Below are 141,567 nucleotides of genomic sequence, written 5' to 3'. Positions count from 1 at the left end.
CCGATTGACACATATTTTTTATTTTGTTTTTTTGATTTGTTATACAATATTGCCCAAATTTAAAACTGTCCACCACGTTCACTGAACAGGGATAAGTGTCGTTAATGCCTTGCCCAGCAAGTGCATTACAACGGTATTGCGCCACTGGTTATCGAACACGGAACACAAGTCACATTTGTTGCGAGGTTAGCGCTCAAACCTGCAGCGGCTTAGGTGACTTTTTCGAATAACATTGCTCCATTTATTGAAATGTGTTTACCAACTTGTGATTGATCTTTATGAATATGCATATTTTAGAAATCTTATTTCAACTCCCCATACACCTGCCACCTGCAGTAAGCATCTGTTGCTTGTGACGTCAAAAATTTCAACTCCCCATCTACACACTATAAAACCTTGAGCATTTGTCAGTGACCAGACAAATAGAGATCGCTGACCGAGCCTCTGTCCGGCTCGGTGAAAACGAACTTCTGTAAAACATGTAGAACGTCAGTTTTCAAGATGCTACTCGCCTAGTAATCTTGTGTTAAAACGTGTACATAATTTCAAATAAACGTCTTCACTTGTAAGCATCTACGTTGCAATCTGTAGCCAACTGACAGCCACAGTGTTAGAGTATTCTAACAGCACGCAAAAAAAAACTATACACTTTGGTTCTTTTGCCTGATTAATCTAATAAAGAGTAATAATCTAATAATAAACCTCTTCAAACCACTTCGCTATCAAGCCGACTCGAAGATTTCATAAGAAGCCCACTGGAAGCTCTTTTCTTCAATATTAAAAATGTAAAAGAATAGCCTATAGGGCTAGGCTATAGCCTACATCTATTTGCAATGATCATAAAATTAAATGTGACTGAGAAATCCATCAAATCACTAGCGTAGAAGTCTTTGTGTAAAGTGAATGACTGTATAGAGCAGGGGTGTCCAACCCGCGGCCCGCGCTATATTTTTCGAAATGACTTATATTATATCAACTGAATCGCCTATGTAATTTATAGCGAACTTACATTCCGAGAAATTGGCAATTATTGTTTGCTTTCTTTGTCTATTGCTCTGTCGAAAGTCTATAGTCTATACTATAGAGTCTATAGATAGTAGAGATAATAGATAATTAATTAATAGATCAATGGATAGATACTATACCGTAGTCTCTAGTGCAGGGGTGCACAACTGTTCAAGTTAATTTTCTTGCATCACACATTTATTTCTGAAATTAGAATTTTAGTGTGAGGGTTTTAATTAGAAATTAGCAGTAAACACTCAAGTGGCCCGCGCAATCATTCGTAAATCGCATGTGGCCCTTTGGCCAAAAAGGTTGGACACCCCTGGTATAGAGCAGTGGTGAGCAAACTGCGGCTCGCGAGTCGCATGCGGCACGCCGGCATGTTTTTTGTGGCTCTTCTAGTCGAATCGTAAAATTCCAAAAAAATTGTAAAGGCTACCAAGAGTACCGTTTATGAACGTTTCTCTCTTCTTCTTTTCTTTATTTAGGCCAGCATTTCGTTTATGACGTAACATTAGACATTATGATGTATTAGATTTAACACTAGAGATTAGCAAATCAAACAAAAGACTGATATTGATAAATATTGTGCGTGTTATTTTGTTATTACCGTTATTATTATTGTGTTAATTATTACCGTTTTGTTATATTACAATTCTGTTATTATTGCTGAACTTGCATTATACCGTTTTTGTATTGAAATAATTTTGAGGCTCTCTGGTACTTGTATTTTCTGCAAATGGCTCTTCCATGGAATACATTTGCCCACCCCTGGTATAGAGCATAAGATGAGGTTCAGCAATTTTGAGCCCACGAACTATTTCCCAAATATCACAATAACAATAGATGTTACGATAAAAACATATAACAATTTACCGTGAAAATTTAAGGTATTTTCATGTTATTTTAAAACAGAAGCATAGAACAGCTGTGGATTTAGTGTTAAAGAAACCCCGTAGTCTATAGCCTATACAGGCGTTTTACGTTTCAAATTTGAGATCAATTAATATCTTCTTTGAAAGGTTTTTATGCACTAACGTTGGCATATACCTACTTTCACAACTAGCCTACTAAACAGCAGACTAATCTCGGAAAAGTATTTTTTTTTTAAATTTGAAAATTTAAATTCATAAAATTATAGGGATGTGTGGCGTACAGTGCCATCTTTGTTTTGTAATCACTTACGTAGCAGTAATCAGTGTCGTGTTTGCGGTTTACGCGTTATTCTTGCTTGCGGACTTTTTTCAAGAACCCGAATTGATACAGGACACAGTCTTGCATCGCCAAATAAACGACGGATTGGTTTTAGTTTGCCCGCCTGTGATGCTCGGCAACAGCCCCTTCTGAGAAGTCATATAACCAAAGGAGTTTTACGGCTCAATTGCCCTCTATCGACGGTGGCTACTCACGTATCAACCCTCACAATTATGTTACAAGTGTAAGACCGCACAAAATTATTTCTTTTCTTGTTTCATCAAATTTCTAAACGAGTTTTAAAATATTTTTGTTAGTATATGTACTTGATTGGGATAGTACCATGCATCAAGCTCAATTTTTCTTCTAGATCTTAAAGTGAGGGTCAAGTACAAAACAAGTTGATCTTATATGAAAGAACGCTACTAACTGAATATTCTGGTAAAGTACTGTAGATTTGGAAAATACTTCTTGGTTAGGTAATTATAAGCAAAAGAAAATTGCGAAATTGGCTGTCAGTATGACGTAGATCAAGTCTCTTTTCATGTCATAGGTAATCACAAATAACATTCGCAAATTCATTAGTTTAGCAATACCTACTGTATGTCACGCATGTACCTGTTATAACTGCATTTATTAATTGCTGCCAATAGCTTGATAGGTGACAACCTGTAGCTATAGCCCAACCACGGCAACCAGTACGGCACTGGTTTGACGGGTAGTCTATGGCTCTATGCGGTCCAAAGAATACTATAACTTCACCGAGGCAAATGATTAGGCTACCGGATTTTTTATCTTTAAAACAATCGTAATTTATTCAATTACACAGTATTATTCAACTGTACAGTGCTTTACGTGGAAAATTTCTTCACATGACGCTTAATTGGACATAGGTTAAATTCCTATGACCTACACTTCTGACTTCAGTTGACTACCGCACAAGGAAAGCAATAGCAATAGCAGCAGCAACATGTCGTCAAGCAACTTGACTTATCTATGACATAACATAACTATGAGCGGTAATTACGTCACAACAAAGTCCAAAAACTGAGACTTCCTGCGATTTTCTTTGGCCGATTTATTTTTCAGAAATATGCTTCTTGTGCAGTGTAGTTGAGGAAATTTAAGAAGTAATTAGATAAATGAAGACATTTGAACCCGAAACGAAACTTATATTAGCAAACTTGCGGAACCTAAACCCGGAGTGGAATAAACGTGTGCATCCGATTAAGCTTAAACCAGAGTTAGGCTATACCGTTTTCCACTGCGGTTCGACTTCCTGGCCTGATCGGTCGAACATTTCCCCATATAATAACCTACATAAAAACAGACAAAATAAAATAAAAATAGTAAACACCCCGTGCTGATAAGAAATACCAGCAATCTGGGCATACCGTAAACACAGCACGATTCAGGAAAACGCACGCACAATGAAGAATTCCTTCACTTTGAGCCATATATGCATTCTATTTGTATAAGGCCTGTAACTAGGGCTGCCATACCGTCCTTATTTTTAAGAAATGTCCTTATTTTCATTTTTGTCCATTATTTTTGTCTTATATTAAGATCTTTCCATATTGGCACTTCCGTATACAATGATAAAATTAAAAATCTAAATTAAAACAATGACAAGAAAAATGATTAGATCTCATGCTGTTGCCAAAAAGTTATTTGACTTAACTTAGGCTTCATGCCGAAAAGTCACATAAAAATATAATTGTGTTGAAAATATACGCAAGAAAATGCATAATGCAAAAAAGAGGACATTTGGACACTTTTTAGTGTCCTCGAAGGACAATTCATTTTTCTTTAGAAAAGAGGACAAATTCCCCTAAAAGAGGACATATGGTAGCCCTACTACAATATACATATTGAAACATTCTCGCACGCATGACTGTACACTACAACGCACATAACCTATATATTTCAATTGGTTTTAAATAATAAATAAATAAATAAATAAATAAATAAATACGAACATGGGTCCAGTCATGTTATTCATTATCATCACCTTATAAAGCAGTAAACCAATCAATCTGATAAATGGCTTATAATGGGAAGTGGCTATATAATGGAAACAAGGTCTGGCTGGTAATTCATTTTTCTCTGTTTTTGATTTTAGGCAACTGACTTCATACCAGCTTTCAAAGAGTAGGCTATTTGCAATAATTTTATTAAAATTACCGTAAATGTTGCGTAATGATGATATTTTTCCCATGGTGGTTAACATTTTCACTTCGTCGATAACTTCGTTATAGCCTATATATATAGACAATTTGAGTTTTCAGGTCACAAGAAAAATATGTCTTATAGGGCCATAAGAATCTAATTTTAATATCGTTCAACCTGATTATCATAATTCACTGAAATCTATCAACTTTATCAAAAGTAACCCTAAAATTCCCAATAGTATATATATTTAAAATATCAGTTTAAGTATAAGTTATTGTTTTCTATTGGGCATTCATCATTGCAGTAGGTTTTTTCTATTAGTCCTTTCAGTAGGCTTTACACAGACTACTGTAAAGTGTCATATTATACTTCGATATGGTGGCCGGTGGGGCACATGCAGGTATATATTATAACATATCATTCAGTATAGTTACACTGACAACTTAACATACGATAGACAGACCCAACTGCGACTTTTTTCTCTCTTCCGAAACTTAATGTCGCTATAATAGAGGAGTAACCTCCATGCATCATGTGGGTTTCAAATTTCAAGAAATTAATGATGTTGTAAATTAAAATTTCTAACATTACCAATTGTTGCGTATAGCCTATATAACTTTTCACAATACAATTAAAAAAGAAATTATAATTCTATACTTTATATATAGGTTTGATTTTAGCGTACTGTCAATTGCTTATATGGATATAATGTGATGGATCAAAATTGCAATGTTATAAGCCTTTATAAGTTGTTTGTTAAGTTATATTTGGGAAATTAGTAATAAGCAAAATATCTAAACTTAATAAATGTATATGTTATGATAGATGTTTAGGCTATATGTCAACTAATTTCTAAAGATTTCAACACTTTTGCTATAAAGCCCTAAATAAAATGGTCGCTTAAACCTGTTGCATGTTTGGCCACTTGCTTTTAGTAAGCTTTTAATCAACTGTACTTCTTTGTATCGTTGCACTATTTGCCTATGCGCAAAACAAACGAAACATTTTGAAAGCCTACTTGACACTTAAAAAGACAATCTACCTAAAATGCAATCAGTTCCAAATACATAATCCAACGATGTATATAATCTACGAGTAACGACGTTGTAATTTGCAGTTTGCGATCTCAGCACAATTTCAAAATAGGCCAAAAAACTAAGGACAGTTGTACATATTTTGTGCCGGGACAAAAGGACTACGATATATATTAGTCATTAAAGTTCGTCAGATCTTGAAGTTGTCTTCTTATAAACCTCGACCCAGGTGTTAGAAATCCACACCTGTCTGAAGGGTCTGTCATAATTATTCACTTTTACATCATTTATCTTTTTCGCCACCTTGTGACCACCAATGACTTGTCCAAATACTACATGCTTGCCATCTAGCCATGAGGTTCGTATAACGGGAACAAAAAACTGGGAAGCGTTTGTGTTCGGTCCTGGTTAATTGAAAAAAATGATATTATTAGAATTTAAGATTTTGTTTTAAACTTAACTACCTTATCAGATTTTTAGTACTGCTTTAACTAAACCAAATAACTTGATAAAAATGGGAGTGCAATGGTAAAGCATGTTGAAAATAAAAATATAATTTGTTGGGAACATACCCGCAACTGTTTTACCTCGAAACTAATTAGCTTTGCACTTCGCAGAAAAATCAAATAGTTTAAGTCGTCTAGATTGGAGTCTTTTTCTATGTGCACCATGAATAATACTTAGATACTGTATAACTTCACAACGTAATTTATTGTTTTAGTGTTGCACTTTAAGATTGTAGAGCTATACCTGAATTAGCCATCGACAGACAAAATGGAAAATGCTTTATTGCAAAACTTTCATCTCTAAAGTATCTTCCGAAAATGCTCCAGCCTCCACTTCCATCATTGTTTAAAAAATCTCCTCCTAGAAAATATAGCCAAAATTGCAATATCTGAAACAATGCTTGACAATCTGGAGATTACAACCTCGTTGTGAGTTGTAAAGTTCAGGTATGTAAAGGGAATGGTTAACGAGAGCGGCAAGTCCAAAGAAAAATTGGCCTTAGATCAAAAAGTGGTTGCCAGTAAACATACTGGTGAAAGGTTTTTTAAGAATATGTAGGCTATAGTGGTTAAGCAGTTATTTCCAAAATTGTGTCGCAAATGTGGCCTCCTAATATGACAAAGATGGCAGTCATAATGACGTCACAATGTATAAAAAATATGCTTCATGACTTGGGTATGTATTAGATATGGTAGAAGTGGTAGGCTAGCTAGCGCGTTCTGAATGGAATAAGTTTCCATAAGTGTAGGTGATTAGTCAGTATAGCTCAATAAGGAAAACTCCCTAGAAGTTTAGCAAATAAAGTTTTTCTATAACATTTGTTTAGCAATCAAAATCCTATTGATTTTGATTAGCTTAAACAAGGGTTTCCAAACCATATAGTTTGAAATTAATACCTTCCTTGATATTACGAGAAAGGGGTACCACCAAATGTGTAAGACTATTAATAATAAGGAAATAAGTTATTAAAAAAAGTCGATGTTGGAAAAAGAGCTTAATTCTAAAAGATTAAATTCGGTTTAGTGCTGGTCGTGGATGTTATCAAGCAATTACTACCAGTTTTTTTTTATGTATGTGTATTAAGTTTTTGGCATTTATAATTTTTTCTCTTGCATTTGTGCATGTTATAGTAGCAACTTAAATTTTTTTTCGTCCTCACCACATTCATGACCAAAGGGAAAAAGGTTAAAAAATCCAAGGGTTAAAAAAAACAACAACAAAAGTTTACGAACCTTGAAAGGCAAAGCCTTTCACAATTCTATGAATCTTGCTTCCTTTATAACCTTCCCCATTTGGTCGGTTAGGGTTAGCAAGGGTTACGAAGTTTCGAACTGTTTTTGGACATGTTCTCCCAAAAAGTCCAAAGGAAATATTTCCAATCACTTCTTTCCCGAAGCTCACTTCAAAGGTTGCTTTTGAAGTAATTGTTCTATCCGCTCTCTCAATAGGAATTTCTTTTCCATTCTGTTTATAGCAAAGGTAAAAAAATGGTTGTAAAAATTCTTTGAAAAAAAACCGTTGGAAGGTTTTTTTTGTACAAAAACAATACACCAGCATTTAACCTAGGCATATAATTAAATAAAAGATTTTTTACAATGTTTATAGTATCTGGTAACTCTTTTTTTTTCGAATTTGCATCTCCTTCTGGTTTAGTACTGTCGTTATATTCCTTTTCATCTTTTGGAGTGTTTGTTTTTGCTTCAGCCTCGGCATTAACATTTTCTCCTGCGTCGTCACCGGCACCTTCTTTTTCTGAAGAATCAGCAGCCCCAATTTTGCCAAAAAGGGTCAAGGCCAAAATAAGAATTACGATTGACTTCCTATCCATTTTTTACGGTTATATAAACTAGTGATAAGAATTCTGCAAAGAAAGAGACAGACAGACAGACAGACAGACAGACAGTGCACTAAGATTTTTTGCAAGCAATTCTGAAACCTTTGGTTTGTTTAAAAATGCTTTTAATGGTACTGCAAAAATAGAAACGTTCTGCATTGTGGTGACAGTCACAAAATAGGTTGCTGGATGACTTTATTTTCTTAGATAAATAATCACAATGCAAAAACTGTAAAAATTACCGGTTTTTGAAACGAAGTCGGCAGAATGAAAGTTATTACTTATACTTAGACTTTGTAAAACTTAAAATCCCCGTAGTATAGTACCACTACAATACAATCTTGTTTTAGGCTTGTCAATTATATAAAATTTACTATATACGCCTATATACTCAATTTTAATTAACGCACTCTGCGTTTGGCTAGATTTCTTTTGCCCTAAACCAGTAAAGGGTTAAGCACTCATCAGAGTACATATTACATTTATAGCCTACTAAATTGAATCGATAAAACAATTTTTTCAATTTAAGAACTAAAAATTGATATTTTTATTTACAAAAATAATAAAAATCCATACAGTCTATAAGCTATCATTTCTATATTTCAATTACTTGTATTTCAAAAATCATTGTTTTATGAACAAGAAATCAATAAATGCTTTTCTTTATACCGGAATAATCTTTTGAATATAAACTTGGAGACTGTATTAGTAAACTGTGATAAAGAGTACCTTTATACAAAATTAGGTAAAACGAGGTGTTTTCTCTTGCAACTTTGCATCCTGTCTTATATCTCCTTTCTTACTTTTGATATAATAGATACCTATGCTATCGTTATGTAATCTGACTAGTAGTAATACTGTTTAATATTTCTACCTAATCGTGTCGTGTTTATGAATACCAAGATAATTCTGTATATTATGGTGAAATTCACGTTATTTTATTCTATACTGCTGCAGGAGATTTCACATTCTTTAAAATTGTTTATAGTTTCACAATCTGTAATTAAGTAGCTTATTGTCTGTAATACTAAATTTCATTTGGCAACTATACTCTTCAATAAATTTGAAGCAAATGCCGAATAGCTTTAACGCTGGCACTCTTATGTTCCAATTGACACATCAGTGTATCTTTGAAAATGTCTATGACGTCGACTTATCGGCGTGCCATATTTTGATTGGACGCTGTTTCATGATCTGTTAAGCAATTAAGTTGATACAATACGACTATATTGCAGACCAATTGCCATAAAGAGCACAATTATTTCATAATTTACATCTTTATTATATCTCATATGGCGACCCTTTATAGCAACGGAAAACGTGAAGTGCGGAGCAGCTATTATTGATTTTTTCAAGTGTTGTTGATAATTTTTTTGAGTGAGTTACAGTAAAATATTTTTTACCCTTAGCCGAACAGTAGCCACATGTTAGAATTTTAAAAGAACACATAATGGAACAGCGCAAGTTGAATAGAATTATCGCAAAATATGTCCAAGAAAACAAAAAAGTATAAGAATTAGGTTTATATCATTTCTAACAGTATTTCATCTAAATCTAATGTCAATGTTTATCAAACTATTTCATTATACATGAAAGTACTTACATCATTACAAATTTATGTTCGAGTCAAAAACAGATTACAAAATATAATTTGATCAAACAATTAAAAAACTGTAAATGCGAGCATATGATATTAATAAGCTGCTGGGTAAGAGATACGACCTTCTTGTTCGTATAGCTGCTGTTGTTATCTCGATTCTCAACCAATGGCAAGAAATTTATGAAACGTAAACTATATGTACGCTGTAAGGTGCAGTTTATGTTGAATAATATTTTCAGTATAAGAAGGCATACAGGTCAAAAAAGCAATTTGAAATAACAAAACATCTGGTCTAAACATAAAATGTGGAGAAAAAGAGCAACCAATAAAATCAATCATTAGAAACATTTTAGAATCATAACTAAATATTGTAATACATAAAACTTAACGAGGGTTACCCTATACTGCAGTCTCTAATGCATTAATCCTGTTATAGAATTAAGGCGTGGAATATCACAAGCACAAACGTGACGAACTTTGTTCCTCCAGTAGCTTATCATTCATTACTATGTTGTGTGTTTGGAGCGTTTGTTCTTATCTTTTTTTATCACTGTGTTTGACACCTTTGATAAATATAAATGTTGTGCTTGCCTTTTACGGAAGCTTGTTGGTGTCTGGCTGTGAGCAATTAAATGAGGCTTAATAAAGATGATCGGTTTGTTTTATTTGCGTGACGATGCTACACAGTGTATGTATAGTTACTCACAGTTAAGGGTGTTGCGGTTCATCAGAAACGTGAAATTTTATCTTGGTTTCATGAATGAGAGAATTTTTGTTACACAAGTACGGTAAATACACACGACTGCGACCTGGAAATTATGAACGGTAAAGTTTCTGTCAACAAAGTCGCAAATATTTACTTATAAAAAACCAGAGGATTGAAATAGGCTTTAATTATATGATATACTGAGCGTGTGAAAAAAATCTTATCACGTATAAAAGTGATACTTAACTAGGGCTACCATATGTCCTCTTTTCTAAAGAAAAATGAATTGTCCTTCGAGGACATTGAAAATTGCCCAAATGCCCTTTTTTTGCATTACGCGTTTTCTTGCTTATATTTTCAACACAATTATATTTTTATGTGAATTTTCAGCATGAGGCCTAAGTCAAGTCAAATGACTTTTTGGCAACAGCATGAGGTCTAATCATTTTTCGTATCATTGATTTAATTTAGACAACCATAAAAGCTAAATAAAGCTAAGCAATAATGCCAAAGAGAAATACTGTTTTTTCTGATGAACTGTGACAGAAGTATCCTTGTTTCAGAAAAGGACGTAATGATTTTGAAGCTTAATGTATTACTTGTGCATATGCGTAGAACTATCCAAAAAGATATGATAAGTTCTTTAAACGTAAACATCTATTTGCATTGTACTTGCTGGCGAAATTGTCCTCTTTTTGGGCGATGAAAATATGGTAGGCCAATACTTAACCATAATTTTTCGTTATAGCATACAAACTCCATCACAGATTTTTTTACCACCTTGCATTCAGCAACAAAACTTAACTAACCTATTAAAGTCTGGTCTAGTTCCTATTACACTAAAATATATTTTCTAACATGGAAACACTTTTGTGACAAAACGTCTGATGGCATTCCTTGGCTTCGTAGGGCGTCTGCAGAGAAAAAAACTTGCTTTGAAAAAAATTCCCCAGTGTAAAAAGTTTTTAAAAGCATTTTAAATTCAAAATAATATATTTAAATAAGGTTTTCAAAAATTAAATTATAAAAAAAATGTAAAAGTAAATTTAAAATAATTATACACAAAAAACATTTATTTACCAAAATAAAGTTAAAAAAAAATTTTTGGAAACAATTTTTAAAATTAAAAAAAATTCCAAACATTGTAGAAAGTTCTTTGAATTAAAAACGGTTTTCACAAAATTAAAACTAAAAATGCAAAAATATGAAAGGTAATGTAATTTTGTTTTAATTAACAGAATAAATTAAGAATATTTAATAAAAAAGCAAAAGTAGTAAAAGTTATTTAAAAAAGTTGCAAAACCAACAAAAATTTTGTGTGTCTCTTGTCAATCATCATAGCCTTGGGTTTGGTAGCATAATTAATGACGTATACGCATGTTGCTAATTTTACTAAAGTTTTTGACCCTACCTCGAAAATAACAATGTGTTGTTTGCAGGGGTGGGATTCAAAAAATTTAACAACGGCCTTTAAAAACATAACTAGTTTGAACTTCACTTTCGGCACAAAATTAGTCAATTTATAGAAATATTATATTATGTTAGTTAACTTTTTCTTGAAAGCGTCTACACCTGTTGATGCTAAACAGAAGGAAATCCATTTATAAGCTTTTCATTAAAAATGTGGCAGTTTGAATCTTTAAAACCAAAAAAATTTACAAGAAGCATTATACGTTAAATTTTGAAACAAACATTTTTTAGAAGTGGTATCTGGTAACCTACCCCGTCATTCCACAACAGCGTCCGTATTTTTTGGGTTACGATTCCACGCATATGATATAACCTTGGCTATAGCCCGAGAAAGTCATGAGGAAAACCTACTGTACTACACTGTGTGACTGTTGAATACGACGTTTAAAAATCGTACACCGTAAATTGCCGCAGCCATCGTATAGAGTAGACTATAGACCAGGGGTGGCCAGACCTGCTTCATGCTCGAGCCGCATATTACCAATTCGAGCTTTAAAAGAGCCGCAACACAAACACAATAAAAAATACGAATTTATTCACTCACAACGAAGTGTAGCTATTGATAAACATTAGTGCTGCGTGGTGATACTATGAGTCTCCACCTGGGCTTCACCAACTCTTTTTGCAATTATGGTCAGCCTGAGAAAAACTAGGTCAGCCCTGAGGTACAGCTTCAAACTGACAGTTTACTTAACTACAGTGTACAAGTTAGCACACTTCTGTACAATAATATCCTTTTTGGAGTGTAATTTGATTATTACTAACAATGAGTCCATTGTTACTACGTGTGATAGAACGCATTGTTTCATAATCTGATCAAACAACTCGTCTAGACCGGGAAAATGCATGTCTAATTCAACAATGCAAATTCATTAAAGAGCCGCAATTAAAGGCTCAAAGAGCCGCATGCGGCTCGAGAGCCGCAGCTTGGCCACCCCTGTTATAGACCATTCGTATAAATATAAGAATGCATTTTATATTGAAGCGCAAAAACCCGAAATTTTCGCGCACAACGCATTTTGGATGGAGCGAACCTATGCAGGATTTTTTGACCACCCCTGAACACGACACAATCTACGACACAATATACGCTGTTTCCCATCCAACTGAAAATGGGCCTACGCCCTTCAAGACCTACGCTACGCCACTGGTCTCAAGGCAGAAGATACCTTTAACCACAACATCCACGTGCGATATTATGAGCTTGATATCAGAACACTATCGGTTATTTTGCGGAGCTAAAAACATAAGTCCCACACTTTTTAAGAAAAATATGGTGACTGTACATTAAATTTTGATTTTTACGACAACGAAATTATTTTAGAATGTATTTTAAAATGTGTAAAGTTTATAATAAAACAGATTTTGGCTGACAGTCGATAAAAACATAATGGAGTAAAGTATAATGATTCTGTTTCAAATTGCATATTGCAACACATGATTATGATTCAGAAACAGCGGTCTGACTCAACAAACCTACCCCAGAGAAGTAAAGCTATACATTTTTGAGGTCACATTCGAACCTGCTGGTAAAATTGCAGAACTTAAGCTTTATTTATGGTTTCCCTACAAAAAGTCGAATGTTTTATTATCAACGTACAAACTTAACGGTTACAAATTTGACGTACAAGACTGGAAAGCGATTACACAACAAAATAACTTTCGAGGTATGACTTCTCCAAGCGTTTCACAGTTGGATAGCCATTGCGCGTTCGCTGCTGGTATACCTTCGGGGAACTACTGGTCTGACATGTAGCACAGTCTGTTGAGTAAACCAATCTTTTTTGTTTGTTTTCAAAGGCCACATTGCGACGTTTGCGCAAAAGATATCAGATTCTTTATGGTCAGCCCTTTTGTTTGTCGTTTCTGAGGTATATACATTTCCGTCGTTTCAAAGGTAGGCTGTAGACCTGAAAAGCGTTGCTTCGCACTTTGAACGTCGTGGTTAGTGCAGGGCTGTAAGTTGTGTAGACACTACTTTAAAACCGGAGCCTTTGCTCATGCAAGGCACAAAAGCATACAGACGCAGAAAACAGTCGTAGTGGTAACGCTGTTCTTCAATAATACGCTTGGTACCAACCTTTAAGAAAGTCATCTATCTGGACTGTCAGCAGTTGGAAAATTACTCAGTTAACGAAAAAGAAGCAAACTTTACATATTTTTTTTTCTGGGTTAATCAGTCTGTAATTGTAAACAATAATTGTGACCCTGATGGTGTGATTATAGTAAAGCTTTGCATATTTTATTATTCATGTTCAACAAAAAGTCTGTGACTTATATCGTATACGAGAGAGGAAGTAGGCTGTTCGTGCAAAGGAACAGATTCGAAAACGTTTGCCTGCGGCCGTTAGCTTATGGCAATGACGAATTGAATCAAGGCGAGCAAAGTAGCGTGACGTTGCACAAGAGAATATCGGCCTCATGAAAAGATACCCAAGCGTGTTGTGTTTGTAGAATATAGTTTTTCGGTATGGCTAATACATTTTGGTGTTGGAGGCAAGGCTTCTTCCGCGACAAAACATTTCCGTGTGTGTTCTGTTATTACTCCACTGTCTTGTATTACACATACCAAAAGTCGTATACTTTAGTATACAACATTTTTTGCGGAAACACCTTGTCATGCAAAGATTTAGAAAAGCGCGGTTATCATTAACTATAAACTCAATCACGCAGCATCACGTAGTTAAGCCGCAGCATGTGCTGACAGGAAATGACGTTTAACGCAGACCGCATGGTGATTTGTAAGCCACAATGTATATCATGTAGTCATATCAGTATTGGCGATAATTATTAGATCTTCTACATATTCGCGAAAAAAATTTCAATAATGGGCAGTGTCCCGCATGAAACAATCCTAAAATCATGTTTACCAAAAATTGCTCTATTTATGCAATGATTAATTATTATTATTATTATACAGTGGTGGGAAGTTATAAAAGTAGTCGGGATATTATCATTTGGGATTATGTCTTTCGGACAACGGGGATGGTCGGATAGTTGTTAATATGCAGGCAAAAGAGTTATGTTTTATGGGTTTTCTTTTGTTTTCGTTGTTGCTGCATGAGGTGTAGTCAAAATGGGAGAATTACAGCATATCAATGGTATTTTGGTACAAGTTTGCCTGATAGCATCACTATTTGCACAAGGCTATGTTACTGCTAATGTTTTACGAAACTGCAGATGTCCACCAGTAGATACAAATTTTAACGTCGCTGTAACCAAGGAAAGACGAAAATGCATAATGCTACGTTAAGGTGTATAAGATTAACTAGAACATCAGAACAAGCAGATATCGGTTTGTTAACCAAATGCGAGTGACTAGAAACCTGACTGTAGAAGTGTGTTTACTAATGTAATGATTGACACTATTATATAGTGGTTATAAGCAAAGCTATCTAAGGCGTATCAGTGATGCCGAAGTTTAGAATAATTTACTAACAGCTAGTGACTATTTCACTGTAGGTAGGTCGTGCAGCTCGTTCAAGATAAAGCTGTTGGATAAAGACGATGGGCTCGCAAAAAGCTATGGTTTTAGTTACTTAGGATTTAGTTGACGTTAGACTAGACGGTAGGCTTGGGTTAGGTTTAGATTACTATGTTATAACATTTAAGGTAGGTTAACCAGGAACTGTGAAAAAGAGCTTCGAACCCACAATATTTCTGGTAAAATTGTGACTTCCAAGAAACGTCTTGCCAGGAAGAAGATTCGTGAAAGCGGAAAGGGCGTTTAACTGATCACTTATGTACAGCAGCCCAAAATGTGTACTATGTATGATATGGCAACATTAGTCACAAGCACCTTATGGTACTGAATATAGGCTATTAAGCAATGATAGTGAAGTAATAGAGAAGATGCGGCTGCAGAGCCTGTAAAGACAAGCAGCAACATTTTCAATACACAAGTCGTGCAGTAGGCTATTCGTGTTTGAAACTCGAGACATCGTTCTTGTTTAATATGTTAACCTGTCATTTGTCAAGACATTAATCTAAGAAAACTCGCACTAGGCTTATGCACCAGCTAGTAATTGCTACTTACAGCAAATTCATTTCAACACTCCAAGAAACTGCATGCTTTGCAGAAACTCACGCTGCAACAATCTTTTCCTTTCGCTCATATTGGCATGTTTTGCGCTGGTTTCGCTTGCCTACTTCAAACGTTTTGTGCAGAATTGAATAGGTTTACCCAAATTAAGCAAGTTTAATTAAGAGCTTCTTTTGCTGTTACCGAAACAATACCAGTTTTAGCTGTGCACATGTTAAATTTTTCGTATGACCTCACCAGTCACAGCCTGTTGTTTTTTAGTAGCTTTCTGCTATTGGTAACGTCATGTAGTTGGCGATTAGTGATTTAGAGGCAGGGTCATAACGTATATTATTGTTGCACAGCAGCCCGTTGTTTTCAAATAGCACGGTATTATTATTGTTTACTGTTCAGTAATTGACTGGTTGCTGTTGGTGAAATATAACCCCAAGCTGCTGTTCATGAACAGTGGACCTGTTCTACTCCTATGTACCTATCTATACTCTATACATACCTATTTATACTCCTACTACTACATGCTCATGTTAATCCTACTACGATACCTAACTACCTGTACTGCCTACGTCTGATCAGTGGACCTGGTGAACGGTTCTGATTTGGGCAATACGATAAAAAAAACAAATAAATAATGTCTGACAATTTGAACTTGCGCAAAGGCTAGATCGGTAGCCACGACTCGAGCGATGAAGAATCATTGCCAGGTTTAAGTTGAACAAAGACTTTTTTCAGTCCAAAGGTGAAAACTATCCTATCATACAAAACGTGATAAAAGTATTTGATTGCGCTGATAATGTAGTTTGCTTTCCTTTCATCGTTTGAGCGCCACAGTATAGTTGATATCATGTAGGCTACGTTTCAAACCCTCGAGACTTTGCCTTTTTTATTTGTTCATCGACTGTTTGTGAATTTCGAGCAAGTTTTTGTTATATTAGCCTATGTTGTAACCTAGCAAAGTTAGCACAATTTTTTCTCCCAACAGTCAATGGCGAAAAATATACGTTACCTAGCACAGCTGTTTATGACTATTCCGAAATTTTTTCAGATGGATCATATCGGCTCTTTCATGCCAGTCATGCGACCAGAAGGTGAAAGTGTAGAAAATATTACCATTGTGTCGGTGTCAGCCTTGTTTTTTTATGGACTTAGCTTGCTGATTCAGAGATGCGGATGCATTAGCGGAAGAGTTTTACCTCATAAGCGCCAGCTCTGGTTTAACACTTTGGGCTCAATGATCCATTCGTCGATAGTTACTCTTTGTTGTGCTTGTTGTTTCTGGTTGGACCCACACCTTGCTTTCCATATGACATCTGTGACCGTGTCTGGGATGGCCCGTTTTACGCCGCTTATGTCTTTGGGATACTTTACTCACGACATGATAGAAATGGCAAGATTTTTTAAATTCTCTGGAGCGTGGCCGGTGATCATTCATCATGTCATCGTCATTTCTATTTTTGTGGGAATTGGAATGTACATCAAATTTTACAATTATCTGGTAATGGCGCTGACCTGCGAGTTCAATACGATATTTCTTCACATACGACAACTTTTTCATATGTCCGGCGTGTCGAAGGACTCAACCATATATAGGGTGAACAGTTTGACAAATATATCGACTTTTCTCGTACTTCGTATGATGACGTTGGTCTGGATGATTGTTTGTTCTTTCACAAGCGACAAGAATGACTTACAGAAAGGCAGCATTACAGTGTGGTTCATCGGTGTTGTCGGAATGATACTCATGATGATACTAAACTTTGTCATTTTATATCGTTTGCTCACACGAGATAACCTTCTACCAGTGCAAAACAAAAAAAAACACTAAAAATTTTCTGAATACTTACTGTACTTTGTAGTAGTAAGTTATATAAATTGAATTCTTTCTGCTATTACGCGTTTTGTAGTTGATTGATATTGTAAGCACTGTGGCAAATTCATGCCTTCAAATTACTCTGATTTTAACTTAATCTGATGTTTCACTTTTGGCTGCCACTATTTCACCCTAAAAGATAATGCGTTTAAATTTTTTTCTAACAGTTTCTAGTTGACCTAACATAAATGTTATAGTAACCTAAACCTAACCTAAATCTACCTTTTAATCTTAATCTAACTTCAATGAAACCTTATATACAACTAAATTCAATTTTCGCATATACCCATTCTCCTTAGCTATAACCGCATATCTTTATCAATGTGCTGCGTGAGCTACTGTCGTTAAAATAGTCATTTTCTTCATTTTTGGAAAATTTTGCCTTTGACTTTTAATGCTTATTTTTATCTCCTCATAATGCCAAACAACATGCACGTTGCAAGATGCAGTTAAGGCACATGTAATTTGCTTTAAATATGTCACCAAGTAGTAAATTAATAAAAGGTTTTATAACGTATCCGTTTGCTTTTTCTAATATCAGACGTCTTTAGTTTCTATTGCTCTAACTAGAGTTGTGTGCATTAATTGAACGAGTAGAGTTGTAAGTTACTTGACTAACTTCGTTCATTTTCAAGCTCAGTACTGAAAACGCTCCTTGATTTTGCAGACCATGTGCTATCCACAAGCAGAATAAGCAGCTGATAGGAACATATAAGTTTTACTTTATCGATTGAACTTGATCACATTCCTAAAGGGCGTAGCTATTGGAAATTGAACACAGTTTTATTGGATGACTTCAACTTTGTGAGATATGTATATTAAAAATGAAATGTGTAACTTTCTAAGTAGCAACACCCTGGTCACGCATCTGCTCATGCATGTAAGATGGGACGCCTTAAAGTCAAGTGGTTTCAATAAAATACCCTTCAAAAAGAAACATGACCTGAATAAAACACAAAACGATTTTGAAATGGAGCTGGAGCATGCACGTGCTAGATTAGTTAACGCCGGGTCAATAGCGATAGAAACTTTTGCTGAAAAGAGTTGACAAATCAGACTTAGGTGAATTAATTGAAACTCGTACTCAAGGCGCAATGATACGCAGCAGAGCGAAATGGATTGAATTCGACGAAAAACACTAAATATTTCCTTAACCTTGAAAAACGTCATCACGACAAAAATCTATACCAAAATTCTACAAGCTGCTTTATTGCCGACGAACCGGCTCTTATATTCAAGCAAGCAGTGCTCGATTGCAAACGGTGTATCTGCAATTACTATCACTGACGACGAGTGTAGCTTATGCTTTCTGACAAAGCAATAACTCAAGATGAAGTGTACGCGATGGTAAAATTAATAGTAAACAATGCAAATCTTGAAGACCGGACGGCTTTTACGAAATCAAGGTTGAAATTAAACGTTCATTCTTTGACTGCGCTAACGCATCACTGGCATAGGGTAAGCTTAGTCCCACTCAAAAGCAAGTAGACGTTGTCAACCTTCTACCAAAAATTAATTAAGACCCTCTTTTACCCTCCAGCTTTCGCACAAACACTCTGATGTAGAAGTGTGTTTACTAATGTAATGATTGACACTATTATATAGTGGTTATAAGCAAAGCTATCTAAGGCGTATCAGTGATGTCGAAGTTTAGAATAATTTATAAACAGCTAGTGACTATTTCACTGTAGGTAGGTCGTGCAGCTCGTTCAAGATAGGCTGTTGGATAAAGATAAAGGACTCGCAAAAAGCTATGGTTTTAGCTACTTTGGATTTAGTTGATGTTAGACTAGACCAGGGATGTCCAACCTTTTATTAAAGTGGGCCGCATTGTCACTTGAAATAATTCAATGGGCCGCAGAACCTATTAAATTTCAAGAAAAATGGGTACATAAAGTACATACTTTTGGAGTGAAAATGACTAACGGGCCGCACAAAAATCTCAGGCGGGCCGCAGGTTGGACATCCCTGGACTAGACGGTAGACTTGGGTTAGGTTTAGATTACTATGTTATAACATTTAAGGTAGGTTAACTATAAATTGTCAAAATAGCTTCGAACCCACAATATTTCCAGTAAAATTGTGACTTCCAAGAAACGTCTTGCCGGGAAGAAGATTCATGAAAGCGGAACGGGCGTTTAACTGATCACTTATGTGCAGCAGCCCAAAATGTGTACTATGTATGATATGGCAACATTAGTCACAAGCACCTTATGGTACTGAATATAGGCTATTAAGCAATGATAGTGAAGTAATAGAGAAGACGCGACTGCAGAGCCTGCAAAGACAAGCAACAACATTTTCAAAAAACAAGCCATGCAATAGGCTATTTGTGTTTGAAACTGGAAATATTGTTCTTGTTTACCCCTATTTGCAGTAGGTGTGGCTTCTCCTGCACACAGTCACAGCAAAACGTGGCGTACAGTTGCATTGTTTACTGTAGAAACTTGAAACTTGGTGATTTTTCCAAAAAAATGTTCAGCTATCTGTTCATGCTTGTTTCATAAAGTTGGATTTTGTAATTTTGGAGATATTGTCATATTTTCATAATTTTGCTCTCTCTCCGCATTGAAGCGTATCGTTTACTCATTTACGCACCATTAACTTGACTAACTAATCTTTTGTGTTCTCTTCTCGCGATCAGCTGGCTTTCCGCACAGCGGCGTAACAAGAAAAATTTCTAGAAATGTATCACATGTAGAAACACTTAATTTACACTAAATGCACTTTCTTTAGTTTTACAATTATGATGTATACAGGAAGCCAGATATTTTTGCTACTAACCTGTAAAAATCCGATCAGTTTACGACATATAGTTTTCGAGTAACTAACGATTGAAAATGTGTGTGCAGTGTCGGCCACACCTAGTGAAAATCGTAATGTCGCGAACTCGGTTTGGATAGGGTTGATATGTTAATACGCAGTCTTTTTGTCTAGACATTTCTCGAAGAAAACTCGCACTAGGCTTATGCGCCAAATAGTAATTGCTACCTACAGCAAATTCATTTCAACACTCCAAGAAACTGCATGTTTTGCAGTAACTCACGCTGCAACAATCTTTTCCTTTTGCTCATGTTGGCATGCTATGCGCTGGTTTCGCTTGCCTACTTCAAACGTTTTGTGTAGAATTGAATAGGTTTACCCAAGTTAAGCAGGTTTAATTAAGGGCTTCTTTTGCTGTTACCGAAACAATACCAGTTTTAACTGTGCACATGTTAAATTTTTCGTATGACCTCACCAATTACAGGCTGTTGTTCTTCAGTAGCTTTCTGCTATTGGTAACGTCATGTAGTTGGCGATTAGTGATTTAGAGAGGCAAGGTCGTAACAAAAATATCGTATGTTATTGATGTGCAGCAGCCCGTTGTTTTCAAATAGCACGGTATTATTATTGTTTACTGTTCAGTAATTGACGGTTGCTGTTGGTGAGAGATAACGCCAAGCTGCTGTTCATGACGTAATGAACAGTGGACCTGTTCTACTCCTTTTACCTATCTAAACTCCTACTATAGCTATACTCCTACTACTAACCTACTTACTCATGTTAATCCTACTACGATACCTAACTACGTATAGGCTACTACTGCCTACTTCTGTTAAGTGGACCTGGTGAACGGTTTTGACTTGAGCAATACGATAAAAAAAAACAAATAAATAATGTCTGACAATTCGAACTTACAGAAAGGGTAGATCGGTAGACTCGGCTCGAGCGATGAAGAATCATTGCCAGGTTTAAGTTGAACAAAGACTTTTTTCAGTCCAAAGGTGAAAACTATCCTATCATACAAAACGTGATAAAAGTATTTGATTTGACTGATAAAGTTTTCTATCCTTTAATCGTTTGAACGCCACAGTATAGTTGATATCTTGAGGTTTTGCCTTTTTACTTGTCAATCGACTATTTGTGAATTGCGAGAAAGGTTTTGTTATATTAGCCTATGTTGTAACCTAACAAGGTTAACACAATTTTTTCTCCCAACTGTCAATGGCTAAAAATATACGTTACGAAGTACAGCTGTTTATGACTATTCCGAAACTTTTTCAGATGGACCATATCGGCTCTTTCATGCCAGTCATGCGACCAGAAGGTGAAAGTGTAGAAAATATTACCATTGTGTTGTTGTCAGCCTTGTTTTTTTATGGACTTAGCTTGCTGATTCAGAGATGCGGATGCATTAGCGGAAAAGTTTTACCTCATAAGCGGAAGCTCTGGTTTAACACTTTGGGCTCAATGATCCATTCGTCGATAGTTACTCTTTGTTGTGCTTGTTGTTTCTGGTTGGACCCACACCTTGCTTTCCATATGACATCTGTGACCGTGTCTGGGATGGCCCATTTTACGCCGCTTATGTCTTTGGGATACAGTGGGACCTCGTTAATCCGTACCCCGATGAACCGGAATCCCCGCTATCCGACACAAAACTGCCGGGAACGGATTTCTTCCTATGCATTTTACCCCTTTAATCCGGAAACCCCGCTGTCCGACTCCGATACAAAAGTTTTGGAACAAATGTGCTAAATCAATAGCAATAAAATCCGATAAACCGGATTATTATTAACAGTTAAGCGAAAATGATTCACGATTGTCCTAATACACTATGTTAGTTTGTTAACGAAACAATAGCCGATTATTATCTACGCATAATTGCGTTGCGTTGCATAATGACGTTGTAGCAGCGGTGACGGTCCTATTCGTTGTGGCAAGCCACTTTGTCAGTTACAGCTGAGTAAGCCGCACAGATTTTTAGTCATACTATGAAATACTGTACAGTATTTTAGAAACGAAAAAATAAATTGTTCATCAACACTAACAAACAACGCTTCCGCGGTCGCAAAAAAATACGTACATTACGTAGGTTGAGTGCGGCATTCTATTGAAGACATACTGCTGCGACTCAATCGTGCTATCAGCTTTTGATATCGCATTGCGCAAAAATTGGAAACAGGCCTAAGAAAGTTCTAGACTGCTGGTCTCACCGGAATGCTTCGCCATGCAAGAGCGGTTGTCAAATCGATTTGCGGCCGCATGATCGTCACTTCTGGCTTAGAGCATTCGTGTTTAATACGGTGGTTCTGGGGTTCGACACTGGGTCGGATCATACAAAAAATATAATTTTATTTTAGTTGCTGTCCAGCCTGAAACTCGGTACTTAGAATTGGAGTAAGGTGCATACTGCGTTTTGAACACGGTGCTGCATTTGCAAGATTGATTGATTTTTTACTTTCCAATAATCCGGATACCCCGCTAAACCGACATTTTTTGACGAAACGAAGTGGTCCGGATTAACGAGGTCTCACTGTACTTCACTCACGACATGATAGAAATGGCAAGATTTTTTAAATTCTCTGGAGCGTGGCCGGTGATCATTCATCATGTCATCGTCATTTCTATTTTTGTGGGAATTGGAATGTACATCAAATGTTACAATTATCTGGTAATGGCGCTGACCTGCGAGTTCAATACGATATTTCTTCACATACGACAACTTTTTCATATGTCCGGCGTGTCGAAGGACTCAACCATATATAGGGTGAACAGTTTGTCAAACATATCGACTTTTCTCGTACTTCGTATGATGACGTTGGTCTGGATGATTGTTTGTTCTTTCACAAGCGACAAGAATGACTTACAGAAAGGCAGCATTACAGTGTGGTTCATCGGTGTTGTTGGAATGATACTCATGATGATACTAAACTTTGTCATTTTATATCGTTTGCTCACACGAGATAACCTTCTACCAGTACAAAACAAAAAGAAGCACTAAAAATTTTCAGAATACTTACTGTACTTTGTAGTAGTATGTAAATTGAATTCTTTCTGCTATTACGCGTTTTGTAGTTGATTGATATTTAAGCACTGTGGCAAATTCATGTCTTCAAATTACTCTGATTTTAACTTTATCTGATGTTTTACTTTTGGCTGCCACTATTTCATCCTAAAAGATAATGCGTTTAAATTTTTTTCTAACAGTTTCTAGTTGACCTAACATAAATGTTATAATAATCTAAACCTAACCTAAATCTACCTTTTAATCTTAATCTAACTTCAATGAAACCTTATATACAACTAAATTCAATTTTCGCATATACCCATTCTCCTTAGCTATAACCGCATATCTTTATCAATGTGCTGCGTGAGCTACTGTCGTTAAAATAGTCATTTTCTTCATTTTTAGAATATTTTGCCTTTAACTTTTGATGCCTATTTTTATCTCCTCATAATGCCAAACAACATGCACGTAGCAAGATGCAGTTAAGGCAGGGGTGTCCAACCTTTTTCGCCGAAGGACCACATGTGACTTAATAATGATTGCGCGGGCCACTTGAGTGTTTACTGCTAATTTATAATTAAAAACCTCACACCAAAGTTCTAATCTTAGAAATACGTATTATTCTTATTTACAATTAAAAGAACAATAAACATACCAAGTTTTAGTAAATTCAAAAAAGTTTTTACCACACGTCGACGTTTTAATGTGAAGTTTGACAATATTCGGTGAGATGGACGACGTAGCAATGCGAGCCGAGTTTTTCATATGGCTTTCAGAAATTAGTAAAAAAAAAACAATAAATGCCAATTTCTCGGAATGTAAGTTCGCCGTAAATTACGTAGGCGATTCAGTTGATGTATAAGTCATTTCGACATTCAGAACTTTCCGGCGGGCCACGGGTCGGACACTCCCGAGCTAAGGCACATGTAATTTGCTTTAGAGACTTCAACAAGTAGTAAATTAATAAAGGGCTTCATAACGTATTCATTTGATTTTTCTAATATCAGACGTCTTTAGTTTCTATTGCTCTAACTAGAGCTGTGTGCATTAATTGAACGAGTAGAGTTGTAAGTTACTTGACTAACTTCGTTCATTTTCAAGCTCAGTACTGAAAAGACTCCTTGATTTTGCAGACCATGTGCTATCCACAAGCAGAATAAGCAGCTGATAGGAACATATAAGTTTTACTTTATCGATTGAACTTGATCCCATTCCTAAAGGGCGTAGCTATTGGAAATTGAACACAGTTTTATTGGATGACTTCAACTTTGTGAGATATGTATAATAAAAATGAAATGTGTAACTTTCTAAGTAGTACCACCCTGGTCACGTATCTGCTCATGCATGTAAGATGGGACGCCTTGAAATCAAGAGGTATCAATAAAATACGCTTCAAAAAGAAACATGACCTGAATAAAACATAAAACGTTTTTGAAACGGAGCTAGAGCATGCACGCGCTAGATTAGTTAACGCCGGGTCAATAGCGATAGAAACTTTTGCTGAAAAGAGTTGACAAATCAGACTTACGTAAATTAATTGAAACTAGTACTCAAGGCGCAATGATACGCAGCAAAGCGATATGGGTTGAATTCGACGAAAAACACTAAATATTTCCTTAACCTTGAAAAACGTCATCACGACAAAAATCTATACCAAATGTCTACAAGCTGCTGTATTGCCGACGAACCGGCTCTGATATTCAAGCAATCAGAGCTCGCTTGCAAACGCTTAATCTGCCATTACTATCACTGACGACGAGTGTAGCCTTTGCTTTCTGACAAAGAAATAACTCAAGATGAAGTGTACGCGATGGTAAAATTAATAATAAACAATGCAAATCTCGAAGTTCGAACGGCTTTCCTATTGGCTTTTATAAAATCAAGGTTGAATTTAAGGTTGCATTCTTTGACTGCGCTAACGAATCACTTGCGTTGGGTAAGCTTAGTCCCACTCAAAAGCAATTAGGCGTTGTCACCCTCCAGCTTTCGCTCAAGCACTCTATTCGCCGACTACAAAACGATATCGAAAACAATTAACAACCGCATTAAACATGACTTGAAAGACCTTGTCAGTTTAGATCAAAATGGTTTCATAAAAGAAAAATTTATAGAGTGAAATATCCGTCTGTTACTAGATGTGATAGAACATGCCGAAGTCGCTAATGTTTTAGGGGCAATTTTATCTTTAGACTTCTAAAGTTTTCGGTAATATTAACTGGGAATTTATTCATGAAGCCGTAGCAGCATTTGGCTTCGGCCCCGTATTAATTAGCTGGGTTAAATCTCTATACAATGAACCTAAGTGCATGATAACTAAAAATGATTTTGTCTCATAGCCGGTGGCAATAGAAAGAGAAGTCAGAATAGGAGATTCGTTATCTCAAACTTTGTTTGTGTTGGCCATAAATGCCTTGCCGTTACTGAGAAGATCCTTTCACGGGGTGAACATCGATTCAAAAGAGTTTTGAGTCTCGAGTGTAGCTGATGATACTCCTGTTTTTTAGCTGGAAACAGCAGCGATTTTAAGGGAGTAATGGTAAAAAAACTTTAAACTATGGTCAAGTTGCACCTAAAACTGGGAGTCTTATGCTTTTTATATCGGATCAAAACGTAGAGTTACGGAGCATCCTCTGGTAGACAGGTTTGTCCTGGGAAGCACCTCCATTGTCTTATTTAGGTAGGCCTATAAAAATCCCCACATCCGCCGTGCTAAACGATTAACTTCTCCTTAACATGAAATAACATTAGTTCGATACTTAATAGGCTACATAGTCAAATAGAGGACTTAGATTGCTAGGCGAAGTCACCATTTGATAAACTTGATAATTCCCACTTTAACTTAGGCTACAAAGTGAGCGTCTTGCCGATAAATTGCCTCAAAACATGTCTGGATAAATCAAGAGCACAAATGTTCAAGTTTATTTCAGGATCAAAGAGGGAGCGTACAGGTTGCAATGTTTTATGTAAGGACTTCAGTGAAACCGGTGCTAACATGCTGCACAGAAAAAATTACCTTCTAGCGTTGCAAGTCAGGTGGGCCAAATATTTTTTAGACAAAGAGTAGGCCTATCACAACTTTTGGAAATACATAGAGGCTCAGTTCCTAGCCGAAAGTTCGATTATAGATGCGCCTTGATCTCTAGTCTACCAGTTTCCCACAAATTGCCTATTCAAGACTCTGTTCCCGTTTAAATGATTACAAGTTAATATAATTGTTTTAAAAAGGTTTATAATTGCCTCAAACTCTTATCAGTACCCCGATTGTAAGCCTCTATGGCTAAATAAATAAATAAGCTTAAATACAAAAATAAACCTATCAACTTTCTCGAACTGGCAGGGGTTGGCATATTGCAACAAAGTGACTTGGTTGATAATGCCAATAAATACATAGGCCTACTGTTTGACAACCTCATAATATAAAAGGGACGACAAAGCACAATCAAAATTTTTATTGAATACAGTAAGTTATTGAATAAGTTAACATCTGCGTTTCCAAACTCGTGAGAATTGAGGATTGTAAACGTTAATAAAAGCATAATCATCTCTACGAAAGAATTATTAAATTATTGTTATTAAGAAATATTATCTGCAGCAAAACGCCCAATCACTCTCTACTCCTTGTAAATCTCTAGAAAAATTAATTTACGTTGCTCGTTTACAGATTCCCACTGGAAATCAATATACCTCGGCATCTATTCATGCACACTTGAAACCAAACTACGATCCTTCCAAATTAAATTAAAGAGCTATCGTTACCAAACGCACTCAGAATGGATTTGGGTTGGTCGATAGCAATGAAAGCAGTTTCTGCAAATTGAGTCCTTAGTGCGCACTTTTTATTTTTTGTCTTATGGTCAAGGAGTCATGGTATGAAGTCGAATCATTTATTTCTTGTAAACCTTCGCGTCCATTTTTTTTTCAATCTCAAAAACAGTTTTTATTTGCTATAATTCATGAAAAAAGTACAAACTGGTGCTCTGCGGTGAACTGTATATCGCTGTGCACAAGACTTTATATTTACATTTGTAAGGTTAAGGAAAGTTTATCAGCATTGAGTGGAGCTTTGCAGAGATGCGCCGATTCCAAACGCTCCGAGTCGGCTATAGCCTATCATCGCCAAACGCAAGGAAGAAGTTGTAAAGCACCACCAGAAATGGGGCGCTGTCCCTTTATGCTAATATTGATATGTGAATATATATATGTGTATTAAATTTTTTTGGTTTGAACTTGTTTAGTGTTTTGATTTGAACTGTGTGATAGATGTACTTTGTACTTTTTTTATTTTCGTTATCCTTCTAAATAAAAAATGGGATAAACCTAGCGCTGCCTGCTACCTTGCGTTAAATATTATCTATGGCTAACCTAAGTAATTTTATTGTAAACAGTGACTGAGCACTTGCGCATTTCTATCATTTATTTACTATTCATTTATCATTCTATTATTGTTTACTTCAGAGGTCTAATGAAATAACCTACAGTTGTAGTAAAACTTTAACACAATATACGACTTTCGAGAAGCCAGTAGGCAATATTGACCTTTTACATTTATATTGCATTACAGTACTACATCAACACAACACGTTTCCAACCATTGTCTAACTATTTTTTAGGTAAAGTTCTCCCTGAAACCGAAGGCAACCTTCAACATTTTTTAGTGGAAAACTTACACTGAGTCATTTGATGTTTATACAAATTTAGCATGGCACCGGCCCCGATGCTTCGAGTACGGACTATTCTGAGTAATACATAAATATATATCAAAGGTATGATTTTGTTGAAATCAATTTGAGATATGATATGTTTTGACAATTCCAATTCACTGACTTCTAAAACATTAACAACTTCTCAGTTCTTCACGTGACTATGACCTGGGAGAGACCACAATCAATCAAGCGTGAAAGAAAAAATAAACTTCTTTAAAGGAAAAATATTAGCCTACACGGCTAGCCATTTTTATCCTGTCCTGACTAGCCTACCCTACGAATAGGATGCATCGTTTTGCTGATTATGTCAAACGATTCAATCTTCAGTTCTTCGTGGTAGCTTATACCATACAATCCTGGTATTGTAAATACGGTTTGGTTTAACCGCTGTTGGGCAGTAGCCTATAGGCCATAGGGCATAGGCCTTATCGTCATAGGCGTAGTCAGCATAGTCTAAAAGCCTCATTTGGTGAGAAATAGAGACAGGATTTCTTAATGGCAATATTATAGTTTTGATTTGATTCGTACTGTTTATCTTTTCGTGCACTTGTAAGCCTCAATATTGTGCCCTCTCTTGGCTACAGAAACGGGATTCCTGTCATTTTAATCAAGCCATGTCACTTAATATATTTATTTTGGCTGTTAATATTTGTGTTTTTAATGTTTGGGAACGTCCTCTTCAATAGTGAAGTTGTTTCGCTGTTTGTGTTATTTTGGTTTAAAGTTCGTTAAAATTAGGAACTAATTGTGAGTTTAATGACCATGCTAACCTTTGCTTTTCCACTTTCCTACTCGTTAATTATTCGTGAGCATGTATTTTATTGTGCTATAACTACAACGGCTTGCATCCTAACTTTCACTCCACACAGTTAATGACGAAAAATAAATCATATAATACTGCAATACAATAACCTAACCTGGGTCTCTTGTAGCCTACTTAAGCACTCTGACTTGAAGCCTGAATAGGAGGGAGTTATGAGACGTGTAGTAGAAAAGAAGTTATGGTGTGATAATTTCTCAACACTTGATCTGGATATGGGAGGGCAAAAGTAAAGGAGACTCGCCTAACCTTTGTGAGATACTAACCTATCTGACTATCTTGCCCATAACAGCCTACGCCATGGGCTGTTGCATGTACTGTTTCACAATGTTCCCGAGGTGCAAATATTCAAAAGGCAAATTTTTGCATTACCTTTTTGGCAAACTTCTCAATAGGGGAATAAGGTAGTTTGTTATGCTAACAGCACTGTCTGACTGTTGGATGTTATTTTTTGCTAGGTGGCACCAGTTACATCACATTGTAGCATTGCTCTCCTTACTTTTGCACTTCCATATCATGAGCAAGTATTGAGTAATTATGATGTCATAAAATTTTTTCTATTACCTCATACCAGTGTTGTAATGACTTGTGTCATTGACTTAACTTGGGTTGACGAATTCGAGATTCATCAACGTGAATGTTGATTATTTTATCTTCATTCCAATTTATAATAAATAAACAAATAATTAAGGCATTGGTACATATCGTCGAGCCAAAATTTGAGTCTTTGCATGCCTGAGTTCTCGTTGAAAACTGGCATATTTACCAGTCTGGCTTGACCTAAGTCACAGTTGAAACCCGCTCGACTTGACTCGAATCAAGATAAAATGACTGAAAATGATAATGTTTATAATATATGTTATAAAATTTCATGGAATCCGATGTTGAAGAATTTTTGTTTTGATCACGTTTGCTGCAAATGATTAACTGAAGAGTAGAAGTATTAAGAACCTTCTAATATTGTAGATGTCCACTTTGACAAATTTAATAATCTTCAATTTCAATGCATATATCACTTTAATCACTTTAAAAGCTGTAACAATGACGACAACGTGGAACAAATTATCAGCGCTAGTAAAGTGTTTAATGATCATGTATCGTTTCAATTCAGATCCAAAAAGTTACAATTTTTTTTGTCCAACCGGTTTTATCCAGTTCATGCTGAATACTTGTTTGTGCAAAAAAAAGTGACAAGCAGAAAAAAAAACGTGCTCGAGGTTCTGCTCTTAATTTGAAATAGGAGCAGTAATCTTGAGATTGCTCTTAAAAAAGGAGTGTGCTTGTGACTGACTCTGCATACAATACAAACCTGTTGATCTATACATCAATAACATATTTCTCCAATGTGTACATCATCTATTCCAATGATTGGTTATGGCTGTTTTTAAAACTTAAAAAGTAAGCATCAACTTTGATTAGTTTTAATACTGAACCTTTCATTGACATTACGCATCAGTCATCATTTTGTATGTCAGTAACTTTTGCTGAATTGGTTCGAGTGCTGGGCTTGCATTGATGTGGTCAGTGTTCAATTCCCTCTACGCATAGGTGGACAGTACCGAATTACTGTACCGCTGTACTTTTTCAGTACCGATGCCGGTACCGTTGGTACTTTTGAAATAAAGTACTGAATTAATTTTTTCAAGAAATTTCAGTGGGTCCCGGTACTCGGTTCTTTTCATGTGATTGTTTTAAAATTTTAACAAGTATGTTTTCAAAATTACATGTTAATTAAGCAGTTATTAGCATCTGTTGATCTTTTTTAATCTAGTAATGTCAGGCAAAATTGCAAGCGATTAATGTCACCTATGTTTTGACCTGGAGTAGGCTTTACCGGGGGCATAATAGCGAGCATAAAACATTGCATTTGCAGCACCATCTTTTACACAAAAAGTACCGAGTACCGAAAAAGTACCTAACTATTTTTTAAAAATAGTATCGAATACCGAAACCGTCGGTACATTTTTCGCCAAGTACCAGACCGATTGCCCACCTCTGCCTCTACCCAGTTGTGCTGTTGTGGTAATACCCTTGGGTAAGGCATTATTGATGCTTGCTCTTGTTTACTGGTCTGAATGAATAGTTCTAGATTTGAGCAATACGAAAAAAATATAAAAACAATTAAAAAATGTCTGACAATTGGAACTTGCACAAAGGCTAAATGATTGGAAGCTGGGCTGGAGAGTTAGCATTAGTGAGTGGCTGATACGTGTTGTTTTTGTCACAGAAAATATGCAGATGTGAAATGATGTTAGGGTTAGGAAATGAAAGAAATAATCAACTAAAGAGGTTCAAGTTATTGAAGTTTTTTTTTAGGAAATCTAAAATGATGAAACACAATGATCCAAGAAATTACACATATATATATATTATACAGGCGCATGTAAAGTTTACATTTGTTGTTACGTGAATGCATCTGCTGTAGTGGTGAGTTACATTTTGGACAACATTTACATAAACCGTAACTAGGTATTAGTCCAGGATTTCCTTAATGATTTTGTCCTAGATTTTTTTATGTTATATGTTCACTGCTAGACCGTTACAAAGGTAGACATTTTTTGTTGTGAACCAGGCCTAAATTTGTTTCTTTTGTAATTAGTTTAGAAGTGATGTCCACTTGTATAATTTTTTCAACCTATACTGCTGCCAGCTGTAACTGAGATTTTGTTTTATTTTTCACTTCTGATACTATGCCACAAACTGTTCTTTTAATGTCATTAACAGTCTTTTTTTTAACAGTGTCTGTTGTTAGGCAATTTTTGAAGTGTTAAACCTAGCTATGTCTGGTGGATCAATCTTAGAGGTATGAGTATTACTTTATTTCTATACATATATATATTACATATCCTTGTATATACTGTAAGCTGTTTGTTGAAAGTGATTTTAATTTCGGTACATAATATTTGGAGCGGCTTGTATTTCTGAGCAGCTCATTAATAGTATAGGCAAAATTGATAAATTTAATTACAGCAAATATTTTGTTTCTGTCTTGAGACATTCTAAATGGTGAATTGTTTGCTAGTTTTAATTTATTTTTGTGAAAATAAATTTGTGTAGTGTTTGTTTACTGGTCACAGTCACGTGGATAACAATTATGTCAGTGCATGTGATCTTGTGCTAACAGTGGTTTTACTGTCCTGTAGTGTTGTATACATAGTGTTTGTGGTATTAAGGCTTGTCATGTTAAAAAATGAAATTGATGTGAAATTGTTTCCGTGTGTGTGAAAAGTGAACTGTTTTGTACATACAAATTTTTCCCACTATAAGCATTTTAGTAAGGAGTAAAGTGTAGCATCTTTCTTCTAGCACTTTCCCTGTGAATAAGTTGCCTAATGTTAATGACAAGTAAGTAGTTGCATTGGTATGGTATTGAGGATAATCTTTGCACGACTTAAACCTGGCTTGGATTCCTCATGGCTTGAGCCCCACTGTGCATTAAATGTTTTGATTTTTATTTCTAATTGTATTGTTTAGATATTTTTCTTAAAGATGCATTTTCAAGCTGTTTTTTTTATTTAACTTACTGGAATACCTAACTTTTAAGCTTTTGTATTCAGAAAGCCATTGATATTGTCAAGCAAGCAGCTGACGAAGACAAAAATCAAAATTACCAAGAAGCCTTAAGACTGTATGAAAGTGCCGTGGAACATTTTTTACATGCAATAAAATGTTAGTTATGCTATGTTTCAAATACTAGATATATACAGTGTACAAGTTTAGGCTTTTTCTTTGACTGTTTATGAAACTTTCTTGATCATTTTATGATATTAAGGCAGTGTTTCTCAACCCCGAGTCCGCGGACTCATTTGAGTCCGCGTAAGGTTTTTGTGAGTCCGCAAGCCCATTAATTTACCGTATATAATTAGGCATAGGTTATAATTTTCGCGACGGTTCTTCGCCTCAAAAAGTAGGGGTCGCAAGAAATACCTTGGTGTGTTGGATAATTTTGGTAATTACAACATTCGTTTGTTGGTAATTTAAAATAGTCTGATTCAGAGTCTTGTTTATTTCTATTGTTACGGTGGTGGCAATCCAATCCAAGAATTATTCCTTAATTCTTTCGTTCTCTTCTACTTCTTCCAATTCCTGGCACGCAAATCACCTCCTTTTTTCTCTTTTTTAAAAGGAATTCCCAAGTGTCAGAGCTTTTTTGTTTCTTTCCTTCTCTCGCAATGCAATTTCACCTGCGCACGTTACACCAGGTTGTGCTTGCAAATGTCTGTGCATAAGCCAGTTTAGGCATTATTGGTGGCGAAAAGACCTCGCCATAGTTTTCAAAGAAGTTGTTTCTGTTGTCAATTTTATTAAATCTCGTCCCTTGCACACTCGTTTATTTCGTGTATCATGTGAAGAAATGGGGGCAGAATACAATGGGCTTCTGTTCCAATCAAACATTCGTTGGTTATCGCGAGGAAAGGTACTGGAGAGAGTGGCCAACCTTCGAGATAAAATCAGCACCTTTTTGAAAGAACAGAAACATGAATTTGTTGATCTCTTTAGCGATGACAAATGGATTGCCAAATCGCTTTTCTTAGCTATTTTTTTCAGCCATGTGAACCAATTGAATGGCTCTATGCAGGGAAAAGACAAAAATATTTTAGATGTAACAGAAAGCATTGATGCGTTTGCGCGGTATTCGTCGGATCTTTCTTGAGCACCTCGATACATTTGTTTCAGAGCTGGATCGATATATTCCTTCCCACAGTTATAACAAGATGTTTAACTGGGTACGAAATACTTTTGAGGTGTCAGCGTTAGAGGTTAATTCAGAAATAAATTGCTTCGCTGAACAGTTGATTGAACTGCAAAGTTTACAGATGTGGAGAGACAAGTTCAAAATTGTTTCTCTGTTTCAATTTTGGGCGAATGTTCTATCGAAGGAACCTAATCTATCTGACCTCTACAAACAAGCAGCAATAGCTCTTTTGCTTTTTTCCGACTACATACTTGTGTGAAGCTGGATTTTCAACTTAACTATGCTTAAAACCAAGTACCGGAACTAACTTCAACCGGAAAATGATATCAGGTGTGCATTGACGACCATAATTCCTGATTTCGACAAACTTGTGAAGCAAGTCCAGGGACAAAGTTCTCATTGAGATAGGTTGAGCAAAGGTTGTAATTTTCAAGGTTCCGACTGAGATTTATAGTGCATATGTGCCCAATAAACAAAACGCTTCTGCTTTTTTATCTTACTGTTTTAGTGTTGAACTAACTTATTTTTTATTCCTATTACATGAGTCCGCGAATACTTATGTTAAAAGGAAAATAGTCCGTGGGCTAAAAAGGTTGAGAAACACTGTATTAAGGTATGGTTCACTTAGATCTTTATTTTGATTTTGCAAAATGTCAAGTGAATAAGTTGCAAAGGTTTTAAACCACTTAAAGTGCTTAAACAGATCATCTTGTTATGTGTACAGATGAAGCTAAAGATAATGCGGCAATCAAAAACAGCATTCGTCAAAAGTGTGTGGGATACCTAGACAGGGCTGAACAGCTAAAGAAACATTTAGAAAGCAAAAAGGCTGGTGGAAAAAACAAAAAGAAGAAAGAAGTTAAAGCTGAAGGATCGTAAGAAGTTGTTTAACAAACATATATTACAAAACCATTTTACTTTTTGGGAGTGAAGTGTGTAATGTCACTAACTGGGTGGAAAAGCATCAATAAGTATGGGTAATTTCAGGAGCGATGATGAAGATGAAGATGATCCTGAAAAGAAAAAATTCAGAAACCAACTTTCAGGTAAATGATACTTAATGTACTGAATCATAGTTCAGCTTTTCGGCAAACATAAAATACAACTTGTTGGACTCTTTTCCATTTTCTTTCTTTAGGGGCCATTGTTGTTGAGACTCCTAATGTGAAATGGAGTGATGTTGCTGGGTTGCACGATGCCAAGGAGTCGCTAAAAGAGGCTGTAATTCTTCCAATTAAGTTTCCTCATTTATTCACAGGTACTGAACTAGCTCATTGCACAGTAAATCGGCTTTAATGTTGTACTCACTGTAGCTGAACCAAGAGACAGCTTATTCATGACCTTAAAATAAACCCTTTACATCACATGTGTCAAACTCCCGGCCCGCCAAGCCATTTCATTTGGCCTGTCAAGGTTTATAAGTGTTGCACAGTAAGATAAAATCCACAAAGATTTCAAACTCGAGAGCTTACTGTTTCCTAATGGCTACTTCAATTTCAGTAAAAGCATAAAAGAATAACAGTGAATCTGGAAGAAAAACATTGAGTTTGACACCCCTGCTTTACATGATTTATATAGTTCTGCATTATTTATATAACTTTGAAAATGTAAAAAAATGTATGTAACATAAAACATGCTTTGCTTTAAAAAACCATTGGTTGTCATCAAAAATAACCAAGCTATTACTATTTTTTCCTATTTCATATAGCTAGCATGTAGCTATCATAAGTTCTTACTAAGCTGTCAATTGTATCTTGTGCAGTGAGGTAATTTCTAAGGAACAATTAAAGTCTAAGCAACTACAATCAAAACCTACAGTATCTTACATAAAGGTATTATTTGCAATATTTTGAAGTTGTATTAGATGGTACATTTTTTACAATGCAGGAAAAAGAACTCCTTGGAGAGGAATTTTACTTTATGGAGTAAGTTTACACAAACATTTATTTTTCACATTGTCAAAGCAGAATTTAATTTTTTTTTTGTTTAGCCCCCTGGCACCGGCAAGTCATACCTTGCGAAAGCAGTTGCTACAGAAGCAAACAATTCAACGTTTTTGTCTGTATCGTCATCAGATTTAGTCTCCAAATGGCTTGGCGAAAGTGAAAAGTTTGTAATCGTTTTTGATTTTACATTTAAACGTGGACTAAGTAGAAAATGAACTCCAACTTGAAATTCATCTGTTTATTCATCAAATTTGCAAGGATGGTGAAAACATTATTTCAAATGGCACGGGAGCAGAGACCTTCCATCATATTTATCGATGAAGTTGATTCGTTGTGCGGTTCTAGGAGTGATAATGAGAGTGAAGCATCCAGAAGAGTAAAAACAGAATTTCTTGTCCAAATGCAGGGTAAGATGCTTTTGTTTATGTTCATTGTTCATCTTTGCTGCTGCACCACTCAATGCACTCACTTTATTTACAGGCGTTGGAGTCGACAATGAAAATGTTTTAGTTCTTGGTGCAACTAATATTCCATGGCAACTTGACTCTGCTATCAGAAGAAGGTAGCCAAAAATGTTTTCTTTTTAATCTTTGTAGAATGCTTTGGATGTGTGGGATTATGCTGTTAAACCACTGAACAATAAGTTTGCTCAGTCTGCAATATTTTCACAGATTTGAGCGACGTATTTATATCCCACTGCCAGAGGAAGTTGCTCGTATTACCATGTTCAAGTTACATCTTGGTGATACTAAAACAAATTTAACAGAAAATGATATAAAACGCCTTGGCAAAGTGACGGATGGGTAAATCATCGCTTTGTTTTAGTGTTTCTGTATAGCATTAGTTTACACAGTAGTGAGCACATAGTCCTGCAATGAACTAATATATTCTGAAAATACAGGGTTTAAATCGAGAGCTAAACCATTATTATTGATACTTGTTATTTGGCAGTTACTCTGGTGCTGACATTGGTATAGTTGTACGTGATGCTCTCATGGAACCAGTAAGAAAAGTACAACGTGCAACACATTTCAAAAAGGTGTGTACACTGTACAGTAGCTAACTCTTTCAGCTCGTGTTAGAAGTTATTGTTCCCACTTTCAACTATTTGCTTGATATACAACAATAGGTCAGAGGGCCAAGTCGGGACGATCCCAATGTAATAGTTGATGACTTATTGACTCCTTGTTCACCTGGAGACCCCCAAGCAGTGGAAATGGCGTGGCTTGATGTCCCTGGTGAAAAGCTTTTGGAACCACCTGTTTCAATGGTCAGGGATCGGTCTTAATACTATGTTAATGGATTGTATAAAATGCAATTATGTCATGTATTTAGCCTAAAGCTTTTCATTTACATGTTTCAGAGTGACATGCTGCGTGCAAAAGAAAATACTCGTCCTACTGTTAATTCAAAAGACCTTCTACTGTTTGAAAATTTCACAAAAGATTTTGGCATGGAAGGCTGAAGGGAATTTTTTCGAAAGATTGCGGCGACATGCATAATTTTGTGATTTGCACTTAGATATTTTTCTTGCATTGGTCGATGCAGATGCCAAGAACAGGAGAGTTAGGAATTGCTGATTTTGCATGTTATGATGCTTCTCTCTTTATTGTAAACATTAAAGGTTATTTTACTGCCTGCCTTTAAACTTAGTATCATTTAGCAAATGCCTATGACACTAAATCGAAACTGTAATGTTGTGAAAAATTGTATATTCTGCTTTATATTTTCTATACGGTTCAGATACAGTTGTGGCATGGTATTTCTGAAATAAATCCTTTGTTGAGTAGTTTTTCTGCAGTTGTCTTTGGTGTAATATACTATGTTATATAAATACTTCCCTGTCATTCAATAAATTAAAATTCTTGTAACTGCAAACATTTGCTATGTTTCAGAGAGCAACCACAATTTTATAACAGATTTTTTATTTTGCCGAACGCTTATTTATTCGTCATCTTCTTCATCACCACCACCACCAGACTCCTTTCTCATGTTGCGACGCTTGACTCGTCCTATTTAATAAAAAAGCAAATTAATGCTTACAAAGTAGCAAAAGACATAAAACTGCTGAAAGTAGACATGGATCAGATTTACCTGGACGGCCACCTCCATATGGAGACCTTAAAGAGAAGTCAATGTGCTTCTGAGAATCAAGTCGTACAATAAATGATGGGATGTTCACCACTTGCTTACGAACTCTGTTAATATAAACAATAACACACTTTTAACCATTGCACAAAACATATACATACATGACATACTTTTTTCTCCCACCTGATATGTCGTTGTCTAATCAAAACACGGGCATGGTGAATAGATTTGGCGAGGCCTAACTTAAAAACTTGTGTCTGTAAACGACGTTCCAGAAAGTCTTCAATTTTTAAGCCAAGCACGTAATCGAGTTTCATTTTTGCCTCATCGAGCACACCAATCCTCACAAGACGACGCAAGAGTGCATTACCTGTGTGCATCAACATCAACGTGTGTAAGTTTCATCTTCCAAAACTTTACGGAAATATCTGACATTACAGATTTTAAACACTTTGGTATATTAGACGATTCTTATACCATGGGGAAATAATGATAAATGTTCTTAGTTATTCTTAAGGTAATGCAAAAAAGAATGGATAGGTAGGTAAACAAAATTTATGCAATATAAAGGCAATTTGAACCAAAGCTGCCTGAGTATGACATCTGGGCATGACAAAATGTTTATCTTGGCATGCCCTGTACAGTTTGATGTCTGATGCTTGGACAAAGAAATTTCATCATGCAACTAACTTGACAATAAATCACTTTAAAGTGTTTCAGCTCGTCAATCTCTTGTTTATAACTTATCAAGCTGAAGCTGAGCGATAATATCGCTATTGAAAAGTAAACTAACTAATAACAAATGTACACAGTGCTGGTCTGTGTATAGCACCTTCATTACAAAATCTTTTTTACAACCAATTTGCAGACCTCTGTCCTACTCTGTAGCCCTACAGGATACAGCAAAGTTAAATGCATAGTTCTGAAGTTAAGTGTACTTGGCATTTCCAAACAAACCTTCAAAAAGACGCCTGGGTTCTTTTTCATCCAAAGTCAACAAGTCACGTGCAGCTTTGCGAATCTTGGCGAGTGTGTATTTTACACGCCATACCTAAACATTTAAAAAGCCGTTAATGTTGTTCATACCAAGAAGAACTAGTAAAAATTTTAATTTATAAAAAGTTACATAGGTTGAATAAAAATGAAAACCAGGGCAAACCTATATTCTGCCTCCCTATAATATTTACGAGGGAGGGCACGGGAACCGACTGATACCTATATTGACTGATTTATGAACACATTTTGTGATGACAATATGCTATCTGAATCCATACTTGCATATTGGAGCTCAGCAAAGTTTGAATAATTATTGCACACCTTAAAGAAACATTGGCAAACTTTTTGTGAAAAAGTACACATTAGCCCCTTACGAATGGTGGACAAGACATAATAATAATAAACAACCAAAATATTAAGGCTTCAATATATTCCACAATGCCAATGTTTGCCTGCCAGGCATTTGTGATAGGCAAGGTGGGGCCCTTTACCATAGAAATCGGAAAAAAAATTATTTTTTTTGGACACGTCGCTTTTAAGCACTAGATTTGCAGGTTAATTCCTCAAGCCAGCATGAGATTCATCAACGTGTAAGCAATACTCTCCGATTTAAGTTAACAGCAGTTTTCAAAGAGAACTCGTGCATGCAAAGACATAAATTTTAACCTAATGGTGCGCACTAAAGCTTTATTTCTTTGGTTGGTTGCTCGAGCACAAAAATGTAAATATATAATAATAAACAACAAATCGAGGGTTCAGTGCATGCCAAAATCTGCGTCTTTGCACACATGAGTTTTATATTAAAAAATCATTTCCAGTCGGTTCAAGATGCACTAACACTGTTCAGTTATCGGGTCTAATGCAGAAGTGCACAAGCAAATAATATCACAATTTTGAGTAGCTGGGGTCCAGTATACAAATGCATCCTGTGGTTGTACACTCCTGCAATAGACACTAATTATTATAAATTAGGTTAAAAATTCAGTTTCTCAAAACATTCTGTAAGTAATTACCACACAATTTTTATGAGTAAGAAACCAATATTTCACCTCACGCTTATTACGTAGACCATATTCACCAATAAGCTTCAATTCTTGATCAAGACGAGCTTTTTCAAAAGGTCTTCTGGGTGTAACGTACGTTTTTCTATACACTAAACTCCTTGCGTGAGGCATATTTGCTTTTAAAAAATAACACCAAGTATAAGACAGTGAAACACATCAATTACCACACTATGTGAAATATCGATTTCGTATAAAACTCCAAAAAAACGCAAACCTAATTGTACAGCATTTCTTACCGCTACTCCACGCTGTCGCCAACAAAAAAGACTGCCATTATCTCGTTTCCATAAAACGTTCTTTTTTTTCAGGATTTGATGTGAGGTGATTCATGCACACAAAAAGTTCTTATAATGGAAAAGGGTTTTAAGTAGTCGTAAACTTGGACATTTTTAGTATGAATATAATTTTTAATAAGTTTAGAAAAAAAAATCTCTACAAATTTTCCATTTTGACTTTGCTCAAATCATTTATCACATTTTTGGTGCAATAAGCCACTTGCGATGATGCTACAACTTACAGAGAACTCAACAAAACTTGTAAAAGCTTGTAAATATCTGAATTATACCAAGAGTAATAAAAACACACTTTGCTCTTTTATTTATTGCCGAATTTGCCTGAAACATAATTCTGAATCCTGCATGAAATTTGTATTTGTAGGTTGGCACTATGTCAACGTCACAGTAATGGACATTTTCCTTTAATTTATCTTTTTACTGAATTTTTTGTATTCCTTAGTTAATTTCATGTTGATTGCTTTGCTTTGTATTCTGTTCACCGTTTATCAAGTCATTCAGTTGTTCATTTGTTTCTTAAGTTAAGGATTCAATACAATTTTATTTTCTTATACGTGTTGGCCGATCGATTTCTACGAAAGTGCTGCCATGAAAGACATGACATGAAATCTGTCCAAGCCGACCTTCATGATAGTAGGCTTTTCCTCGGAAAACGGTCCTGAGAGTTTCACTACTCACCGGAAGGAACAGCCACACATTCTTCACGACGTTTCCTTACACCATAGAATGGTAAATATGGTAAGTCAGCTTTATTACGTCATCATAATATGTAGTATTATAACTTACACTTAAAGCATCAGTACTTATAGATTTTATGATCTAAAATCTAGTAAATGTTGAAAATCACCACTCTAGCTAACACCATTTTATTGAAATTATGAAAAAAAAAATAAGGTTAGGAAAATAAAATAAAAACGAGCAATGTACTAATAGGGCATGCTAACTAGGGCCAGCACAAACCCAAATAGATTCGCAGAATATCGCCTGTGTGGGAGATTCGGGCGAACACGAATGCTATATAGGCCTACTACTTACAGATTTATCAATTTTAGTTTAAAATAAGGATCAATTTTCTTGGCTAGAGTCAACATTTCTTACGGAAACTCATTTTAGGATTTTAATTTTCAAATCGCTATTTAATGATTAACTTTAAGCAATTAAGCGTAAGCAACTTTTTGACAGAAATTAAAATTTGGTACTGACATGAACAGTTTCGGTATTTGTTCTGGTCGACCTTTATGTTATTCGGATTCGCACGAACCCGAATAATCGTTCTCGCTGCACATATCTAATGCTAGCAGAGTTGTAGACTAATTTTAGTATTCGAGTACAAGTACTTACTTTGAAAAAAATTTAAGTACAGGTAGGCTACCAGGTACCAGGCGGCAAATACAAGGTAGGACCAAAGATATAAAAAACTTTGAAGAACGTTTTTTATATCGTTGGTAGGACTGTATAAGTACTCGAGTACTTCATCGTGATATAAAAATTACGAAATAATTCTTAAATTCCTTCATATTCCCACATTCTACACATTTTATACGTACCGCTAATTGCCTAAGTTAGTATTGTCTAGGCTTCTTATATAATCGCGTGTATCTGTGCAGAGTTTCATTCATTTGTTTTATTCAGTTCCGGTTTACTTTTCGTCAATACAAATTTTATTAACGTTTCTCCTTTTTGCTGACTCGTTGGTGTACTTGCAGTGCTAGTCGAGAAGAAAACGGAACTGTAAGGTTACCGGAGTCATGACTGGGCTATTTCTCTCTCTCTCTCCCTTCTACGGTCATAGGCGATGCCCGTTAACCGTTTTCCAGGTCGCTTCTCAGTTTGCACCCTACGCTTTGAGGAGCGTATCCAGAGGATGGCTCGTAACGTTTATATCCGTCGTTCGCCACAAATTTATTTAAGACAGATTAATATGCAGTAACAAATTTAGAGAGTTGATAAGAAACTAACAACTCAAGTATTTTCAAAACTATCAAGTACAAGTCAACTATCAAGTACTCTCGGGTACCTCAAAAGGCTTCTCAAGTGAAGTACTTCACTGGAGTAAAGCAGCTCTGCTGTATACTATATTATGGTTTAGACTTTGGTTGATGTGGATGGAACATAGAAAATTAAAAGTATGGAATGGATTGAAGTATTTTTTTAGGGCTCCTGGGTGGTCGTTCTTTGGAGACCTTTGACGTCATTGATCCTACCACCCGTACTGAAGTTTAGGTCAAAATTGACAGCTCGCCCCGCAAACCGGTTTGACAATCGCTTTTGCATGGCGAAGTATTCCGGCGAGACCAGCAGTCTTCAACTTTTTCTGACCTGTTTCGAATCTATGCGCAACGTGATATCAAAAGTTGATAGCACCATTGAGTGGCAGCAGTATGTCTTCAATAGATTGCCGCAATCAACCGAGGTGTTTTTTTGCGGCCGCCGGAGCAGCTAAAAACCTGCCGAATGAAGTGGTTGCGCTTAAATGCTAATTATTATGCAAAATTTTACAGGTTACTAAAAAGTTATGTGGCCCGCTTACTCAGCTGTAACTAACAAAGTGGTCTGCAACAGCAAGTAAGTACATCGCCCCTGACTTAAATAAAGGCCTGCAGACACTTACATATAACGTTACAATACCTGATTGAGTGGATCGTGAGTTACGTTAAATCGTTAATATTTACAGTAAGGCTTAAAACGTGCTAAAGAGAAATAACGTTAACGTTTGCTGGTAACAACTGGCACGGCCACTAAACCTATAGTTATTTAAATCTATAAAACATAAGTTGAAAAAGCGAATACTAAGCAGACCAGCAGATGGTATGTTCAAGCAACTGATGAATGAAAATTGCTCCAATGCTGTATATCAGTGGATAGGAAAAGAAACCTACTGCAAGAAACCCCATCCCGGGCAAGAGCCCGGTTTCTGGTGGCCATAGCACTAAGGAAGGTCATTGTTAATTGGCCTGAGCTTGTACAGCAAGAATGCACATCAATGATAATATTTGGAAGATGTAATGACAATACTGCTCGTTGCAAAATGGAAACTTCTCTGGTACGTCGACAAAGATATAAGGAAAAATATGCCAATGCTGTCCAATAGATGGTAGTGCTGAAAGGTAACTCCTCTTGGTCCGGTGGTGCTGATGGTGACGTTTCACTCTAGTAACTGGTTCTAGTCTTTTATCTTGAAAATATGTAAAAGCGAACTGCAGTAATTGCAGAGGTGGGCAGTCGGTAGTTTGAAAGTACCGTCGGTCGTGGTACCGGTACTTAGCAAAAGATTTACCGACAGTTCCCGTATTCGGTACTATTTTTAAAAAGTAGTTCGGTACTTCGTCGGTACTCAGTACCGGTACTTTTTGTCTAAAAGACGGTGCTGCCAAATGCAATGTTTGCCGCTATTATGCCCCCCGTAAAGGCTACTCCAGGCCAAAACATATGTGACGTTAATCGCTCGCAATTTGACTTAACATTTTTAGATTAAAATTAAAGTTTAAAATAATCACGTGAAAAGAACCGAGCACCGGGACCAACAGAAATTTCTTGAAAAAAGTAATTCGATACAGATTTTTGGTACTTGAACCGACGATACCGGTTTCGGTACTGAAAAAGTACCGTGGTACTGCCCACGTTTGAGTAATTGCAGTAAATATCCGAAATAGTTGTGTAATGAGTGCTGAAAATTTACAGGTCACTAATTAAACAGAGTGACGTATAGTTTTCTGAATCCGAATGAAATTTCCAATACCATCATCTTATCAAAGTGCTTTATCGAAAGGCACTTGTCGTGCGCATGCTGGATTCTTACTGCCTATGTCTAGAGTTTGAGGAAAGCTATTTTGAAGTTAAAAGAAAGATAAAAGATATAGTGTTTTAAAAATTAAGTGAAACATTGTCAATATGATTACAGCTCCAGTATTACTAAATGTTGCTTACACTCAATAACAGAATGTGACTTAAAGCCAGTAAACATCCATTAGTGAAATACAATTGAAAATACATACATAATAGAGAAAAACAAGTGTATAGTGCAATAAAATATATGAAAGTGCTTGGCGCTGGAGTGCAGATTTACAATTGTCACATAGTGTCATGCAAGTGTGATGATGAAGCAAAATAACTTTTTAATTTTTTATAAAAAATTGTCTCATTTTCCAAAAGTTTCAAATCATGAGGTAGAGAATTCCGAATTTTTGGTCCCATATATCAAATAGTTTGTTGGGTTAAGGATTTACTGCAGAAGGAAAGGCAATTTTTTTAATTTCTCAGGAAAATGGCATATTTCGATGAATTTATTTGGAAAAAATCTTAATAGAGGAAGCAGTTGATGCTTGGCTTTGAACATGATGGTGCATATTTTACTCTCAAATAAGCTATTTATAGATAAAAAACTTCAGTCCTTCAAGAGATTTGAATAAACTTTGGTTTTATAACTATATATTTGCTCGCCATACATGGTGCATATTTTCTGAATATGTTTCGAAACAGATTGGTGGCCATGCTTCCAAACTGCGATACAGTAACGTAAATGATTTTCTATGAAAGTGTGATATAAAGACATCAGCGCAGCTATATTTAAATGAGGTTTAATTTTCCTGGCCATTGCTGAGTTAGCTCTTAGTTTACGTAGTAAATAATTCATATGAGACTTCCAAGGTAGATTTTCATTTAAATTTATTCCTAAGAACATGATTTCCTTAACCCTTTGAATTGGAGAGCTGTAAATCAAAAGCGGTTTAGTATGATCAGAACTTTTTGGAGAGGTTAAAAAGATCATGTATTTTGTTATGTCTATATTCAAAGATAATTTGTTAGCTGAGAGCCAATTGGATATGTGTTCCAGGTCATTATTTGCTCGAGCTATTACCTCATTCAAGTTTTTACCTGACACAAAAAGATTTGTGTCATCAGCATACATTATTGAGTCACAGAATTTTAGACTTTGAGGTAAGTCATTTACATAAATTAGGAATAAAAGCGGACCCAGAATTGATCCTTGTGGGACCCTTGTTCTAATGGTGCATTTAGTGGTGGAAATTTGAGCGCAATAGTTTACAAGTTGGTGGCGGTTGTGCAGGTAACTTTTGAACCAATCTAGTGTGATACCTCTGATACTGTAATAGTGGAGTGTGGTCAGTAATATTTGGTGATCTATCGTATCAAATGCTTTGGTCAGGTTCAGGAAAATGCAAAGTACAGAGTCTTTGTTTTCAAGGGAGTTGCATAATTTATCAGTAAGGTTGGTGGAGTAGTGGGCACGAAAACCAAATTGTTTGATATGGAGTAGGCCTACTTCATGTTTATTTAAAAAATTTTCCACTCTAACAAACATAAGCTTTTCCAATATTTTTGAAAACGGCGATAGCAGACTGATAGGTCTGTAAATTTTTCAATCACCTTAGATGGCCCCCCTGCCTTAATTACTAATTTATATTTCTGTTTGTGGATAATCACCTTTACAGGCGGTATGTGGCGCTGTAAGTTTGATAGTCGTGTCTTTCAGTATCGTTACTGCTGTAAGTAGCTACAATTTAAAACCGATACGTTCCTTTGTTTTGGTGTTGTTTGGGTCTAGACGTTTGCAAAGTTTGTTATTCAATCTTAGTGAATGAAACTCGGTTTTTATATTATATTAAGGTCGATAACACGACAGGGTAACGCAGGAACGCGTAAGAAAACTGTGGTCTTTATCCGGATCCTGTAAATCCACCCAGCGCCACAGCCGTCGATATTGAAGGGAAGGTTTTGCGCTAGTAGTGTGAGCTATTTATTACACTTCGTGTGACGTAACAATGACTCATGATTATAACTTCAATATACTGCTGTAGAAACTACTTATAAATTGAATTAATCAACAGCAAAATTAAAAATGCGTAATATACAGAATGTTTTTTAAGTGATTCAACATCATAGGCTTACCATATTCATATGGTATTACATTTAGGACTACATAGGGCAAACTAAGCAGATTAAAGTTATCTAAAGCAAAATTACTACGAAAAACTTGATCTACTAAAGAATTGCAGATCCGGTCCGGCTGATAACGTACCTAAAGGCTTACACTAAAATCCCCCTTGCTGCTGCAAGGTTTGACTTTGTCTTTATACAGTGTAGTTGAATCTTTTTTGTTTCAGCAAATTAGAAAAAGCCCGGCAAAATGACCGCCTCAACCACACCAACTTTGGCAATGCACTTGCCACAGTCGTAACCAAGTCATCAAAGTCGATTCGCAACTCAAGTCGTTTATAATCTAAGCTATACGTGTCAAACTCCAGGCCCGCGGGCCACATCCGGCCCGCTTCACAATAAAACTTGTAATTTGGGCTGCTTTTTTCTTTATTGTTTGTTAATTCTTTAATGCATTTGCAAGGAGATGAATGAAACATAACGATGTAAGAGAAAAATAATCAAAAATAGCCCAGTCAAAAATCGTCAAAAACATCAAAAATTTGGTGTTGTTTCGCTGCCTGTTCCAATTCATGTACTCGTGTCACGAAACTTTCAATCAAGTTTTACCGCCCGCGGCGTTAAATTATTTTTGAGTTTTGGCCCCTGGTTCGATCGAGTTTGACACCCTTGTTAATCTAAGCTATACAAAATTCAAGTCAAGTCGATTGTCTTGGAAAATTGATACCTGAAGAAAAGACGTACAGAAAGCAAAAGAGCCGTTTCTGTTAACGAAAAACGTTTATAGAGTTTTGAACAAAATTTTCTTCATTTTGCTCATTTTACTTCAATGTGTTCGGACTAAAGTGTAAGATATTCGTTTTACCTCAATGCTAAAACATCACCAGCAAGAAACGATTCGAGTCAAGATGAGTTTTTTCAAATATTGACTCGAATCAAGTCAAATCTTTTGAGCTTTTTTTTTGAAAGAAACTCAAACGAAGTCAAGTCTTTGAAAATAGGGACTTGAGTCTCCATGTGGCGTATATGCAGAAATTGGTATACGAAAAAAGTTAATTTTAGTTACTTAGAGTTTAATCGAAGTTACATTTGGACTGGAAGGGAGATTTAGGTTAGGTTTGTTTGGGTTAGTTAGTTAGGTTTTTAAAGTTAGGTTAGCGTGAAATTGAAGAATAGCTGTGAAAAACACACGATTTTTACCGGTGGCAGCCAGACGCCAAAGCTTTATCACTTCATGTATACTATAATCTGTGACATTCCCATGCTGAAAAATAACATCACATGGAAGCAATCACCGACCTAAGGAGACGTATTTCATCCAAAACACGTTAACTAGCTTACCTCTATTTAAATCCCTAATTCGGACCCCAGTTATGAAACAAAGCATTTTACATTGTGACATCGACCTATTAAGCTACTACAAACTACTAAAATCCTTTCTTCAGCATAGCCTATCTTAATGGCAACTATTCTCTGATTTAAGGCCAACTGATTTGGATTTACCACTCAATCTTATTGAGAAAACATTATACAGTACCACTTCACATAGCGCGACAAGTATAATATAAAAGCAAGAACGTCATATAAAACTTTTAGAAACGATCCCATAATACCGTTTAGCAGCTTACAGCTCAAAATACAATTTCGTTTTGCAACGACAAGCACGATATATCAACATATAACACAACAAAAAAGGTATGTCACAGTGAAAAAAACGATTAGTTTTCCAATCGCTTTACTTCTGTCATACAAAAACGTTTTCGAAGCCACGCAGAAAACTGTTTCAATATTTCTTTATACTCTTTTCGCATTCCTTTATGCAATATGACGTATATGATAGGATTAACGCAGCTGTTTAACCACGTTATGTTTGACGCCGCCATATGGACTCGAGGATCAAACGACTGACTAAAATAGAAAACAACAATTAGAAATAATGCATAAACACCAATTTCTGATGCGGCTGGCCTTGTATTTTTCTCACTGAATTATGTCGTTTTCTTCACATTTGAATAATATTACATAAAAAGTCTACAATAAGTAAGCTCTAAGTTGTATGGTATACTACCGTTAAATTTACTAGCGGATAGGCTTATATATAAGGTAACGGATGGAATTATAACAATCAAAATTATAAGGAAACCTAATTTAACCTACATACCTGTTTTGCATTAAATTAATTGCCATGCTCGGGAAAAAGAGAAGTGTAAAAGTGGAACAAATGGTTATGCTTAAATACATTAAGTGGGTTTCGCTGTGACGACGTATTTGAGCTGAGTGATTCCGGCATTTCAAACTCTGTAAGACCAACCACACTTTATGATAGCCAAAAAAGTGTCCTGGAACTGTAGAAGTTTGCAGTCCACAAACCTTTTTAAACTTCTCGTGATGATGTGAATGGTTTCGTGTATTATGATTGTCTTCGCTGAAAGTTCTTCTCAAGCTAAACATAAATATAAATGAGCAACATTCATTATGATGCAAACGGCAAGTTATACGAGACAAAGATAAAGTTTCATAACAGAGACATCATTACCTTCGGCAAGTCATTTTTTCTTCCCAGTTGGTTGCAGGTCCCGATCTCTCTTCTATCCGAATCATACTGTCACTTCTACTGGTTTCCAACGCACTATGTTTTCTTAGAATTTGTTCCTTTAAAAATATTTATTGTACTGTACTTATAAAACCTTACATCAAAAACAGAAAAAAGTTGTTTTTAAATTCAAATCGTGCAGTAAATTGTATAAAAAGTAAGGTAAGAAATCTGTCGTGGGAAAATTGTCAACACCGTATGAAAAACAGAAAACAGTTTTCTCCGTTGTGCCTTTACTGTAGTGTAAATTTAATTAAGTAGTTTTATGTACCGGTTTAACTTGAAATTTGACTACGCTGGTTGAGGTATATAAGCTCATTAACCAAACATTGTTAATCAACCGTACAGGTAGTTAGTGATTGATCTTCGGTAAACTTTCTGATAAACCTGACATTCCTAAGGAATGTTTACAAAATTCGATCTTTTGTCTAAAACTTGTAAAGGTTGACGAACATAGTATTGCACATTCTACTTAAAAACACATTATCTTTTCCACATTATTTCACATACGGTGTATTTAGCGCATTCTTTGACGTTACGAAGGTGACGCTTATTGCTCTTATGAACGTAATACTGCATGGTACTATAACCTGCAACCATAAGAAACGTTGGAAGAAATTGAAAAATTCCTCTAATGATCTGCAAAACAAAAAGCATGATTTTGAGATAAAAACGTGCTTGATGAGTAAGCAACTAACCCTATACATGGAGTTAAGTCAGTAAAGTGAAATTACCTTCATGTACGCCAACCAAGGTTGAGGCAAAGATATAAACGTACAAAGAAGCTGTTTGTCATTCCAGCCGGTAATAGGCTTGTTGCCGTTAGCGTGCGACAGTAAAGATATCACCAGAAAAGGGAAAAGAAGTACAGGAGCCACTAGCCAGCAGATAAAAAGATTGAACCGAACAGTGTTTATAGTGAAGTACACGTGATACCTGTAACATATATCAGCACTTCATCTCATTAGGAGTTACTGTAAACTGTCTTTTTTAATTCTATTCCTATTCCTACAAGTGGTTACAGATAATAATAATTAATGTACATGTTTAAATAAAGATAACATTCTCTGAAACTTGCTATAGTTTCACTGCTAAATTGCAAGAAAAACCTAAGCATGTAGGTTTTTACAATTCAGTATTTTTTTTCCTTATCATTAGCCTATAATTCATAAAAAATTGCTGCTGTTTAGAACCCTTACCTGTCTGGAAACACCACTCCTACAAATCGGTTGATAGTGATGGCGACTAAGCAAACTATTGACGTGTAGCCGCAACAGAAGTAGAAAAATGCTTGAAGAATACACGCATACTCGCTGAAAGGCCTGGAATTTAAAAAGGCATAAAAGTGCCTTAAACAATCTTTGTATTTGCACAAATATGGATTAACCGTAAATCGAAAACGAGTAACTCTAAAGTTTATCAATATGGAGTAGTATATATATACTTATTTTGTTGTTTTTGACTATACTTCAGTTGGCTGTATAAGAATTCCAAAAATGTTATCTATATATAACATTACAGTATAACTGACAACATAAAATTACAAATATTGATTGTAACTAAACGTACATCCATGAAAAATTTATTACAAATATTTCTTTTCCCCCTCGGTTATGTGTTGTTGTGATATAAAAAAATCGCGTATGTATCATTTTTTAGCTCGATTAAGCTTTTTAGCATTTTTAGTTTCCATCGCCCTCAAAATTTACATAGTTTTGCTTGTACAGTATTGCAAGTATGTGCTTACCGCTATCTCAACGCAATTTGTATGCAGCTATATATACATGACATCACGTTATCTGTAGTCCAGCTGGATAAGTTTATTTCGGCACAATGATATAAGATGTCCCACGAAAGCTCTTAATGTTATCGTTATCGGGCACACTTTTTGCAGGTTCAAGCGAGAACTATAACGACTTGTACCGCAGATAACGAAATACTTTAACAGATATAGTCAGGGTTGCCATCGGTCTGGACTCAAAAATAAGGACGAACAGGAAACAAAAGAAGAATACTACCTTAAACGGTGCACAACAGGAGAAGGCAATCAATGTCCCAAAAATGAAAAAACGAGATACTATTTGCATGTTCTCAATTTTTGTATCTCTTTGGCACAAAATGATATACTAAAGGTGTCAAAATGCCCAAAATAGGAACCTCTGCCCTAAAAATAAGACGAAAATAAGGACGCAAGTGAAAATAAGGACATTTCTTAGAAAAAAGGACAAAAATATTTTCTAAGACACGGACCTTCAAAATAAGGACAAATCTTAGAAATAAGGACGGTATGGCAACCCTGGATATAGTGCATTGGCAAACAGATTCAGTTGCATGTTTCTTACCTTTTTCACCAGTGGGTTTTCACGGCTTACTGCTATCTTCATATACGCAACTATCACGCTGTGTTTACGATTGTTTTGTGGCCCATCGATAACACATTTATAAAAAAGGGAGAAAAAAGACCCACTGTTTTCAACTTAAAATTCCAGAGTCAATAGCAAAACATTTAGTTCTGAACGGTATGTGTAACTACACCCTCTATTGCTTTTTAAGTAATATGTTTAACGGTCTTCGAACAAAAAGTACAGCGATAGCTAAAAGCTATTTAAGAATTCCGTTAAATCACAACTGTATTTTATTCCAGTCTCAAACTATATGATTATGAGGATATAGTTATATGTTTATTGAAACGGTTGAGTCATAATTTCCACGAAAAAACATGTTTTCCTAATTAAGGCAAAAGTTTGGTAAAGGAAAAAGAATGAAAAAAAAATCAATAAATAAGGTTTGCGGTGTTCTCGCACTTTATCATGAACGTAAAGCCACACGCGCGCTTGTTTTGATGATCGAAATCGTTACAGAAATTTTTTTTTATCAGTTTCCATTTTAGAATGATTAACAATGATTGGCAATGTCCCATTTGCCGTGAGCTGTTCTCCTGCCAAACAAGATGACGTCACACACTGTTGATGCCGTTGCGTTTTGATATTATGTATTTATTTGCGTCACAGTTTTTAATCAGCTTAAATGCGTAGTCTATAGTTTATAAGCTTAGTCCGGGCTTATGCCTATCACAAAGATACAAACAGGAAACGAAACTAGTTTCTGACAAGCATTGTAGTACTATGGCTACATACAGTGTTTTTAAGGTGTTTTGAGCGACCGAAACAATCGCTCAAATTTCTCCAACAGTCGTTCAAAAAAAACAATTTTTTATGTTTGTAGCACGTCATATTTAGTTTCTACCCTATCCAACCACAATAAAAAATTATTGGCAACCGCCTGCTAGTTTTCATTGTACTTACGGCATTGATAATAATTAATAATCACACCGCTATGACATTATATTTGTAGCTTTGTAGTTTTATCCTTGCGTGAGATTTCTGCAACAGCAGTTGCAGTACAGGTATTTGACACGTTACCGTTGGTCTCTGTCCGACTGCGCAATGCCTGCTTTATGACGTAATTGTTTGCTTCACAACGGGAGATGGATTTCCTCTCAAGCTGGCCAAAACGCTTTATGACCGAAAAATGGTTACGGAGGAGATGATTAATTGAAGATCGGTATGCAGTCAGTCAGGGATTAACCACTAGCTACTATAACTACATGGATTTGGCGTCATTATTTGTAGATCGATTTCTTGCAGTTTTATTTTTATTTTGTTAGCTTCCCGTCTGTCAACTGCAAACTTAAACGAGTGTAATTTCCATTTCTTTTTGAAATTGTGTTATTTCAGGAAAAATGTATCAACGTAAACGCTGCTCTAATAAAGCTAACAATCAAACTAAAACCAGTTCTTCCCTCGTAAACAAAAAACCAGTGGTTGATACTTCAAACCTGGAAAGTTCACCTTTAAGCAACTCCATAAGTTTGCTTAATGAGTGTTCTTCTTCTGATGATATTCAACAGAACCTAGATATTCCAGCAACGTCTTTATCAACAGTTGTAGCAAGAACACTCTCAGTAACATCCAACAAAACATACCAGTCACGGGTTAAGCTGAAAGATTTTGACGAATCCCTACGCATGAACGTATTTACACTGCATGCTAATGGAGGAAAAGTTTGGAAAACTATGTTCGCTATGCTCTAAGCATCAGAAAGCTACCACTAGCCGAGGAAAAAACAGGTGATATACCATCATCATCATACCTGCTAGACTCAGCTAGACCTAACCGCCCATCCCGGCTGGATACGCATCTCAGCTCTGATCAACACAAGCGAGCTGTTAGTTTGGAAAAAAACCAACGTTCTTCAACATTTCACGTTACATATCAGGATCGTATTTCAAATAAAATTAAAACGGTGGCCGACGAGTTCATCTAATTTACTGAGTTTTGAAAGAGGAGATAGCGAATAGAAAAGTTGCTTATTACAAGCTCTGGTGGACCGCATTGGTCATAATCAACGGCTTGGTTTCCTGCAACATACAAGTTCAACTGCAGTAACTGAGTTTATATTGCTCATCTCAGAGCATTTCACTAATCACATCGTTTCCGAACTTCATTTTTGGATATTCGTCAGATTGATGCCCGTGGAGCGTCAGCTGCGAACTTATTTCGAGTTTGGAATGAGGTCGCCGCCGACTACGATCTTGATGTTAGTAAACATGTTGCTATTGCATGGGTGTCATGACCTCGAAACTCAAATACGAAATCCAAGTAACTAAGGTTTTATTAAAAACAGAACAGAACAGTCCTAAAAGAAAATATAATCAGTTAGGAACTTCATAGTACTTATATGTACAAACAAGTAGTATTGAGCAGTCGACCCGCCGACACTGCGCTTACAACTGAATGACGTCCTACAGTTGTAACCAACACAATTAAGGCGACGTGAGGCAAACAAGCAAAACAAAGGAATGTCACCACAATGGGGCTGCTGCAATGATAGCCGTGGAAATTCCCTGTTGCAAAAATTGGCTGAACAAAATCCAATTACATACACCGTCCATTGCTATGCGCATAGTTTAGCGTTGGCTTGTATGGACACAGAGAGAGAACTATAACACATCCAAGATTGCGAACGTGGTTTAGTGCAGACCTGGAGTTACTTTTCAATTTCGCCTCTGAAGATAGCTAAATTGAAGGAAATGCAAGCAGCTGATGTTGATTCGCCTGGCAGGTCTATGCGAAAGTTAGTTAAAGCCTGCCGTACTCGTTTGCTATCTCATGGTGAAGCTGTGATTGCATTGAAGACAGAACTTTCTGCTGTGTATGCAACATTACAATACTTTGCTTCTGAAAAGAAGGATTGCACAGCAATTAGTATTCATCATTTGTTCAAAACGCTTTCTTTTCTCTCTTTACTTAATGAATGCTGTTTTAGAACATCTAAACCAGGGGTGTCCAACCCATGGCCAAATGTGGCCCGCGCGGTATTTGTCGAAATGACTTATGTTATCAACTGAATCGCCTACGTAATTTATGGCGAACTTACATTCCGAGAAATTGGCATTTATTGTTTGTTTACTAATTTCTGACAGCCATATGAAAAACTCGCTTCGCATTGCTACATCGTCCATCTCACCGAATATTGCCAAACTTGTTTGAGAAAAACAGTGCCAAACTTTACATTGAAAAGTCGACGTGTAGTAAAAACTTTGTTGAATTTACTATATCTTGGTATGTTTATTGTTCTTATAATTGTAAAAGAGGATAATACGTATATCTAAGATTAGAATTTTGGTGTGAGGGTTTTAATTAGAAATGAGCAGTAAACACTCAAGCGGCCCGCGAAATCATTCGTAAATCGCTTGTGGCCCTTTGGCCAAAAAGGTTGGACACCCCTGATCTAAACAAACTGTCACTGCTATTTCAAAAAGGCAGCTTTAACTTCTCTCACATACAATCGGCACTTTCATCATGCCAAAAAGAAATTGCAAACCTTGCCGATTCGGATCAGGTTGTAAACAGTTTAAAACTTGACTGGGAAAAAATTTCAAAACTTCTAGTAAAATCTCAAAATGAATTCCTTGAATATGATATTGAGCTGATCTGATTTACTTCTAAAAGATACTGTGAGGTAATGCTCCGCAATCTTGAAGACCGTTTCCCCAAGCCTCAGATATTCTTTGCTTTTCGAATCTTTGATGTTAAAGAGATTCCCTTGGATCCCCACCAGCGCCAGCTTTATGGGAATCGTGATCTCCAGCTGCTGATCAGTCAATTTAGAGTTGTTTCTGTTGAACAAATCTTGAAAGTACAAAATGATTATCAGACGTTAAAAGATAGATTGGTAGTGCCAGAATTTGAGTTCTGCCAAGATGCTGGTGAAGTCTGCAGAAAAATTGCTGAGATAAGATATTTCGAGAAATGTTTCCAGAGCTGCATTGGCTTTACTGCATTGCATTGACAATTCCTTTTGCGACCGCTTGGCCAGAGCGAGGATTTTCGACTTTATGTCAAGTTAAAAACATGCAACGCAATAGACTGCAAGATGTTACCCTGAACGCTCTCTTGAACGTATCGATCAACAGCCTGAAAAAGCTCACAGAGAAAGTTGCGCAATCCATAGCTGAGAGATCGCAACAAAACAAGAATCGACGGAGAGTGACAGAGCGAGCGTTGAAGGCGGTGGAATCTGCATTTTCGGAAAATGACGAGGACATGGACACTGATGATGCACCAGTTTCATTACGTGAGATTGAAACAGAAACTGCAAAATTTTTGTTGTAAATTCTGCACTGTTGTGTTGATAATTAAATTGCTCGTTTAAGCAACTGTGGACTGCGGCTAGTTTTACATATTTAGGTAAAATAATTTTCGGTCCTTCAAAATTTCTTAGCGGTTGCCTAAGTTAAACCTTAAAAAAAACATTGGCTACATATCCGAATAAAACTGCGCTGGGAAGGCTGCATCAATTGAAGTACACATAACAAGTCATGCGCAACGATTTGCAATCACACTTGATGTGAACCGGAAATTGAAAACAGCTTATTGCTGACAACAACTGTAATATGTAGCACGGCCAATAGGGTTGTTATTCAACTGTAATTACAGCAACAATAAAAGTAAGAAGTGCTTAATATCCTTTGTACCAATGGCAAGGATTTTGACACGATTGCTATGGAATAGTTTTAGCAAACTCAGCAACAGGTCTTATGATTATACAGACATACTTACCAGTCCATGAGGACGTATCCCAACACGTTGAATGGCATCATGAAACATGCAGTAAGAAGGTCAATAACGCTTAAATTAACGATGAACATGTTGAAGGGTTGTTTGCACAAATGTCGGTTTTTCAAAATCGCGACGATGGTCAAAATGTTTCCAGCTGTTCCAGCTAAAATGTCAAACATGCCAATTGCAATCCCCAAATACCTAAACAACAAACCATTAGGTTTGCGTCTATGAGAAGTATAGCAATAAGTTACGTGAATGAAAAAAATTCCTTTAGGCGTATAAGTTCTGACCAATGTAATGCGTCAGGGTTATCAAACAGTATTTCGACGCTTGTTGATACTGACATTTTTTTCGAGTAGTCTCGGGCAACCCAAAGTCTGAATCGAGCTAGTTTTGAACCGAACACAACAAAACTCCAAACCTCATTGCTCAATGTTTATCACTTTCACTTGTGATGCATAAGAACGCTCATGTAGTGACTTATAACGTAAGTCTGGAAGAGCGTTTTCGATGTCGAGTATGAGCAAAATGAAAGTCGAGCCATAAAGTTTCCATTAAACATAACCACACTTCATTTACTCTAATTATGATTCCATGATTGCAGATATTGAACCGAAAACATGTTACGCTGATACAAGATACGGTAGCTTTAGCAAAACGTGAATATACGTAGTGTCGTGGTATACATTTTAGGCCTAAAAGCGGGAACAGGTGCTATCAAAGCATACCTGACAAAAGTCGGATTTAGATAATTCGTAGTTATAAGAAGAAAAAAGTAGCACAATATGTAATAAAGAAGAAACGGTTAGGCGGCCTTTATGCTTTTATACACCAACATAAGCCATAACTGTATACAGTATCATACAATTATAAATGGTTGCAATGTAAAAGCAAATCAGCGGAATTTTGACCGCGGGAAATATTTATAACGAACTTCATGCGATGCAAACGTAACTGCGAAAATTGGTAAAAGTTTTCATGGAACAAATTTCAAACCCAAAAGCTACTTCAAATTTATCGCTTTTCGATACGTTTTTTTCGAAAATGGTAACCAACATTTGTGTGAAAGTAATATGTCATTTGTGCAAAAACATATTTTATACTTCTACCAAGCGTCAGTTTACAAAATAATACGTCTTTCAAAAAAAAATTGAAACAGTCAAAACACTCTTTTAAATACGCATCGTTCAAGCGTAGCTCCTTCGTCATTAGTGAATAACAAGTTTATGCCACAAACAGAATCAACTTTGCTAATTGCGTCACGTTACTATAACATGTTGTTATGAACTACAACCATTAATATTTCATTTCAAACAGAAAGGTCGTGGGTCTTGTTTATTGTAAACGCATTAGTAAAAAACAAGAAGAACGTAAAAGCGTCATCGAGTATTTAATGTTTAATAACCAGCAGTGAAAAGGAATCTACATTAGTTTCAAAAAAGTTTTCTGCAATTTCCGTCTTTTAACATAGCGTCCGTCACTATGTAAGTTGGAATGTTCCCGTACTATAAGGTTGGTATTGTATTCTAGTATCCGGAACTATCTATACAGGTCAGTAAATATTTGGCGGCGTTATGTTTTCACGGGTTTGCAAACGTTAAATAAACTCTCGTTGACTCTGATATTATCTGTAATACTTGGCATGCTTATCGTTCGTGATAAATCAACTGAATCAAAATTATAACGAAGTGCGGAAAAGCTGAAGCAAACGGTTTCTCGCTGGCCAGTTTTGTAACAATCACACTATGCAGTTAATTGAGAACACACTCGACCACAAAAACAATTTGGGTTTTACTATATGCGTACTTTATTTTACATAAGAACTTGGTCTTGACTCACCGAAAACTTTCGACAACGGAAGTGTTGTTTCTAAAATTATTGGAAACGTTGACTGATGACATCGTAATGAAATGTTTCAAAGTATAGCTCGAGGCCAGGTACAAGTACATCCGGCTTAATCTTCTGTTTTAACACAAAAATTTAATTAATTACAAGTGCGCTATACAACTAAATCTAATATTTTTAAAACAAACAACGCTAACGTTTAAAAATCAATAAATAAGGCCATTAAATAAATGGTCTAGTTAAGGCTTAACCCTTTCACTAATTAAGCCGAATCGAAAACTCTGAAATACACAGGCAACAGTTAAAGTTTTAATGTTGTTCACATTATAGAAATATTTAAAGTTACAGCTTATACTAACTAATACTAAACATATTACCAAACTTTTGTGCTGGTTGATTAATAATATCTAGCTAAGTCTTAACAAAGTGTTTCCCTGCGCCTAGCACAGGCCTTACTGTCAAATTGTTTCGAATCTTCTGCCAAAGCTAAGGTTACATTCTCTCTTCAATCGTATACAAGTCTCAGCCTTTTTCAGTTTTGCGGTTGCAACAGCATCTCTTTACAAAAGATGCCAAGAATTTTTGTTCTTCGTATGACGGGCTTTGGGTTCTTTCATGGCATTGCTGACGGAAAGAGATCTATCAAGCATTTGTTATTACACCACATTAAATCAAAACAAAGTTACTAATCTGATGACGTAGATTCATCAATAGTTACGGTATCTATACATAATTACATAATAACTATTATGGCAGTACAATAATTAAAAATTTCGAACAAGTTTTGTAATGAAGTGCACATATAGTAATGATAGCATTGTTCTTAATCTTATTGGTTTTGTAACAGTGTTCAATTATGTGTAATGTTTGTGTTTAAAAATGGTCAAAGAAGAAAGAATTACCATATTTTTAGAAGTAGAGCAATCACAAATCCGACAAGGGATATGAGCAGTTGACACCTTTCATAAGTGTTTTTAATACTCACGATTTTTTGCTATAAAAATAGCGGGTCAATCTTTATTTTGTTGTGGGTTACAGTTGACATCTCTATCTCTATAATGCAAAAGAATTTTGAACCCAGGCTTAAAACTATGTATCCAAACGGAGGTTTTTGGGATTTGGGATCGATTTAAATGCTTTAGTAGATGAATACTGACTACGATAGCATAAAGCAGAATTTTTGAATCCGTTTCAGACCATCCTATGTGGTCCTGAAGTGTGGACCATTAAAGGACTATTCCCGTCAAATCGTGCCAATTTGTTTGTTGTCTTTGTGAACAAACAATTTTCATTCAAATCGTAAAATGTTGAATTTGGTCATTGTAAATAAGTAATATGATACAGAGTAGACCATAGACGGCATTTGAGCTGCTTGCCGATATCTTTAACAAAAAGGAAGTTTCTTATATTTCGCCTTATCTTCAATCTTGCCTGGTTTATTCTACTGCATGTTCCATGGAGAGTTTTTTTGATAATCCAAATATTTGAAATATTTTATTTGATATACAATAAATAATAAAACGGTAAAGCTAAAAAGTTTTGCTCGACGTGAAGAAATATTTAATGATCTTTATTGACACATAACAGAAACTATTAACTTCAACAACAGAAAGTAAGAACATTGTCAATTGTAAATCATAATGTGCGCATACATTTTGTTGCTTGAAGGCTGGACTAAAGATGTCACATATTGTACTTCGTACTGACAAAACATGTGGAGAATCTCAAGGAACGAAAGAAGATTAATGAGCTTTTTTATTTTCGTGGGATGGAATGGGTATGTGAGACAAAAAAATCTCCCACGGACAAACCTGAACCATAAAACATTGGGCGTCCATGGGTTGACAAACCAATTGACTTTGCTTTCCCATACAACGTGGTAATTCATAAACTGATTAACTTTGTAAGTACGTAATTATTATTTATAAGAAAACATACAACACGATAATGCCTTTTAAAACAAGAGTTAATCAAATTAATTAAACGATACTAAATGCCAATCTTACATAATGTTTTTAGCCGTCAGTCAAGCATTTTTAAGGACAACTTGTTTGCGGCCTTCGGGCCCACATTTTTTGCTTGTGTGTCGAAAAATATGTAACGGTTGACACGGCAATTATACTTGATAAGTGTGTTAATTTATCGCAAGTTTGTGTGCTAACAGTCAAAAACCTTGTGCCATTTATTTGCTTTCCTTGTTCTTATTGATGATTGTAGATTGCGGATACAAACGTGACGGTCGTGAGGTGAACAACCATAAGTGCAGTCAAGGAGGTAAAAGGGCCATGAACTCCAATCTTGTTACAGATTCCTAAGTTTGACCGTTTGCTAGAAAAAAACACACACTTCCACTATAATAAATTTATATGTCACTAAAGATAAAGCAATAGTATGAATAGTAGTTAAATTAGTTAACGTAATGAGCATTGTAGTTAATCTATATAAACTATTTTAACAAATATTTTCAGGCTATTCCTTAAAAATGATAAAAAAAATTTGATTTGCCGAACGCATTCCATTGTTAACACACCGTAAAGCAAGATATTGAGCGCATTATGTGTGCCAAGTCAGTTGTGCTATTATTGGTCTGGAAGCTGAATTTTACCTAATATGAGGATTTTTCTCCTTCAGATTCAGAAGCTTATGAAGTTTAGTTATTAAACTTAAAATTAAGTCGTTTGCGAAAGCGGTTGGCAATAGCCAATAGCCTTGTTTATTAGTTTTCCTACGAATCATATCATTAATAAAAACTTCTGCTTATCATGACGAAGTGTTTGTCTGTTACTGAAAAACTGCGACGTGATAAAGTTATTTCATTACTGACCTGGCCTCAATTGATGCCATTCTCAGTTATTTTTTTGCAGTTGATTTTCCTTCTTCTTGTTTTTTTCTGAGTCCTATAATACCATTGAAGGCTATTGTTCCACCCACAATAATAAGCTGTAGTGTTGAAGTCTGCAACGGTAAGGTAATACGAAGTGCAGATTATCAATTTGTTGTGCACTTAAGATAAATGACAGAGTAATAAATTTTCAAGGAAATCTACAATGCTCTACAGCAGTGGTTCCCAAACTTTTCAGCTTGTGGCACACTAGAAAAATCATAAAACGCTCGCGGCACACTTACAAGAGAAGAAAAGTTACTTGAAAAAAATTATTTTCACGTGTTAATGTCGTGGCAATTACCCTACTCTATCGGCAATGCCATAATTGGTTGCATCATCACATGTGCTTATTTATCAGCTATGGAGCAGTTAGAGCGCCTTTAAGTCGCATATGCTTGTCTGCATGCCTTATTTTAAATATTTATACGGTTCTTTTCCAAAATTCAAAAAAGATTCGCTGCACACCTGAGAATCTGTGGCGGCACACAGTTTGGGAATGACTGCTCTACAGTCTACACTCTACAGACTCTACACCGAAGTCTATTAACTCTTCAGAGATTTCTATGATCTTTACTCCACACGGAGCGCTCGTCAGCTCGTCGTCATGGTATTTTGCAGCCAGTTAAAGGTATCTGCCAAAATCGTACTCTACCAACATAGTAAAATAAGAAACAGGATATAGTTTGGCACTCTTAAGTTTAACTTTATATTTTTCGACACGATAGACAGACCATAGTGGAAAGAGTGGCAGCTGTTCAACAAACAAGACAACTTTCAGGAGTATGCCTGGTGAACATTTTAGTGAGGCTAAACAAGATTCTCTTTGCATCTGTACTTAGTCTTTAGGTACCGTACTAACTGCTCTAAGAGTCATGATTATTGCTTAAGAGCTCCTATAATTTTCTCTTTGTGAGTCCAAGAAAAATATAAGGAGAAAAAATCTAAGGAAAACACTAATCTACACAAGTAAATTGGTAGCATACAATACCTTTTACAAAGTCCTTCACTTTCACAATTCTTAAGCATGTGTGTGACCAAAACGTACTTTGTAAAGTTACCTATTTCCAAACTATGTGACAAGATTATGATACAAACGACGTAAGTATTATTGGGGTCTAGGCTAGTGTACAAAATAAGTGTACTACCACAGGATGCCTTTGCATATTAAACCCCAGCTAGTAAAATTGTGCATCTGGTTGTGCACTTGTATGCTACACCCTAATATTGTTACATTAATTTAATGCTTACGTCAACTACAAATGATACTTTTTTCTTTAACTTCAAGTGTTTTGTGCTTCAATTAAAGTAATGCCAACATAAAAGAGACCCAGACCTAATACCACTCAAAACAGTTTAGGATGTTATTCAGAGTTCAATCCATATACTTGCTTCAATATATGAGAGATCTTGTGCTGCTTAAGAAAAATGTTTCAACATTTATTCAGTACTTAACATCTTTGAGAGCATTTTTTTTGAAGCTCATTTGTCAACAACTTATTTTGATTTATATTTTAGGTTTTGATTTTCAAGATTTATATATATCGGTAAATATTTACGTGCTACTGCTTGCAATACATATTTAGTCACTAAGATATACACGATACACCTCACACAAATGGTACAATGCCTCCCAAAAAGAAAGGGGGTAAAAAAGGGAAAAAAGGAAAGAAGAGTGCAAAAGATGATGATGCATCGGCCTCTGGAGAAAAAGGAGGTTCTACAAAGGAACTGAATGAACTAAGTAAAGAATACTTTTTAATTCAAGTCAAGGATCTGGAACAACGGCTTGCTAGGTAATGTTTTTGCATTTAAGTGATCCAGATTTTTGAATTCTATAATTGAAAAGGTTTTACTCAATGTAGTACTTATTGAGGAATGTGATACTTGCTTATTAGGAAGGTTTTTGGAGAAAACTATATCTTTTCCTTCTTTAACAGCGTTTCTCAAAATATGGGTCATGATCCAAATGTTAATCACATGGCTGACAAACAATGTAACTTGCTCATAAGTTGCTGAACAGTTATTAAGTAACTACATAAATTTTAAATGGTTGAGTCTAAATTAAAATGCCAAATTCCAAAAAAAGTTTAGTCTTGAAACATTTGACTGGGTAATGCTGACACCAAACTATAATCTAAATCAATTTACCTTTTAGCTTATTAGTTACGAAACAGATGATAACAAAATTTGTAACTTTTTGCAGATATCAGAAAAAATGTGATGAACTAAGTATTTCAAACACTGAATATGAAGAAAAGCATAAGCAGCTGGTTCAAGATCGCAAAGAAATTGTTGATTTCCTCAAAAAATCTTTAGAGCAAAGACAGGATGAAATATCAGACTTGCATGATCGATTGCTTGGGCTCCAACAGGTAATTTGTATATCACCTTCTAAAAAATTAAAACACAACTTTTATTCAGACCAATATTTGATATACTAACTGCCACGGGTTCAAAGTTCAGTTTGACAAAAAACACCAAATTTGAAACAAATACATTGTTCAAATGACAAATGCAATCCATGTTTTTGCTTTTTAATAACTACTTCAAGCTCCAGACTTGTCCTTGGTTTGAATAGGAATTGGCAATTTGTCCGCTTTGAGAATCAGAGTCAGCTTGTAAAATGCCAAGTCAAATAGAAAAAAAGCCCTCATTTCAAAACAGAAACAACAAGTTTGACTATGACTCATGGTTGGCAGTGATTACATGTTTCAATGTTGTTTTATTAAAAAAAGGTGTTTTTATTATCATAGATAAAGTTGGTAATACCTTTTTCTTTAAAAAATCTTGCAGGCAAAAGATGCTGAAAAGGAAAGTTATGAGAATCAACTGTCTCATCTTAAACGTGAATTCCAGGAAGTTCGTGATCAGTTAACTTCAGAAAATATGATCCTCGGAGGAAAATTATCTTCATTGGAAGAATTTAAGGTTTCCTGTGCGGTTATACATATATATATATATATATTAATACTGGTGTGCATGATAAAAATAGAATGGATATGATAACTGATTGTGTTTAGGTTCAAAAAGAAGATCTGATGAAGAAATTTGCTGACATGGAAGAAAAATTACAAACACAAGAGAAAAATCACCAAGAAATAATTTACAACCTTGAGAAAAAAGCTGTTGTTGGAAAAGACCGGTAAGTATTTTGAAGAAATTTCTTTCTATAGGCCTACTACCCTGTTAAATATCTTTTTACACTATAGATGCCAACTCAAATTCAGGAGGGCGATGCCAAACTTTTAATAGGCCATAAATCAATGTCTAACAAAAATGTGCAAATCCAAATATCGTAGTTATATGATTACAAGCTGCATGTAATAGTACAGTAAGCCGCACTGGAATATAACGTTGAGTAAGCCCCTAAACTACACTTTGTTTGTTTGTGGCTTGTGAAACAGAAACGCTTTTCCGCAGTTTTGAAATGTCATCATTGCATGTTTAGGTTGAAAAAAGAAATGGTGTTGCGAGTGAACACAGTAGCTGCAGAATTCAGAAAAGTGTCAAATAAACAAATGGCAGACACTACCAAAAGAAATATTAGGGAAAATGTTTCCATAAATGCACAACTTGCAAAAATGTCGGAAAAGACAAAAGAACTAGTGCAGGTTTACAGACTTCTTATTTCTGACAATTAAACTCTTATTACAATATTCTCAAAAAATTTTTATTACTTCACTGTAGTTACGGGTAAAACAATGTCATAACTGTGTGACAGTACATTAATCAATGTAGCCTATTGGTGCTTGAATGTTTCAATGATAAAACTGAATTTCACAGGAAAATGATGAGCTGCGTGAGAAAGAAAAAAATTACAAAATGCAAATGGAACTGCTGGAAGCCACTCAGGAAGAGCTGGCAAAAAAGAATCATAGCAACCTCAAAGTAATTACAGACAATACAACTAGTACTCAATAGTATATTAGCACTACTGTAAAAATCGAAGCAAAGTTTTTTCATGGCTAAACAAAGTCAGATTGTAGGTCTTAAAAATGATGACAGCCAGAACAAGGCAACAAGAGGCGATTTTGGAAGAACTAGAAGCCAGGGACCAGGAGTACCTGCAGCTGGAGGAAGAATCATCACAAATTCGCCAAGAAAATGAGGATTTGACTGGCAAAGTTGATAGGTAAAGTGAAGTAGAAAACTTGCATACAAAGTGTTTAAGGTTCAAAGATTCAACTGTGAGGATTCCATTTTAGTATAGAACAGCAAGTTGTCAGTACATCCGCCCAACTCAAATCATCAGAAGAAAATTGTAAAAACCTCACAGCAGCAAAAGAAGCACTGGAGGATGTCCTATCAGCAGCTGCATATACACTCCATCAGGTAAGATTAATTTTACCCTCAGTAATTTAAAATCAATTACCAAGAAGCTGCGTAATGTCAAAAACAAATTTCCTTACCCAAGCAAAATTATCATCAATTCTGCTGCAGAGCTGTAGATACTAGTCATACGCATAGTATCTAGAAAAGTGCCTGCATCCCACTTGAATATGTGTATGTTTCTTTTTTTCGTCGGCCATGTATGTGAAGAATGAATAGTTCTATCAGAATTGCACTCATGCAAAATTTACATATTGGTACAGTGAGCAATGAGCATCCTCTGAGCTGGCTAAACCTGCTGCCACTAAGAACTATTTAGATTAGGAGAGTGTATAACAGAAAAGTTTATACTCATTTGAAATACTTTAGTTAGCCAGGTCCACAGCGCAACCAAGCTTTAACAGCAAGAATCACTTGTCGTCTGCTCTGATCAGCAGCCAATTTATAAGGAAAAAATCATTGCTCGTTCCCATTCAAATAAGCATCTTGCTCTGTACTGTATATACTTGACTAAAAAGAAAATTTTCAATGACAAATAATAATCAGCATAAAAGAATTATTACACAAAAAATTATGCCATGGATGCAATTGTGCTTAACCACTTGAATTAGTATATGCATAATTGCATATGTCGAATATGTAATGCTCTGGCTTCACTTTATCACTGTGTTTTAGTGTACAAGGGTTGGTTTTATTGTCTAGCTGACTCTTTGTTCTTTAAAATGATTGATGGTTTCATCATGAAAGTTATCTTTTTTAGGTGCTCACCGAAGATGATGGTGATGACGACTTAGAGAAGAGTGTAAAAAGGAAAACTATGATCGAGCGTCTGCTACTTGTACTTAACTCTGCAGCGTTAGTAGGCAAAGCACCACCTCCAGCAGACTTTTTCCAACAGCGCCAAAAAGTACATTGTCTAAGTTTTACAAATAATCAACACACATACTTATTAAGCTCAGTCATCCATTCAAGTTGGATTTGAGCACGGTACTTTATTACTATTCTCTCATTGAAACTTTACAGACCATCATGGCACCACTCTCTATGGTAAAAGATGCACCAAAGGTGGATCCAATCCAAGTAGATAAAAAGCATGAAGATTTCCCACACTACAAGCTTGGTGACCTTGGTCTTGTGCCTCGTCCGCGTAAACTGGCTTCCAAACATGCCGCATTTGCCAGCAAAGTTGCGCACTTGTCAGCCACAACACGTACAGGAATAAACCCCACAATACCTGTCAATGCACTCACGCCACAAACATTGCGAAAACACGACAGACTACCTGCTATTGTGCAGAAAAATGCTTAACTTTTAAATGCTATCTTAATTCATCTGCAGCTTTTCCTTGTTTTCGTGGCATTTTCTTAGAGTCATTTTCAAGTTCTTTGCTTTTGTAGTAATGCGGTGCAGCTTCCAAAAGCCAGCTGTTTTCAATTTCAATAACTTGTCTAAAATACAAAATGTGTATTGAGATAGGTGTACATAAAATATTACATGACTCAGCATTGCACAAAAGCAATTCTACAGGATACTTTCTTAAAGTTGTACTACGACAGTAAATGGTGCCATAATCTTACACAGACGTGGTCTAGTAACTTGTAGGATTATTGGCATTACATCTTAAGATTTCAATGGTAGTGTGAGTGATTGCTATTGCTGCAAATATTGCCTGAGGTCACACACTATATTCATGATAAAGCCAGTTCGTTTGCTTTGCTTCTGCTTGGAAATTGCCTCATAGAAGCAGCGGACAGCTACAATGCTAAGTTTGCCAGTTATTGGAGAAATGACATTGGTTATGCATATGCATGCTTACTAGGTAGAGCAATCCCTCTCTCAAGCATTCCGATACATGATGATGATAATGGTCATTGCACAGTTTGTTTCCTGTGAACGACATTTCACGTTATCTGTATGGTTCAACAGAAAACAAACTTTGTTGTTCTAAACATGTTTAAATGTTTTACACCCATGTGTATTACTTTGGATGATGTACTAGCATTGGCATGAGATTTTAATGCTAGCGTAAAAACATCTGCTGCTCTTACAGTAAAATTAATTTTTTTAAAACTGTATATAACAACCACTGCCTCTGAACCCTCTGATTTCTTCAAAAAGTGTCTGCTCTTACTGCTCTACCTAGTAAGCATAGACAAGCAATATCATTTCTCTAGAAACTGGCAAACTTAGCATGGTAAAAGTCAAGTGCTTCGTTAAAACGTTATCCAAGTAGATATGGAGAAACTTACAAACCTGACTTTAATATAGTGTGTTAATACGAATGGGTAGCACGCTGAATGACCTTTGCTTCTACGCATTCACAACACATGTGAAATATAATATGAAACCACATAAACATTGTGTAAATTAGATGTTTGTCTGTTTGAGCTGTGGTAAGACACCATTTATTGCCATAATGCTATAAAATGCACTTTAGTGAGTATTTTGTTTATATACTTCACAGTCTAATAAAATATGTATGTTTTAATTTGGTATTATGATGTTGCAAATCTCAAAGAAATATCATAGTACCTCATGAATTCTTTGGTGGTAAACACCAGCTCATGATAGATAATCCAGCGTGGTTGTTCTTCAAACAAACTGCTGTTGGGGTGAATATGAACAGTTTGTTGCTGCTTCACTGTGCGGTAACCTGACTTACTCAGTCGTGCGGCATGGTAAAAAAAACCAGCAGTAAAAGCCTATAAAAAGTCACATATCAACTTGTTTCTATGTGGCTGGCGTTGCAAACGAGCAAGCGAAAGTTTGTCATTTAAATACCTTTCGAATAGCAACAGTATCAGCGGAATTTGATGTCGGTTCAATTTCAACTCTTTCCATCAAGCCAGCCAGCTGGTCTCTCACATCTCTGGCACGCTTCATTGACCGATGTTGAATGAAATTTTCAAAGCACCACTGGATTGAAAACTCTGTTCCTGCCCACTGAAAAATTAAACCAACAAAAGTTGCATTTGATTAGAAATATGTTCATATGCAGACGCTGCACCAGTTGAGAGTTTATGAATTATAAGCAGCTTGCAACCTACTATTTATGTATATTCCCAAACAAATGGAAAAGTGTTCACGTCTCATATGTCCCGTGGAAGTCCGCAATTATAAAGGTGAGATATACAAGGGACAAATGACCTACAGATGAGCCGGATTACCTGATTGTAAACATTCATCAGTGTCAAATGATCTCCACCAGGAAGAAAGAAATTCATCCTTGCATTGTCAGCATGAACCATTTTATCTTTTGGACGGTAAAATATTGCACTGTTGACAGACAACATTGCCACAATGGTAAGGATTTCATCAGAGCATTTGTACCTAAATTTAATGTGAGAGTAAATGCCAAACTGAAACCAGTTAACTATTGAAGTGGTATATCGAAGACAAAATACAAACAAAATGCCAAATTAAATTCATATTTTACAATTCACATAACGTTCAAACTGCTGTGAGGGCCAATGAATGATTTAACCAACACAGAGAAAAGGGTACTTACTTTTCTGATGCAAGTATGGTTTTCGAGAGCATGGGGTCTGCAGGAAACTCAGCCATCCTTCTGCCAAGCTTAGTTAACTCACCAAGATGATTTAATGCTCCCAGTGCGTAGAGTTGTTCCAGGGCAAGCACAAGAGTCTCATGAGGTGGTGGATCCATGAAGTCGAAATGGATCAAGTCATTAATACCAAGACTACAACATATTCGCACAAGAAAAACAGGCGTAGAATTTATTAAAAAATTTCAATTTAAACGCCTTACCGTAATTATTATTAGTACTTATGTCAAATATATTATGTACCAGAACTTTGATAAATAATTAATCTTTGACATGAAGAAAACACGTTGAAATAGAAAACAAATACATTACATGATATTCTTTGTATTTTTAGTTAATTTTCATTAATGAACTTTCATTGGGCAGTCAGACGAACATGCTAGTTCAAAGACAATGTAAGGAGTCTGAGTCTTTAATTCTGACCCCTTGGGTGTGTGTTATAAATGAATACCCAACGTTAAGCATAATGGTTTACCTCTTCAGCAATAATACAACATTTGCCAGGTTAGTTCTTTGTATCTCAGGAACTGTAGAATCTTCCAGTTCATGCATGTATGCCCATGCAGTGTACAACCGAAAACACTTTCCTGGACCAACACGTCCAGCTCTGCCGGTGCGTTGATTGGCAGATTGCTAAAATATTTAAAAATAAGACCACTGTCATTACTGCTAAAAACCTACTACAGTTTAAAAGAGCAATAAACCTTTGAACACGGCACAACAATTAGTGATTCCATTCCAGTTCGAGCGTTGTAGCTTTTCTGTTTACAGAATCCTGGATCAATGACATAAACAATTCCATCTATCGTGAGAGAGGTCTCAGCAATATTCGTGGCTGTGATAACCTGCATTTATAACTAAATATTTATTAAAATGAAAATTAATATTTAATAAACTGATATTAACTACCGCTTAAGTTGATTTTGCAGTAGTCAATATCAAAGCCTATTCTGATTTATATAAAGAAGTTTGTTCTACTTTTCTTGCATTCGGCGGTGTTGGCTCAAATATTTTGGCTTGCATGTCTGATGGTAAGTTTGCATAGATTGGTAACACAATGAGTTCCTTTATTCTTGAGCCAAGGGACCTTGCTTTCTCCTGCAAATCGGGTAATTAAGTAACTACTGCAATTACTTATTGATGACATTCATGCATGGTACTTCAAGAATCCACTTTACAAAAATTTACAGTATCACAAAAAATCACCTGCAGCATTTCACAGCATGATTCAATCTCTTCCTGTCCAGTGAGAAAAATGAGAACATCCCCAGGTGGCTGTGTCAGGTGGATTTGAAAGACAGAAACCACACATGCGTCCAAGTAATCTGCTTCTGGCGCCTAAAAATTAGTAAAGTATTTAAATATTTCAACATCAAAAAATTAAACTAAGCGGAATGAAAACCACAGCAGCTTAGACCAACAAATAAGCTTTTGTTGTATTAATATAACCTTTGTGTAATAAATATCAACCGGAAAGCGCCGGCCCGGTATTCTAAAAATAGGGGCGTCATCAAAAAATGTGGAAAATTTTTCAGCATCTAATGTTGCACTGCTGATTAAAAGTTTGAGATCTGGTCGAAACCGTGCAATGTCCTTCACCAGGCCAAACAAGACATCAGTATGAAGCGTCCTTTCATGAGCCTCATCTGAATCATAGATAATGTATAAGAATTGCAAAAATTCCGACTACAATGATATTGGGATATTGTCTTTACCAAGTTAAATATATTTACCAATCATGATGACACTGTAACCCTTTAAATCAGGCTCAGTGAGAAACTCCCGAAGTAACATTCCATCGGTCATGTATTTAATCTTTGTTCTCTCACTGGTGCAATCTTCAAATCTGATACTGTAACCAGATTCAGCTCCAACTTTGACACCCATTTCATCAGCAACACGTGAGGCAACTGACATTGCAGCTACCCTACGAGGCTTAGCACAAAACACAAATGCAAAGGAATTTGACAAGCTGTGATTTTGACTATTGAACAAAAACCTGGGTTTTACTTTCTGTGAACATACCTGGGTGCAGCCAACTTTCATCTCTCCTTTACAGTAACCGGACTCGTAAAGATATTGTGGAATTTGAGTTGTCTTCCCACTTCCGGTTTCACCCTCAATGATAATCACCTGTAATATGTTCTTCTGTTAGTTGAAAACCTTGTTTCGGAATCGTTTCAGTATTGTAATAATCCTAGTTTTCCATATTTGACTCTGAAAATCTCTGTAGGTATAAATGTAAGACACTATGTAAGTACCTGATGTTCTTTAATAGCTTGAAGAAGATCTTCTCTGTAAGCATAAATTGGAAGAGACTTCCTAACCTCATCAATTGATTTTTGTTTTTTTTCTTTTTCACTTAACTGTATGCTTTCCATATCTGCGTAATCGAAAAGGACAAATAAAAATATAATTTGTCTATGCCAGACGTGGGCAAACTGCGGCTCGCGCGCCACATGCGGCTCTTCGGCATGTTTTTTGTGGCTCTTCTAGTCGAATCGTAAAATTTCAATAAAATTGCAAAGACTACCAAGAGTACTGTTTATGAACGTTTCTCTCTTTTTCTTTTCCTTATTTAGGCCAGCATTGATGACAAGTTATTAATTATCCAAATTTAATGATATTTTTCAATTGAGGAATGCAGATATGGAACAATTAAATGACATAAATTATTTATGACGTCATAAGTTCTTATGACTTGGCTCGTCAGTAAAAATTTAACAACCAAAGCGGCTCTCGGGTTCAAATAGTTTGCCCACCCCTGGTCTATGCCAAATCTAGGTTATGCTGATATCAATCATCTAACACTATTCACTGAGTTTAGTTCAACCTTCTTCTTGTATTGTTCCCTTTCGAGTAGCTGCTTGCACAAATTCAATCATATCATCTTCTGTCAACAATTCATACTGAGATTGTTTTGGTTTTGCATCTTTCGCTCCATATCTTGCTGTGGCCGCATTTAGTCTGGTTTGCTCCCACCGTTGGTGTTCAAGGTTCGCATGATAACCTTCACAAAAGCATAAGCTGGGATGACTTTTTCAGTTTCAGTTGCTAGTTTTAAAATGATAGAAAGACCCTCAACAATTTAATAGTAATTTATACCATCGGCAACATCATCCAGTTCGTCATACTCATCTGGTACATCTGTTCTTCGCTTTTCTTCAGGCAAATAATACCTGCAATGCACACCATGAATGAAAAAATAACAAACAGGTATAACAACTGAACTGCCAACCAGATCCGTCATTTACCTTCCACGTTTATCTTTTTCACTGATTTCCTTATATTTGATTGCAACATCACGAACACGTTTCTTGTATTCTAAATCTCCTTTTTCTCGTTCAGTAATACGCTCATCTAAAAATAATTAATTGATAAGCAGTTGATAATTAATTAAATATGATTAAATTAATATAATATCAGTATATAATTACTTTTGGCAAAAACAAAAATGTGATTGAATATTCAATTCGAGATTTGTGTTTGTGAATAAAAATACATTAATAATATAACCTACTTGTAAGTACAAACAAGTGCATAATATCAATAATTACAAGCATAACCTACAAACAATACAGCTCAATAGTGAAGTAAATAAATAAATGGCAAATTTAAAATCTGTATGTTACCAGAAAAAAGGTACTCTTCATCTTTAATGTCATCTATGAGCTCCTGCAGCTTAACTTCTTCTCTCATTTTCAAATATTCCTGACGAGATTTCTCACGCAGCTCAGCAATTGATAAATTTTCAATTTCCGTATCTTTGGCCTAAATGTAACAGAAAAGAAAATATTTGCTTTCAATGCATACTATATTAAAAGTTATTAACTACATACGAAACTAATTTCTGATTTCGTTCTAAATTCATCAACAACATACCTTCTTAGCATCAACAATTTTTCGTGTTTTTTCTTCATCTTTTTCCCTCATTCTCTTTGCAAATTCATCTCTTTCTTTTAAATCTTTTTTTCTTTCTTTCTCATCTTTATCCCACTCCTCATCAGAGGAAGATGAAGATGTCTAAAAGAGAGCAAAGAGTCAGTTGACATCGGTTTAAAACAACTACGGTGCATCATGTGACTACCGGTATCTCCTAAGGAGAAAAGGAGTACTGTAGTATACAAATATCGTAAAAGTAAAAATGATTCCCACACATCAAGCAACTAACTTTTGCAATCTTGTTTTGGTGTGGCTTTTGCTTTGGTTTGACAGATTCTTCCTCTGATGAAGATTCTGATTTCTTGCGCTGGCGAATCTTACGCTGTAAAGACTGGCCCGTCCCTGGATAAAGTAACGGAATATATAGGTAAAAGATCAAACATCTCTGAAAGTTTAAAATTTCTGTTTTGGGGCAGTTGTATTGCATTGTGAGCCAACCTTTTGTTTTGTTTGACGTCCTGATAGGTTTCAATTCTTCTTCTTCCTCGTCAGAAGAAACGAGCTGATAAGACTTTGTTTTCTGCTGTAAAGCGATCGCCTTTCTTTCTGCTATTTTACTTATTGAGGTTGGTTTCTGCTTATGAGGAATCTAAAAATATATAAACTGTACATAATCAAGGAAAAAAATTGGCATTTACACGACCATTTGCAAGGACGAAAATAGCATACATACATAAATTAGTATCACATAAATAATATAATAGCCATTATATTATGATACAATTAATACACGTTGCAAAAAAACTTGTATGCAAACATACATAGGCACCAACTTACATGGCCACTTCAACAGAGTGGTAGCCTCCCCATTGCTCACTGGGGTAAAATTTTATTAACCTGCGTTAGCTATTTGCACAGAAATGTTATTTTATCATAGTATGCTTTAGTGTTGTTGAGGCAGTGATTTTTGCTACAAGACAACATATATTCTTGTCTAGGCAGAGCACCAATTTTGCCAAGAAAAAATCCTGTTTACAAAAACATGATTTTGCATAGCATCAGTCATGGGAACTTCAGAATGAAGAGTCATAGTACGAGAACTTTCTATTGCCCAGCCTACATTAAGCTAGTTAGACTAACGTGGGACAGTTTTCTTTTTAGCAATTTGCCATACTGTCGCATAACCCGCTCCTATTTCAAGCAAAAACAGCGGGAACTTATAAGCCAGACCTATTATAGTCTTGAAATCGGTTCCAAAATTTTTTGTGTTAATGACATATAGTTACAGTAAGTCGAAATGCCATCACCACCTCATACAAAAAAATGCACACGTATGTATTTAAGGAATATTGTCATCTATCAAAGGTACTACGCAAACAAAGACAAATATAAATACAGTTACATATATTCCAGGAGTGGGTTCCAAATCAGTTCCAAATCCACGGCTCATGAAACAAATGTGCTTTCTTTACAAAAACGATTTGAAATAATAATGTTTCTAAATGATGAAGTTTTCATTGTAGAACTGACATTTTTTGAAAAAACTTCTAGGGAGGTCCACCATGTACTAGAAGTTTTACCTGTATCTACCTGTATTGTAACTGGGAATGTGCCCCATGAAGGTTGTAGGCCACGTAGGCGTAAGTTGCAGGTTGACATAAAAAAATCCCGAATTTATTCGCATTAGAACCAAGTAATAAAATTTCATCCAAAAGTTGCCAAATCTTGCTTGTAACATGACGTAAACAAATTGCTTTGTAAATGTTTAAAAAGTAAACAATAATCTAAGTTATATTGTATTTGGGGGCGACATCATGAGTATTCGTATTTGCTTGAATTTTTCACAAAGATGATATTTGGCAAATATATTTGTGTTTAGGTTCGTATTGGCCCATCCCTAATTGAAACTATCCACTGTTTCGATTCTCAACGTTTTGAAAAAATTTTTAAACATTTTTTTGAATAGCGTTTATATCATACAATGTCAGTATAACGTTTGATTTCAAAAACATAAGTTTTTGAACTTCAAATAATAACAGTTTTTAGATGTTTCAGAACAATAAACAAGGAAAGTTTGTTAGAAGTTAACATATCACAATATTTAAAAAAATATTTACCGTTTACATGTATTCAGGCCCAGACTACATTTGTTGTACCACATTTAAACAAGGTAGTTTAAATGTTAATCTTTAAATGAAAATGTTATAAATAATTATAAATATTGGAGTTAATATGATAAGAGTTATATAATATTTAAAACATGTTGTTGATTAGAAAGTGTTTTATTGGGGTTCAAGCTTTAGTTATTCTGTACTTTATTTCAATGATATCTTGCATTCGCATGAAATTGTTACAATTTTGCATTGATTTAACTTTTAACATAATTGGTAATCATCTTTTGTTTGAATGCATTTAATTTTAGAAATTTTCAGATCTAAGAAGGAAATACTTATCGGTAAAGTAAGCGGCAAGTCCATAAACAAGTTGGACTTAAATCAAAGAGTTGTTTGCGGTAAACATACTGGTCAATGGGGTTTTTAATAATATGTAGTGGTTAAGCAGTTATTGCCAAAGTTGTACTGCAAATTTGGTCTCCAATTCTGATACAGAGAGCAATCATTATGATGTCTCAATTTAAAAACAATATGCTTAATGTCTGGGTTATGCATTAGACATGGTAGTAGACTAGTGGTGGTAGGCTAACTAATGACTTTTTGATATAATACATCACCATAGGTAGGTGATTAGTAGCAGGTAATATTTGTTTTCAGCATAGGAATGTCACAAATGACAGCACATGAAGTGATGAAGCATTTTTGTTTTACCGAAGTTACTGATATCGGACTAGGCTAGAATCAACAGCCACGACTGAACTGCACTATAGGTGAGCACCTACATACATTACTCACTGCAAATACCAAAATCCCTTCACCAGTTTATTTACTGGCAACTACTCTCAGTGGTGGTAAAAGTAACCATATAATTCACTTAAGTAGAAGTATTGTTACTCCCAAAAAAATCTACTTCACTACAAGTAGACGTATTGCTGTTCAAGTATAAAGTGGATCATTTCAAACAACTAAAGTAAGAAGTAGTTTTAAAAGTAGTTATCAATCTAAAGTATGAGGTTGTGAAAGCACAAATTACCACGAGCTTGTTAAAAGCAATACAACTGCAGGGAAATGCATAATTTTATGAAGTTAAATAGTTTCAGATATATTTTGATCTTTAATCAGAGCATTGTTATATGAAATACGTGAAAATCATATTATCTCGGTATCATATATAAATGTTTTGTGCAGATGTCATTGCAAATGAAAACTACTGTAAATTATCTTCTAACTAAAAAATTGACTATTTCCTACTTTAGCATTTGTTAACCTACTCAAGTATGTTACTTTGGACTAAAAACTACTTGAGCAAAAGTAGAAGTACCCGTAAACAAAACTACTGAAGTAGCCAAAGTAGAAGAAATCTACCTAAGTAGATACAAAGTAAAACTAGTTCGTTACTGACTACTCTTTGATTTAAAGCCAAGTTGCTTTTGAACTTGACCTTCACTTTTCAAGTTTCATGGTTAAAAAAAGGTTCAATTTTAAAATTATATACATCTCGAGCTTAAGCTTTTAATTTTCTGTATGGACATATAAAACTACTGCACACTAAAATATGTGAAGAAGTTTCAAAATATGAACCTTTTTTATGTAGCATTATTTGCCAAAATATATCTACTACATTTTAAAAAGGATCTTTTAGTTCGTTATGGATTATGTGGCGCTCAGGTTTTTCTGATTTGCCAAATGTGGCTTCTACTCCCACATGACATAACTTTGGCCACCTCTGATAAATATCATATATATAACATATCAAACAAACATAATATACATATACCTTGTCATAAAGTTCCATTGCAAAATCAACCATTTTTGATGTCATGGTCACAGTATCTGTTTGCCTCAAACGACGAATAAAGTCCTCATTGCTATCACTCTTCTTGCAGAGGCCGATAAGGAATTGTATTACATGCTGAATGGATTTATTATATCATTAAATTAAATATGGAATGCAGCACTAATTCATTATGCTGTTTGTTAATACTCATGTTATGGTATCAAAATAGTCAGCGAGTCATTCCATGTATAATCAACCAATTTTTTTAAAATTTGTAACCACTACTCTTGGATTTTGATAATTTCGATATATGTTATAGACCTTGAAAAAACCCGAAGATTAAAAAAAAATTTTGAAAATATCTCCAGGCGTTTTTGAGTTATTCAAATTTGAAATTTTCGCCACACGATGGCGTTTGGTTAGTGAGCACTGGTCACGCTTTATGATTTTCTTTAATATCTTTATTTCTGATTCTATTATATCACACCTCCTTCATGGAGTAAATTAAGTTTTTTCATTAATGTCAAAGTTCAAGTTTACGATGCAATTACAAAAATAGCAATCGCATTGGAAACATAATTTTTGCACTTTTGTGTAGCATGGTTCATGTATTTTCATATATCCAAAAATTGGAAACTTGTTTTTTGTGCTTTAGGAGTAAAGTTGGTTTTAACAGCAAGCACTATTTTTGTGATATCAAGTTTGAGTCAACTTGATTTTGATGAAATGGCTTAGATGTACAGGTATTGGATACTTTTTGCTTGCACAGTATGATGAGGAACTTGATGATGAAGTCCAATGCCAACAATGAAAGTCTACAGACAGGATGGATCTTATCACGGTGTTAAAGACGAGATATGAATGGATTCAAGAAATTGTAAGAGTTTTGGATGATCTTACAAAGCATTCATTCATAGCTAAATGCCAATCTAGATACTTAAACTCCAGAAGGAGTTCTTTAACAGATGATACTTGTGTGATTTTGCTGGATTTCGCTGAGAATTACACTTTTACAATCCAAGATGAAGTACAAAGCTATCACTGGAACCAGCAGCAATGTACAATCCATCCCGCTGTTGTGTATTACATGCAAGATCACATCTTGATGCAGCAGTCATTTTGCTTTGTTTCAGATGACTTAACACATGACACAGCTTTTGTGTATGGGCTTTTGTGCAAACTCACTGCATTGATTCCAAGCTTGTCGAGCACCATTACTAAAGTTGAATATTTCTCGGACGGTTGCGCTGGACAGTATAAAAATTATAAAAATATACTGAATTTGTGCCATCACAAGTGTGATTTCAACCTGGAAGCGTGTTGGTCCTTTTTTGCAACCAGTCACGGGAAATCTCCATGTGATGGTGTTGGAGGTACTGTTAAACGACTGGTTAAGACAGCTAGCTTACAAAGACCTACATCTGACCAGATTACAACCACACAAGCATTCTATAAATATTGTTGTGACAACATCAATGGAATTGCATTCGAGTTTTTGCATTCAGAAGATTTACAAAAGGACAGGCTTGCAATGGCATCAAGGTTTTTATTAGAAAGCACAATACCTGGAACACGATCTTTTCACCATTTTCAACCCCTTTCGAAATCTTCAATAGGATACAAGCGAACAAGTGATGATAACAAATTCACAGGCATTCATTACTTTTCACATTGCAACAGAGATGATTTGCAAGTTGCTGTGAATGACTATGTAGCTTGCAACTATGATGGAAAGTGGTGGATGGGATTAATCGACGGAGTTGACAGTGCTCAGTTGGATGCCCAAGTGAAGTTTATGCACCCACCAGGTCCCACAAATACATTTTTTTGGCCATCAAAGGACGATGTATGCTGGGTTCCTTTCCAGCAAATTCTATGCAAAGTTACAACAACTGGAAGATCGTACAGTATCACTGCAGAAGATTTAAAAACAGTGATGAAAGCCTACACCGATAGAGAATGACAATTCTTTAACTTTGGTATAGTGACAAGGGCATTTTATGAACAGTATGTACAATTTTGTACAGTCATGTTACTAGGCCTACAAATTGACTTGGCAATTTTATATTGTGTTAAGTATTGTCTTGCTCTCATTTTAAGGTATTCTTTTTACATTTAATGTGTGAAAACTGCATAGATGTTAGAGGTGTACCCTTTATGCTTTGGAAGGGGGAAAGACCACTAATATTAAAAAGTTGTGGGGGTTGATAACTTGGTATAAAGTATTTAAATAAGGGCCAATCTTGCATGCAAATGATCGTTACAATTTGCTTTGTTATTATCTTGAGCAATAGCTTTTACTGTTGTGTGCCAGATTTTTTGTTGGGTATGGTACTAAGGTCAAGAATCAAAACAGGAGTAGGCAAAATTGAAGTTCAAAAAGGAACTCAAATTTACTGTAACCTCTCTCAGTGTGCACCTTTAGCAGGCAGTAATTAATGTTTTTGGTGAATAATCTTTTAACACTAGCAGTTGGTGCCTTGGAATTGCAACCTTGCATATATGCATGACCAGTTATACGATATTGCTGTTAAAACCAACTTTACTCCTAAAGCACAAAAAACAAGTTTCCAATTTTTGGATATATGAAAATACATGAACCATGCTACACAAAAGTGCAAAAATTATGTTTCCAATGCGATTGCTATTTTTGTAATTGCATCGTAAACTTGAACTTTGACATTAATGAAAAAACTAAATTTACTCCATGAAGGAGGTGTGATATAGGTTTTTTATGTGCTTAAATGAATTCCTTGACCCCAAAAATGGTGAATTCAACATTTGTTTCATTATTCTACCTTCAGAAATAAAGATATTAAAGAAAATCATGAAGCGTGACCAGTGCTCACTAACCAAACGCCATCGTGTGGCGAAAATTTCAAATTTGAATAACTCAAAAACGCCTGGAGATATTTTCAAAATTTTTTTTTTAAACTTCAGCTTTTTCCAAGGTCTATAACATATATTGAAATTATCAAAATCCAAGAGTAGTGGTTACAGGGCCTGGTTGATTATATACATGGAATGACTCCAGTGTCAAACCGAAGAAAGTCATTAAACAACCTAAATTCGGCAATGAGTCTTTTTCGCTAGAGTCAGGTTTATCAGTTACAGAGCTTATGTTTAGGCTGTCACTATTTCACTGGAAAAAAATTATACATTGAAAGCTATAATTTTGCATAGTTTCTTCAAATTTGGAACTGTTCACAAGGACCATTAAACAGAAACAATCATGCCTAGTCCAAGAGTATTACATCATAGTGTGATATGGTGTCAAACTCTGTGGTCATAACCTCTTCGTCAGCAACGATACAAGCTTGTTAGTATTAGCCTAATACAACAAATTTTAAATGTTCTTTTTCTTTAAATATATTTTGCATTGATCAAACTATGTTTAATATCATTCATATGAGAGTTTAAACACATTCAATAAAAACATGCACAAAAAAGAATATTAAATTTACCACCAACCTTTTCACTCAGTCCGAGAATTTCATGCAGTTTATCGCTCACCCAGATCTCTAATTGTGAAGGCATCTTGTATGATGTACAAGTCGTATGAAATAGTCAACAAGCAAGCTCTTTGCAGCACATGTCAGCATGTAAGCATTTTAAATAGTATTTATGGTATTCTACAAATGCTCTTTAAACTAAAACAGCACCACTGTTTCTTATCTCTACTTCAATGTAAAGATACAATTATACAGATTATCAACAAACATATGTTAAGGCTTACTAGGCCTATACAAAGCGAGGGTCTAGGCCTAGTGTACAGGTACACAGCCACAGGATGCCGGTGTATAGTAGACCTTAGTAGCTACTCAAATTGTGACGTCGTTTTTGGGATCCTCACTACTTTATATCTGTAAATAGCTTCACCAAGTTCTTGTTTTTAAAATTGGGACTGTAAACCACCGAGTCAGGGTTGTATCGGCTCTGTAGCGTAACCAACTGCCCATGCTTATCAAATATCATCTGAATGTGCACGGAGGTCGGAGAATAACTCACACAATTTGCAGAGCGGCTCTCGAACGCCTGTTAGCGACTAACTATAGCAAATACTTATTGACTTATTTTATTAGCTGCTACATTTGGCCATGTCACTGCAAAAAATAATGCCTTATTGTTAGTTCAAAAGGCTTATAATTAGTGCAGTTGTTTGATGAACTCGAATTTTGGCTTATTCTTAGTGCATTTAACAATTAAGTCTCATTGTTAGTATATTTCCAAGTTTCCTTCCTTGTTGTTAGTAATTCTCAGCCTAATATGTAGGATTGCTAACTAATGACCTATTATTAAGAAACCTACCGTTATTGCGGCCTTATTACTAGACATTTTGAATTTCTTGCCTAACATTTAGTTGCCGGAAAAAGAGAACCAAGGGTTATGCATTGAAACGTCATAATGGCTAAGAAAAAAGATTGTGGTATTATTTGTCATGTCCGCACTTGATTCTGTCTTTTTATCTTCGCCACAGTACAAGTCGGGTGACGGGTTATCTTGCGGAAGAAGCGGCCAAGTGTGGCTTATCTGAAAATATTGTGGATGCGTTGAAAGGTATGCTGCAATTGAAACCCTCCTGTATGCTATTATGAACAAAATGAGAAAGTATAGGTATGAAACATAGGCTGTTCTTGAATGAAATGTTACGTATATCCAAACCACTTTGATTTAGCTTTTGTTGGTTGTTTCGATTTATAATAATTGTATAATTTATAGCCTAGTAATTGCGTAAAATAACTCCTATTGCATTGATGCCCTTTAACGCCAGCTTTATGAAATGTCATTTTCGCGCTAAAACGCTGGTTTCCTTAGATTGTTGCTTGACAATGTCTTGGCAGCAGATCAACATGTGGCACTACCAGTAACGCATCTTTGGCTATTTCTAAGGATTTTTAAGCATAGCATACTGCCAACTGTGCAAATGCCACATTTTAGTTTTAAAACGAGCTACTATGTATTATAACTAGGGCCATTTTTATTTTGACGTAAAAAAAAAATTTTTTGACTTTATTTTTATCAAATTTTGACTTTATTTTGACCTAACGAAATTGCTTATTTGTAGAGGACACAGTTCTTCCTCCAGTTACCCAAATATAATATTTTGTCGATTTCAGACCCAAACGTAATATTTTGTCGAAAAGTCAAGGTGTTTTATGGATTAAGCTTATAAAAAGTGCGTCGTGTTTTTTGGCGATAGATTTAGGTAACTTGTGTTATTTTGTCCTTGTGAAAAGGGCACTTTGCCTCGATTTTCTCCGCATGGTAAATTCTAATAAACAGCAAATTAAACAGGGAATGCTTGTTGTTGCTCCAATCCAGCTTGATGGCGTTTACTTTTCCTGTGGCTTTCAACAAAATACTTTTTATCGCACTTCACTATAACCTCGCAAAAATTGCACCTTAAATCACCCCCGGGAGTTGCATTAAATTCATCAGAAAAATCTCGACAAATCTGTCTAACTTTTGCTGAAGACGATTTAGCTTGCTTGGGCATTTTTGTATTACAGAATGTCAGTGGGCTATTCCTAGAATCCAAACTGTTGATCTTCGAAAATACCACGTTTATGAAAAGGAAGTGTTTTATAAGAATTATTTAAATACGTAACAATGAATAAACAATGGACAATTTGCGATAAAAGTTACTGCTGATCCAAGTGGACATTGTGACTTATTTCCTGCTTTTATGGGTTAATATGGTTTAATTGTGTCGCAGTTCCTGATTTACAATGCTTCCAGGAGGATTTTTACAAGAATAACTCTCAAGAAAGAAAAAAACTTTGTAAAAAGCCATATTTTGACAAATTTTGACTTTATTGAAAATTTTGACTTTATTGTAAATTTTGACTTTATTTTGACCTATAAACTTCTTAGAAACAATCCCCTAGGTGCTGAAAACAACTTTATTCTTTGATTCGTGGTCAGACGAAGTCCTTAAAAATTTTTGACTTTATTGACTTTTGCGGGCCCTAATTATAACAGTTCTACGATGTAAACTTTCACGCGGTTAGGTTACGATACTTGTAGGAAGAAAACATCTGGACTAATTTCCAATGCGCGTTACATCAATGGCGGTGCCCAACTCCAATGCAATGACGTGCATTTTTATTTTAAACCTTTTTCCCGCGTTTGGTATAAAATGTTACATTTTACAAGTTATCTAACCTTTGCTTAGTTTCGAAAGGAAACAGACTTATACTTTCACCTCCCGTGGTGTTAATTTTAGAACATAATGTAGTGTCTTACGTGCTTTGGAATAGGCTTGCGGCTTATTATTTACGTTTCTTTGCCATAACCCAACGCCAAAAATTCCTATAAGAATATATAATTATAATTACAAATTTTTGGTAATAGTTTCTTTTTTATTAAATAAAACTTTGAAACTTTTCCGAATTTCGCCAAGTTTCAATTTTTAGCGAACTATTTCTAATTTGATAGGGTTATTTCGATGTATTTAGCCTATGTTGTTAGTTTCCTGTATGTCAGGTGTTTTAACAAATGGCGACTATTGTTTAGAGAGTGGATTGCAACTTGCTGACTTGCCACTCACACATGCTATCGTTAAAGAAGAGTTTGTCACATTATCTTTTGGAGAAAGAACACGATTAATGAATTTCCTTGCTGAAGTGTTATTTCGTGAGGTGCGTATAATATTTTTAATTATTGTATTACGATGCAGTGACATAGTTTTTTGTATTAAAACAGCTGGTTAATAACGGTTAACTGTTTGTTTTATCCAGACCGAAACTCAAGATCTTGACAGCATACCATGTGCAATTTCTGAAGGTATGCTTACCCTTCTTGAAGACGACACCGATGGGCCGTCCACATCCTTTTCGTTCGCGACAGCAAACGATAGTGATATAAGCGTGAATGTATCCACCAATAGCGACGACGTGTCTTCCAACCAATCCATCTCTCATGCACCGACTGGCTCCCATGCGGTTAACAAGGTGTCTTCAAGCTGCTGTTCCATTCCACCCTATCAGTTGGTACCTTATCCAGGAGGGCTAGGAAGTAAATTTCCGTTCTCAGGCGTGGAAAAAGAATTTCTTAACACTGTTACCAAAAATAATCTTCAAGCCTCTCAATTTATATAACTTGTGAGACGTATTGAAGAATTAATATCTGTTACTTTGGGCCGCAAATCAGAGAGGGCTGAGCGACAATTAATATCAAAAAACATTGTAAAGGAGTATCCGGTTTTGGGATGCGGTGGAGAGAAGCCGTGGGTAGCTCTTGATTTAGCCGTCCGCAAAAGAGCGGACAATCAAAAAGCGATGATGAATCGGGTACTGCAAGTACAACTTGGCAAGAGCAGAAAGAGAAAGAGAGCTGCCGATGATTGGGAATCCAATCGTGAACATCGACTGATGGAAATTCGTCATCTGGCGAAGAGAAATGACGTTGATGTTATCTTTCAAAAATACTCGCAATATTGCGTTCATCCGATTGAGGTAAATTGACATAAGATGTGTTACACGTGGCAGTAAGGTGTTGAAGAATTTTATATCTTACTCATTGATTGCTTTATTTTACTCTGCAGTGTATCAAGGAATACGCTGCTTTAGTTAGTCAGGGCTACGAAGAGTTCCGTTCCAACTGTTCCTTTCAATGGTCCAGCTTTCTATCATCTCTTGGCGTCTCGTTTGTAGAAGAAGGCTCAGAAAAGGGGGAGCTATGTCGTTTTTCAAAGGCTGGCAGAGAAAGTCTGTTCTGCAGGCTCAAAGTATGTCATTGTGTTTGACAGTAATGGATGTTTATTAGACATAAAAGATAAATCTCGTCAACAACCATTTATAATGTGTATGGGTGTTCCAGAATTTCCTGGTAACTGTTGTTTAATGATCAATAATAATCAATCGTACATTCCAATCGGTAAAGTTTCATGCTTTGAATGTATTTTGATGTTGCTTTCTGTGTACTTTGTATTTGATTATGAGTATCCAACACAAGCTTCATCTTTGTATCGTTTGCTTGAGTTTCACGTTTTTGGCATTGGAAAACGGCCAACTCAGAAAGTGTATCAAAATCTTTTTGATTGATGTTTGTTTAAAAGTTGTTTCTGGCCATTGCATATTTTCATTGTGAAAACGTGCTGCAAAATAAAACTGACTTATTATTAACAAGTGTATTTACCTAAGCGCTAAGAAAAGAAAATTATGGATTGCTATTAGGGTATTTTTGGCTTAAGGATAGCATTAGCAGAACTACGGGTCAGCCAGTTTTTAAACTATCTGTTAGGCAAACGAAAGGCGCTTACTATTAGCAATCTGTTAACGGCTTATAACTAGCCTCGATTGTGGATAACATGCAGCCGAAAAACGAGGACAAAATAGCCACTTTTTTTTCAACCTAACAATAAGGCATTTTTTTTTGCAGTGTGCTCTCTGCAGTACTTCACAATCACGAATCCAACTTTTGTCTGTTACAGTTAGGCCACAGGCCTTTTTACGTCTTCGTTTTTTTCATCTATCATGTAATTACTTGTTTTTTACTACTTATCGCATTAGCAGCTTCAACTCGTATGAAAAGTGAAAACCAATAATAAGCGGGAATACAATTTTCAAAATTGTTGTACAGTGTACCCACCCGCATAAATTCGTTTTATACGGCGTTTCAAAAGTGTACAACATAAATTTGCAGCTATTTTATGTATAAATATGAGAATACATTTCACTACAAGACATTTTGAAGCTGTTTTTGGAGAGTAAAAGCCCCACTTTTTTTTGCGTTTCGCGCATTTTGGACGAGGTGCAGCCACAGTCATTTTACATCAAGCTTTTAAAAACTATTGTCCTACCTCAACACAATCCTAAATGGTAAAAACGCCACAGTGCACATGCATGTTGGCAAGATTATTGCTCAAAAAGGAAAACGGGTTGTACTATCTTAGCCACAAAGCGAGGCTTAGTAATTGGCTGAGCGACAAAAGAGTAACACCCGTTACAGCACCACCGTAATTTACATTTTACAGAACTTATGCGCTGAGAGGTTTTTCCGCTTTTCCTACTTGATTGTTTACGAGGAAAGTCAGGACTGTATAGCCTAAGTAAAACCGTATATCTTAACTAGTTCAAAATCTGGCTGAAAATTCAGGCTTAAAGCCAGAAACAACCGTGGCTCAGAACTGTTCGTTCCAGTGACGCAAAACCGTGGCTTAGATACTGCAACCGCTGTTGCGCATTTTGATGCTACTGCTACTTTTGACCTACAGTAGTGTAAGCCTACTTATTTTATATCATGATAGATACTGTAGACTGTGTAGACACTGTAGAGTGTAGACAGCATGAATGTGTCAACTATAGGCGGTTGTAGGATCCTATAAAAATTTAATCTAGAATTCTACATCATCTGTTTCTAAGTGAAATAAACAAAATTAGGGCCTACATCAAACAAAACAATCTCGAATCACCGATAAAAATACATGAAACTTCCTATATTGGTCCTTATTAATTAATAAAACTTTGAAACTTAGATAACTTAGATAACTTACATAATACCCGAAAAAGTTGAAAACTGAATAACAAAAACCTATGATAGCCTATTACAGTACATGAGCACAACATCAGACGCCGTATCACTTTTTGGAAACCGTAATTCGAAGTGTTAAAAAAGGAATTGACAAAGCAATTTTTTGCACTTTACGTATGCCGAACGCTAAACTTCGCGTGCACGCACACAAACCGTACAAAAAGACACACAGACAGAAAACAATCTTGCAAGATCTCAGTTGAAGCGGTAATTAAATAGTTATGATTTAACAATAGCTACTTTAACGTTTTGTTTAATTTTGACGTAATCATAGACTAAAAGCCGTATTATTTGTACTTCGATAAGTTGTTTCAAGCGAGGATTAACGGTTAGCCAGGTTAACAGATAACCAGAGTCTTCGTGGTAGTGAAACAGCTGAATGCTATACATTGCAATATAAATTACTTCTGACCGTGTTTAAGTGGTCGTGATACCAGAGTCCTCCTGAATCAGGTTGGTCATTAACCGAAATTCTACTGCAGGCTATATGCCGAGTAAAAGCAGGTGAAAACTCGTCTTAACAACATTTACCACAAAGTGTATGCCTGAGAGGCATGTTGTACTGGTTTTGGTTTTGCGCCAACGGACGGTAGATAGTGAGACTGTTAGCTAGCGACTGGGGTCGTTTGTAAGTCACGATTGGTTGCCGTTTCTATTTTCTATTTTATCGTTTTCGTGGGTGAAGTTAGTGGTCACTTTGGCAATGCTTGCAGTTAAACATTCTTGTGTGTTTTATTGCATTAATCAGACCAAGGAAATGCATTGTCGATCGCTCTCTGAACGAGTTTCTTTGGAAGCGGAGAAGCAAAACAGTTTGTCTTTAGATTTCGGAAGGCTGCCGCAAAGTCACTGTCTTAATTCTGCAAATTCTATTGCATTCTCCTTAAGTGATAGTTTTGAAAACATAGATGGGTTTGTGTGATTTCCAACTGAGAAAAAAACATTCGCTGCTTTGAGTTTGACAAATAATTTAGGAATCTTAAGTCCAAGATCAATTTTACTATTGTTGTAAAACGTAACAATTATTATAAACTTTCACTTTGCAAGGACAACAATATTAGCCAAACTTGGTTAGAAGAGGTAACTGGCTCGAAAAACGCAACAGCAGATATCATTCCTCATCTATTCAAGTTATCCAAAAAATGTTACGGTATTGCTTGTTTGTCCTGTGAATACGTGTTACTAAACATTAACCAAGAAGTGTACGAAATTAACAGAAACTTAATTAATCGTTAGCGGTTAGTTGTAATACTAAATGATACAAGATATACAACGAAATGTGCGAAATGGTAAAGCTACAGCACCCATAAATAAACAAAGACAATTATATATGTGTTAAATACAAACACAGTAAAACCTGTGTAAAACATGAATGTTACGGCATTGACAATTCTATCACACTTAACGATTTTGGTATGTTTTGTCCAACATTTTTATCAATGTCATCTCTGCCTTTTGTAATTGAAAACATGCTCGATAAATCACAAACATGCTATACAGCTATACCATGCTGCATGCATGCATGCATTAATTTTCAGCCAGCAGGTCTTTTGTTGCAGTTCTTATCTGTTTGGTCTGATATGTCAGGATTTTGCTCAGATTTTAAAACGGAAGAACGATTTGCTGCCGTAAAAAGCACAACTAACTTACACATGCTATTTGACCCGAAATTATTTTGATACCCCAGTTGTATAAACAAGTTATTATGTATATTTTCACTAAAATGTTACAACTGGTTGCAGACTTTTGTTTTATTCAGTTTTTACAAGTTAATAAAAAACGTTACGAGCTCGATTTCCGGCGGGGCAATTACAGTAAGTTGGTGATTTAACTGACAGTATAAAAAAAATAGGCAAGTTCACGCCGCATCTTGGGCCATTCCGTTAACGATTTCGCCCATGCAAAAGCAAAATGTTTGTATAGTATATTTTATCTTTCGCCATTAACTGCGCGGTGCGAAAATTAACGTGCTATAACCGTCATGGTTATAGCACAACAAAGAACATGCTCACGAACAATTAATGAACAGGAAAAAGTGGATAAGCCCAAAAGCTTAAAACATGCAAGATAGCAACAATACAATCGTGTTATAAGACGGTATACAGGTACTAAACTAACTAAGTAGTTAAATTCTTTTAACATACACAAAATATTACAAACAACAAAAAACATTGTATTGGGAAATGTAGAGGGCAAGCTCACTAACATCGAGGATATTTTTTATTAACATGCCAAATAGATCATACGACGTAACCTGTATAGTGTGATCATAGGAGCACGAATAAATCATTCTACATATTATGACATATTGCGTCGTTTTAGCTTCAAAATGGACTGGTAGGAGCCACAACAAACGTTTGAGCCGCTTGTAGCTTACATGTCTGGAGTCATGTCTCAAAGTCAGCCCCGAAACATATTTCGGGCTTACAAGTATATATGGCCGATTTGCGTAAACACTTTGAAGGTGTGCTTTTTGTTTCGTAGTTATTTCAAAAAGCTGCTCAGGCAAGTGGTAAAACAATCAGTTAGAAAAATATGATTCATAAAACATAAACAGTAGCTAAAATCAGGAAAGATAAATGTAGTTGATTTCAAAATTTGAAAAAGTGTTTATTTGCGAAATACATCTTTGCGTTACCATATAAAACAAAGTGTTTGATTAGAAAATAAAACTATTTTAACAAATATTTTTCTGTTTTTCGCTGATGTTCCCGTAATTGTTAAATCTCGTTTACATAATATATAAACGTTACCATGAAAGCATATGACCCAAAGGTAATATAAATCCAGTTGTGCTTATAATCAAGGCTTATGTGCCAAAGGCCCTGTGATCACGTCATGGACACGTCATCAACCACAAAATTCTCAACAATATACGTCATCTTGAGGAAAGCCCTTGTGTTACTACAAATATCACAAAAGCGTACAAACTCGTATCAAACCAGTCACAAATGTTTCGTAAGCTATTTTCTTCGCGTCAAAGCAGATATATTTACAAAATAAAACGTGCCAGACTGACGATTTGGCAGAGGTTCGGGTTTTGCTAAACTGAGTAGCGTGTGCAGTTTCTTGTGAAAAGCACGAGGTGATACGTTAACTTCTATACAAAGTCCACAAACGTCTTCAAGACCCAATGCTCTCCACTGAACATTAAAGCTATAACAGTCTTTCAATAAATGGAATTTATTTGCATATTCCCTTTAACGCATGCAATATGAATATTTCATTGACGTCACGTGTCAAGTATTTACTTCCAAAACAAATTGCAATTAGTTTTCATTTAAGAATTAAGTGAAAAATTGTTTTGTCAAACATCTGTTAAGATAAATTGTTTTGACAAAGTAGCATAGATTTTGACAAGTTATACTTTCCTTCCGGAAACATGGCGAAACCTAAAAAAATGGAACTCAAAAACGTACAGTATTCATCGCCCAACTACCTATATGTATCTATAATTCTATATAGATACGCCAAAGAGTTTGGTTATTCCAAATAGTAGAAAAAACACGTTCCACGTTCAAACTTTCATTTATTATTTTTATCAACCGTAAGCTGAACATCAAAGAGAATAAAACGTAAAAAACGCAAGGATTTCTAAAAACTTAATGTTTGAAAAATATTATAGCAAAGAATTTCTCTGACGTTGAATCATGGTTACATTTTTAGCCTGTAAGTGAAACTGCTACGTCACGAACTGGGTATAATTTTCATGGTCAGTATATAATTCGCTTCAAAACGAAGAAGAACAGCATGAGTTTTTGCGGGAGTAAAGTGAACGTCGCTACATTTATTGCGCAACTATATTAAATCATCATCAATCATGACATCAGAATTTCACTCGTTTACAAATGAATGACGTATATGGTTGCGGTTGCGAGCGATGCGGGAAATTCCCTGCTAAATTTGCTGAGACTTTGTCCCGGAAGCGGATATCATTGAAACTTTTGCGGAAAGTATTACTTGCGGAAGTACTTGCTTTCTTGGTATGAATGAAGAATATTAATATTAAGTTATGTCACGCTATACTAATAAATTATTGAATATCAGTGAATCTTTTATAAAACCTATAATATTCCCCGATTGATAAAAGACCATACAAAATTTATTGCACAAGTCTAACTGACAAGAAATACTCATTATAGAGAAAATACAGCTCAGATAAGATATGCTGGGTAAATGAAAAAGCTCCAGGATAAAGTATATGTTGTATGTTGTGAATTATGCCTATTTCTGTGATCTTAAACAAGCCGATATTTATATTCTGTGACATTATTGTGGTATTCGATTATAGCCCGTTCCTGAGTAACACGTCAAAAAAACGCTTAAATGTATCTACAACAGAACAAACCCCTACACACAAGAGATAACATTGTAAAAATCAGAAAAAATTGTCAACAAAGCGATTTTTGGTAATTGCGAGAGTTTGGGTTAGTTTTTTAGGGTTTAATATTAAACAAAATGCAAAGATTTGCTCAAATTGGGTAGTTAGGGTTAATTATTATTATTTCGTGGTTTGAACAATTGCATTGTTAGGATTAAAGATAGGTACCCGACATAGCACATTCCGATTTCTTGGTATATGTTCAAATAAAGCCATTATAAATGATCGTGGAAATTGCGATTTCAAAACTCGCAACATGGTAAGTTTATCACATTAACGTCTGCTGACATTTCGTGAAGTAAATACACTCATGAAGCGTGAATGTACAGTATAAAGCTAAAATATCCCCTTCTTTGGTTTCAGTCGACAAATTTCAGGGGGGTATTTTAAGCTTGTAAACAGAACGGAAAGTTAACGATTGAAGTTAAAGATTTAAGTAACATCAGGCAAATGACTCACAAAATTTGTCAACAAGTCGCCTCACAGATGACGTCAATAGTATATTTATATAAGCCCTGCCATAATACCTGCAGGAGAAGGAGACGGGTAAAAAATGTTATCCAGAAGAAAATTTTAAAATTATTTTTCTGACGTTTATAGCAACAAAAATATTTTTGCGTGCGTTCGATTCTGCGGTATCGGAGCGAGAGTGACTAAAATATGCGAAAGTCGGGTCGCTTTACAACTCAAAATAACAATTATACATTAGCGTTTCTTTCACTCGATGTCGATATGCTGAAAAACCTTCAGCCGCTTAAAAGGAAACGCGTTCTATTTTTAACAAAATGTAATATAGCTAACTGTAATAATAGAAAAGAGGTTCATAAATAAAACCTAATTGAGAAAACGTGTCTGTGACGCAATCGCAGCAACTGGGAAATTTCCCGAGCTGGAAATAACTTTCGATTGAAGCTTTGTGAAAAGCTAAGAAGTTACTGCAACAGAACTGTGAAAAATAAACTTTCGTTATTGAGAAAGGTATCGGGTGCTTTTATTCTATAATACACTAAACACAGCAACAAATAAGATTAAGGAAACAATAAAGAAGGGGAATAAAATAATGAAACCAAAACACAGCAGGTCAAGAATTACTGTGATCTACAGCGCATTACATTGTTAGCGTTTTTAAAAGCATTGCCTATACTTCAAGTAGATTACATTTGCCTCGCGGGATAAATTCTCTAAATGCCAACTAAAGATCTCGATCGTGGTACACGAATTCTAATCTAACTTTTAAGAGTACTGGTAATTAATTTTTGTGTTTTAACTCTGAAGAAATTTGTTAATTGATTTTGCTGTAATTTACAGTAATTAAGTTATGGGAAAATTTGTGGGACGCATTAGTTTGACAAAATGTTAATTGCTAAAGGATTGGCGCCATTTAACTGTAGTATTGAGCAAAGCTGCCTCTCGTCCTTACCCAAAAAATTTCCACTTTCGGTTTGAAGTAGAGAAGTTTTCCAGTATAACCATGCTAGCTATATATGCTCTTAGCAGCTCGTCTTCCGTGTTAATGCACCCGGAAGCCAATTCTAGGCGCTAATTTCTGTAAGTCGGACGGTGAGTTTCAGTTTACAGAACATGATATATTGAAACCAGCTGCTTTTTCCCTTTTTTCTATAACTTTTACCAAGAAAAGTTATATTATTTTGTTACTTCAAAAAAGATAAAGTTTTAAGCAAAAACTGCTTATCGTAAGCTTTGTGGTGCCCTCTTGTTACATTAAAGATAAAAAATGCAAAAGATCAGGTTGATTGTCTACATACTTGCTGATGCCGTTCCTGTGATATGATTTTTTTTATTCCGTTTTCTTGCAGCTTAGTGCGTGAGTTTTTGCTCCATTTTGTTTTGTAAATCCTATGACTACTCTGCCATGCAGTCCTTACAGAACGAAGTATTGTTGCTTTTAGCGCTCTGGTATAAATGACTCAAAGCATTCCGTCTATAAATTTTAATAAAAACAACAATTATGGGATTGCAAAGATACAAAACAAGAAATGATAGATGACTAAGATTGCCTCATCACAGTATCCATAAAATTAAAATAAAGATTTTTGTCAAATTAATTCGGAAAATAATTGCACAAAATTTAATTATCGTCAAAGGTTTTGAGATCACGGGTTACTGTTGACTAACACAATTGTAACTGTCTCACTTTTAAGCGTATGATGTCGCGTGCTATAATATGCTACCAATCTCAGCAATAAAGCAAATTTCTGAAAAACCCCTTCCAGAATTTTACAAAATTATTTAATCTTCAGCACAATTGATGTACGTGTTAATACAGGCTTGAAATTCCAGTGAATTTAATGCAGTTAGAGGGACATTAAATATCCAAAAGAAAATGAAGTAATCGCTTGGGGCTTGGTGACCTGTGTGCTGTTTACACTAAACCGTACATGCCGTCTCAACGCTGCTGGCTTGAAGTCGGATGCGAAATACGCGCAGCACTGTAATGCAATTACAATACATCTCATTACTCATCATCTAATTTGGTTTGCGATTTATTAACACTGCTTGCAGAAACCGTGCTGGTTTAATTTTAAAATTTACTTTCCGGTAAGCTTAAAACGGAAATATATAGACATATTAACTTCCACTAATTTGCATAAAGCAGAAATATATTCTAATATAGACATCCAATCTTTCTTGTTATATTATCAATAACGTCATGTATTTGAAAGGGAATCTTGTGTGGTTAGATTATCATATGATTTAATTTCCAAAAATGTTATTATCTTATAATATGGTCCATATATCAATGATCTTTTAATAAACTAATGTTTTACCTATATAATAATATTTTCGATAATTGCATAAGCATAGCTACTAAAGAGGGATATAATATTGAAAAAAATCCAGAGTTATAAATAATTTAATTTGTAAACTGCTTTTGTAATTTTGGATGCAGTGTAATTTCCATTCATTCACTGTGCTACAACATTGCTGTCTTAAAGTACTGGTAGTTCAAACGATTAAAATTTTGTAGCAAAAAAACAATTCATTAACGTAATTGTATATATTTATTTTTCCATAAATATTCATGAAGACATATGTAGGTATTAAAATAAAGTTTTTAGCTTTTTGCTATAATCATCAAAACCAAAAACAGGAACATATGATCAAATGTATATAGCCTACATCCAGCTATCTATTACTACAGAGTTTCAACATTAATAGTCATATAAAAAGCAAGAAAAAAATATTCTGCTTTTGTTCTTTGTATATCTGGGTGTTAGCAAAAATAAAATGTTCTATTAAATGAACGTTTCTATAAAATTTTATTTTAAATTCATATTATAGCAACCGTGCAAATAATATAAAAACTTAGACTCTTTCCAAAGCTACGTTTACAGTTCATTTAACAGTTAAGCTAATTTATATACAAATTAGTAAGTAATTATCTTACATTTTCCTCCGATAAAATTACCAAATAAATGAAACATTTTCAGCATTTTATGGCTATTAATTTAGTTATGGTAACTTACTTATAAGAGGATTAAGAAAAGGCAAACGTGTTACAATTTATTTAAATGGCTTGTGCTTAAATAATGTAACTTATACGTAGACATTGCCGGGCCAGACATATAGATAAGGAAGATTGTTTATTCCACATGCACGTCACCTCAAGTACATCAAACTTCCAGTTCAGAAAGATACCAAATGTACAGCATATGTAACTGGAGTTTTCAGTTTTGTATACATAGTTCTTAAAACATCTCTGAAATAATAAACATATAGGTCTACAGGTATAAAGCATACTATGTTCTTTTATTGTAACTTGATCTTTATTTATCAAAACTAGCGAGGTGTTAAAATATCTTCAAATCATGACTTAATCATTGACTAGAATGTCTTTCTATTACAGTTGCTTTAGCCATTCATTGACACTTTATTAATTTTCTCAATGTACGCAAACTAAAAATTTGCAGCTTTCAAGTAATTCATCGCTTATTGACTGAAAAATTCCCCTTGGTCATGGGTGGAAACTGACGATCTTGTGGAACAGATTTGAACATAGATTTTTAAGCATGAATAAATTCTGATTCACTCAGTAATGCTTAAAAATAACTGATGAACAATAGTTGTGACCTTTGCACTAGATTTTTCTCATGCTTATATAACAACAAGTCATGCAAGCATAACAGCAACTGAAGTTCTTAAAGCTCAAACGTTTTCAAGTCATCTTTGGTAGGTTGAAGCTTTCTTGTGCAGGTAAGTGCCTTTCGGAACAAGTCACTTGAAGTTATCAAAAAATCTTCTTACCGTCGAACTTCTATCGTAGACTATAACAACGTCAAAATTTGTTAAACATGCGTAAACCATCCTGGTTTTTCCGAAAATATTTCTAAGGCGCTTTACTCCCCGCTGCCCTGATTTAGCTTCAACGATATCTGCATTCTACTCTAATGGAAAGTTAATCGTGAGGTATAATTTCTTAGATCTATTTAGTAAGTTAAATTTGAACGTAAACACCTTACCAAATTCAATTTCGGTGAAAGTTATCCTGTTGAAACATTTCCCGCGTTTACGGTAATTTCCTTTGTAACTATTTCTGTCTCGAACGTGCATTTATTCTCTGAGGTGTTATCCACAGATGACATTGACGAAACCCCGGGATAAATGAATGTCGTGACTAATTCTATAATAGAAAGCAATAGTTCAGAAATTTTTACAAACGTCTATAACTATATGTGAAATTGAAAGCATCATGACTAAGCTTATGCACAGTTTTTGAGAAATATTGTGTGTGATAATAATTATTGCAGCTTTTAAAAACAGCGGAAACTTCTGGAAATATAAAAAATAGTCCTACAACACGCTTTTGCGAAATAACTTTGGAACAATTCTTTAATTAAAAAACGGTTACAAACTGATTCATCAACAAAAATAGTTCGTCTGAAAGCCTTGGGATCTTGTCATACGTGCAAAAGCGAAGAGAAAATCAAAGAAAAAAGGAGGTGACGTTGCAACAATATATAAAGCCAGCAGGCGAGTATACTCAGTATCCGGTAAACTTAGATTTAATCCGGCGTGGCTTTAGCCCAACACGTGCAAAGTAGTTTGTGCTTTGTAAAGCAAATAAGCATTTTCAAGGCAAAACAAAGCAGTTATTACAAATAAGATGTTGATGCTTGAGGCAATTTTGATAGAGATTTGCAAAGTTTGCACTTAGATGTAAAAATCATTTTAACGTTAAATGTATGGAAAAGTTATTTTCGATAAGTTTTAAAGTGTTCAATAAGTTTTAAATTGTTATGTTTTTTATAGGATACTTGCTAAAGTTTAATTCATACGTTTGAGTTTTTAAATTTTTATCTAAAAGTATTAAAAGAAGAAACAATGATTGCGCAGAAATTTACCGGTGAGTTTATAGCCTACGGTGTCAGCGTGTGCGGTACATTTTCTGATGCATAACGTCACGTGTACTGCAAGGCACGAGAACTAGTTACTTGTATGCTAAAAATTTTCGAAATATGATATATTTCTGTACTATTCTCCGCATTTTCATTTTAAAACTAAAATATTTAGTAACTTATACGTTTTGTACATTAGCCTTTATAATTGTATTGGACTGTTTGTGCATGATTTATTTTTAGTTGGAGCAGCAATCTTTCTTGGGCTTATTTCATTTTCGTTCGGAGTAACACCATGTACCAGTAACGAAGATTGCCCCTACGGATCTTGTAACGTGGGTAAGTCCTTGGTAAAATTGCTTTGTCATGGTTGTTTTTATGACATAGTTTTTTTATGAGTTATGTTACCTAAATCATCATCACCACTGTGCTAAGTTTCGCAGAAGAAACTGCGCCTGAATCATCAAAGTATAAAAATTTCGAGGGTTTCACATATCATGACTTTTATTCAGATTCCAAAACTTGCAAGTGTGACTTAGCGTGCAAGGACTTCTCGACTCCCCATTTTATTAGGACGGTTGAAAAAGCTCTAACAACCTTGTGTCGTACTGTTAACGAAGCCTGTCAAAGACAGCAAAACATCCCATTTAAGTTATTGAGTTGCAAAGACTTATCGAAGGCCACTTGCAAAAAGTTTGGTAAGTAGTTGCAAAAAGATTACTTCAACTTAGTTTTTGTTAATTTTAGCTCTGAAGATACGGTATATACAAAAGACAGCTTCCCTTGACAGAATACCATGTGAATCACTTACTGTATGCTTAAATAATATATTTGCCAATTTCAATAAATATGCTGAGTATGATAAAGTTTCGGCATGAATTTTTATCTAAACGTATTTTTAGCAGATGCAGGGCAAGAGGTGCAATTTTGTGAAGATCAAAGTTTTTGCGGTAATAATGGTATTTGCCTTATGCATGAAGCTGGAGCTATACCGTACTGCATGTAAGTTGAATTATTGTACAGTAATGCATACATGACAGGCAAACTTTAAGTTGAAAGAAATTACAATGTGCTAATGCATAGCATATAACCTATCCCTGTAGCCCCTACTTAAAGTTTGAGGTTTCATATTACAATAATTTACTTAACAGATGCAACAAAAATTACTCCGGTTCGAGGTGTGAGAGCAGACTTGTGACAAATATTCCTGAAAGCAGTGTAAGTGTTGTTAATCCGCCTCCTGATTCAAACGGGAGTTATACATCTGGCAATGTTCCTAACATGCCTGCAAAAATAGCGCCTTACGTCGCACTTGGAATGCTGTCATGCATGCTATGCTGTTGTGTTGTATTCAGAAACAGGCGAAGGTTGGTTTGTTTCCCTTTTTTGTTGTTTATTTTACGTTTATTTAGTTTTTAGTTTTCGGTTTGTATTTGGTTTCATGGTTCGATTTCTTTTTATGTTTGGTTGTAAAACGCATGCAGCCCTTGGCTTGCTTTTACTTGGTCACTTACCGCAATGTCGTGCCTATTTCATTATCTTTACGCCGCTAGTCCCAGTAATTAACACATTTGTCGTGAAATTACATCTAATGATTAATTTTTTGGAGCATTTTAGTTCCGCCGCTTCCTGACAATGAGGTGATAAGGTCATCTACATCATCACAGAATAAATTATCCACTATTTTCCTTTACCAATTAACATGCTATGCAACAGTAGAAATATTTTGGCATGAACCGGGACTTGCGTCGTGCAGCGCTTTTGCTATATGTTCCTTGCACGATTTGTTATTGTAAAAAGCGTTACAGAAGCATACAGATAGCTATTTCGTGACCTTTTCATAAAAGTTAAAATCTCTGTTATCTTTTATTTATACAGACAACAGAATAACGACGTCGAAGAAAACGAAAACAATGACAAGTCATCGTCATCTTGCCAAGAAAAAAACTCTGTGGTGCTTCACTCATCGCAGATTATCCACAACAGCAAACAGGATGACGTCATCGGTAAAGAAATATCTACGTCATCAAAGAAAGACAGTTACGTCGAATTGCATGAAACGGCGATATCACCAAGGAGCAGTGTAGCAATTTCCATAGACAGCGTGTCTTCTGTAAGATCAAAAATAACCACCTCCTGTTAGCAGCGAAATCTTGCACTGCGTTTTTATATTATGTATCTATTTATTCATGAGCTGCAAGGAGATTTTTATTTCTCATGCCACTGTACGTTTTTTGAGGAAAATGCTGCCATCCGGTTCTTTCACGTTTTAGTTGCATTGCACATGTTACTGTTTTTACAAAATTTATTGCCGCGATTTCCACAAAATGTCTCCAGGGGTATTTCGTGCCACGCATCGTGCGGGCTAACATGAGAAGAAACTAAACTGTTAATCGCTTTAGTCACATCAAAACCGGTTTGGAACGTTTACATCATCACGCCAGGCATTTGGACCGAACGTGAACTCAGCAATTTTCTCGTTCTTCTTCACATTCCCGTACATGGAATCTCATTGCGGAGGCGTCGCGAAGGTGCTTATCACTCGCGTTCACGCTCTGAATATACCCAATACGCCATATGTATTTTTTGTATACTGACTATTTTTATACATGCTTTTAGTAATAAATACCGATGGTGCCTCTTAGATCCAACGTTTTATTTTTTTATTTATTCAATTATATGCAATTGTAAAAAAATTGCGTTATAATTCTCATATCGCTTTTGTATTCTCATTTTCTTGCGTGTTTCTTTATGTTCTGCCATGGAAGTAAGACGTTTGCAAATTGAGAAATTAATTCAATAAAAATATGTAAAACAGCTATTTGAGTAGTTGCAATACCAACATATTCTACGAAACAGTAGTTCGACAATGTCCACAAGACACAAATTTACAGGTTTTGAATGTTTGCCCTTGTTTTATTTCATACGACGTTTTCATGCATGTCTTTTAATATTTTAACATGGCACTGCATATATTTGCGATTGATAACGTATAACTTACTTCAGGACTATGCATAGATGTGCTTTGTCTTGCTAAAAATACTGCATACGGAAAAAATCGAAGATGCTATCCTGTTGTAGATGAAAATGTTGGTATTAATACTGGAAAATCAAGTTTTATTTGAGAACAAATTACATTCACTTAAACTTCGTTGTTACATCAGTTTAAGCGTATTGTTTAAAACAACATGACGAACCTCACCGGCGTATGATTACTCATCACAGCAAGAGTTTACCAAAGTAACTTATAATAATATATTAACGACGTGAATATGACTCTTTTTATTCAATGTACAGTGTTACATAACTAAGCCTAGATGAAAGTATATAGCAAAAGTAGAGACATATACACAATAGTAAAGCATATGAGAATACATATTACTGTGGTGAATAATGTTGATAAAGAAGAAATAGACTCGCAAAGGGTTTGCTGAGACAAATAACCCTTACACAAGGAAACTACACTGCAGCACGTTTTGCAATATTTGTATTCTATTGCTGATCCGCATTAAATAACAGTTTGGTGAAAATATAACCATAGTATTAATGATAATACATGCTCAGAGGAAACATGCATCGTAAACGTGCCTTAATTAATTTTTCAGGCTATAGCTTGCGGTTATAAATAACTGCAGCTTTTGTAGACCTGAGATCTACAACCAAACAGCGTGCCAAACCACCGGTAAATAATTATTCACCAAAGCCACTTATGAAAGTTCTGACTGCAACCTCGCCCTACAGCTAATACTGTTTCTCGTCGTTGAGAGCTGATGGAGTTTTCAAAAGGCCAGAAAAGTTGTTAACGACTTCACAAACAGAATTACTTTCTTTTCGCTCAATAAAATGAATTCTGTTGTAAAGTTTTGTAGATGCCACCGTTTATCTACGGTAATTGCATCCAACAAGATTTATTGATTATATTTGAAGACGCTGGCTATCTAAAATGCTGGTGTAATTTTTGACCAAATATATCGTATTAAAAGAAAACTTGCCCTATATGAGCAAGGACGCTATAAACAGTGACACGTAGTCTGCACTAATTTTTTGAATGCACATCAACAATTTCAGGCTGTTTGTTCATTTCTCGAAGGTTTGCAGATAAATCATGTGACATCTGCTGACGCAAATGTTGGACAGTCACGATAGAACCACCATGATTGTATTTCCGACAACTTTCAAAATAAACCGGCGCGGAAATTTACATGTGTATTCTCGTCTATGATCTTTGTTTATGGTGCGTCAAGTATAGTTGTGGCACCTTGGTATACGATTAGTTACTTGTCAAGGGCGTTAATTCCTATATAAAGCAAGACATAGAAATTAAACTACGCAGCTTTAATCAGGCCCGAGCAAGCTCAATACACTTATATGCTTACTTGAAGTAACAGAAACCTTTTCACACGAATAGGGGAAAGAAGAACATCAAACTATAAGTATTTCAATCAAACGGTACATTTCAATTTTATTACTTAATTTTAAGATTTACGTTAGATCTGGTCTATTGTTCAAAGTTTTGTACAACTGAAGTGACGGAAGAGATTAACACACAATGCGCGTGATTTAACAAGCCATGAATGTAGTAACGGTAAAACGTCTGAAAGGCTACAATTTAACAAATTCTAATTTTTGTTGAATTACAGAATGGCCTCGAGAATTCCGTCAGGGCAATTACACCAAAGGCGAGCAATATCACGTCAGTTTAAAGATACAATAATACTTATCTTTCACAACATCTGTGTTTACCTTTAATAGAAGTATCGGTTTTAGTTCAAGAAAACAATGTTTTTTGTAAAAACATGTCGCAGAATTGTTCATCGCACGCACGACAATTTCCAGTGACGTCACACCGGCATATTAAGGTCACAAGTGCTGGTCATGAAAATTAACCTGTCATCTTGTAATCAATTGCGAATGAATGCACATACTGTATATGTTAACTCTAGCAAACCTATAGCCCGTAACATTAATTAACATCTTTAGTAAACTCAAAACCTGCTTGGTTAGACAATATGTGTACTCATCAAAAAAGAATTCATTTTTACGCTCATTAAAAAGCATTATATTAATATTACACGAAAATTATTTGATTAATCTTGTTTGAGTATTGACTGTGCAGTAGTTTATTGACATAATCTCTCAAAAGTGTGCCTCCAGTTGAATTTACGTTTTTATTAAACCTAGTTTACAAGTTCTTTTGGAACAGTCAAGATTGTCTGATGACAAAACCAGATCGAAATGTCTGAAGTTACCATTTCGATAACTTTTGCTATTTTTGTGGCGTTTGTCAATCAGCTTATGCTGTAATTAAGGATAATTTTCTCAAACTTCATGTAAAAAATGTGACTTTTTTAGTTATTCTCACTCAAATCCCGGGAAAACGAATGCACTTAAAACAATAGCTTTTATTGGCGCTAACCACTTGCTGCTCCAGTTTTGGCCAGAATTTTTACTCCTCAAAATAGCTCATGTTTTCTCGGTAGTCGAGTGATTTATTTAAGCTATTCTACGTGAATAACCCATTTTTGCTTTTCCCGATTAAAAGTTATGACGAAATATTAGGTTAGTAATAATGACAGAAAGGTGCCTGGTACGGTGGGGGAAGATTTTTAAAACTTCTACATATCTTACGACAAACCGGTTCAGCGTCCTAAACATATGTAGGCCATCTAAACATACACTATCCGATGAACTTTTAGATAAAGGTTACCCAATTCAGGGCAAACTTATGTCACTAGAAACATTTCACTTGGAAGCCAATAAACAAAGGAGCTTAATTACGGTGTTATTGTTAAACCATGAAGAATATAACCCTTGGGATTTCAAAACATGAAGTATAGGTCATAACTCATAATATGCTATGTTAACGCAATGAAATTTTTATTTAAAGCTGAGCGACATTGCAGTTTTCTATGCATATTTCCGTAAGTTTCCGCAATGACAGACAACATGTTACTACATTATATCTAATGCAGTTTATTTCGTAAAGTTACGACAAATATGGCATACAAACAAAAATGAGTTTTTGGGAGCCGCAACACACCGCAGGGTAACACCGGGCAGAACGACATTACACCGACGATATTGACAATATTCGAAAACAAAAATCCAGCGAAGCAAGGATATATTATCGGCAGTTTCTACGTAAACGAAACAGCGCGCTTTTCCTAACTCAAGTCTTAATTCTACTCAGCAACCAAACGGTCTAATGGTAGCAAAAGTCCCTATACCGCAAAAGAAACACCACGCCGGTCGGGTTTTCGACTGATAGAGCAGCAAAAAACATAAAGAAAGCACCAGTGATAATATATACAATATGCGGGCTACGAAATAAATAGAAGGCAGTAGGGGTTGACATGCAACGAATGGTTTTGGGTCTCTTGGTCAAAAGCAAATAGCGAAGTACATGAAGAGAGTAGATGAACTTGCTTGAGACGTCAATGCGATAACCATTCCCAGCCCTGTAACACAAGAAGTGCGTGAACTACAACCCAACCTCCATTTACTGGCAAGACGAACAGATACAAATCACTAAGCACAGCAGCAGTCTATACTGCTTCGCCTGTTAGTCATTATTTGGGCAGCCTCACTCTTTACCAAATCTATTTCGATACCAATCTACAAACAATAGAAGTTTTCAAACAAATAAACTTGTTTTCTAGATATGGAAATGAAAATAATTAAAACAGTCACGTAAATCAGGCTTCATAAAACTGACTTCGCGTAGTTGTACTTAGAAAGCATGTTTTCACTTGATGTTATATTTACATGTTAACTATATCCTCTGCAAGCATAGAAAGATCAAGTGACATGTCAAGATACCATGCAACTAACATATCAATGACACTGCAAACAAAGACAAGGTTGGTACCTGCTGAGCATCTGCCTCCATGCTCTGTTGTGTTCCGATCGCTGAAGGTACATCTGTTCCTACAAAGGCAGGTAAAATAATGGTGACGTTTACACACGAGGCAAGACTTAATCTCAGATTGTAGTAAAACTTACTGCTCGTACCACCGTTCATAGCATGATATCCCGTGCCTGAGTGCGGTCTGCACGTGCTTTGATCCCAAGCGTTCCCAGCCGGGGTTGGATTGCTGAAGTTGTTGGGCGCAACACCTCGGACCATGTAATCACTTCGACCGTCAAGAAAAGGTGCTCCATCCCGCATGTAGCCTGTTTGCCCGTCGGCGTGCATTTGGTAGGATGGGTTAACTTCTTGCATTTGCGTGTTGGAGTACCCAGTTGCGATTCCTGAGCTGCCATCGTTGCCGTGGATGTTGCCAGAATATTGTGAAGGAATCGAACCGTACATGCCGTTGGAATTCTGCATTTCCTAAACACATAGCCATTATGCGATATACTTGCAAGTTACCATTTAGGTACAGTCGTTATACAACGGCCAAAATCGTTACACCGTAACTTGTTGTTCACAAAATTACTCAAATCAAAGTGAAACCCTGGCGAGTGCACGTTACATGACGCTTCAGCATTCGTACTTTAGCTTAACAGTGTACAAATTTCAACCTTATGTTGATAAGGACCGACAGCAGTATGCCGAGATTGATGGTTGTACATGGAGTGCTGCTGCCAATTCACGTCCGACCCCATATTCTGCACGTAGCGGGATATGTCAGCTTGCATGTAGTAAGGCACCTGGTATCGCTGTGACTGCTGCGGTACCGGATTGGAAGGATAGTTCCGCTGCATCTGCAAACAGAGATGTGGTAGATCAGTAATTACATTGACCACTGAAACTCCTTGCTTTGTACATAAAAACCGAGCAGTCTAGAAAACCTTATCTTGGTTGACCAAGTTCCTAATAATGCCTTGACACAATCTACCTGCTGGCCATGCTGAAATGTGTTATTGCTTCGGAAATGTCCTGCACCACCCAAATGAGAACCAATCGGCTGCAATGCCGACTGCTGCTGCTGTTGCGGACCAACAATACCGACACTGCTGTTACTCCCAAGGTGACTGCCAATGGGGGGCTGGCTACCCACACCTCCACTGCTGGTTTGCGAGAAGTGGTTGTTACTCGGGTGCATGCGGGTTTGAGCGTTGAAACCAACGGGTGGCAAGTGATGGGAAAAGGAGTGGTTTGGTGTGGGCATATGAGGGTTAGAAAGGGGTTCGATCGTTGGGGTTTTATGCGATGAAGGTATCTCTGAGGCAGTAACCTATAAAATATAGTTTAATAATCAGGGTCATGTTTTTAACAAAACTATTGCGACTTAGTAACACCAAAATCGGCTATAACAGTGGTTCCCAAACGATGCGGCGCACACGGGCGTCGCAAAGCTCGTCTTTAAACTTTATTTCTTTCTGGGAAAGAACGTAATTTAGCGGCAGGTTTTATTGAAATAAATTTTACCACAGTTTTATGCCACACTGCATCCATTATCGAGTGACGATTGTGCCTAAAGATAAAACTGCAACCAGCTTCATTATGAAACAGCATTTCTGATTAATTTTTGATTTTTTAAGAACTATTTTTATTAGGGCGCCGTAAAAGTTTCAAAGAAGGAAGCCCATTAAAACACATTTCGGAACCACTGGGCTATAATAAGATTTACAGCTTAAATAACATCCAAATTTACCTGCGGTTTGTTCGATGTAGCTGTTGTCATGATACCATCATTGGAGCCGACGTTAGACCAGTTTGTGTCTGCAAGTTAAAATTTACGACTGTTTAATGCAAACATACCGGAAAACAAAAAGTAAAAATTGACGGCGAAGTGCGAGAGAGCGGACTAACACTTGGCTTGTTCCAGTGGCTGCATTCCTATACGGGCCGGAGTTAACTTGTCATAAGACCATATGTTGGTTGCTTGATTGCCAACTACTGTAGTCAACGGAAGGGGTGGGTTGGCTGCTCTTCTGTGGTAGGCACGCTCCTTTACCGCACAACAATAATTTACGGTCAATCGCAGCAAGGAGGTTGCTTGTTAAATTACGGACAATCGTAGTCGTACTGATCTCTAAGTCAAAATAACTTACAGTTCCTATTGGTCTGGGCCTGTTAGCAATCTCTCCATCCGTGCCGGGCGAACCCTGCTGGGAACCGGCTGGAGATGCAGTGTCCAGATTGTTTGTGCTCGAACTTGATACTGAAATGGAAAATCTCGCACGTGAAAACAAGTTCCCGTGGATATAACAGTGAAGTTAGACTAGCGTGGACATAATACGTATTATTTTTTTCCGGTTTACCTCCAATGATTCCATTTTCTATGGCCGGTGAATTCATGTTGCCTCTGTAGCCGGGAGCCTTCGACTGATCAATAGGAGTTTTCGATTGCTCCGGTTCCACTGAGGTTGCCCCAACCATAGCTGACTGAGTGCTCTTTTGATAAGGACCAACTATGAAAGTCGAACATACGTAACACGTCAAAACAAACGTAAGCAAACAATTTTAGTCACAAGAAACGAAAAATATGAGTGTGATAAAGTTATTTAAGGTGGTGTTTCTTAGCCCGATAAACTGGTCAAATCCAGTTTGAATAGATGGAGCGGAGTAAACGAATAATACATATAACAGAAACGTGCAAAACCACAGTTGTTCTCCTCAGACGTTTTCCACACAACCCGGTTCGTTCAAGGAAAGAAGTAACGGCTAGAAATAACGAACGGTTGTGCAAAACATACAAGATTGATTGTGACAAGCAGACTTAAATGGCAGTGCCTATTTGCCGTGGTTTTCACAATTTCTTGATGTGGTAGTAAATTTGAACACTTCTAAAATGGGAACAAATTTGGAAAAGGTTAAGAATCACTGACTGGAGGCACCTGCAGTAGGTTCACTATTCCACATGGTGGCTGAACCAGCTGATGGCGTGAAGGAACCACTGAATGGTGAGTAAGTTGAAGACATTGGATTACCTTCGGCCTGAACTAGACCAAAACCGTTCTTTACTCCGCCTGTAATTGAATAATTGCCTTCAATAATAGTAACCATGTCAAAACGTCAACTTCTGAAACGTGGAAATCGTAACTGGAACTTACTTGAGTTATTAGTTTCAGTATTTTTTTGCACAGACTTTGCACCAACAAACTTTACAGCTTTCATAGATTCCACAGGAGCATTGTTCGGAGTGAGGGCAGGGATTTGGGTAGGAATCATTAGGTTTTGATCCGGTGCTGAGGACTGAGTAGGACTTATGGGAGTAATCTGGGAAGAACTGATTGGCATGTGGCCAGATGGTATCACGTTGGATTGGGGAACTGACGTCATCAAAGCTCGTGAAGAAGGCATCAAGCTCTCAGCTGACGTCATTGAATTATGACAAGCAGAGGGCGCGGCACTACCGTGAGATGGAGAAAAAACGCTTTTGTCGTGTGTGACGTGGCCCTGGTTGAGTGAACGAGCAGGCAACAAGTGATGTGGAGTCGACAGAGCGGAACCGACTGGACCAAACGACGAATGAGGAACCCTGGTGGGAGCCACTGTGGTCACTTTTGTGGACATCATGGGCGCCACGGGTTGAACAGGCTTGCTCCCTTGTTTATCTGTTTGGAAATGATCGATCATTAAAAACAATTGCAATTTTCAATTAACAGTACATTTAATATTGCAACACATTCTAACACACACGGCGTTTGAACGCAAAGTATTTTTGCAAACAAGGCACATTAACCACAATCTTAGCACACAATTTTATATCGGAAGTCACGAAGCGCTTTCTCTTGCCAGTGAGTGGTGTATGGCAAACTTCCAAATTAAAGTTTGAAGCCAAACCTAATGTTTTTGATTGAAAGGAAACGGATGGTATCGAATTTACTGATGTCACAGGGGGTGGCAGAGCAGCAAATAGAGCCTTCTTGACTTTCTCCACCGTGGGTGCGCTTTGAGTATTCGTAACAGCTACAAAGAAGGCAAAAACGTCAAATGTTGGCTGAAACTATTACTGAGAAAATCAACAACACATAACGTCGTTAACAAAATCAATGCATAATTGCAGGTACTTGTAGAAGCTTGTGTCCATTTGTTTTGAGCGGGGGTGGGCGAACTATTGCTGCTGACTGCTTGTGTAGTGGGTGGGGCCCATACACCGACTTTAAAGGATGAAGTTGTCGAAGCGGGCTGACGTGGCTAGAACAGAAAACGCAATGATTCACTTAAGACACCATGAGTCATTACTGGCACTTACATTCATCAGTAACCGAATGCTTTTATAAATCGGATTTTCTTGGTAACACATAAACCGTGCGGCTCATGAAAATGCTTATGTTCATAATTATTTTCCTCGCAACCATACTTTTGTACCTGGCTAGCAGCTTGAGCTACAATCGACGGTGGCACAGTCCAGGCCGGCTTGGATGGTATCGGCGCAGCGACAACGGTCATCGTTGGTTTGTGAACCGGTTGTTTAGCCGCAGCATTTTGCGCCGCTTGAGCATGTGCCTTAGCAATTATGTCCGAGATTTCGTGGTCGGTTCGATCTTCTTTGATGAGAGATGTGATCAACTGGTGCGCATGTTTAATGGCTTCGGAAGCGCCCCTAAGTACGAAGTTCATTTGGATTAAATTTCACATTCAACTCGGCAGTGAATTTGTCTCGATTCCACGTATTAGGTAAGGTTAGAAGCTTACTTGATTGTTACTGTTCTTTCTTGACCACCTTTCCGTTGTTTATCGATGTCAATGTGAGCGCCTGTCACCTCTCTTATGGCGTTGATGTTTACGCCGGCCCGCCCAATCACACGTGATATGAGGTTGGATGAAACCATAATGCGCTTGGCACTAAGTAAAAAAGAAGCTAGCGCATTATATTCGTTTCAAAGAGCTTGAATCCTAACCACAGCATTCGTAAAGCTAGAATAGGAAAATAAGCAAAGCCCAAACCTATTACGTAATTCTACGCGCCGAAATTTGTCATAGTCATTATGGCGCTGATTTGGCCTAATCACGGTCAAAAATTACATCTACTGCCAACCACAACAACGACTGGTACTTGGGAACGATAAACAGTTTACTTAATCAAAAACAAGCTTATCGAAGAAGCCAGTCAGTCTTTGAAGATTGATAGATGAAGTAGCTGTTTATGCGAAGTCTATTTTTCGAAAGGCTTACGCATTGGAGCTTCCGTATTTTCTTGTGGTAACTTCCTTCCAGCCTTCATCTCGGCGCTGTGTTCTCTTGCCCGGGCTTGGTGCGATCGTCGAATTACGGAAAGTGGCAGAGGTGGTACGTGGAGCACTCTTCGCAGATTGCGCATACGACTCACTGAGGTTAAACAGGAAAAATACAACAGTGATCAACTCGCACAAATTAGTCCTGACCTGGTTAGTAGAAATATACGGGGTTCGGAATACCGGGTAGTGGAAGTTTGCTTGTGAGTTGTGGCAGATTTTCGATGTTTGCGTAACGGATTTGGACGCGGACTTGTCTCACCACCAGAGCCAATCCCCGAGCTAAAACGTAAAAGGTTTAAGACTAATTTTGAACATGAAGATTAAACAAGTTTTCAACTATTCTAGTCCAGAGTGAGTCAGAAATTAAAAGAAAAACGGGAGATGATACTGTACAGTACATATGAAAAATATCAGCACCATGCCAATAACAACTCAAGGAAATAACTGTTAAGACCTGTCAATGGATTGTGCAATTGGAGGCTGAAGAGCTTTTCGTTTTGATTCTGGTGTTTTTTCCTCGTCTTTTGGCCGCAACGCACTTGTCTGTGTGGAAATTCCTGTGACTGAAACCGCAGGCGTAGATACCTTTAGGTTGCTCGGCAGCAAGGACGGTACACTCACAGAAACCTTGACGTCAGCTTGCTCACCTAGTCAGAGAAATTATGCACACGTTTATTCTTAGAAAATATTACGACTTGCAAATGAATGTAAAATATTAAAACACATTTACAAATTTACCGAGAACTATGTTGTTGTTTTTCGATTGAGCAGAAACAACCGCAGACGCCGTGGAATTGTTTGAAGGCGATGATGTGATAACGGCCGGCTTCTTCACAGATTCTGAATTCAACTGAAGTTTTTCTATGGCGTTGGCCATGTCTTGCATGGGCGACTGCTGTTCATCTTTCTCGCCTTTAGAAGAAAAATATTTCGTATTTCCTATTGTTACTGTTTTCCTTTTCGATACGCAGTTACTCCGTGAATTAACGTTATTTAGTAACTAAAAAGTCTGTAAAAAGATTGATAATTACTCTCGATGCCAATGCTTTCTTTCTCATCTTTCGTATCCTCGTCTACTTTCTTCCTTTGTTTTCTTTTCAAACGACGCTTCTCTCTCTTCCGAGCCGCTCTCTCCTTCCGATTCTCCTCCTGGCTCTTTGACAAACATCATAAAAACAAAAACAAATGAAGTGATCCAACGAAAAAAGATAAAAAGGGCTCCTGGAAGAATGTGAAATGTTCGCCTACTTTTTCCATGTCCAGTTCCTCGAGTAATTCTGAAGCGAACTTGTTTGCTTCCTGCGCTTGTCTGTCTTTGGCCTGCACAATGCACTCCATGCACTGGTGGCATCTTTTTAACAATTCTCTATCTGATATCGTGGCGATGTACCGCATGCATTCTGCATCCGATGGAAACTGGGACACTTCTTTGGCTAGCCAACGAACAACCTGTGACAAAATCACAAATGCAGTTATATCGTAAAAAAGACTTCTCCGCGTCTGAACACTTTTGTGCGAAAGACAACATTAGAAGTTTTTCTTTCGGTAACATATCACTTTTTGCAAAATTTGAGTAAAGTCAGAATAAGACCTACAAACATAGAAAAACAACAATGTTGTGATATTTCAATAGAACATCTCAGTTTATTTAATTGAGAAAGATGGACTAAGTTTTGTTGGTGAAACTATGGGAATTTCGTCATCATACCAGAAGTGCATTTTAGTTTACCTAATACATGCTGGTGAAACGTTACCTGGACATGACCTTTCCTAAAGGCGGCCATTAAGGGAATGACATTGCGATTATCAGCGGCGTTCACGTCAGCGCCTTTTCCAACCAACAACATGACAACATCGAGGTGACCTCCATTACAAGCCAACCAAAGTGGAGTGTTGCCTTTCTTGTTCTTCACTTCAACTTGTGCCCCGCTGAAACCGACATTTTATGTCATACAATACTGAGACAAACGTTCACTCAATTTGTCTAAAAATGCCTGTGCACTATTTGCGCGATAAGTACGTCATGGTCCGTTAATATTACTTCTTCGCTCTATGTACATTAAGCAAGCGTAGCATTAAGCAATAGTAAGTACTATAATAATAATACTGATGACGCAATAGCAACGCAGAAAGTGCATGGGCATATTTCAGTTCCATCCCACTCTACTCACCGTGTAAGGACTAGTTCACAGAAGCGGTAGTGTCCTTTATCAGCAGCGATCGTTAGCGCCGTATCACGTGACGAAGGCACAGGAGCGGCGTTTGGGTCTGCCCCTTTATCGAGAAGGACTCGACCAACCTATGATGTAAAGCAGTAATATAAAAAACGTTATCTCCACAGCACTAGATACAAAAAAAGCTCATGTTTGATTGGGACAGCGACACATCATATCCATTAGTGGTCCGATTAGAATCAAATCATCCTATAACAAGATGAATTTTGGTGAACGAAATGCTCTTACTTCTGCATATCCACCAGAAGCAGCCTCCATCAGGGGAGTGAGTCCGGTTTTGGCTCGATGTTCAACATTAGCCTTGCGGTCCACTAGCAGGCTTACCACTTCGTGGCGGCCTTGGAAGCACGCCAGGGTCAATGCTGTGTTTCTGTTGGTTTCAATCTGTAGAAAATATCATTATTTAGTCTAGTGACAAAACGTTTGGTTTAGCTTATAGCTTTTACTAACCTGAGCATTTATATCTGCGCCCATATCAAGTAAAAGCTGTACAGCCTGTGTGTGCCCATTCATAGCTGCAAGCATGAGAGGTGATATTCCCAACTTGCTGCCAGTTCTAGACGAAGTAGTACACATTTAAATTTATAATAGGGCATGTGGAATAGTCAAGCAATTTGAAAACCATTATTCTTATTGGTCACAGACTCACAGCATTCTAAATGAAAGCTAAACTTATCTCTAACAGTGTATCATGAAAGATAAAGATGATAACATACCTGGAATTAATTTCAGCACCATGGTTTAACAGCAGTTTTATGATGTTCACATAGCCGCCAGATGCTGCTAAGGATAGTGGTGTGTAATCTGACACATTTCGATGTTCTTTGTTGGCACCTCTATCAAGAAGCAGTTCAACGACTTCTAAACGCCCACCAGAGCATGCCAAAGAGAGTGGAGTGTCTTTGGTCCTTTCTGATTGAGCTTCAATGTCAGCCTGGGACGAGAGTAATATCGAAGCCACTTCTACGTGACCAGCTGTTGCGGCCAAAATCAGGGGGGTAAAACCTAAAAATTTATGCAGAAATTTAGATATTCATTGCTTGTTAATCACGATTAGTATCTTCAATTTAACAATGATTCAATTATTGCTAATGCCTAAAATTAGGTCGATGAAGGGTAGAAAATCAGCAAATATGCCCCAAACCTTTTTTGTCTCTGTGTTCAATGTTGGCACCTCTGGCAATTAGCAACTGAACCAGCTCATAATGACCACCAGCGCAAGCTAGTGTTAAAGGAGTGTCATGGTTGCTCTCTGTATGTCCATCAATTTCAAGATGATAAGGCATCAAGGTTTGTGATGGTACAAATGCAGGAACAGGAGGGAGTTGGGCTTGACCTTCTACAGCTGGTTCTGAGTTCATAAAGCACAAAAATTAATGGAAATTTTAAGAACTACCTGCTTACAAAACGTTCAGTTATTATTCTTCCAACCAATTTTCAGTGATCGGAAGATGATCGGGTTAGTTGATCAAACTTGCCTTCACATGTTCCACAATGCTCTGGATGATGAGGGCACTGACAAAATGGATCTTCATTGTCTTTTGCTGCTTGTGGTAGTGAACCAGAGGATCCTTTAAACAAAGAAGGTCTTGCAATGAAGTTTGCCAGGCCACGGCCACAAACAGTGACATTAAAACATTTTAACTGCGAATTCATCTTAAACGACAGAATATAGAATAAAGAGTAATCATCACATGATTATACCATTGTTTAAATTCTGTGTTGATGGAGGAATGGGCTTTGGCTTCTCCTGTGCAAAAAAGATTTTAATGATTAAATAAACAGAACATAAAAACTTGTTGCATGAAAAACTCTCACAAATGAAAACAGAAATACAATTATAATCTTTACCATCAATATATTGTACTACTTAAATACTTTGTAGTAGACATTGCTGAAATGAAACAAGTTCATAAAAATATTTTTAGTCATGCAATAAATAAGATGTTTCTGTTTCTTACGTTAAATACTTCAGCAGTAGGTCTAGGTGTCACTGAAAAACAAAGCGTAAGAAATTGAAACTAACTGTAACACAGTATTGCAGAAAAATGACTGTAAGTGGCTACAGGTTTCAGGTTTAAGAATAGTGGATGCAGAAAAAGTTCATCTGAAACTTACGTTTTAGTTTGTTTGGTTCAATCGTTGGAGTTTCGTTTTCCTGCGTAAGAACAAACTTGTTACCACAATGAATCAAAACTAACACACAACTTGCACAAAAAGCAGCATAATGTATTTTAAAGTGAGCCCAGCAACTTACCCAAGGCTGGTTTTTTAAACTTTCCATGTCATCTCCATCAGGTTTACCTGGAAAAGAGGTTGATTGTTATGCTGTTACCAAGCAAAAACTTTCAAAATCAACTCTAAGTTGTTATATGCGAATTCCTACATTTTGTCAACTAATGTTGTGTGGTGAGATTCTTTTTGCTTTAAACGAAACACAATATCAAATGCTAAGTAAAACAAACCTCTTTGCAATGCAGCCCCCTCTTCTTGCTTCATTTCTATGTAATGCTTTTTTAGTTGTTGTTGAGTTTTTAACTGAAGTTCCCTTTCAACCTGAAATGCAATCAGTAAAGTTTTGTGGCTGTTTTAATTATTGCAAGCATACTTTCTTTAGACACACAAGCAGTCTGGGCATACATTTAAAGATCTGATATTATTTTTGGTTAACGGGTTTCGTTTTGAAGTTAAACGAAGACAAATGATTAATGCAGACAGCATTTTTTCAAAAGAAGAGTAGGTATCAATGGAATCACGACTTCAAAAATTACGTATTTTAAATTACGAAATTAAGTATCTGAATAATTTGATTTGAAATGAGTTTTAGCTGAAATAATCACACAAATTATGGGACGAAATATGTCTATCTTAAACTGACTGCCCATATGTGTATGAAATGTGTGTGGAATGTTTGCAAAATCTGGCAAGTTGTTTTACCTTTTGTAATTCATCCAGTATTTTTTGTTTCTTGTGGATTTGTTCTTCCCTAGTCTTATACATTTCTTCTACCTTGTCTTTTGTTAGCTGATCATTCTGCGCATAGATGTGGGTCATGAGTTTACAGTAAAAGATAGAATACAAATTGTATGCCCAGAACTGAATGCTTTGTTATAGAAAAATGTTTTGTTAAAGAACTGTGCAGCAATTGCAATGACCACGGGTAGCGTACACAGTTCAAAAAGGCATGTAAAATGTGGAAATTGAATTTGATGAGTGGTGTTGTTGTTGTTGTTGTATTGAGTTGTGTAACCACAAAGAAAAACAACATTGACGTAATAATGATGGATTATATTTCAGTAAACGGTTCTTGATAGGTACAAGAGTATACTGAACATTCCATCCAAGAACACAAATGTAACCAATGGTTACCTGCATCATTTCAATGCTCCTTAGTTGGGCATTCTTCTCAATGGCCTCTTTGATCCTCTGTTCAAGCTCAGTTAATTTTCCTTGGGCTTCTTCAACGATGGATTCGGCAGATCGTGTTTTTCCCGCTATATTAGAGCATATGCTTTAAAATGTTCAGTTTTTTTGCAGATATTATAGTGTGTAAGACAATTGTAATTAAATATTGCTGTGTTTGTTTGACAACAAGTTACAAAAATGTTGATTTGCTGCTTCACAGCTACTATTTGTGACTATTTACCTGCAGCGTCACTAGCCATTGATCGAAGAAATGACTCAACGGTGATGGCAACATCTTTATCAACTGCCAGTTTGGCATCAGGCGAGAGATAATCAGATGCTTGTGACAGGAGACTGCCTTGCTGGATTAAATGTGTGACCAATGCTGCTGTGTTGAATGACGAAGTGTTTGTCGAGTCCGAGGGATTTTGTTGTTGATAGTACTGTAACTGCTGTTCATACAGAGCTTGTAGTTGACCTGTTTGGAAATGGAAATGTGGCAGAAATTTTTAACAAAAAAACAGTTGTAAGACTAAACACCGAATAACTTGTGCTTTCATATCTAAAAGCAATGGACCAGTCCATGAATCAAATCCCAGGGAATGCATTAATTCATAAATAATTCAAATAGCTGAATAATTTAGTGTAGAACATAAAACGTCACAAACAAAAGTTACCTGCTGTCTTTTCACTGGTCTCATTAATTGTTACGTCATGATCAGCGGTAGTATTTTCAACACCTTTAGCATAATGTTCACAAGCAGCAGTGATAGGCAGTTCTGGTGCCTGATCTGGCTCCTGAGGCGGAACAACCATTGGCAGTGACTTAGTTGGCACACGAGGAGTTACTCGCTCAGGTGTTGGTGAAGTTACCTGTTACAAATCACAAGCATATTGTGTTATTTCTAGTGTAAAAATCTATGGAGATTTTTATTACATATTAGCCTAGTGATTTGCACAGCCATAAAAGGCACACGGCAGGAATACAAAGGAGCAGACAGTCCAACGTACATGAGCATTTTCAGGAGGTAGTGACATAAAGTTGTGTGGAAAATCTAGAAGCAGCTGGACCACTGTTGTATGGCCTCCTTTGGCAGCTTCAAGCAGCATTGTTGAACCATCTTTTAGCTAAAGAAAAATTTCAAAATGAAAACTCTACAAAATTCCTATCACACTTATGTTCTCAACCCTTACTTTATGTGTTGGGTCTGCCCCTTGACATAAAAGCAGTTCTACAACAGAGAGGTGGCCACAGACACAGGCAAGGGACAAAACACTGTGCTCATTATTCTTTGTGATTCGATTTACATCAGCTCCTGAAAATTATATTTAGTCAATAAGAATAACATTATAGATTCAATAACATTACAAAAATATATGGTTAATACACAGTGAACAATAACATTATAACAGCTAACAACAATGAAAACTGTGCCAGCAAAATTAAATCATAAACATAACAAAAGTTCTCTCTCGGTGGAAAGTGAAGCACCATTAAAAATATCGCTAACAACACCGACCCCTTGAAATTAAGAACTGGACAGTGCAAAGGTGACCGGCCCTGGCAGCTTTCATCAGTGGCGTTCTCCCTCCTTCTGTTTCATGCTCCAGATCAGCACCTGCAGCTAAAAGGTGATCCGCAACATCCGTGTGTCCATGCTCACAGGCATATGACAAGGCAGAATCTCCACTTGTGGTTGTGGCATTGACATTAGCACCTGCAAGCATGAAATGAACCATAAATCTTAAATGTTGTAAAAGTTGCATTCATTGATTATACTGGTCAACACGGTTTTTGCGGCAGACTGTGTTGCGATCTTTTTTACCTAATTTTGGGGCACTGAATCCGAATCTGGCATTATTTTTTTTCTATCACGTCACGTTTTTGAGATAATATATATGTTCATTATAAATAACACCGCAAATCAGAAACCGCCTTGAAATGTAGAGGTTGTTTTAATCAAAACTGCTGGAACGCTTAATCATGCAAAACACGAACACAAAGCCTCGAAATCATTTAAAAAACATCACTAGAAACCAGGGCTGGGGAGCCGGAGCCTGGAGCCTTGGAGCCAAGCATTTTCTCCGGAGCCGGAGCTGGAGCCTTTTTAAACATTTCTTGTGGAGCCGGAGCTGGAGCTGGAGCTACAAAATATTTATCAGCTCCAGCTCCAGTATTGAATATAACAAACTTTAATCACTACGTAACAAAATTTAAAAAAATTTTTGTTTGGCTACATTTATTAAGTGTATCTGTATGATTTTCAAGCGCTGATTTCAAAAATGCTATTCAAATGCTTTATTCAAAAATGCTTGGAGTTTTCTGTCTACTTTGAAGTTTTTGAAGACCTTTGCTATTGCAAAGATGTAGAAGGCCTGTTTGGTGCTGTTGGAATAGATCATGATCCTACTCAGTGGTGGCGTTTCATTGACAGTTCTACCAAAAGTCTTAAAGCAGTGTTACTTCACAATGGCAACATATATCCATCAATTCCACTTGCTTATTCCTTACAGATGAAAGAAGATTATGAAAACGTCAAGCAACTGCTCATTAAAATCAATTACACTCAGTTTAAGTGGTATGTTTGTGGTGACTTTAAAATGTTGGGAATTTTGCTTGGTCTGCAGGGTGGTTACTCAAAATATTCTTACTTTCTGTGCTTGTGGAATAGTAGAGCTGACGGTGAGCACTATGAGAAAATTAATGGCCGACATGGGAAAAACTAAACCCAGGAATGTACAACGTTATTAGGGAACCTCTTGTAAGCCGGGAAATAGTTTTACTGCCTCCACTTCATATCAAATTAGGTCTGGTAAAACAGTTTGTCAAAGCTTTGGATTTTCAAGGACAAGTTTTTCAAGAAATCCGTTCAATGTTTCCCCGACTATCATTTGCCAAAATAAAAGGAGGAATATTTGTTGGTCCTCAGATAAACACAATGTTAAAGTGTAAAAGCTTGGAAGAAAAAATGAATGAAACAGAAAAAGAAGCGTGGCAAGCATTTCGAGGTGTGGTTGATGGATTTTTGGGAAATAAAAGGGAGCGAAATTACAAAGAGTTGGCGGAGAAACTGATCAAAAGTTACCAAAACATGGGTTGTCGCATGTCTGTCAAATTTCATTTTTTATGTTCGCATCTGGATTTTTTTCAAGAAAATCTAGGTGACTTCAGTGAGGAGCACGGTGAGAGACTTCATCAGGATATTGAGCCAATGGAAAAATGATATAAAGGCCGCTGGTATAGTGTAATGATGGGAAACCACAATTGGTCTTTAGTAAGGCAAGACAGGAGTAGTCATAAAAGAAAAACTCGCTCAAAAGTACATTTTTGAACGACTCTTACTGTTTGACAAAACTATGTTACATTTATCTTCAAGCCTTCCTTACTAACGTTTTTAAACTGGTTTTTGCGTTTAATAAACCAAACAGAACCTTGATGTGGAGCTAAAATCTACTGCAAGAGTAGAACACGATTTGAATTTTTGAAATATCAAAATTTGAATATTTCAAAAAGTAACGATGGTACGAAAAAACTAACTGGATTTTTGAACTCAGCACCCAAAAATACATAAAGGGGCATTAAAAAAGTAGCCAAACAAAAATTGTGTTACGTAGTGATAATTTGTCTTAGCTGCTATTTTTAAAACGTATACCGGAGCCGGAGCCGCTGTTTAAAAGTTTATAGCTCCGGAGCTGGAGCTAGTGGATGAATGCTTGATAGCTCCGGAGCTGGAGCCGGAGCCTATGCTTTTTTGCAGTGGCTCCCCAGCCCTGCTAGAAACTAGCCGTTGAACAATCAATGTAATGATACAGAAATGCCACAATCTTTAAGAGCTCGAAAATTTTCGTTTTAATGGCTCTCGTTTATAGGTAGTGGTGTAATTTTCTCTCTTCAAGTTCCAGCAGTAATCTGCCATCATGTGGCAGTCCCATCGGCCCTGGTAGCGCTCTTTCATATAACTCTAATGTCTTAGTGAAAGCGCTCACCTTATTCTTCACTGAAGTCCCCAAGGTTTTCAGAAAAGTAATCTAAATGATTTTTCAGAAAATGTAGCTTCATGCTCATATTGCATTTCATCTCTTGCATGCTAGATAACATTTCTTTTAAGAGGTCTCGATAGTTCTCTGCCTTTCTGTTGCCAAAGGAGTTACTAACAACTAAAGAAAAAGCATTCCAAGCCCTTGCTTCAACTGTGTTCATTGATGCTGCAAAGTTTGGATCTCTGTGCAGCCCCCTTATTTGTGGGCCACCAAAAACTCCAGCCTTTTTCTTTCTTTTCTTCACTGAGACTTGGAAAGGCTTAGCAGGTGTACTTAAAGCAATCTCCATTGTGATCAAGAGCCTTAGCATACCATTTCATTGCCCCAAGTTTGATGGGAAGTAGCAGCAGGATGATCTTCTTGGTATCTACTAACGGGTTATGAATGATATTTTTCTCTCCAGGTGTTAAACTGCTCCTTTCTGGCCACTTATCTTTTTATTCAATGCTCATCTTTGGCTCTGCTATCCCAGTAGCAGAGAAAATAAGGGTATTTGGTGTAACCACCTTGCTGTCTTAACAGAAGGTTCATTATTTTTATGTCTACACATAATTCCCAGCCATGATCACTGTACTTCAGTGTTTCCAGCACATCCTTAATGTTTTCATACGTTTCTTTGAGTGTCACAGAATGTCCTACTGGAATCGATGCAAATTTATTTCCATTGTGAAGTAACACCCACTTCAGGCTTCGTTTTGAGCTGTCAATTTTCTTTTACATTATACGAACAATGTTATGTTTATTGTTGACAATGTTTACGTTTTACTAAAGAGCAGGGTGCTGTCACAAAAAGCATTGGCCTTTTAAGTCTCCAGGGCAGATGTATATAGGTAAAGACGGTAACTCAGTAATGAGCTACCAAACGTGATGTATAAACCAAGCGCGATGTATAAAGATGGTAACTAAGTAATGAGATACGAAAGAAAAAATAAATGCGTCCACATATATTTTTAAAATACGAAAAGAGGTCCGTGATTGAAAAAATATTGAGAACGACTAGATTAAAGTTTACTGAAAACTCTGTCATTCTGTGCTACAACAAAACTTCCAGCCGAGGTTTCATCATAGGTGATTTCAATAACAATATTTGATCTGTTGCTGTTATACGCTCACCGTACAGTCACTAACGAAAGTCAAAATTTGATCAATTTATGAAATTGGGGAAAATGCGCAGCGAAAAAACCTGACGTGATAGAGCAATTCTGAGCTCAGAATTGGATTCAGCCACCCAAACTTAGCCTAAATCAATCATCAAAGTTCATGCAACAAAATATTTTTTTGTTTTTGTAGACCAATGTCACCAGGAAAAAGTGTTATAAAAAGTAACTGTTACCATAACAATCACTTCCAGTAACTACACAAAAATATGAAAAATTTATAATATCATATTGTAAATGCACAAAATCAACCCTTTTACGCTATAAAAACACATATAGCTACTGAAACAACACAATAATTCAATAGGAAACTTGTACTTTATTTTTACATGGCATACCTTGCTGTATTAAAAATTTAACAAGATCAAGTTGTCCCTCCTGAGCTGCTTCCATAAGAGGAGTTGAGCATCCAGTTTCAATATCTGCTCCAGCTCTCACAAGCAGCTCACCACACTCCAGGAATCCCCCACAGCAGGCTAATGTTAATGCAGTTTCTTGGGTCTCTTCAGTTTTGGCATTTACATTTGCTCCTGCAAAGCAAAAGTTTAAATAGGAAAGTGGATAACATACAGCCATGATAATGGTTCGCATAACAGAAGACTTGATTCTAATATCCAAAATGCATCATCATCACCTTTAGCAAGAAGTAAGGCAACCATTTCTTCATGGCCTTCTCTTGCTGCTTCCATCAATGGTGTGTATCCTTCATCATTAACTTCTTCAAGTGCAGCTCCCCTCTGAATGAGAAGATCTGCTAAGTGCACATGACCTCCACAGGCTGCTAAGGTCAAGGGGGATTCAAAACTGTCAGCCGGCATGTTAACTTGGGCACCAGAATCCAGTAATAGTCTTGCCACTTCCACATGCCCATCCTGAAATATGCAGCACTCGGATAAACAATTAAACCCGAAAAATGAGCATTGCCATAACAAATCTGGTATTCAGTAATTTTAACTCTTTGTTTGCTATATTGCGTGTACCATTGAGGCTTCCATTAAAGCTGTGTGCATTTCATCGGTTTTATGTTCCTGATCGGCACCGGCTTGTAGTAAAAAACGGACCATTTGCAGGTGTCCTACAATAAGGCAAATAATTTACTTAACAACACAGGATTTTAACAAACTAAAACAGTGTCCATGGCAATGCAAGTATTGTGCTAAGTGGATAACAAACAACTTGTACCTTTATAGCAAGCAAGTGTTAATGCGGATTCCTTGAATTCATTGGAATGTGTGTTTATTCCTGCACCATGATCTAACAATAGTGATGCAACACCAACATGACCGCCAGATGCAGCTTCCATTAAAGGAGTGTGGCCGTTTTCATTGTGACATTCTAATTCAGCCCCTTCATCAACAAGAATGCGAACAACATCTTCATAGCCTCCACAACAAGCATATGTGAGGGCAGTGTTCCCTTGAAAAGGAACAACATAATCAGAGTTATTATTAAAGAACATAGATTTTAGATTATTAGATTATAATCAAGTAAGCAGCTTATTAGCTAATCCACTTGATACCGTAACATTAAATTAAAAATATCTACGAAAAATCAAATTGTTGGAAGTAACCAAGGCAAATGTATATAATTAGCTATGGATATTTTTGTGCTACAAATTGATGAAAACAATGTAAAACATACATAAATATACCTGTGTTTGAAGTTGCATTAACATCAGCACCATGTTGTATTAATAGATTGACAATTTCACCATAACCGCCTGATGCAGCCTCCATAAGTGGAGTACATTCGCCTTTTGCTCCACAGTCTTCAACATTGGCGTGCATCGAAAGTAGAACCTTACAATATCAAGAAACATATTTATTTCGAGGCTGGAGGGGAAATGAAAAAAAGTTAAACCTTCCGTTTATCATTTAAAAGGAAGTTTAACTTAGCAGGAAAAAAAAAGAAAAACTGACAGAAGAATTAAGTATGGAATGTAAAAGATAGAAGAAATGAAACAAAAACAAGAGAAAGCTGCCTTGGTCAGTTGTTCATTTAGTGTCAAAAGAAATGCTGGACTGATTTTTTCACGAAGCTGTCTGCTCGACTTGCTAGTGAGGTAAGTTGCTTCATCAGTGTAGGGTGGTACAGAAAGTAAGACCTTGGAATTACATTATGTTTAGATGTGATAGATTAAGAACGATACCTGAGAGATGCCAAACATAAGAATATAGTAAAGGCAACAGACAGCATCTACAGGATGATATAACAAAAACCGTGCTACTTCTAATTTCAAAATGTAAAATCAAATTATTGCAAATAAAATCACTGTCACCGAGTTATCACAGAATATCTTAATTTCATAAACTTAAACACATAAAAACAACAACTTACTGAAAAATGGTAAAGACACACAACATTATTAGTGAGTGAGACCAACTATGTACATACCTCGGCAAGCTCATAATATCCTGCAGAACAAGCAAGGGATAGTAAACTTTCTCCGTCTTCTGTTGTCTCATTAGCAGAACGACCTTCATATAATAACTTACGCACTGTGCTGACATCACCTTCGCTACAAGCTTCCACTAAAGACCTACAAAAATGACGCAATTAAGGAAAGTGATATCTGAAACTGAATAGAATGTTAGTTACCGGTTCGCTAAAAAGTTCATTGTTATTTCAATTGTTTCATGAATATCATCGATGTCACAGTTACATCATATTCACAAACTGTAAAAGCCCGTTTTGCATTAACACATGCGTGAGAACAAGCCACGTGATGACTATGCAGAATGCAGGTCAATACATATGCCATGCAAGTGGCTTTACATAGTCTCAAATGTACTACCATAATTATACGATTCAGCAAGACTTTCTATGACTTCCTTATCATATCGTTAATAACAACAATGTACACATTATAATTGGAGCAACTTATACCAAACAAGCAATGCACAGTGTACATTTGGCCATATTAATGATGCTATATATCTTTTTTAAAAAACTTTGTATCTAAGAGTAGCTTAAAAACATTTTATTACTTTGGAAGTACCGCATGTATATATACTAGGGATGGGCCAACACAAATATTAACAATGGCGAACCCGAATACAACATTACTTATAAATTTATCGACTTTGGTAGGAAATGATGATTTGTTTTCTGCCTAAGCTAAACTAGAGTGAACATCTCTTATTGAAATTCATTTACGTAAGCATTTTGCTTTTCTAATCGCCATTTGCTCATTAATTTGTAGCAATTACATTACGTTACAAGCAATATTTGGAAACTTTGTCATGAAATTTTATCGTTTGGTGCTAATACGAATATAGCATATTCGGGGCTCCTTCGGGTTGACCTTTATTATATTCTGATTCGCACCAACCTGCATGATTATGCTCGCGGCACACTCCTGATATAGGCATAGAATTAAATGGCATTTCAACAAAAAATGCTTTTGTGCTCGAATTGGAAATACTCTACTTACGGCCAAACGTAATAAATTTTACATATAAAAGCAGTGTGTATGAAAGCTAAACACAGTAACATACCATAGGTTTTTTGTTTTAAAGCTGTTGCAAAAAAAATAATTTAATCATGAGAAATATAAAAGCATTTGAAAATAACCTATACATTCATATATGTATATATACATTGATGTCATGAACAGCAAATTAGCACAGTAATATGGCATCATTGTACAAATATTAAACCAGTAGTATGAAATATTTTGGCAACATATAAATATAATCAAATAGAAGCAAAAAACACATATGACTTAATAGTGAAATCCAAAGCAACAACCATAAAAAGTGAAATATTTGCATACAAAAAGCCTGTTAACTAATGGCCCAAGAAATCCCATAACTGATTTTAAGAAGCTTGTGTAACTATTCAATACTTAAGTAAAATAAAAAACAGGATATAGTTCGGCACTCTTAAGGTTTACTTTATATTTTTCGACACGAGCTTTTGCAAGCATAAGCTTTCTTCTTCAGGTGTACTGTCAAATGTTTTATTTTCACAGTTTTCACAGTACACCTGAAGAAGCAAGCTTATGCTTGCAAAAGCTTGTGTGGGAAAATATAAAGTAAACCTTAAGAGTGCCTAACTATATCCTATTTCTTATTTTACTTTAAAATTTGGTTAACACAGTTCAGACAACATCAACTTAGTATTCAATACTAGTAATAGTGTAGCAATGTTACTATGTATAATTGAAGTATATACGAAAGTATTTTGCTGGTAGCCAGGAATCAATTAAGTCACTTTCAGTAAATCAAATTTTCTCCTTAAATGAAGTTAAGGATTAGAATTAATGAGGCTTTCAACATGTTTGAAAAGCGAATTTACCTTTCAGAGGATGCTTCATTGGGGTTTTCACTGTCAGGTTTCATTTTAGACAAAGCAGATGCAGCTTCATCTAATGCACAGGACACAGATGATGATAGGCGGCGTAATACCTCGGGATCAGCTAATGCTTTTCCGTCAGTGGTGGATAGTTTTCCAATGCCTGAAACAGTTATGGTGGTGATGACAAATTTTCAAATCCGATCTTTCACTAACGTAACATTTAATATATAATATCAACTAAAATATTGCATACTTTGTCAAATAAACAACATAAGGTAGCTTAAACATGCTCTACTTTGATATAGCGACCTGAGAAACCAAAATCAATCATGATCCAACACAAAATCATGCTCAATCAAATAAATTAAACAAATATAATCATACGTGTTAAGTATGGGTCTGCCAGGAATGCGCAGCAGATCCGGAAATTGTGCTTGGATCTACCGCAGACACTGTTTCTTAGTATGTTATGTGTTTTGTTATCTGCCAGGTAAGCACGGCAGATCCGGAAATTGTGCTTGGATCTGCCGCACACCTTGTTTTTTTGTTAAACAACAACTTAAGAAATCAGGATATCAATGAAATCAAAATTTGCCAATTAGTGTTTTGCAATTGCAATGAAATATCAGAAAAAAAAACTTAATACGTTCAGCTTTTAAGCTGTGTGGTTTTAATTATTTTTTTAACTACAGCTATCGTTGTTTTGCCTTTCGTGTTCAAGCTGGATTCTGGAAATTGTCACAACGCATTGCGTGAGACGTGAATGCGTTTTTGTTGTGAACCACATCGTACACACAATACTCATACAATTTTGTAATAAATTAGAAGTATTTTGTATTAAGGAGTTGCATTAGAATCAGGCTTCACAATTATCAGCAATACAACTTTACAAAAAATTATTTTTCTTTCAGACATTTTTACCAACACATGGCTAGTTATTAATAAACATAACATAAATTGGCATAATGTTGATACATCTTTAGCTTTGCTACTATCACAAGTTTATACATCCAACTCGTGCAATGCGATTGCTTGTAAATTGCAAAAACATGAAACATTGGAAGAGGAATAAACAACCTACTGCTTTTTCTCTGCCCTTAACTGCAGTTACAGTGCTTGCAACAATGATCTTTTTCTCTGAATCTAATTGCGAAACTGCAGTGCTTTTAGCAACAATATGTCGCACCAAAATAATACAAGTAGAAAATGATATCATTATGACAATTTATTGACAACTTGAGTTTCCCTCGATCTGTAGTAGCCTAAATTACTAGTAAATGTTGGTTGTTTACTATGAAAAAAGAGCTCTGAGTTGGTGGGGTAATTATAAAGGTTGTAATATACTTTAGTTTGTATCTCATAAAATTGTCCTTGAACCTCAGAAGCTGAACCATAGATTAATTATTTATACAACCTTAGTTAGACAAATATCTATGCTACTCCAAAAAAATGTGCTTGTAAGTATCGAATTGGGGGAATCCCCATATTTCAAAATCTTGCAGTTTGGCAGACCCAAAGAATTTCAAAACTTGGCTCAGAGATAAGAATAACTAAAATAAGCAAAAAATTAAGAAATTTTACTTAAGATTTAAAAAAAACTTTGTTAACAGAGAACATTAATAACACATGACAATGTTGTGCAAAATAAACTCTACAACTTATACATACATACCAGCTGCTTCAAGCAAGGCTTCCAACCTAGCCTGAGTTTCAGCGTCAACAGAAATTGATTCGTCTCCAGCACCGTCAACTGATGCGTGGCTTGTAGCTGCTAACAAAGCTAGCTTTGAAGCAAGTGCAGAATGGTCACTTCCAAAACTTTCTTGGTCTAGTATGAAGGATTCAATCTGAACAAGAGCAAATTCCAATCAAAAAAGTGAAATTTAATGTATGACACACAACAGTTTATCACGCAATTGTATACGGGCTACAGCTTACAAAATAGTTCCAATTATGGAGAATGATGCAATAGCCACACCTATTTCAAAATTATATAATAGTTACATTATTATAAACTCACATCTTCAGCAAAAGCTACAGCCTGATCACCAAGGCTGTAGCGGTCGCCAAAAAGAAAGCGTTCTATTTCAGCTAAACTTTCGATATCTATAGAGGGTCGTGGTGGTTGCCACATTAAGATATCATCCGTTGACAATTGAATATTAGCATTTGCGTGACGATTCATTTTAGTGACCTTGTTTTTTCGTTTATCTTTTTTTTGCTAATGTCTTTCTGAATAAATATATTATACAGCAGGTTTACACATCAAAATGCTTCTGTTTCAAATACTATATTTATATATTGAAGGAGTTAAATTAAGAGCTCTGCGCTCTCAAAATCTAAATTCTCAACAGTTTGCACTTACTAGGTATATATATTCTAGAAAAACTTTAGCTGAATCTGATTGCTCAAATACTTGACCAAAATATTTTCTGCAATACAGTCATCATTCAACAATCTTCTAACCATATTGTTAAGAAACATGTAATAATAAATTCCAGATAGCAAATTTAATATACTATTTGTCTAGTTAAAAGCTTCTTACTTCTCTTAACCTTTCACTCAGTTTTTTGAAGTCTATCACTTCACTCATACCAGCAACAGTAATTTAAGCAAAGCCATTGGGGATTGTTTTCAAAGCAGCATGGTGAAGACTCATACACAAAGAAAAAGGGAGTAGAGCAGTAAAACCAGATGCTCATGCCAATCACACACTTACTCTTACAGGAGCAGGCAAAATTTTACTCTTTGGTCTGCCATCAAATAATGTCAGTGTGAGCACAGCAAATTTGCAACTGTGAGCACCACTGTGCAGCAGTGGGATTTAAGCTTTTCAGACACAAATATATACAATGTTAACTTGCAAAATGAGTGAAACAAAGTTACAAGTTGTAACTGAAATGAAAGAACTTGTACTACTCTAACTTACAATGAAGTGGTAACGCAAAAGTAAAATTAGTTCCATATTCTATTTGGAGCATATGAAATGAAAGCAGAGTTAGAAGAATAGCTGAAATATCTAAGTAGCCAGTTAACAAACATTTGCTGTTTTAATGTCTGGTTTTTGGTTAACTGAACAAAGTACTTGGACTAAATGTTAAATGTCAATTAAACTAATGTTGTTGAACTTTCTAACTTTAACATGGACCATTATTGTCCGAATCAACCGACCAAAAAAAAATTTAAAATTAATAGTTTTAAAATTCAAAATTAACCCACGTTAAATATTAAGGTATTGCACTGACTGACATATATATACGTTGTTGTTGAATACAAAGAACAAGCTTATTGTGTAAATTTGTGCTTTGTTTTTATTCCAGGCATACGCAACACAATTCCTTACTTACAGATTTAGTACATATGTATACAAGCATCTTAAAATAGGTTTTTCCATATCCTGCAAGATTAAAGGACAGGAAGCTAGTAAAAACAGTGAAATCATATCAAAAAGTGTTGTAGAATAAATTATTGAACACTTGATCTACATGTAAAAAGTTTTAAATTTACCTCTGTTGTTTCCTCTTCGTCAGTCTGTGACATTTCAAGCATTCTCAGATCAATATTTTGTTTGGTTAAGTTTTTGCTCTTATTATCTTTATAAAACTTACCACTAATTAAAACAAATATATCTAGTATATATTAGTGCAATGTAAGCAGTAATAAAGACTTTCTACATTGCACAGAACTAAAAATTACAAAATCGTTTTTTGTTGCGTGCTCACATTTAACATAAATTAAATCCACAGCATTAGACAGACAAAAAGTTATAGAGGCAAGGTATATTTACAGAACAAACAAGGTTGTCGAGACAAAACATGAACCAATTATTTTGACAACCAAGTAACTTACCAGCAGAGATGATTCTGGTAATACACTCATCAGGTAAAATGTGTTGTAGATATTCTATTATATAATACTCACGGGTTGGCCTATGCAGTTTGTTGTACAAAATATGATATTAAAAAAACATGAATATGTAAGAGATCTATATTCACCGAATGTTATGTGAGTAGAAGACTGAGCGAACACGAACAATGTTGAAGCTGAATACAACATTCAAAAATTAACTATTAATTTATTGACCTTACATTACTTATTTATTGATCAAAAAGAAGTATTTGAGTGCTAATGCAAGTTAGTACAAAGTGTGTCTTTAAAAAGAGAAAAAATTCATGGAATTGAAACATCTGCATTTGGAGTATCACTTCTGTAGTTCTGTGGAAGAAAATGGTGTTATTGGTAGGCTTCGTGATTGAAACAAATTTTTACTAATTACTGCAGTGCTTTTAATGTTTTTTCAATGCACAAAACACATGCATTTACATTATGCTTTAAGTGTGAATCTTGAAACCTTATGATCAAGTCACGGGTCACCATAAATGTTTTGTTATATATATCTTAATGCTGATTTCATATTATTTTCAAATCATCAAAACAATATGTACCCTACAATACAAAAATAAGTTGTAGTTGTTTCCTGAAGAATGAAAATCCTGAATTTATGTAAAGGTCCCACCCTGGATATAATAAGTAGGGATATTTGACAGCATATATATAAATAGCTTAACCTTTTATGTAAAAACTATTAAAGTTCATGTGAAGTTGTACTGGTACAGTAGTTGGAAATATAGCAGAATGTGAAAAGTGTGGCACCTTGATGACCGAAGTAGAATCCTAATGGTTTCTAACATATAGACAATTTCAAATATAAGCTTTTCATACCTAGTGAGTTGCAACAATGTTAACAAATGTAATGTAATTTAACTAAAACAGTGGTTTTCAACCTTTTTCATACCGCGACCCATTTTAACAACCCCTTCGAAAAGTTTTGATTCAGGCGTATGCAACACATTTCTGTATACGCAATAGCACAAAAAAAATATAATTAAAAATAACATAAATTATGATACCACTCCGTTGAAAAAAAAACTCATTTATTGAATTGGCATTTATTAATTGGCATTCTCAAAATACTGATTGGTATTTAATTGTCGTCTTCGCGACCCCCTAATGAAAAGGCAAACGACCCACCTTGGGGTCGCGACCCCTGAATAACCCAGCACTCAGCACCAGATTTTTTTAACTTCATTGTCTGAAAACCTAGAAAGTACTGCTGGCCTATAAACCCACTTATGCAAGCCCAGAAAAGCTGCACAGGACTTATACGCCACACCTATCTCTACTGTGCAAAACTGTTTCATACCACATTACTTTGAATTAATGAACACAAGTTTGGCAATTTGCCCAAGAAACTTAGCACCGATCGGCATAACTAAAATGTGCTTTTGTAGACATCAGCTTTGTTATTCCATTCGTTTAAAACCTGTAAATTTCCTGAACACGCAATATAAGTTTATCTATATATCTTGCTACCACAAAATTATAACACAAAGTAAATGTTTCCTGGATGACACACTTACAACATGTCTTCTGAGCATAAGGTTGGAAGTTAGAACATAGAATGAATAAAAATAATAAGTGCTTTCAACTGTTTTGGCTCTTCAACTTCAACTTTTTAAACAATGGGTTGGTGTGGATGAGTTTAGTTTTATACCGCATAATAGGTTTAGTTGTCTGAGCAACAATTGCCTTGTTCCATACCGGTAGACAACGTCACATCTTTTTCCCTCTTTGCGTCTGGGCAAAGCGTGAGCTTGACGAAATGTGGCACAGTTAGTTGTAACAAGTGAAAGGTATTGACAGTACCCGGGTACCTCTAACAAAAGTTTGGGCCTAGCTAAAAACCTTCTTGACATTACGCAAGATCAGTCACACCTTGGCTATGTGTCCAATGCATGATAATTAATCAGTCATAAGACCACTACTCCATCACAACCACACTTTTCTGTTTTTATCTGTCCAATTACAGTAACTGTGTAATCGAATTAAGTTGAGGTGATAAACAAGAAAAAGATAATGCTTTGGTTCATACACGAACATGTGTATGTCGTTCATTCTTGCTTATTTGTTCTTAAGAAAAACATAATCGGGTTTATACATAACAAAGGATTTTCGAATCCTAGGATTTGTTAAACCAAACAATTTGGATTAGAATGCCTAGGTATTCGAAATTGTACTTTAGCCATCCTTAGTGGCACCTGTATGCATGAGAATCATTAACGTGCATGCCAAACTTCTTTATCCTCATAATAAATAAAGAATAAAAGTTTCAGTGCACACGACTTTTGCACAAACGTTTTTAACTTTCACACATGTACAGGTTAACCGAACAGTACCATTTGAGATAAATTTCTATGACATATAGCTTGCCCTTGGGCCTTGTTTATTATAAATTGGCATTCAAGCAGCCAGTTTTTCTTTGTTTATTTATCATAAATCGTTGTGAAGATAGAAAACTTCAGCAAGTGCGTGCAGGTCCTACACTTTCCATTATGGAGCATAAGTACTTTGCAAAGTTGGCAGTCTGATAGAGTGGTAGGTAGGCCTAGTATGTTTAATTATAGGGAGCTTCTTACATTTCTTCAACCCCATAGGAGGAGTTATGAGGTAACAGAGAAGAAATTATGACATGATGATTCCTCTATATCCTATATTGATATGGGAGTGTAAAAGTAAAAGTGACCCTTAATTTTTATCCCCCTCGCACTTAGCAAACTTTCCAATCATCTGGATAATGGTTATTGTTTCGTCTTGTTGCGCGGGGGATTTCTCACCCAAAAACAACAAACTTTCCAATCTGGATTGTTGATTTGATTTGTTTAGTTGACAACTTGATTGATTTCAGAATTGAGGCTTCAGCGCACGTTGTGACAACCAAGTTTGTGTCTTTGCACACACGATTCCTCGTCAAAACTTGTCATGCTTTCCAGTTGGGATTATAATAGCGTACTAGTATACATCTTTTTACTACCTCAAAATTCCTTCACAGTAATAACAGTATGGCCTTATAGGCTAGTATGGGAGAGTAAAGGAAAAAAGCTAGCACCAACTCTGCAGATAGGGCGATTAAAATTGTAATTCTAAATTCAGGCAAGACTATATAGTCTACAGCTATAGCCTATAAAAAATCGAAAAACCCTAAATAAAAAATGTGTGACAATCGGAACTTGCATAAAGGCTAGCTCGGTAACTGGTGCTCGAGCGATGATAAATCATCGCCGGGTTTAAGTCGTGGAAAGACTTTGCTCAGTCCGAGGATACAGGTTATCATACCATATTGCAATACCAATAGCATTACCAGCACGGCCACTATCACTACCGTTACGATAAATCTTAACATAAACTTTCAGAAACATGGACAGAAATTATACAACAAAATTCATGAAAACTCATACCAATAACCTAATGGTTTATGACCAACATGAAGTAAATTTCAACCCAATACGGCTGAGTCAGTTTTCATCAATCTTCTTCAAAGACGAACGTGGTAGGGTAAGTCGTGAATGGCAGCAGCGCGTTTTGGGAATGATTCACAAATAAACACACTTGTTCGTGTAATACCAAAATCTTGGTAACGATGTGAAGTAATGAGTATGTGTGAACATAACAAATTAGGCGATGTGAAGATAATGGTCATCGGCTTTGCAATTAATTTTAGGCATATTGCTTATTGCATATTCTTTTTAATGAAAGTTTGATTGTATCATATTATTAATTTACAACGCAATAGCTAAACAAAGATATTTCATATCATTTTTACCTAGTACCCTTGGTCAATTAATAATACGTATTTTATATTCACAAAGATTAGGACAAAAAAGTTTTGGTGCGAAGGTAATTTATTTCATTTGTTGCCAGTTTTGAAAACGGAAATATTACCTTTATCATATTATTATAAAGGTAAATTTTTGTGCTAAAGTAAAATAAAACATTCATTACGTGAACTGACAGCAATTAATAACCTTACAAACAGGGCTTTGGAGCAGGCATAAATCTTAAATTGATCCAGCTCCAGCTCCGGAGCTCTCTTTTATCATAAATTAGCAAGTTGCCATAAGTCCGATTAACTCTCAACGGAATTATAGTGTGACTTCGGACAAAGTTTAGGGATACTTTGTAGCCAACGTCATGCACGTCAGTAGACTTAACCGACGATTATTTGTAGTTAGGCTACTTTGTAAGGAACTTAACTACTAGAGAAAATTTAGAAAATATTGAATAGGAGGCTTCCGTTTTTTTCTAGGCATTGCAGATCAAGTGCCATGATAGCTTATTGAAACCAGTGATCCCTAAGCGAAATAATGCTAATATTTTTGTTGCTTCGTATGCTCTTTTTTTAAGAAAACCGAGCTAACACGTTAAAAAAACGATTTGTCTTATAAAATTGCTTAACCTGAACTAGCTATTTTTGCTTATGCGGCAGCAAAACGAGGCCACCACATAAAATTGACCAGCGCGCCAAAGTTTTTTTTGATACTGCTACCAGTGCAACGATTAAATATTTTTAAATCTGACGCAGGTAAATGGCCATGGATCAGTTATGAACTCGGTTCTGCTTTCTGGATACTTTTCCCAATATCGCTTTTTTAATTTTTATTACGCACAAAACTATGTATGATATTTGTGCAATTAAAAAAAGAAGCTGCATACTGTTACAGTTAAACTCAAAAAGCGTAGTCATCTACTGTCAATGCAGGCAGCATTTCAAAACACCCACGCCCTAGTGTCCGACATGTCCTCATCCACAGTGTTTACTGCAAGCTTGAATTTTTAGGATCTTATCTGGTCCCTAAAGCTAAAGTAATAACAAAAGCATAAACTTCATTTATCTACCTCTCCGTAGCACTATAACAAGTAAGCTTAATCTAATATTGCGATCAGTTTGTAACCAATACCCTACACAGAAAAAAAAATTTTTTTTTTCAGAAAAACTATAGCCTATATGTTTTTGGTTCTATAGCCTTCCATTTACTTCCAGCAGTATAACTAGCTATAAGTAAAGTAGCATGCGACCATGTTTGATATGAAGACGTTATAATATTAATTACGCCATGCAATCAAAAAACGACGGGAAAGTCTTTGTCCGAGGTCCCCTGCTGTCCAAGGTGTCACCACTTTCTGTTACATTTGGCAGCAAGCACAATTCCTCCGTCCAATCTCTTGCCTGCATCTGTCATGCTATGTGATGAAAGTTCCAAGGTACAGTTAAAGGAGGATACTTTTTCGATCAAATCTATTATAGTTATGGCCTGTATTCTATTGTAGTTAGATCTGATAAAAGTAGGAAAGTGTAGATAAATGACTAAAATGACTAAAATTAATGTTTTCAGTGACGAACCTCAAATACAATTCTTTCAAATGTCTAATGAAAAGAACAATTCAAGCCAAACTGACGAAACTGTAAAAATAATTTCAAAGACGTTCAGTAGGCTAAATACTAAAAAATAAAATTCAAACAATGTTTTACAAAAGTAGCCTATGTATGAATTACTAACAATAAATATATATATTTTGCTATATAGCCTACGTTCTTATTAAAATAAAAATGATGGCTGACATGAAATAACTTCCTTATACTTGACACTGATTTTTTTGAAAATACACTTCATTAAAAACAATAGAGGCCTCCTGTCAGTCATGCCATAGTATCGCGAGCCACTAAAGAATAGTTAAACTTAAAGAGGATTTTTGTGTTTGAAATTATTTCAGCTATTGTGGTGATTTCAAATGCAAACAGCATGGAGTTACTTACAAGGTTTTATTCAAAACTTTATAGCTTTATTTTCGTCCTTCCATTAATTGAAACAGCCAGGTCGGCTGTTAAGCCTAAATACTGAGTGACCTTTTTAAAAAAATCAAGATGTTTAGGTATATGTTACAAAACTCTGCATGTAGGCTACCAAATTCTTGTTATAATAATTGTTCTGAAACTTAAAAAAGTTAAAGGCTGAATAATTAGATTTTCCAATCCAACGTTTTTATAAAAAAAATGAAGATACAGCAAAGGTATATTAGCATGTAAGCCTGTTGGCAAGCGGACATTCCTTTGCATTAAGCCAAAATAAAGCGAAATTTACCAATTTTAACTGAAGTTACATTATAATATTTGTAAATTGTATATAAATGAAAGTAACTGTCCGTGATGAATTGAATACAATTAGCTACGAGCGAGTTACGTTTCATTTATCGCTAATTACCATTGTTAGGGCGCGAGCCAGATTACGTCATTAAAAGAATAAAATAAGAAGATGTGGACCAACTATAGGACGACGTTGTCAATTTGCTTGAGGCGATTGAGTAGAAAACCGGTCTGGCGAATGACATCACGCGCATGTCATAGCACAAAAGCATAATTGAGCAAACTAAGCGCGACTGCTGGACGTACAACTAAAATATACAAATAAACGAGTATCACTCAATGCTCGTTTTTACAGTGTCTAACGGGAATTGGTTTCAGAAGATTTTGTTTTGCAATATATACAGAAAATATTTTTTTATAAATATTTTTTATAGAAAAAAATACCCTTTCAGAAACAGATTATAGTAGATAGCCTACAGTAAACGATAACAGGATTGTACAAAGAGTATAAAGTGAGCAGGTTTAACTATGTAAGAGGCGTAGAGAATTATGTTTGTGCTGAGCGTTTTTTTATTGTCGATGGTGCAAGGATTAATTATATCATTATCAAGTTATAACAGCAACCGAAATTTACAGTCTATCATTTAGAAACAACCTATTAATATAAGAAATTTTGTATTTTTTACTGTAGACCTTGAGCAGGTTTTCTGATTATTATTTAAAAGTTGCTACGATCAAGAACCCTAAATGTATTTCTTTTAGATGCAAAGTTTTCATACATTTTCTTTCCAAAGCACACCATGGACGTAAGTCAGTGTACAGTAATACAAGTATTTTTCTTTCTTTTTATTAATGTTCAAAAACGTTTTTATTTTTCTTTTGTTTGGTGTGTCGTAAATTTCTCGCAGACGTTTGACGTTTGCTGCTAATTATGTGGTGAATGATAACTAAAAAAGTTTTTACAACAAACGTATATTGGAAACAACATCCGTTAGAGAAAGTTATAGTGTTTTTTTTCATTTTCAGAACAATGATAATTTAACTCATGATCAATCCAAGCTTAATAGTCAAGAACAAGAAGACATCCGACAAATTGAAAACAACCAGTTACTTCAAGAAAGCGGTATGACAGAACTACTGATCGTATTGATAATAATTATAATAACTAGTCTACTTTAGACATAGACTTTCAGGTCGGCGTCGATCATTTAATTGTTTACGTGATAGGCTAAACTAGGTAATTTTTGTAAGCATTGTGTATAATAATTCAGGGTCAAGAAGTGATGACGAGCAATTAGAGAGGGATTCTTTAAGCAGAATGAAAATTAGCTCTAGTTTGAGTTCCAGTTCAGATAGCTCATCATCAGATGAAGAAGAGGAAAACATAAAAGACGTTTCTCCACAAAACAATAGTTCATCATCGTCTTCTTCTGAAGGTGAAAATGAAAAAAACGAAGACGCCAATACAACAAAGCAAGAAAATAATGTGCTTCCGATGGAACCACTTCAATCTTCTGGAGGAAATATAGTTGCAACATCACCCGATGAAAGAGTTTTGGATGCTGCAGATCATGATAAAAATGTATGTGCAATACCACACGAACATCCTCTCAATGAGCTATTGGTTGAGGCAGACGGAAATCATTTTAATGGTGATAAGAAAAACCTCATTCCTCCAGTACAAGACTGCGACATTGTACCAGAGTCACAGGATGATGTGCGACCAGAGCAAGCTATTATTCCTCGAAATAAAGCGGACATAATAGACGAAAAAGAAAATCAGTGCCAAGATGAACTTCCCGACTTGTCCGATTCATCAAGTTCATCTGGTGATGAAAACTCGGGACCACTGGTGATTCGGCAGCAGAAAGAATTACCGGATGAACAGGAAAACTTGGCTCAATCGTTAAAGCGTGCTCTTGAGGAAAGAGAGAAAATGCAGCAGCAACCTGGTCAGTATTGAACTTATCAAACTTCATATAGTTGTTGAACAACAAAAACTATATATATGAGAAGTTGATTTATCTGATAAGAAAAGCTGTGGAAAATGTTAGAAAATACACACCATCTTAATAGTTACTTGAACTATATATTATATAAGCTAACGTAAAATCCCAGTGCAAAGTTCATGTGGGCCAACTGTTCAGTCCAAAATCAATACGTACGCCAGTACTTTATGACGTTGGCTTGTGAATTCTAAACAACCAAGCCACGATAGCAATGATTGTGATCAGCAGTCCAATCAAATTTGTTAACAAAATCGTATTTTTGGAAAACTAAATAGTTTTATGCTTTAAACAGAGAATCCTTTGCATTTCGAGGACTCAGAATTTGCTAGTGATGTTGACGACATGTCTATAAAAGCAAGAACGGCAGGAGATTTTGTAGACAATGAAGCACCTCCGGCTTTACCTCCAAAACTTTCAAAACATCTTTCTACAAGAAGTCCTAAGCCCCCTCCAAAGGAAAACTCCTTCGGGAGACCTTTATTGCATGTCACAGACAAGGTAAAATATGATAGTAGCCTGCATAGCCTACATTCCCTACAACCATCATACTAAAGCAAACAATAGAATAAAGATTGCAAAACGCAAATCGGCAGCTGCATGTTGTCACCCCGATAATGTAGTGGTAGATGTCTGGCTCGCAATTATGCAAGCTAAGTTTGATAGCCCTCCTGGTGGCGCTGCATTGTTTGTGTGACGTCAGTGATCAGTGAATTACTTGTCCGAAGATAGGTTGTACGCATAAACATCGCTAAAAGGGATTTGAATTTAACAAGTATCGACTATCCTTATTTTCATTTTACAATGAGCATGCACAAACATTTAACGTTAGTTGCATTGTTTTTGTTTGTTAGACGGATACCATGCCAAGAGGCAGATGGTCTGATGACGAGGAATCCATCGTTCCAACTGCCCATCGTATAGCTCCTGTTTCTGCTCATCCACCACCGGACCGCATCATCGACTTTTCACAAGTAGGTTTAAATTCTTAATGGGGAAATTGCACATTGGCTTACACAGAATACTCATTTCATAAACCCCGTTGGTTTCAGTCACCAGGTCTCCACAGCAACTCAAAGAAAAAGGATCGACGTAAACACAAGAATGGCCTAAGGTAAATATATACGTTACTTTTAAATGCTTGCACATAACGTCACATGCTTGCTCTCCCGATTTCTGCATTTGGTGTAACTTAATAGACTGGCAGAACAAATTCTATTGTAATATTAACTGGTTCAGCAAGTTTATGCCCGGAGGCTTAACTAAACATTTTGTGATGTATATCATAGTCTAAACGAAATTTTAGACGAGAAAAGAAAATATTTTCTAAGTACAATATTTCTACAGAAACCACTATATAAGTTTAAGAGAGATGATACTTATTGTAACCTACTTAAAGCTCGTAGATATAACAACGCAGTTCATTATAGTGTCGGAGCCAACATCAGAAAGTAAATTTGGTATAATTGGTGATTTTGTATTTGGATATAAAAGCATTTTCCTGTAAACAAGGTTTTAAATTCCTGTAGAAATTTTATGTATATTTTTTGAAAAATCTAAGCCTCTTTATTTCAGTACTCAGCCAGATGACGATGCGTTTAAGAGACCGGCTTTGGTAAGCTTGCACTCATCTAATGCAACAAATATTCCTGATTTAGTTGAGCCCTATGACAGCACGAACGAAAACGAAGATTTAAATAAGCTCATACAAGAAGTCAATAGGTATAGTCCAAAAAAGTAAAGAAAAAAACAATGTATAATATATTTAAACGAACAAAATGCAAGGGATTAAATAAAAGTTGTAACTTAAAAATTTTTTAAATTTGTTTTCTGTTCTGAAGTTATTTTATTTTTAGCCTTGACATCAACGTACAAAAAGAGCAAAAGGTAGATGTTTTGTATCCATCGTATCAACAAAGTCTTCCACCAAAGCAAAATCTTGTCTCATCATACCCAGATGTGTTTTCCAAATTAGCCAATTCGGGGGATAAACCGGTAATAATTTTCCCTTTTCATATTCGAATTAGAAGTTGCTCTATAGCTACCTACGATCTGTTGGGAGCGCTTGTTGTCATATTTGTAGTACAGTATAGCACTGAAAAAAAAAACAACATTCGCAGCACAAGTGGCGCATATTTATCTGCAGAAGTATGAAATCAGTAGAGAAGTATATATAATCTCCGGGTCTGTGAAACAAGGGCGGGACTTTGGCTATTATAGCATATAGGCTATATATTGCTATTCTCACACTTGCGTATATTCCGTATAGGTTAAGTAACGCCCGCATGATTTGAAATTTATCTCATGAAATAAGAATATTTAACCGTATAGTTAATAAATTCCATTAGTTTTGGTAGTTAACGTGTTTGTTACAACCAACATTTCGGCTGAACCATAAATTTTTGTTTCAAAACAATTTCTTTGGTGACGCCTTTATGAGCACAATACATATAGTAATGGTATGGAATATATAGTAGTGTTATACATATAGTGATATGAATATTATGCTGTACTTGCAGGTTTCAGTTACAAATTCAATCGAACCAGAAACGGAGCCGTTTAGGTAAGATGTATAGCCTATATACACCTTTAATGCTCAATTCATGAAAATAATTTAAATATGATGTAACAACGTCTGGTGACACTACTAGAGTAAGGGGCTTCAGAGTTTTTTAATGAGTACAATGATATTTTTTGTTTAGAGCTATTCCGCAAGGACCACTAAACGAAAATCTTCCAATTTTGCCAAAAAAACGACCACAAGTCGAAGATCCTCGAGATGGAGATGACGAGATATCTATAACAGAATCGCATTTTCGGTCAAAAATTTCACACCTAATGGACAACATTTTAAGTTGCTTGGCGCAACTTTGCGTCTGTTAAAAATTTAAATTTTCGAAAATTTTCAATAATTTTGTTTCGTCTTTTTTGCAGATTTCCAGTGGTATCAAATGATGTGCCAAAATCTCTGAATGCGATACCCTACATGTGCGAAGTTTATCCTTCTGATTATACTGATTTTGAAACGGCTTCTGAAACGGACGCAAACAACGATCCGACTTTGGTAAGTTACTTCACGTTGCACTGCACTTTGAACGAAGTCACAGTATCTCGCTGACAAATAATTTATGATAAACATACTGTATATAAAAAAGTTCTTGGTTAAATGGTTTGCTTTAATTCAATCCATTGAAAACTATAATGAATGAGTGCTGTTTTAGCAATACTTAATTTAGCCGAGTAATATAGGTAGCAACGGCATGTAGGGCTATACATGGTTATTTCATTACTTAAGCAACGCAACGTTATAACCTGATTATTTCGTGTGATATCGATTGGCTAATCACCTTGCTCATGCTCGTAGGCAAATCCTTTACATCACGATATTACACCATACGACACGGTAGCAGATTTTGAAACCGACTGGGATACACCAAAGCCTTCTACGGGTATGCTTTTTGCAAGACTATATATAGGCGATAGCGTAAGATGGACAGCAAATCTATAGGAATATTTTTGCAAAAGAGCTTAGCAAAAACGTGAAAATCTCTTGGATTCGCATCTATTATATGCAAACGTAACATAGTGCTTTATGCTAAGGAAATCGTGTAAGTTTAGTTTATGAAAACGTTTTTCAGATGAAAATTTAAACCCAATTGTAAGCGACGACTACCGGATTTGCTCTGGTATTAAGAAAAATCACCACACATTTCCGAAAAGGATGAACCCTGATAAACCACAGCCTAAGTAAGTTTTGTTGATTTTTGTTCAAAATTGTATAGTGTACTGTACATTCAGATACAGGTAAAAATAACACGAAATTTATCTTTATTTATCCAGACAGCGTACTAGCATTAACATGATGGCTATACCCTTGACTGATCCTTCTTCCAATTCTCGGATTCAACATTCATCTTTACCGTTTGTGGATGAAGCTCCACTGCGTCGTCCAAAAAGCAATCCAAACTTACAGGAAGATTTACATCAGCCCGGTGTTTTCGGACAAGTCCCGCATATTGTTGTAACCAGAGGTCCGACAGAGAAAGGCAGTCGACTGGTTGATCCTTTTCCTCAAGAACCGCAGTCCTTGCCTTTGCAACCGCCTAAGAAAAAGACAGTACCCGAGACCAAAAAGGTAAATATATTTTTATTAACTAAAAAGATATTTTTAGCAGGGGTATTCAGATTGCATAATGCGCCTTATAATACATGCTATTTTATCCACTTATTAGAATTCGCAGATCCGTGTGTCTTTGGGTCAAAACAACGGTTTAAACAAAGACACTGCTTTAGTAGAAGGTTCAAACAATCTTCGGATCAATGTTCTTCCTTCAGAAGATCCCAACGTTATCAACTTGAATATTCAAACAACAACTGGAGCTACGGTTCAGCCTATACCAGCACCGCGCAGTCTAACTCCGGAGCCATCGCCTTTACAAGTAACGAAACCTTTTTAAAAGTTTCCAAGGACAAGAATGGATTTGATGTAAATAAAAATCTTTTATTTATAAATGATATGGCACTGGGAATTTTTTTGAAGGTGCAGCCGCTTCAACCAATTACAGCAATTAGCCACAAAACGCCATCTTCCCAACCCTCTGTAGTAGTAGTAGACCAGGCGCAAACCCAACACAGAGTAGTTGACGTCGCACCCATCATCATACAATCCTCTCCTTCGCCCCAGCTAGGTGAGGTGGCTAACCTCTACTTACTGTAGACAGTAAATTAACTTTTACTCTTGCTTTTATATGCTCTTGCACATATTTGAGGGAACTTATCTTGAAAAAAGCGTTATTCACACTTTAGCTTACTGACAATTCAAATACAGATCCTGTTCCAATGCCTGTTACTGAACCAACGCTTTACCCAATAGCACATACTGCTGTGCATACAGAATTTCAACCCGTGCCGATACAAGCTGTCCCAGTTCAACAAGAGCAGTTAGTTAGAACAGTTGTCACACATCCAGTGGTGGTAACTTCTCAACCCCTGGTGATTGAACAGGCCCCAACTCAAAGCAATCCACCGGCAAATAACGTTGTGGTTGAGATTGAAGATCCTTGGCAAGATCGTAACAAGTAAGTGTTTAAAAATAGCTTTAATTTTGGAACGAATGCACGATTTGTCATTCTTCGGTTGTCTCTCAATTATAATTATACTATTTAAAGCAAAAAAATGCTCCGCTTTATAGGCAGCTTCCAGAAGCTGGCTTAAGGCACGGAGGAGACAGCGGCATTGATCTGACGCATTACGAAGAAAGGATGCGCGGTCGAAAGTATGTTAACAAACTACTTAATCAATTAAGTATTTTTTGGAAAAATAATTTATCAACTCCCCCTCTAAAATGTATACTTTGAACAGACACTCAACGTCATCATCTCAAGATTCTGATTATGACGTGAGAAGAAAATCTTCGAAACGTAGACTGGCTAGTACAGCAGGTGGTTGCCCAGATCAGTGTGAAGTTAGTTATACCAATTCCCTGGCAACTTATTCAGTTACTTAGTCATTGTTTGTAAACAACTTAGTCTAAGAATAAGTAAAGAAATTAGTAAGTGCGGGTAGTAACTTAGGTCAGGGCTTCTCAAAATTTTAGTTCCGCGATCCCATTTTAGAAAAGAAATTTACATGCGACCCCTTGATGTGTAACCTATACGTTAATGATATTAAAACAATAAACGTCCAATTAGCTTACAAATATCAAGTGGTATTTTTGCCTCTGGTATATACATGTAAATACACACAATCCACCAAAGTACAGTAACTGTAGCGTACAGTAATAAAAGAACCACGTTATGGAAACAGTAAAGCAAATAAAAAAATTAACAAAAAAAATTCAATTTATAACATTGAATTTGTTTCACGACCCCAAAGTTACATTTCGCGATCCCAAACGTGACCGCGACCCACAGTTTGAGATGCCCTGACTTAGGTAATCAACTTCATGTGCAAATAAGTATCTGATTAAAAATAAAACCGCATGAAAAATAGCCAACTTCTCGTTTTGAATAAGTAACTGAATTTGTGACTAGGGTACCGGTAACCAGCTTTACGTCGGTGTTGCTTGTTGTGTTGCATGCAAGCAAGCTTATAACGCAGTATACTATAACCATTTATAGTTTCATCTGTAAACGTTTGTTGTATTTTTTTCATCAGATGAGCTCAGTACAAACGGCGGCATGCCCGACAAATACGTCGAGTGGTATAAAAGAAAATACTTAAAACCAACCTGTTGCTATTCATTCGTCAAACACTTCATCTTTGTTCTAAACATTATTTTTGCCATTGTAAGTTTACAACCCTTTCTGATGATGATGCATAACTTGTGCACAACTTCTGATTAATGAGAATTTCTATGTAGGTTGGGTTGGCTCTCTTAGGTCTTGGAATTTGGGGTTTTGCTGACCTCGTTAACAATGGGCTGGAAGACCCACACCTAATCTTATTGGATCCTATCTTTCCAGTCTTTATCGTTGGCTTCGTTATAGCTTTCATATGTATCATAGGAGCTGCCGGATTCTTCCGTGATAACATTTGTATGATAAAGTGAGTGGTTATATATAAAATTAATTTCAAGTATGTGGAGAAACTGTCAGAATTGTGATACGCTGTATAGTTGTTAAGAAGATATTGCTAAATTTAATGACTGTTATTATTCGGAAGAGCAATATCTAACGTTGTAATGTAATTTCAAAAACAACTTTTGCGTGATTGATACGGGGTTCGATTTTATTTTCTGATTAAACTTGTTTAGGCTATGCCGAAATTTTACATTTCTAAAATTGTTCTTAATGTAAGCACACTTTATGCACTGATGTAGGTTTTTTGGATGGTGCCTTGTCATAAGCTGCATCTTGTTTATCGGAGGTGGGATCTGCTTTTGGGTTATGAAAGACACTATTACAAAATTTGTAAGTTACAATGCTTCATCGAGTCGGTATAGCTTGTTTGGTGATATGTGCAGTTGTGCAGGTTTGGTTTTATGCACGCAGACTGATGTATCTCTCAAGAATCTCATTGTGAACTACAACACTACTTCCAGAAAAGTGTCGTCTTTTACCATCGACCAAATACAGATAAACTTTCAGTGTTGTGGAATTTCCTCCGGAAACAACTCTTTCAGTAATTGGTACCAAAACAAGTAAGTTTCTATACGTTTCCAAATAGTCTGGATTGTTTTATGATGCAACTTTCAGACAAAAATTTTTCTTTGGGCAA

At 35.9% G+C, this 141,567-nt stretch overlaps 10 protein-coding genes and 1 long non-coding RNA gene across 22 annotated transcripts in view; 5 read left to right on the top strand and 6 right to left on the bottom strand.

Moving 5' to 3' along the window:
* Nucleotides 1-5,279: 5,279 nt before the first annotated feature.
* On the bottom strand, nucleotides 5,280-8,803 carry LOC143468985 (peptidyl-prolyl cis-trans isomerase B-like). The gene is made up of 4 exons (XM_076966490.1): nucleotides 7,507-8,803; nucleotides 7,145-7,376; nucleotides 6,156-6,272; nucleotides 5,280-5,809 (listed from the first exon to the last, which is right to left on the bottom strand). Exons 1-4 carry the CDS (start codon nucleotides 7,738-7,740, stop codon nucleotides 5,586-5,588), a joined length of 807 nt encoding a protein of 268 aa, XP_076822605.1. The 5' UTR covers nucleotides 7,741-8,803; the 3' UTR covers nucleotides 5,280-5,585.
* Nucleotides 8,804-31,174: 22,371 nt separating this feature from the next.
* LOC143468774 (vacuolar protein sorting-associated protein 4B-like) lies at nucleotides 31,175-37,155 on the top strand. The gene is made up of 14 exons (XM_076966160.1): nucleotides 31,175-31,193; nucleotides 31,464-31,527; nucleotides 32,282-32,393; nucleotides 34,145-34,295; nucleotides 34,408-34,466; nucleotides 34,559-34,678; nucleotides 35,308-35,345; nucleotides 35,411-35,529; nucleotides 35,625-35,773; nucleotides 35,847-35,928; nucleotides 36,038-36,169; nucleotides 36,318-36,405; nucleotides 36,496-36,636; nucleotides 36,730-37,155. Exons 2-14 carry the CDS (start codon nucleotides 31,504-31,506, stop codon nucleotides 36,829-36,831), a joined length of 1,317 nt encoding a protein of 438 aa, XP_076822275.1. The 5' UTR covers nucleotides 31,175-31,193; nucleotides 31,464-31,503; the 3' UTR covers nucleotides 36,832-37,155.
* Nucleotides 37,156-37,274: 119 nt separating this feature from the next.
* On the bottom strand, nucleotides 37,275-39,824 carry LOC143468775 (small ribosomal subunit protein uS4). The gene is made up of 6 exons (XM_076966161.1): nucleotides 39,754-39,824; nucleotides 39,503-39,633; nucleotides 38,415-38,508; nucleotides 37,641-37,827; nucleotides 37,461-37,564; nucleotides 37,275-37,378 (listed from the first exon to the last, which is right to left on the bottom strand). Exons 2-6 carry the CDS (start codon nucleotides 39,626-39,628, stop codon nucleotides 37,311-37,313), a joined length of 579 nt encoding a protein of 192 aa, XP_076822276.1. The 5' UTR covers nucleotides 39,629-39,633; nucleotides 39,754-39,824; the 3' UTR covers nucleotides 37,275-37,310.
* Nucleotides 39,825-47,200: 7,376 nt separating this feature from the next.
* Nucleotides 47,201-60,826, bottom strand: LOC143469886 (G-protein coupled receptor 84-like). 2 transcript variants are annotated; one of them, XM_076967764.1, is made up of 13 exons: nucleotides 60,623-60,826; nucleotides 60,098-60,228; nucleotides 59,446-59,601; nucleotides 57,730-57,912; nucleotides 57,268-57,390; nucleotides 55,426-55,626; nucleotides 49,501-49,623; nucleotides 49,036-49,237; nucleotides 48,812-48,940; nucleotides 48,245-48,360; nucleotides 48,079-48,151; nucleotides 47,870-48,006; nucleotides 47,201-47,616 (listed from the first exon to the last, which is right to left on the bottom strand). In XM_076967764.1, exons 5-13 carry the CDS (start codon nucleotides 57,375-57,377, stop codon nucleotides 47,427-47,429), a joined length of 1,281 nt encoding a protein of 426 aa, XP_076823879.1. In that variant the 5' UTR covers nucleotides 57,378-57,390; nucleotides 57,730-57,912; nucleotides 59,446-59,601; nucleotides 60,098-60,228; nucleotides 60,623-60,826; the 3' UTR covers nucleotides 47,201-47,426. The 2 variants fall into 2 exon arrangements, with proteins under 2 accessions (XP_076823879.1, XP_076823878.1); XM_076967763.1 differs by having other exon boundaries at nucleotides 60,098-60,826.
* A 56-nt stretch (nucleotides 60,827-60,882) lies between these two features.
* Nucleotides 60,883-65,794, top strand: LOC143469885 (cilia- and flagella-associated protein 157-like). Of its 2 annotated transcripts, XM_076967761.1 has the most exons (11): nucleotides 60,883-61,003; nucleotides 61,741-61,950; nucleotides 62,361-62,529; nucleotides 62,951-63,085; nucleotides 63,178-63,299; nucleotides 63,606-63,768; nucleotides 63,941-64,045; nucleotides 64,144-64,289; nucleotides 64,363-64,489; nucleotides 65,247-65,393; nucleotides 65,510-65,794. In XM_076967761.1, the coding sequence occupies exons 2-11, from the start codon at nucleotides 61,781-61,783 to the stop codon at nucleotides 65,792-65,794; spliced, it is 1,569 nt and encodes a 522-aa protein (XP_076823876.1). In that variant the 5' UTR covers nucleotides 60,883-61,003; nucleotides 61,741-61,780. The 2 variants fall into 2 exon arrangements, with proteins under 2 accessions (XP_076823876.1, XP_076823875.1); XM_076967760.1 differs by lacking the exon at nucleotides 60,883-61,003 and having other exon boundaries at nucleotides 61,025-61,950.
* Nucleotides 65,432-79,501, bottom strand: LOC143469884 (pre-mRNA-splicing factor ATP-dependent RNA helicase DHX16-like). The gene is made up of 22 exons (XM_076967759.1): nucleotides 79,296-79,501; nucleotides 75,825-75,959; nucleotides 72,432-72,582; nucleotides 72,223-72,335; nucleotides 71,934-72,074; nucleotides 71,684-71,822; nucleotides 71,306-71,411; nucleotides 71,157-71,230; nucleotides 70,885-71,061; nucleotides 70,313-70,434; nucleotides 70,077-70,184; nucleotides 69,785-69,986; nucleotides 69,501-69,697; nucleotides 69,258-69,389; nucleotides 69,030-69,149; nucleotides 68,756-68,896; nucleotides 68,527-68,684; nucleotides 67,995-68,186; nucleotides 67,654-67,816; nucleotides 67,268-67,429; nucleotides 67,019-67,188; nucleotides 65,432-65,934 (listed from the first exon to the last, which is right to left on the bottom strand). Exons 1-22 carry the CDS (start codon nucleotides 79,359-79,361, stop codon nucleotides 65,805-65,807), a joined length of 3,099 nt encoding a protein of 1,032 aa, XP_076823874.1. The 5' UTR covers nucleotides 79,362-79,501; the 3' UTR covers nucleotides 65,432-65,804.
* Nucleotides 79,502-79,911: 410 nt separating this feature from the next.
* Nucleotides 79,912-83,935, top strand: LOC143468939 (uncharacterized). Its single transcript, XM_076966425.1, has 5 exons — nucleotides 79,912-80,381; nucleotides 82,341-82,465; nucleotides 82,565-82,885; nucleotides 83,018-83,281; nucleotides 83,371-83,935. Exons 2-5 carry the CDS (start codon nucleotides 82,433-82,435, stop codon nucleotides 83,569-83,571), a joined length of 819 nt encoding a protein of 272 aa, XP_076822540.1. The 5' UTR covers nucleotides 79,912-80,381; nucleotides 82,341-82,432; the 3' UTR covers nucleotides 83,572-83,935.
* Nucleotides 83,936-94,757: 10,822 nt separating this feature from the next.
* On the top strand, nucleotides 94,758-97,917 carry LOC143469824 (uncharacterized). Of its 3 annotated transcripts, none has more exons than XM_076967662.1 (6): nucleotides 94,758-95,104; nucleotides 95,340-95,435; nucleotides 95,609-95,794; nucleotides 95,999-96,098; nucleotides 96,248-96,314; nucleotides 96,975-97,137. In XM_076967662.1, exons 1-6 carry the CDS (start codon nucleotides 95,083-95,085, stop codon nucleotides 96,984-96,986), a joined length of 483 nt encoding a protein of 160 aa, XP_076823777.1. In that variant the 5' UTR covers nucleotides 94,758-95,082; the 3' UTR covers nucleotides 96,987-97,137. The 3 variants fall into 3 exon arrangements, with proteins under 3 accessions (XP_076823777.1, XP_076823775.1, XP_076823774.1); XM_076967660.1 differs by having other exon boundaries at nucleotides 94,763-95,104; nucleotides 96,002-96,098; nucleotides 96,248-96,463; nucleotides 96,975-97,917; XM_076967659.1 differs by having other exon boundaries at nucleotides 94,765-95,104; nucleotides 96,248-96,463; nucleotides 96,975-97,917.
* A 3,132-nt stretch (nucleotides 97,918-101,049) lies between these two features.
* Nucleotides 101,050-126,012, bottom strand: LOC143469822 (ankyrin repeat domain-containing protein 17-like). Of its 6 annotated transcripts, none has more exons than XM_076967658.1 (49): nucleotides 125,872-126,012; nucleotides 124,037-124,211; nucleotides 122,365-122,524; nucleotides 120,460-120,604; nucleotides 119,717-119,864; nucleotides 119,248-119,481; nucleotides 119,046-119,140; nucleotides 118,700-118,937; nucleotides 118,404-118,595; nucleotides 114,388-114,585; nucleotides 114,062-114,183; nucleotides 113,879-113,995; nucleotides 113,545-113,740; nucleotides 113,109-113,345; nucleotides 112,832-112,956; nucleotides 112,400-112,495; nucleotides 111,928-112,018; nucleotides 111,720-111,766; nucleotides 111,581-111,620; nucleotides 111,424-111,455; nucleotides 111,167-111,212; nucleotides 110,941-111,033; nucleotides 110,607-110,813; nucleotides 110,179-110,467; nucleotides 109,913-110,018; nucleotides 109,691-109,846; nucleotides 109,400-109,527; nucleotides 108,983-109,157; nucleotides 108,477-108,677; nucleotides 108,260-108,383; nucleotides 107,967-108,140; nucleotides 107,683-107,875; nucleotides 107,409-107,507; nucleotides 107,167-107,319; nucleotides 106,687-106,836; nucleotides 106,360-106,594; nucleotides 106,059-106,185; nucleotides 105,832-105,957; nucleotides 105,099-105,602; nucleotides 104,874-105,014; nucleotides 104,307-104,456; nucleotides 104,097-104,206; nucleotides 103,855-103,993; nucleotides 103,697-103,764; nucleotides 102,938-103,276; nucleotides 102,621-102,803; nucleotides 102,099-102,429; nucleotides 101,965-102,023; nucleotides 101,050-101,554 (listed from the first exon to the last, which is right to left on the bottom strand). In XM_076967658.1, exons 1-49 carry the CDS (start codon nucleotides 125,911-125,913, stop codon nucleotides 101,531-101,533), a joined length of 7,560 nt encoding a protein of 2,519 aa, XP_076823773.1. In that variant the 5' UTR covers nucleotides 125,914-126,012; the 3' UTR covers nucleotides 101,050-101,530. The 6 variants fall into 6 exon arrangements, with proteins under 6 accessions (XP_076823773.1, XP_076823771.1, XP_076823768.1 ...); XM_076967656.1 differs by lacking the exon at nucleotides 125,872-126,012 and adding an exon at nucleotides 124,385-124,583 and having other exon boundaries at nucleotides 102,099-102,420; XM_076967653.1 differs by lacking the exon at nucleotides 125,872-126,012 and adding an exon at nucleotides 124,385-124,582.
* A 5,249-nt stretch (nucleotides 126,013-131,261) lies between these two features.
* Nucleotides 131,262-132,106, bottom strand: LOC143469712 (uncharacterized). The gene is made up of 3 exons (XR_013119189.1): nucleotides 132,017-132,106; nucleotides 131,603-131,662; nucleotides 131,262-131,442 (listed from the first exon to the last, which is right to left on the bottom strand). It is a non-coding gene; the product is annotated as an uncharacterized LOC143469712 (long non-coding RNA).
* Nucleotides 132,107-132,989: 883 nt separating this feature from the next.
* LOC143469216 (uncharacterized) overlaps nucleotides 132,990-141,567 on the top strand; it is a 9,937-nt gene continuing 1,359 nt past the window's right edge. For 2 of the 3 annotated variants that reach the window (XM_076966832.1, XM_076966831.1), the window contains exons 1-23: nucleotides 132,990-133,149; nucleotides 133,370-133,466; nucleotides 133,615-134,295; nucleotides 134,645-134,850; nucleotides 135,204-135,323; nucleotides 135,402-135,463; nucleotides 135,925-136,071; nucleotides 136,206-136,344; nucleotides 136,869-136,912; nucleotides 137,052-137,168; nucleotides 137,284-137,413; nucleotides 137,714-137,798; nucleotides 137,988-138,096; nucleotides 138,190-138,484; nucleotides 138,582-138,788; nucleotides 138,890-139,037; nucleotides 139,178-139,427; nucleotides 139,541-139,624; nucleotides 139,711-139,790; nucleotides 140,506-140,636; nucleotides 140,711-140,895; nucleotides 141,170-141,260; nucleotides 141,342-141,490. In XM_076966832.1, the coding sequence (XP_076822947.1) occupies nucleotides 133,144-133,149; nucleotides 133,370-133,466; nucleotides 133,615-134,295; nucleotides 134,645-134,850; nucleotides 135,204-135,323; nucleotides 135,402-135,463; nucleotides 135,925-136,071; nucleotides 136,206-136,344; nucleotides 136,869-136,912; nucleotides 137,052-137,168; nucleotides 137,284-137,413; nucleotides 137,714-137,798; nucleotides 137,988-138,096; nucleotides 138,190-138,484; nucleotides 138,582-138,788; nucleotides 138,890-139,037; nucleotides 139,178-139,427; nucleotides 139,541-139,624; nucleotides 139,711-139,790; nucleotides 140,506-140,636; nucleotides 140,711-140,895; nucleotides 141,170-141,260; nucleotides 141,342-141,490 (3,563 nt within the window). In that variant the 5' untranslated portion in view covers nucleotides 132,990-133,143. Of the gene's footprint in view, nucleotides 133,150-133,369; nucleotides 133,467-133,614; nucleotides 134,296-134,644; nucleotides 134,851-135,203; nucleotides 135,324-135,401; nucleotides 135,464-135,924; nucleotides 136,072-136,205; nucleotides 136,345-136,868; nucleotides 136,913-137,051; nucleotides 137,169-137,283; nucleotides 137,414-137,713; nucleotides 137,799-137,987; nucleotides 138,097-138,189; nucleotides 138,485-138,581; nucleotides 138,789-138,889; nucleotides 139,038-139,177; nucleotides 139,428-139,540; nucleotides 139,625-139,710; nucleotides 139,791-140,505; nucleotides 140,637-140,710; nucleotides 140,898-141,169; nucleotides 141,261-141,341; nucleotides 141,491-141,567 lie in introns of those variants that run through there. The other variant, XM_076966833.1, reaches the window with a different exon arrangement.

The sequence above is a fragment of the Clavelina lepadiformis genome, chromosome 8, assembly GCF_947623445.1.
Source record: "Clavelina lepadiformis chromosome 8, kaClaLepa1.1, whole genome shotgun sequence".
Lineage (NCBI taxonomy): Eukaryota > Metazoa > Chordata > Ascidiacea > Aplousobranchia > Clavelinidae > Clavelina > Clavelina lepadiformis.
Note: the sequence above shows the minus strand (reverse complement) of the source record. Positions and strands in the feature narration are given on the sequence as shown.

Bases quoted from the DNA above. Each gene is read 5' to 3' on its own strand.
- LOC143468774 (XM_076966160.1), top strand. From the start codon at position 31,504: ATGTCTGGTGGATCAATCTTAGAG. The intron at 31,528-32,281 runs GTATGAGTATTA...TTTTGTATTCAG, and splicing joins CTGGTGGATCAATCTTAGAG to AAAGCCATTGATATTGTCAA. The intron at 35,346-35,410 runs GTAAGTTTACAC...TTTTTTGTTTAG, and splicing joins GAGGAATTTTACTTTATGGA to CCCCCTGGCACCGGCAAGTC.
- LOC143468775 (XM_076966161.1), bottom strand. From the start codon at position 39,628: ATGCCTCACGCAAGGAGTTTAGTGTATAGAAAAACGTACGTTACACCC. The intron at 37,565-37,640 runs GTGGGAGAAAAA...TTATATTAACAG, and splicing joins ATTAGACAACGACATATCAG to AGTTCGTAAGCAAGTGGTGA. The intron at 37,379-37,460 runs GTAAATCTGATC...TTTATTAAATAG, and splicing joins ATATGGAGGTGGCCGTCCAG to GACGAGTCAAGCGTCGCAAC.
- LOC143469884 (XM_076967759.1), bottom strand. From the start codon at position 79,361: ATGCCTTCACAATTAGAGATCTGGGTGAGCGATAAACTGCATGAAATT. The intron at 71,412-71,683 runs GTAACATACAGA...AATTATTTTTAG, and splicing joins TGAAGAGTACCTTTTTTCTG to ATGAGCGTATTACTGAACGA. The intron at 71,231-71,305 runs GTAAATGACGGA...TGTGCATTGCAG, and splicing joins GAAAAAGATAAACGTGGAAG to GTATTATTTGCCTGAAGAAA.
- LOC143469886 (XM_076967763.1), bottom strand. From the start codon at position 57,377: ATGTACTTGTACCTGGCCTCGAGCTATACTTTGAAACATTTCATTACG. The intron at 48,941-49,035 runs GTAATTTCACTT...TTTGTTTTGCAG, and splicing joins CTTGGTTGGCGTACATGAAG to ATCATTAGAGGAATTTTTCA. The intron at 48,007-48,078 runs GTTTGTGGACTG...TTGGTCTTACAG, and splicing joins ATCACGAGAAGTTTAAAAAG to AGTTTGAAATGCCGGAATCA.
- LOC143469885 (XM_076967761.1), top strand. From the start codon at position 61,781: ATGCCTCCCAAAAAGAAAGGGGGTAAAAAAGGGAAAAAAGGAAAGAAG. The intron at 64,490-65,246 runs GTAAGATTAATT...TATCTTTTTTAG, and splicing joins CTGCATATACACTCCATCAG to GTGCTCACCGAAGATGATGG. The intron at 65,394-65,509 runs GTACATTGTCTA...GAAACTTTACAG, and splicing joins TTTTCCAACAGCGCCAAAAA to ACCATCATGGCACCACTCTC.
- LOC143469822 (XM_076967653.1), bottom strand. From the start codon at position 124,549: ATGAATCGTCACGCAAATGCTAATATTCAATTGTCAACGGATGATATC. The intron at 106,837-107,166 runs GTAAGCCTTTCG...TTTTTTACTTAG, and splicing joins AAATACGGAAGCTCCAATGC to TGCCAAGCGCATTATGGTTT. The intron at 105,958-106,058 runs GTACCTGCAATT...CCTTCTTTGTAG, and splicing joins ATGGACACAAGCTTCTACAA to CTGTTACGAATACTCAAAGC.
- LOC143468939 (XM_076966425.1), top strand. From the start codon at position 82,433: ATGAATTTCCTTGCTGAAGTGTTATTTCGTGAG. The intron at 82,886-83,017 runs GTTACCAAAAAT...AACATTGTAAAG, and splicing joins AAAAAGAATTTCTTAACACT to GAGTATCCGGTTTTGGGATG. The intron at 83,282-83,370 runs GTAAATTGACAT...TTTACTCTGCAG, and splicing joins ATTGCGTTCATCCGATTGAG to TGTATCAAGGAATACGCTGC.
- LOC143468985 (XM_076966490.1), bottom strand. From the start codon at position 7,740: ATGGATAGGAAGTCAATCGTAATTCTTATTTTGGCCTTGACCCTTTTT. The intron at 7,377-7,506 runs GTAAAAAATCTT...TGCTATAAACAG, and splicing joins TACCAGATACTATAAACATT to AATGGAAAAGAAATTCCTAT. The intron at 6,273-7,144 runs GTTCGTAAACTT...TATATTTTCTAG, and splicing joins GAAAGGCTTTGCCTTTCAAG to GAGGAGATTTTTTAAACAAT.
- LOC143469824 (XM_076967659.1), top strand. From the start codon at position 95,083: ATGATTGCGCAGAAATTTACCG. The intron at 95,436-95,608 runs GTAAGTCCTTGG...ACTTTTATTCAG, and splicing joins CTACGGATCTTGTAACGTGG to ATTCCAAAACTTGCAAGTGT. The intron at 96,464-96,974 runs GTTGGTTTGTTT...TTATTTATACAG, and splicing joins GTATTCAGAAACAGGCGAAG to ACAACAGAATAACGACGTCG.